This window comes from Aristolochia californica, unplaced genomic scaffold, assembly GCF_029961685.1.
Source record: "Aristolochia californica isolate CCGP_79_NKW_82.1479 unplaced genomic scaffold, dmAriCali1.0.hap1 SCAF_15, whole genome shotgun sequence".
NCBI classification, from domain to species: Eukaryota; Viridiplantae; Streptophyta; class Magnoliopsida; order Piperales; family Aristolochiaceae; genus Aristolochia; species Aristolochia californica.
This window is the reverse complement of record NW_027181826.1, coordinates 15,229,556-15,373,734: the sequence shown is the minus strand read 5'-3', so window position 1 is coordinate 15,373,734 and position 144,179 is coordinate 15,229,556. Positions and strand designations below refer to the sequence as shown.

General features: G+C 32.9%; 1 protein-coding gene across 1 annotated transcript; it reads right to left on the bottom strand.

Moving 5' to 3' along the window:
- Window positions 1–45,309: 45,309 nt before the first annotated feature.
- LOC137951184 (uncharacterized) lies at window positions 45,310–46,211 on the bottom strand. Its single transcript, XM_068797771.1, has 3 exons — window positions 46,037–46,211; window positions 45,860–45,940; window positions 45,310–45,731 (listed from the first exon to the last, which is right to left on the bottom strand). The coding sequence occupies exons 1-3, from the start codon at window positions 46,209–46,211 to the stop codon at window positions 45,310–45,312; spliced, it is 678 nt and encodes a 225-aa protein (XP_068653872.1).
- Between the last annotated feature and the right edge of the window lie 97,968 nt (window positions 46,212–144,179).

The following is a 144,179-nucleotide window of genomic DNA, read 5'->3' as shown; positions in this document are numbered from 1 at the left end:
GATTTTTATATATTAGGTTCTGCAATCAATGGAAAAGGGAGGGAAAGGGAATTTTAACTGAGCGTTGACTCCCAAAACATAAGTCATTTTTAACAAAAATTATTGCCGTTACACATCATTAATCAATCAAAACCTTTACAGTGATCTATGATTTATAGGTCAACTTTTTGTAAATGGGCAAAAAATGGGTTGTTTGGTTCGGGTGGATATCCCACTACACGTTAACTTGAGAATTTAATTTTTCTACTCCTTGAAATTGTTAATCATTAGGTCATATGCATCTTCAACATGTTTCAGGCATGCATATCCATATTTAAAATCATGTTAGGAACGATTTGAAATCTCTTTCTTATAAAACTCCAAGCTATTAGGGGTTGTACTAGTAGAATTTCCCTAACATGGATAACAAAACTTTGGTGTTCATTTTAAGTGCGTGAAAAAATTTTATTCACTTATATTTATTATAGTTTTCAATTTTTTGTATACAAAAACTCTAAAACTTTCATTTTGTTGTGATCTATATGCCTTATCATTTTTTTTACGAGAAAAAAGGGAGAGTGAAAACTCGATTTTGGATTTGAAAAAAAATTGAACATCCAAAATGGAAATGCATAAATGCAAAGAGAGATAATTCCAAAATGTATATATGATTTTTTTGGATTTTAAACTATTTTTTTATATATTAGGTTTGCACCATTAATCGATTAAAACCTTTTAGATGATCTATGATTTATAGTTCAGCTTGTATTAAATGGGAAAAGTGGGTTTTTTGGCCCGGATGAATATCCCACCGTACGTTAACTTGAAAATTTAATTTTTTCTACTTGAAATTTTTGGATCATTAGGTCATTTGCATTTTCAACATGCTTCAGGCATGCATATCCATATTTGAAACATGTTAGGATCAATTAAAAATATTTTTCTTATAAAATTCAATGCTATTGGGGGTTGTACTATTGGAATTTCCCAAACATAGATAACAAAAACTTTGGTGTTCATTTTTAGTGCATGACAATTTTTTCTTCACTTACATTTATTATAGTTTTCAATTTTTTTCATACATAAACTCTAAAATTTTCATTTTCTTTTGATCTATTTGCTTATCTTTTTTGTTTACGAGAAAATGGGTGAGTGAAAACTCAAGTTTGGATTTGAAAAAAATTGAACATCCAAAATCGAAGTGCACAAATGCTGAGAGAGATAATTCCAAAAAGTATATGTTATTTTTAGGGATTGTAAACTCCTTTATTTGATTATATATTAGGTTTTGTAATCATCGAAAAATGGGGGGCGAGGCATTTTTAACTAAGTGTTGACTCCCAAACCAAAAGTCATTTCTAACAAAAATTATAGCCATTACGCATCATTAATGGATCAAAACCTTTACGATGATCTATGATTGTTTGGTCGGCTTTTTGTAAATAGGCAAAAAAATGGGTTGTTTGGCTCTAGAAAATATCCCACCGCACGTTAACTTGAGAATTTAATTTTTTTACTCCTTGAAAATTTTGAATCATTAGGTCATTTGCATCTTCAACATGTTTCAGGAATGCATATCAGTATTTAAATCTTGTTAGGATCAATTAGAAATATCTTTCTTATAAAATTCCAAGCTATTAGGGGTTGTTCATTTTTTTTATATATTATGTTCTACAATATATGGAAACGGGGGGGGGGGGGGGATTTTAACTGAGTGTTGACTCCCAAACCATAAGTCATTTCTAACAAAAATTATTGCCGTTATGCATCATTAACCGATCAAAACCTTTACAATGATCTATGATTTATAGGTCAGCTTTTTTTAAATGGTAAAAAATTGGTTGTTTGTATGTACGTTAACTTGAGAATTTTACTTTTTCTACTCGAAATTTTTTGGTCATTAGGTCATTTGCATCTTCAACATGTTTCAGGCATGCATGTCCATATTTGAAACATGTTAGGATCAATTAGAAATCTCTTTCTTATAAAACTCTATGCTATTAAGGGTTGTACTAGTGGAATTTCGCAAACATGGATAACAAAAACTTGTAGTGTGTGAATGCTCACCTCTCTCAAGTTACTGTTAATGTAATGTATTCACTGGCCCCCAATTATGAGGAGGTCAATGTCGATAGTGAGTAAATTAGTTAGTGGTTCCGGCTTAGACGCTGATGAGGTAATATTGTGACCGCAATGGTTATTTGTGAAGAAACAGTAAAATGAAGGCAGGGTTTGGGGCGTCAACCCCGACGGTTGTCCAAGGGGGCTGGCTCCGTTGGCGGCGGGGTCTGGGTATGCCCTTAGTCACGAATGAGAGACCCAAGTATGAAGGGAAAAATTAAAAGACTTAAGTGTGAACGGGAATTAATGGAAGCAGAGAAAAACAGAGGTGCATTCTGTACTAACCTTCACAACGGACAAAGGCCCCCATCGGCGTCGGAAGAGAAAGGAAGCTTCTTTTCTCTTATTTTCATAGTTGTCTCCCAGTTGTCTTCCTCGATTCAGTGCTGCAAATCACCTATAAATAGATGTGTTCTTCAGCAACAAATCGCATCCAGAGTAATACCTATTCCCTGTTCATTTTATTTTAGTTTCTTCTTCTATAAGTCCAGAAGCCATTAAAGCTCTTCTAAGAGCGTGTGGTGGGACAAAATCAGCTTTGGCGTTGGCTTTCTTCTTGATTGTTGTTAAGATGTTCCTAGGTTGAGCTTACTCTGTTTTACTAAACTTTGGTGTTCATTTTTAGTTCGTGAAATTTTTTTCTTCACTTAAATTTTTTATATTTTTCAATTTTTTGCATCCATAAACTCTAAAATTTTAATGTTGTTGTGGTATATTTGGTTTATCTTTTTTGTTTACGAGAAAAATGGGAGAGTGAAAACTCAAGTTTGGATTTGAAAAAAAATTGAATATCCAAAATCGAAATGTACAAATGCTGAGAGAGATAATACCAAAAAGAATCTGTGATTTTGAAGGATTGTAACGCTTTTAGTTTTTTATATATCATGTTTTGCAATCATTGAAAAACAGGGGGTGAGGCATTTTTAACTGAGTGTTGATTCCCAAACCATAAGTCATTTCTAACAAAACTTATTGCCGTTACACATCATTAATTGATCAAAACCTTTACAATGATCTATGATTGTTCGGTCCGCAATTATTAATTGAGAAAAAGTGGGTTGTTTGGCTCAGGTGAATATTCCACCGCACGTTAACTTAAGAATTTAATTTTTTCCACTCCTTGAAATTTTTTGGTCATTAGGTCATTTGCATCTTCAACATGTTTCATGCATGCATATCCATATTTGAAAAATGTTAGCATCAATTAGAAATGTCTTTCTTTTAAAACTCCATGTTATTAGGAGTTGTAATAGTGGAATTTCCCAAACATGAATAATAAAAACTTTGGTGGTCATTTTTAGTGCGTGAAATCTTTTTCTTCACTTACATTTATTATAGTTTTCAATTTTTCCATACATAAACTCGAAAATTTTTATTTTGTTGTGATCTATTTGCTTTATCTTTTTTGTTTATGAGAAAAATGGGAGAGTGAAAACTCAAGTTTGGATTTGAAAAAAAATTGAACATCCAAAATTGAAATAGACAAATGCTGAGAGAGATACTTCGAAAAAGTTTTTGTGATTTTTAGGGATTGTAAACGCTTTTAGTTTTTTATATATTAGGTTTTACAGTCATCGGAAAATGGAGGTCGAGGCATTTTTAACTGAGTGTTGACTAACCCATAAGTCATTTCTAATAGAAATTATAGCCATTATGCATCATTAATCAATCAAAACATTTACGATGATCTATGATTGTTAGGTCAGGTTTTTGTAAATAGGAAAAAAAGTGGGTTGTTTGGCTCTAACAAATATCCCACCGCATGTTAACTTTAGAATTTAATTTTTTTATTCCTTGAAACTTTTAAATCATTAGGTCATTTGCCTCTTCAACATGTTTCAGGCATGCATATCCATATTTAAATCTTGTTAGATCAATTAGAAATCTCTTTCTCATAAAATTCCAAGCTATTTGGGGTTGTATTTGAGGAATTTCACAAACAGGCATAACAAAACTTTCGTGTTCATTTTTAGTGCGTGAAAAAATTTTCTTCACTGACATTTATTATAATTTTTCAATTTTTGGCATACATAAACTCAAAAATTGTCATTGTGTTGTGATCAATTTGCCTTATCTTTTTGTTTATGAGAAAAAAGAGAGAGTGGAAACTCAAGTTTTGATATGAAAAAAAATTGAACATCGATAATTGAAATGCACAAATGGTGAGAGAGATAATTCCAGAAAGTATCAATGATTTTTAGGGATTGTAAACTCTTTTAGTTTTTTATATTATAACGTTTTCAATCATTAGAAAACGGGGGGCGAGGCATTTTTAACAGAGTGTTGACTCCCAAACCATAAGTCATTTCTAAAAAAAATTATAGCCACTACGCATCATTAATCAATCAAAACCTTTACGATGATCTATGATTGTTAGGTCAGCTTTTTATAAATTGGAAAAAAGTGGGTTGTTTGGCTCTGGTAAATATCCCACCGCACGTTAACCTTAGAATTTAATTTTTTCTACTCTTTGAAGCTTTTGAATCATTAGGTCATTTGCATCTTCAACAAGTTTCAAACATGCATATCCATATTTAAATCTTGTTAGGATCAATTAGAAATCTCTTGCATATAAAATTCCAAGCCATTAGGGGTTGTACTAGAGGAATTTGCCAAACAAGGATAACAAACTTTGGTGTTCATTTTTAGTGCGTGAAAATTTTTTCATAACTTACATTTAATATAGTTTTCAATTTTTTGCATACATAAACTATAAATTTTTCATTTTGCTGTTATCTACTTGTCGGATCTTTTTGTTTACGAGAAAAAAAGGGAGTGAAAACTCAAGTTTCAATTTGAAAAAAAATTGAACATCCAAAATGGAAAAGCACAAATGCATAGAGAGATAATTCCAAAAGGTATCTATGATTTTTAGGGATTGTAAAATCTTTTGGATTTTTAAATATCAAGTTTGGTAATCAATGGAAAAGGGGGGGGGGGGGGTGGGGGGGTGGGGGGGTGCAAGGGAATTTGACTGAGTGTTGACTCCGAAACCATAAATCATATCTAACAAATATTATTACCTTCTGCATCATGAATCGATGAAAACTTTTATGATGATCTATGATTTATAGGTCAGGTTTTTTTGTAAATGGGCAAAAAGTGGATTGTTTCGTTCGGGTGAATATCCCACCACATGTTAACTTGAAAATTTAATTTTTTCTCCTCCTTGAAATTATTGGATCATTAGGTCATTTGCATCTTCAACATGTTTCATGCATGCATATCCATCTTGAAAATCATGTTAGGATCAATTAGAAATCTCTTTCTTATAAAATTCCAAGCTATTAGGGGTTGTACTAGTGGAATTTTGCAAACATGGATAATAAAACTTTGGTGTTCATTTTTAGTGTGTGAAAAAATTTTCTTCACCTATTATAGTTTTCAATTTTTTGCATACATCAACTCTAAAATTCTCATTTTGTTGTGATCTATTTGCCTTATCTTTTTGTTTACAAGAAAAAAAGGGAGTTTGAAAACTCTAGTTTGGATTTGAAAAATAATTGAACATCCAAAATAGAAATGCACAAATGCAGAGAGAGATAATTCCAAAAAGTATCTATGATTTTTTGTAAACTCTTTTAGTATTTTATAAATTAGTTTATGCAATCATCAGAAAAGGGGCGGGGGGGTGGGGGCAATTTTCCTCAGTGTTGTCTCCCAAACCATAAGTCATTTATAACAAAAACTATTGCCATTACGCATCATTAATCGAACAAAAACCTTTTCGATATTCTATGTTGGTAAGGTCAGAATTTATTAAATGGGCAAAAGTGGGTTGTTGGGCTCGGGTGAATATTCCACCGCACGTTAACTGAAGAATTTATTTTTTTCTTCTCCTTGAAATTTTTGGTTCAATAGGTCATTTACATCTTCAACATGTTTCAGGCATGCATATCCATATTTAAATCATGTGATCAATTATAAATCTCTTTCTTATGAATTTCTATGATATTAGGGGTTGTATTAGTGGAATTTCCCAAACACGGATAATAAAAACTTTGGTGTTCATTTTTAGTGCATCTAATATTTTTCTTCACTTACATTTATTATAGTTTTCAATTTTTTGCATACATAAACTCTAAAATTTTCATTTTGTTGTGATCTATTTGCCTTATCTTTTTGTTTACGAGAAAAAAGGGAGTGTTAAAACTCAAGTTTTGATTTGAAAAAAAATTGAACATCCAAAATGGAAAAGCACAAATGCAGAGAGAGATAATTCCAAAAAGTATCTCTGATTTTTAGGCATTATAAACTCTTTTAGATTTTTATATATCAAGTTCGATAATGAATGGAAAAGTGGGGGGGGGGGGGGGGGGGGGGGAAGGCGATTGTATTTGAACTGAGTGTTGACTCCCAAACCATAAGTCATTTCTAACAAATAGTATTAGCTTCTGCATCATGAATCGATCAAAACCTTTACGATGATCTATGATTTATAGGTCAGATTTTTGTAAAAGGGAAAAAAGTGGGTTGTTTCGCGCGGGTGAATAACCGACCACACCTTAACTTGAAAATTTAATTTTTTCTACTCTTTGAAATTTTTGGATCATTAAGTCATTTGCATCTTCAACATGTTTTAGGCATGCATATCCATATTTAAAATCATGTTAGGATCAATTAGAAATCTCTTTCTATAAAATTCCAAGCTATTAGGGGTTGTACTAGTGGAATATCACAAACATGGATAACAAAACTATGGCGTTCATTTTTAGTGCGTGAAAATATTTTCTTCACTTACAGTTATTATAGTTTACAATTTTTTGTGTACATCAACTCTAATATTTTCAGTTTGTTGTGATCTATTTGCCTTATCTTTTTGTTCACGAGAACAAAGGGAATGTGAAAACTCTTGTTTGGATTTAAAAAAAAATAGAACATCCAAAATGGAAATGCACAAATACAGAGAGAGATAATTCCAAAAAGTATCTGTGATTTTTAGGCATTGTAAACTCTTTTAGATTTTTATATATCAAGTTCGGTAATCAATGGAAAGGGGAGGGGCGTGAGAATTTTAATTGAGTGTTGACTCCCAAACCATAAGTCATTTATAACAAGTAATATTGCCTTCTTCATCATGAATCGATAATAAATTGTACGATGATCTATGATTTATAGGTCAAGTTTTTTTAAATGGGCAAAAAGTGGGTTGTTTCGCGCGGGTGAATATCCGACCACACATTAACTTGAGAATTTAATTTTTTCTACTCCTTGAAATTTTTGGATCATTAGGTCATTTGCATCTTGAACATGTTTCACGCATGCATATCCATATTTAAAATCATTTAGGATCAATTTGAAATCACTTTATTATAAAATTCCAAGCTATTAGGGGTTGTACTAGTGGAATTTCCAAAACATGGATAACAAAACTGTGATGTTCATTTTTAGTTCGTGAAAATGTTTTCTTCACTTACATTTATTATAGTTTTCAATTTTTTGCATACATCAACTCTAAAATTTTGATTTTGTTGTGTTATATTTGCCGTATCTTTTTGGACTCAAGTTTGAATTTGAAAAAAAATTGAACATCCAAAATGGAAATGCACACATGCATAGAGAGATAATTCCAAAAAGTATCTTTGATTTTATGTAAACTCTTTAAGTTTTTTATATAATAGGTTATGCAATCATCAGAAAAGGGAGGGGGCAGTGGGGGGGTGTGGATGCATGGGATTTTGCTTGAGTGTTGTCTCCCAAACCATAAGTCATTTCTAACAAAAATTATTGCCATTACGCATCATTAATCGAACAATAACCATTCGATGATCAACGATTGTTAGGTCAGAATTTATTAAATGGTAAAAAATGGGTTGTTTGGCTTGGGTGAATATCCAACCGCACGCTAACTTGAGAATTTAATTTTTTCTACTTGAAATGTTTGGATCATTAGGTCATTTGCATCTTCAACATGTTTCCGGCATGCATATCCATATTTAAATCTTGTGAGGATCAATTAGGAATCTCTTTCTGATAAAATTCAATTATAAAATTCAATGAAATTAGGGTTGTACTAGTGGAATTTCCCAAACACGGATAATAAAAACTTTGGTGTTCATTTTTAGTGCATCTAATTTTTATCTCCACTTACATTTATTATAGTTTTCAATTTTTTGCATACATAAACTCTTAAATTTTCATTTTGTTGTGATCTATTTGCCTTATCTTTTTTGTTTACAAGAAAAAAGGGAGTGTGAACACTCTAGTTTGGATTTGAAAAAAAATAGAACATCCAAAATGGAAATGCACAAATGCAGAGAGAGATAATTCCAAAAAGTATCTATGATTTTTTGTAAACTCTTTTAGTTTTTTATATATTAGTTTATGCAATCATCAGAAAAAGGGGAAAAAGGAGGGGTCATTTTGTTGAGATCTATTTGCCATATCTTTTGGTTTACGAGAACAAAGGGAGTGTGAACACTCTAGTTTGGATTTGAAAAAAAATAGAACATCCAAAATGGAATTGCACAAATACAGAGAGAGATAATTCCAAAAAGTATCTATGATTTTTTGCAAACTCTTTTAGTTTTTTATATATTAATTTATGCAATCATCAGAAAAAGGGGAAAAGGGGGGGGCTTGGAATTTTACGTGAGTGTTGTCTCCCAAACCATAAGTCATTTCTAAAAAAAATTATTATTGTTACACATCATTTATCGAACAAAAACCTTTATGATGATCTACGATTGTTAGGTCAGAATTTATTAAATGGGAAAAAAGTGGGTTGTTTGGCTCGGGAGAATATCCCACCGCACGTTAACTTGAGAATTTCATTTTTTCTTCTCCTTTAAATTTTTGGATCATTAGGTCATTTACATCTTCAACATGTTTAAGGCATGCATATCCATATTTAAATCATGTGAGGATCAATTAAAAATCTTTTTCTTATAAAATTCCATGATATTAGGGGTTGTACTGGTGGAATTTCCAAAACACGGATAATAAAAACTTTGGTGTTCATTTTTAGTGCGTCTAATATTTTTCTTCACTTCATTTATTATAGTTTTCAATTTTTTGCATACATAAACTCTTAAATTTTTATTTTTTAGTGATTTTCCAAAAATTTCCAAAAAGTATATGTGATTTTTAGGCATTGTAAACTCTTTTAAATTTTTATATATTAGGTTTTGCAATCATTCAAAAATGGAGGGTGAGGCATTTTTAACTGAGTGTTGACTCCCAAATCATAATTCATTTCTATCAAAAATTATAGCCGTTATGCATCATTATTCGATCAAAACCTTTACGATGATCTACGAGTGTTAGGTCAGCTATTTGTAAATTGGCAAAAAGTGTGTTGTTTGGCTCGGGTGAATATTCCACCGCACATTTACTTGAGAATTTAATTCTTTCTACGCAAAATTTTTGGATCATTAGGTCATTTGCATCTTCAACTTGTTCCAGGCATGCAAATCCATATTTAAATCTTGATAGGATCAATTAGAAATCTCTTTCTTATAAAATTTCAAGCTATTAGGGGTTGTACTAGTGGAATTTCCCAAACATGGATAACAAAACTTTGGTGTTCGTTTTAAGTGCGTGAAAAATTTTTCTTCACTTACATTTGTTTTAGTTTTCAATTTATTTGCATACATAAACTCTAAAATTTTCTTTTTGTTGTGATCTATTTTCCCTCTCATTTTGTTTACGAGAAAAATGGAGAGTGAAAACTCATGTTTGGATTTGAAAAAAAAGTGAACATCCAAAACTGAAATGCACAAATGTAGAGAGATAATTCCAAAAAGTATCTGTGATATTTAAGGGATTGTAAACTCTTTTAGATTTTTATATATTAGGTTCTGCAATCAATGGAAAAGATGGGGGGGGGGGGGGGGGGGGGGGGGTGGTTGTGGAAATTTTAACTGAGTGTTGACTCCCAAACCATAAGTCATTTCTAACAAAAATTACTGCCATTATGCATCATTAATCGATCAAAACCTTGACGATGATCTATGATTTATAGGTCAGTTTTTTTGTAAATGGGCAAAAAGTTGGTTGTTTGGCTCGGGTGAATATCACACCGCACGTTAACTTGAGAATTTTATTTTTTCTACTCCATGAAATTTTTGGATCATTTGGTCATTTGCATCTTCAACATGTTTCATGCACACATATCCATATGTAAATCAAGTTAGGATCAATTAGACAACTCTTTCTTATAAAATTAAAAGCTATTAGGGGTAGTACTATTGAAATTTCCAAACATTGATAACAAAACTTTTGTGTTCATTTTTACTGCGTGAAATTTTTTTCATGACTTACATTTATTATAGTTTAGAATTTTTTGCTTACATAAACTCTAGTATTTTCATTTTGTTGTGTTCTCTTTGCATTATCGTTTTTGTTTACGAGAAAAATGGGAGAGTGAAAACTCAAGTTTGGATTTGATAAAATATTGAACATCCAAAATCGAAATGCACAATTACTGAGAGATAATTCCAAAAAGTATCTATGATTTTTAGGGATTGTAAACTCTTTTATTTTTTTATACATTAGGTTTTTCAATCATCCGAAAATGGAGGGTGAGGCATTTTTAACTGATTGTTGACTCCCAAACCATAATTCATTTCTAACAAAAATTATAGCCATTACGCATCATTAATGGTCAAAACCTTTACGATGATCTATGAGTGTTAGGTCAACTTTTTTTAAATGGGACAAAATTGTTATGTTTGGCTTGGGTGAGTATTCCACAACACGTTAACTTGAGAATTTAATTCTTCCTACTCCTTGAAATGTTTGGATCATTAGGTCATTTGCATCTTCAACTTGTTTCAGGCATGCATATCCATATTTAAATCTTGATAGGATCAATTAGAAATCTCTTTCTTATAAAATTCCAAGCAATTAGGGGTTGTAATGGAATTTTTCAAACATGGATAACAAAACTTTGGTCTTCATTTTTAGTGCATGAAATTTTTTTCTTTACCTACATTTATTATAGTTTTCAATTTTTTGCATACATAAACTCTAAATTTTTTTTGTGTGATCTATGTGCCTTATCATTTTGCTTACGGGAAAAAAAGGGAGAGTGAAAACTCAAGTTTTGATTTGAAAAAAAATGAACATCCAAAACTGAAATGCACAAATGAAGAGGGAGATAATTCCAAAAAGTATCTGTGAATTTTAGGGATTGTAAACTCTTTTCAATTTTTATATATTAGGTTTGCAATCAATGGAAAAAAGGGGCGGGGGTGGGGGGGGGGGGGGGGGGGGGGGGGGGGGGGGGGGGGGGGGGGGGGTGGGGAGGGGGGGCGGGAGGGGGGCAAGGTATTTTAACTGAGTGTTGTCTCCTAAACCATAAGTCATTTCTAACAAAAATTATTGTTGTTATGCATCATTAATCGATCAAAACCTTGAAGATTATCTATGATTTATTGGTCAGCTTTTTGTAAATGGGCAAAAAGTTGGTTGTTTGGCTCGGGTGAATATCACACCGCACCTTAACTTGAGCATTTAATTTTTTCATGTTCTTGGAATTTTTGGATCATTAGGTCAGTTGCATCTTCAACATGTTTAAGGCACGCATGTCCACATTTAAATCATGTTAGGATCAATTAGACATCTCTTTATTATAAAATTCAAAGCTATTAGAGGTAGTACTAGTGGAATTTCCAAACATCGATAACAAAACTTTGGCATTCATTTTTAGTGCATGAAAATTTTTTCTTCGCTTATATTTATTATTGTTTTCAATTTTTTGTGATCTATTTGCCTTATCTTTTTTGTTTTTGAGAAAAATGGCAGAGTGAAAACAAAGGTTTGGATTTTGAAAAAAAAATTAACTTCCAAAATTGAAATGCATAAATTCTGAGAGATAATTCCAAAAAGTATCTATGCTTTTTTTAAACTCTTTTAGTTTTTTATATATTAGGTTATGCAATCATCAGAAAAATGGGGGGGGGGGGGGGGGGGGGGGGGGGGGTTGTTTTATCTGAGTGTTGTCTCCCAAACCTTAAGTCATCTCTAACAAAAATTATTGCCGTTAAGCATCATTAATCAAACAAAAACCTTTACAATGATCTACGATTTTTAGGTCAGAATTTATTAAATGGTCAAAAGTGTGTTGTTTGGCTCGGGTAAATATCCCACCGCACGTTAACATGAGAATTTAATTTTTTCTACTCCTTGAAATTTTTGCATCATTAGGTCATTTGCATCTTCAACATGTTTTCGGCATGCATATCCATATTTAAATCTTGTGAGGATCAATTTGGAATCTTTTTCTTATAAAATCCCATGAAATTAAAGGTTGTACTAGTGGAATTTCCCAAATACGGATAATAAAAACTTTGGTGTTCATTTTTATTGTGTCTAATATTTTTCTTCCTATACATTTATTATAGTTTTCAGTTTTTTGCATACATAAACTCTAAAATTTTCATTTTTTTGTGATCTATTTGCCTTATCTTTTTTGTTTACATGAAAAATGGGAGAATGAAAACTCAAGTTTGGATTTGAAAAAAAATTGAACATCTAAAATTGAAATGCACAAATACTGAGAGAGATAATTCCAAAAAGTATCTGAAAATCTTTGGGATTGTAAACTCTTTTAGTTTTTTATATATTAGATTTTGCAATCATCCAAACATGGAGGGTGAGGCATTTTTAACTGAGTGTTTACTCCCAAACCATAATTCATTACTAACAAAAATTATAGCCGTTACGCATCATTAATCGATTAAAACCTTTACAATGATGTATGAGTGTTTGGTCAGCTTTTTTTTAAAGGACAATAAGTGTGTTGTTCGGCTCAGGTGAATATTCCACCGCACATTAACTTGAGAATTTAATTCTTTCTACTCCTTGAATGTTTTGGATCAATAGATCATTTGCATCTTCAACTTGTTTCAGGCATGCATATCCTTATTTAAATCTTGATATGATCAATTAGAAATCTCTTTCTTATAAAATTACAAGCTATTAGGGGTTGTACTAGTAGAATTTCCCAAACATGGATAACAAAACTTTGGTGTTCATTTTTAGTTCGTGAAAATATTTTCTTTACTTACATTTATTATAGTTTTCAATTTTTTGCATACATAAACTCTAAAATTTTATTTCTGTTATGATCTATTTACCTTATCATTTTATTTACGAGAAAAAATGGAGAGTAAAAATTCAAGTTTGGATTTGAAAAAAAATTGAACATCCAAAACTGAAATGCACAAATGATGAGAGAGGTAATTAGAAAAAGTATCTGTGATTTTAAGGGATTGTAAACTCTTTTAGATTTTTATATATTAGGTTTTGCAATCAATGAAAAAGGGGGGGGCGGGGGCATGGTATTTTAACTGAGTGTTTTCTTCCAAATCATAAGTCATTTCTAACAAAAATTATGGCCGTTATGCATCATTAATCGATCAAAACCTTGATGATGATATTTGATTTATAGGTCAGCTTTTTGTAAACGGGCAAAAAGTGGGTTGTTTGGCTCGGGTGAATATCACACCGCACGTTAACTTGAGAATTTTATTTTTTGAACTCGAAATTTTTGGATCATTAGGTCATTTGCATCTTCAACATGTTTCAAGCACGTATATCCATATTTAAATTATGTTAGGATCAATTAGACATCTCTTTCTTATAAAATTCAAAGCTATTAGGGATAGTATTTCCAAACATTGATAACAAAACTTTGGTGTTCATTTGTAGTGTGTGAAAAATTTTTCTTCTCGTACATTTATTATAGTTTTCAATCTTTTTGCATACATAAACTCTAAAATTTACAATTTGTTTTGGTCAATTTGCCTTAACTTTTTTGTTTACGAGAAAAATGGCAGAGTGAAAAGTCAAGTTTGGATTTGAAAAAAAATTTAACAACCAAAATCAAAAAGCACAAATGCTGAGAGAGATAATTGCAAAGAGTATATGTGATTTTTAGGGATTGTAAACTCTTTTAGATTTTTATATATTAGGTTCTGCAATCAATGGAAAAGGAGGGGCAAGGGAATTTTAACAGAGTGTTGACTCCCAAACCATAAGTCATTTCTAACAAAAAATATTGCCGTTATCCATCATTAATCAATCAAAAGCTTTACAATGATCTACGATTTATAGGTCAGCTTTTTGTAAATGGGAAAAAAAGTGGGTTGTTTTGCTCGGGTGAATATCCAACCGCACGTTAACTTGAGAATTTAATTTTTTCTACTTCTGGAAATTTTTGAATCATTAGGTCATTTGCATCTTCAACATGTTTCAGGCATGCATATCCACATTTAAAATCATGTTAGGATCAATTAGAAATCTTTTTCTTATAAAATTCTAAGTTATTGGGGGTTGTACTAGTGGAATTTCCCTAACATGGAGCACAAAACTTTGGTGTTCATTTTTAGTGCATGAAAGAAATTTCTTCACTTACATTTATTATAGTTTTCAATTTTTTTCATATATAATCTCTAAAATTTTCATTTTTTTGTGATCTATTTGCCTTATCTTTTTGTTTACAAGAAAAAAGGGAGAGTGAAAACTCATGTTTGGATTTAAAAAAAAATTGAACATCCAAAATGGAAATGCACAAATGCAGAGAGAGATAATTCCAAAAAGTACCTGTGATTTTTTTGGGATTGTAAACTCTTTTATTTTTTAATATATTAGGTTACGCAATCATCGGAAAAGGGAGGGGGGGGAGGGGGGGGGTGGCGGCGGGAATTTTAATATAGTCTATACTCCCAACCCATAAGTCATTTCTAACAAAAATTATTGCAATTACTCATCTTTAATCAATCAAAACCTTTACGATGATCTATGATTGTTAGGTCCGCATTTTTTAAATGGAAAAAAAGTGGGTTGTTTGGCTCGACTGAATATCTCACCGCACATTAATTTGAGAATTTAATTTTTTTCTAGTCTTTGAAATTTTTTGGTCGTTAGGTCATTTGCATCTTCAACATGTTTTAGGCATGCATATCCATATTGGAAACATGTTGGGATAGATTAGAAATCTCTTTCTTATAAAATTCCATGCTATTAGGGGGTTGTACTAGTGGAATTTCCCAAACATGGACAACAAAAACTTTGGTGTTTATTTTTAGTGCGTGAAATTTTTTTCTTCACTTACATTTATTATAGTTTTCAAGTTTTTGCATCATAAACTCTAAATTTTTCAATTTTTTGTGATCTTTTTTCCTTATCTTTTTTGTTTACGAGAAAAATGGGAAACTGAAAACTTAAGTTTGGATTTGAAAAAAAATTGAACATCATCAATTGAAATACACAAATGCTGAGACAGATAATTCCAAAAAGTATTTGTGATTTGAGTGATTTGTAACACTTTTATTTTTTTTATATATAATGTTTTGCAATCACCGAAAAATGGGGGGCGAGGCATGTTTAACTGAGTGTTGACACCCATACCATTAGTCATTTCTAACAAAAAACTATAGCCATTAAGCATCATTAATCGATCAAAACTTTTATGATGATCTACGATTGTTAGTTTAGCTTATTGTAAATAGGCAAAAAGAGGGTTGTTTGGCTTTGGTACATATCTCACCGCACGTTAACTTGAAAATTTAATTTTTTCTACACCTAGAAATTTTTAAATCATTAGGTCATTTGCATCTTCAACATGTTTCAGGCATGCGTATCCATATTTAAATCTTATTAGGATCAATTAGAAATCTCTTTCTCATAAAACTCCATGATATTTGGGGTTCTACTAGTGGAATTTCCCAAATATGGTTAGCAAAACTTTTGTTTTCATTTTTATTGTGTGAAAATTTTTTATTCACGTACATTTATTTTAGTTTTCAATTTTTTACAAACATAAACTCTAAAATTTTCATTTTTTTGTTTACGAGAAAAAAAGGGAGAGTAGAGTGAAAACTCAAGTTTGGATTTAAAAAAAATTGAACATTCAAAATGGAAATGCACAAATGCAGAAAGAGATAATTCAAAAAATTATCTCTGGTTTTTAGGGATTGTAAACTCTTTAAAAATTTTATAATTTAGATTTTTCAATCAATGGAAAAGGGGGGGCAAGGGAATTTTAACTGAGTGTTGACTCCAAAACCATAAGTCATTTCTAACAAAAATGATTGCCGTTATGCATCATTAATCGATCAAAAACTTTGGTGTTCATTTTTAGTGCGTGAAATTTTTTTCTTCACTTACATTTATTATAGTTTTCAATTTTTTGCATACATAAACTCTAAAATTTTCATTTTGTTGTGATCTACTTGCCATATCTTTTTTTGTTTACGAGAAAAATGGGAGAGTGAAAACTCAAGTATGGATTTGAAAAAAAATTGAACATCCAAAATCGAAATGCACAAATGATGAGAGAGATAATTTCAAAAAATATCTGTGATTTTGAGGGATTGTAAACTCTTTTAGTTTTTAAAATGTTAGGTTTTGCAATCATCAGAAAACAGGGGGCGAGGTATTTTTAACAGAGTGTTGTCTCCCAAACCATAAGTCATTTCGAACAAAAATTATAGCCATTACACATCATTTATCGATCAAAACCTTTACAATGATCCATGATTGTTAGGTCAGCTTTTTGTAAATTGGAAAAAAGTGGGTTGTTTGGCTCTGGTAAATATCCCACCACACGTTAACTTGAGAATTTAATTTTTTCTACTCCTTGAAACTTTTGAATCATTAGGTCATTTGCATCTTTAACATGTTTCAGGCATGCAAATCCTTATTTAAATCTTGTTAGGATCAAATAGAAATCTCTTTCTTATAAAATTGCAAGCTATTAAGGGTTGTATTGGACGAATTTTCCAAACATGGATAACAAAACTTTGGTGTTCATTTTTAGTACGTGATATTTTTTTATTCACTTACATTTATTATAGTTTTCAATTTTTCGCATACATAAACTCTAAAATTTTCATTTTGTTGCTATCTATTTGCCTTATCTTTTTTATTACGAGAAAAAAGGGAGAGTGAAAACTCAAGTTTTGATTTGAAAAAATTTGAACATCCAAAATGGAAATCCACAAATGCAGAGAGAGATAATTCCAAAGAGTATATGTGATTTTAGGGATTGTAAAATCTTTTAAATTTTTACATATTAGATTCTATAATCAATGGAAAAGAGGGGGAGAGGGAATGTTAACTGAGTGTTGACTCCGAAACCATATGTATTTTCTAACAAAAATTATTACCTCATGCATCATTAATCGATCAAAACCTTTACAATGATCTATGATTTATAGGTCAGCTTTTTGAAATTGGGTCAAAAGCGTGTTGTTTGGCTCGGGTGAATATTCCACCACACGTTAACATGAGAATTTAATTTTTTCTATATCTAGAAATGTTTGGATCATAAGGTCATTTGCATCTTCAACATGTTTCAGGCATGCATATCCATGTTTAAATCATGTAAGGATCAATTAGAAATCTCTTTCTTATAAAATTCCAAGCTATTACGGGTTGTACTAGTGGAATTTCCCAAACATGGATAGAAAAACTTTGGTGATCATTTTTAGAGTGTGAAAATTTTTCTTCACTTACATTTATTATAGCCTTCAATTATTTTTATCCATAAACTCTATTATTTTGATTTTGTTGTGATCTATTTTCCTTATCTTTTTGTTTACGATAAAAAAGGGAGAGTGAAAACTCAAGTTTGGATGTAAAAAAAAATTGAACATCCAAACTGGAAATGCACAAATGCTGAGAAAGATAATTCCAAAAGTATCTCTGATTTTTTTGGATTGTATACTTTTTTATATATTAGGTTATACAATCATCGGAAAAGGGGGGAGGGGGGGCAGGAGAATTTTAACTGAGTGTTGACTCCCAAACCATAAGTCATTTCTAACAAAACTTGTTACACATCATTAATCGATCAAAACCTTGAGGATTATCTATGATTGTTAGGTCAGCATTTAATAAATAGGAAAAGAGTGGGTTGTTTGGCTTGAGTGAATATCGCACCGAGCATTAACTTGTGAATTTAATTTTTTGTACTCCTTGAAAATTTTGAATAATTAGGTCATTTGCATCTTCAACTTGTTTCAAGCATGCATATCCATATTTACATCTTGTTAGGAACAATTAGAAATCTCTTTCTTATAAAATTTCATGCTATTAAGGGTTGTTCAAGTGGAATTTCCCAAACATGGATAAGAAAACATTGGTGTTCATTTTAGTGCGTGAAAAAAATTTCTTTTCTTACATTTATTGTAGTTTTCAATTTTTTGCATACATTAACTCTAAAATTTTTATTTTGTTGTAATCTATTGTCCTTATCTTTTAGTTTTTGAGAAAAAAGGGAGAGTGAAAACACAAGTTTAGATTTGGAAAAAAATTGAACATCCAAAAATGAAATGCACAAATGCAGAGAGAGATAATTCCAAAAAGTATCTATGATTTTTAGGCATTGAAAAGTCTTTCATATTTTTATATATTAGGTTCTGCATTCAATGGAAAGGGAAGGGGGGGGGGGGGGGGGGGGGGGGGTAGGACGAGGTAATTTTAACTCAGTGTTGACTCCCAAAACATAAGTCATTTCTAACAAAAAATATTGTCGCTATGCATCATTAATCGATCAAAACATTTACGATGATTTATGATTTATAGGTAAGGTTTTGTTAAATGGGAAAAAAGTGCGTTGTTAGGCTCGGGTGAATATCCCACCGCACGTTAACTTGAGAATTTAATTTTTTATATCCCTTGAAATTTTTGGATCGTTAGGTCATATGCATCTTCGACATGTTTCAGGCATGCATATCCATATTTAAAATAATGTAAGGATCAATTAGAAATTTCTTTCTTATAAAATTTCAAGATATTAGGGGTTGTACTAGTGGAATTTCGCAAACATGGATAACTTTGGTGTTCATTTTTACTGCGTGAAAAATTTTTCTTCACTTACATTTATTTTTGTTTTCAATTTTTTGCAAACATAATGATACGAACCACGTCAACTTGTGCGAAACTCGATACCAAATCTGGTAATTGTCCCCAAGACCTTTCAAGTTTGATGGAAAACCGTGACCCGTTACTTAGCAGAGCAAGAACCTTGGTATTTTGAAGATGCCACAAAAGGGGATGGAAATCTGTTTGATAAGTCGATTGAACGCCACAAGGAAAAATTCCCGATTAGTTCGAATAGTTCCTTCAAGAACTCAAGAAGAATAATCTCTCAATACCAATAATGATCAAAAAGTCCCAATTCCGTTTACAATCCCTCTATTTATTATGGAGGCAGTCTAAATCATGTAAATAAATCCCTTCCCCTAATTACATTCAATTAAAGGAAAACTTATGGTAACTTAACGTAAATAGAAACCTAATATATTCCCACGTGATCATCCAGGATTAGTTGCCAATTTATGGATATCCTAGTGGATTCCATGAGATCTTCTAACCACATGCCCTTCTAGGATGAATTGCCAACTTGTGGATATCCTCATGGGTCCCACGAGATCTTCTAACCACATGCGCTTCCTCAATGCACGTGTATGGCTGTTGGGCTTTCTTCCGGATCAACTTTGATGAGTGAAGCCATCCTTTGTTCCTCTTTCGTGGTGACCAAACTCTCGTCTTGTTGTATAACTCTCTAGACTAAGTTATTCAGTATTTCTTTGAATCTTTTCGCTCGTGACCTCGTCACTGGACCAACTGGAATTTGAGTTGACTCCCAAACCATAAGTCATTTCTAACAAAACTTGTTACACATCATTAATCGATCAAAACCTTTAGGATGATCTATGATTGTTTGGTCAGCATTTAATAAATAGGAAAAGAATGGGTTGTTTGGCTTGAGTGAATATCCCACCGAGCATTAACTTGTGAATTTAATTTTTTGTACTCCTTGAAAATTTTGAATAATTAGGTCATTTGCATCTTCAACTTGTTTCAAGCATGCATATCCATATTTACATCTTGTTAGGAACAATTAGAAATCTCTTTCTTATAAAATTTCATGCTATTAGGGGTTGTTCAAGTGGAATTTCCCAAACATGGATAAGAAAACATTGGTGTTCATTTTTAGTGTGTGAAAAAATTTTCTTTTCTTACATTTATTGTAGTTTTCAATTTTTTGCATACATTAACTCTAAAATTTTCATTTTGTTGTAGTCTATTGTCCTTATCTTTTAGTTTTTTGAGAAAAAAGGGAGAGTGAAAACACAAGCTTAGATTTGGAAAAAAATTGAACATCCAAAAATGAAATGCACAAATGCAGAGAGAGATAATTCCAAAAAGTATCTATGATTTTTAGGCATTAAAAAGTCTTTCATATTTTTAAATATTAGGTTCTGCATTCAATGGAAAGGGAAGGAGCGGGGGGGGGGGGGGGGGGGGGGCGTAGGGCGTAGGGCGAGGTAATTTTAACTCAGTGTTGACTCCCAAAACATAAGTCATTTCTAGCAAAAAATATTGTCGCTATGCATCATTAATCGATCAAAACCTTGATGATGATTTATGATTTATAGGTAAGGTTTTGTTAAATGGGCAAAAAGTGCGTTGTTAGGCTCGGGTGAATATCCCACCGCATGTTAACTTGAGAATGTAATTTTTTATACTCCTTGAAATTTTTGGATCGTTAGGTCATATGCATATGCATCTTCGACATGTTTCAGGCATACATATCCATATTTAAAATAATGTAAGGATCAATTAGAAATCTCTTTCTTATAAAGTTCCAAGATATTAGGGGTTGTACTAGTGGAATTTCGCAAACATAGATAACTTTGGTGTTCATTTTTACAGCGTGAAAATTTTTTCTTCACTTACATTTATTTTTGTTTTCAATTTTTTGCAAACATAATGATACGAACCACGTCAACTTGTGCGAAACCCGATACCAAATCTGGTAATTGTCCCCAAGACCTTTCAAGTTTGATGGAAAACCATGACCCGTTACTTAGCAGAGCAAGAACGTTGGTATTTAGAAGATGCCACAAAAGGGGATGGAAATCCGTTTGATAAGTCGATTGATCGCCACAACAAAAAGTCCCTGATAAGTTCGAATAGTTCCTTCAAGAACTCAAGAAGAATAATCTCTCAATATCAATAATGATCAAAAAGTCCCAATTCCGTTTACAATCCCTCTATTTATTATGGAGGCTATCTAAATCATGTAAATAAATCCCTTCCCCTAATTACATTCAATTAAAGGAAAACTTAAAGTAACTTAACGTAAATAGAAACCTAATATATTCCCACGTGATCATCTAGGATTAGTTGCCAATTTATGGATATCCTAGTGGATTCCATGAGATCTTCTAACCACATGCCCTTCTAGGATGAATTGCCAACTCGTGGATATCCTCGTGGGTCCCACGAGATCTTCTAACCACATGCGCTTCCTCAATGCACGTGTATGGCTGTTGGGCTTTCTTCCGGATCAACTTTGATGAGTGAAACCATCCTTTGTTCCTCTTTCGTGGTGACCAAACTCTCGTCTTGTTGTATAACTCTCTGGACTAAGTTATTCAGTATTTCTTTGAATCTTTTCGCTCGTGCCCTCGTCACTGGACCAACTGGAATTTGAGTTGGTTCATGAGTATTCCATGCAGGCTCAGTGTCCTCATCATTCCCCTCTTCTTGAGAAGGATTTTTCCTCAAATCGTCACCTACATCAAAAGGACTTAAATCAGTAACATTGAATGTAGCACTAAAATCGTACTCACCAGGTAAGTCAACTCTGTAACCATAGTCATTGATCCGTTCTAGCACATGCAATGGTCCATCTCCTCGGGGCAACAACTTAGAACGTCTTTGGGCTGAAAATCTTTCTTTTTTCATATGTAACCACACCCAATCACCGGCCTAAAAAATGAGCTTGTGACGACCCTTGTTAGCTTGCTTGATGTATTATTCGGTTTTCCTCTCTATGTTTAACTGAACCCTTTCCCATGGAATTGCTTCAAAAACTCTTCCTTCTTCTTACCATCTTAGTTCACATGCTCAAAAATAGGTAAAGGTGATAAATCTAATGGAGTTAAAGGATTAAAACCATAAACAATTTCAAATGGTGAGCACTGAGTAGCAGAATGGATGGTACGATTATAAGCAAACTCAACATGTGGTAAACAATCCTCCCAAGTCTTAATGTTCTTACCAACGATAGCCCTCAACAAAGTGGATAAAGTCCTATTAACTACTTCTATTTGACCTTCGGTTTGAGGGTGACAAGTAGTAGAAAACAAAAGTTTTGTTCCTAGTTTTCCCCATAAAGTCTTCCAAAAGTAACTCAAGAACTTAACATCTCAATTTGACACGATTGTCCTAGGCATGCCATGTAACCTGACAATCTCCCTAAAGAACAAATGTGCAACATGACAAGCATCATCAGTCTTATGACAAGGTGTAAAATGAGTCATCTTAGAAAACTGATCTACAACCACAAAGATTGAGTCCCTCCCACGTCGACTCCCAGGTAAACCCAAAACAAAGTCCATCAAAATATCTATCCAAGGTGAACAAGGAAAAGGTAAGGGGGTGTAAAGACCATTGGGCTGAACATTCGATTTTGCTTGCCTACAAGTGACACTTCTACCACAAATTCTCTCAACATCCCGTTTCATGCATGGCCAGTAGAAGTGCTCCTGCAAAATAGATAATCTTAGGGACTCCAAAGTGTCCCATTAAACCCCCATTATGGGATTCTCGAACTAACAAGTCTCTCATTGAACAATTAAGCACACACAATTTATTTTCTCGAAACAAGAACCCTTCATGCCTACATAACTTACCTTCTGCAGATTTTTCTCAAGAACAATAAATTTCCCCAAACATGTGGTCATCTTGAAGCTATTAGGGGTTGTACTAGTGGAATTTCCAAAACATGGATAACAAGAATTTGGTGTTCATTATTAGTGCTTGAATTTTTTTTTTTCATTTACATTTATTATAGTTTTAAAATTTTTTGCAAGCGTAAACTCATAAATTTTTATTTTGTAGTGATCTATTTGCCTTATCTTTTTGTTTACGAGAAAAAAAAGAAGAGATAAAAGTCAAGTTTGGATTGAAAAAAATTGAAGATCCAAAATGGAAATGCACAAATGCAGAGAGCGATAATTTCAAAAAGTATCGATGATTTTTAGGGATTGTAAACTCTTTCAGATTTTTCTATATTAGGTTCTGCAATCGATGCAGGGGGGGGGGGGGGGGGGGCGGGGGGGGGGGGGGGGGGGGGGGGGGGGGGGGGGGGGGGGGGGGGGTTTGTTAAGTGAGTGTTGACTCCCAAACCATAATCCATTTCTAACAAAAATTCTTTTCATTATGCATCATTAATCGATCAATACCTTTTCCATGATCTATAATTTATAGGTCAGCTTTTATTAAATGGGAAAAAACTGGTTTGTTTGGCCCTGGTGAATGTCCCACCATACGTTAACTTGAAAATTTAATATTTTCTACTCCTTGAAATTTTTGGATCATTAGGTCATTTGCATCTTCAACATGCTTTAGACATGCACATCCATATTTGAAACATGTTAGGATCAATGAAAAATATCTTTCTTATAAAATTCCATGCTATTAGGGGTAGTACTTGTGGAATTTCCCAAACATAGATACCAAAAAACTTTGGAGTTCATTTTTAGTGCGTGAAAATTATTTCTTCACTTACATTTATTATAGTTTTCAATTTTTTACATACATAAACACTAAGATTTTAATTTTTTTGTGATCTATTTGCTTATCTTTTTTGTTTACGAGAAAAATGGGAGAGTGAAAACTCAAGTTTGGATTTGAAAAAAAATTGAACATCCAAAATCCAAATGCACAAATACTGAGAGAGATAATTCCAAAATGTATCTTTGATTTTTAGGGATTGTAAACTCCTTTAGTATATTATATATTAGGTTTTGCAATCATCGAAAAACGGGGGGCGAGACATTTTTAACTAAGTGTTGACTCCGAAACCAAAAGTCATTTCTAACAAAAATTATTGCCATTACGCATCATTAATCGATCAAAACCTTTACGATGACCTATAATTGTTTGGTCAGATTTTAGTAAATAGGAAAAAAGTAGGTTGTTTGGCTCTAGTAAATATCCCACCGCACGTTAACTAGAGAATTTAATTTTTTCTTCTCCTAGAAATTTTTGAATCATTAGGTCATTTGCATCTTCAACATGTTTCAGGCGGGCATATCCATATTTAAATCTTGTTACGATCAATTAGAAATATCTTTCTTATAAAACTCCAAGCTATTAGGGGTTGTACTAGTGGAATTTCCCAAACATGGATCACAAAACTTTGGTGTTCATTTTTGTGCATGAAATAATTTTCTTCAGTTACATTTATTTTAGTTTTCAATTTTTTCGATGCGTAAACTCAAAAATTTTCACTTTTTTGTGAGCTATTTTCCTTATCTTTTAGTTTACTGGAAAAAAGGGAGAGGGAAAACTGAAGTTTGGATTTGAAAAAAAATTGAACATCCAAAATGGAAATGCACAAATGTAGAAAGAGATAATTCAAAAAAGTATATGTGATTTTTAGGCATTGTAAACTCTTTTAGATTTTTATATATTAGGTTCTACAACATATGGAAATGGGGGGGCGAGAAAATTTTAATTGAGTGTTGACTCCCAAATCATATGTCATTTCTAACAAAAAATATTTCCGTTATGCATCATTAACCGATCAAAACCTTTACAATGATCTATGATTTATAGGTCAACTTTTTTTAAATGGTAAAAAATGGGTTGTTTGGCTCGAGTGAATATCCCACCATAAGTTAACTTGAGAAGTTTACTTTTTTTACTCAAAATATTTTCGTCGTTAGGTCATTTGTATCTTCATGATGCTTTTGGCATGCATATCCATATTTGAAACATGTTAGGATCAATTAGAAATCTCTTTATGATAAAAATATATGCTATTAGGGGTTGTACTAGTGGAATTTCCCAAACATGGATAAAAAAAACGTTGGTGTTCATTTTTAGTCCGTGAAATTTTTTTTTTCACTTAAATTTAATACATTTTTCAATGTTTTGCAGACATAAACTCTAAAATTTTAATTTTGTTGTGATCTATTTGACTTATATTTTTTGTTTATGAGAAAATATCGAAGAGTGAAAACTCAATTTTGGATTTGTAAAAAAATTCAACATCCTAAATTGAAATGTACAAATGCTAAGAGAGATAATTCCAAAATGAATCTGTGAATTTTAGGGATTGTAAACTCTTTTATTTTTTTATATATTGGGTTTTGCAATCATCGGAAAACAGGGGGTGAAGCATATTTAACTGACTGTTGACTCCCAAACCATAAGTCATTTCTAACAAAAATTATTGCCATTACGCTTCATTAATTGATCAAAACCTTGACAATGATCTATGATTTTTAGGTCAGCAATTATTAAATGGGAAAAAGTGGGTTGTTTAGCTCGGGTGAATATTCCACCGCAAGTTAACTTGAGAATTTAATTTTTTGGTCATTGGGTCATTTGCATCTTCAACATGTTTCATGCATGCATATCCATATTTGAAAAATGGTAGGATCAATTAGAAATCTTTTTTTTTTCTAAAACTCCTTGTTATTAGGGGTTGTACTAGTGGAATTTCCCTAACATGGACAATAAAAACCTTGGTGTTCATTTTTAGTGCGTGAAATTTTTTTCTTCACTTACAATTATTATAGTTTTCAATTTTTTGCATACAAAAACTCTAAAAATTTCATTTTGTTGTGATCTATTTGCCTTGCCTTTTTTTTTTTATGAGAAAAAAGGGAGAGTGAAAACTCAAGTTTGGATTTGAAAAAAAAATGAACTTCTTAAATCGAAATACTCAAATGCTGAGAGAGAAACTTCAAAAAAGTATATGTGACTTTTAGGGATTGTAAACTCTTTTAATTTTTTACATATTAGGTTTTCCAATCATCGAAAAACGAAGGCCGAGGCATTTTTAACTGAGTGTTGACTCCCAAACCATAAGTCATTTCTAACAAAAATTATTGCCATTAAACATCATTAATCGATCAAAACATTTACGATGATCTATGATTGTTAGGTCAGGTTTTTTAAAAAGAAAAAAAGCAGTTTGTTTGACCCTGGTAAATATCCCACCGCACGTTAACTTTAGAATTTAATTGTTTCTACTCCTTGAAATTTTTGGATCATTAGGTCATTTGCATCTTCAACATGCTTTAGACATGCACATCCATATTTGAAACATGTTTGGATCAATTAAAAAAATCTTTCTTATAAAATTCCATGCTATTAGGGGTTGTACTTGTGGAATTTCCCAAACATAGATAACAAAAACTTTGGAGTTCATTTTTAGTGCGTGAAAATTATTTCTTCACTTACATTTATTATAGTTTTCAATTTTTTACATACATAAACACTAAAATTTTAATTTTTTTGTGATCTATTTGCTTATCTTTTTTGTTTACGAGAAAAATGGGAGAGTGAAAACTCAAGTTCGGATTTGAAAAAAAATTGAACATCCAAAATCCAAATGCACAAATGCTGAGAGAGATAATTCCAAAAACGTATCTTTGATTTTTAGGGATTGTAAACTCCTTTAGTATATTATATATTAGGTTTTGTAATCATCGAAAAATGGGGGGCGAGACATTTTTAACTAAGTGTTGACTCCCAAACCAAAAGTCATTTCTAACAAAAATTATTGCCATTACGCATCATTAAACGATCAAAACCTTTACGATGACCTATGATTGTTTGGTCAGATTTTAGTAAATAGGAAAAAAGTAGGTTGTTTGGCTCTAGTAAATATCCCACCGCACGTTAACTAGAGAATTTAATTTTTTCTTCTTCTTGAAATTTTTGAATCATTAGGTCATTTGCATCTTCAACATATTTCAGGCGGGCATATCCATATTTAAATCTTGTTAGGATCAATTAGAAATATCTTTCTTATAAAACTCCAAGCTATTAGGGGTTGTACTAGTGGAATTTCCCAAACATGGATCACAAAACTTTGGTGTTCATTTTTGTGCATGAAATAATTTTCTTCAGTTACATTTATTTTAGTTTTCAATTTTTTCGATGTGTAAACTCAAAAATTTTCACTTTTTTGTGAACTATTTTCCTTATATTTTAGTTTATTGGAAAAAAGGGAGAGGGAAAACTGAAGTTTGGATTTGAAAAAAAATTGAACATCCAAAATGGAAATGCACAAATGTAGAAAGAGATAATTCCAAAAATTATATGTGATTTTTAGGCATTGTAAACTCTTTTAGATTTTTATATATTAGGTTCTACAACATATGGAAATGAGGGGGCGAGGAAATTTTAATTGAGTGTTGACTCCCAAATCATATGTCATTTCTAACAAAAAATATTTCCGTTATGCATCATTAACCGATCAAAACCTTTACAATGATCTATGATTTATAGGTCAACTTTTTTTAAATGGTAAAAAATGGGTTGTTTGGCTCGGGTGAATATCCCACCATAAGTTAACTTGAGAATTTTACTTTTTTTACTCAAAATATTTTCGTCGTTAGGTCATTTGTATCTTCATGATGTTTTAGGCATGCATATCCATATTTGAAACATGTTAGGATCAATTAGAAATCTCTTTATTATAAAAATATATGCTATTAGGTGTTGTACTAGTGGAATTTCCCAAACCTGGATAAAAAAAACATTGGTGTTCATTTTTAGTCCGTGAAATTTTTTTCTTCACTTAAATTTAATACATTTTTCAATGTTTTGCAGACATAAACTCTAAAATTTTAATTTTGTTGTGATCTATTTGACTTATATTTTTTGTTTATGAGAAAATATCGAAGAGTGAAAACTCAATTTTGGATTTTTAAAAAAATTCAACATCCTAAATCGAAATGTACAAATGCTAAGAGAGATAATTCCAAAAAGAATCTGTGAATTTTAGGGATTGTAAACTCTTTTAGTTTTTTATATATTGGATTTTGCAATCATCGGAAAACAGGGGGGTGAAGCATATTTAACTGATTGTTGACTCCCAAACCATAAGTCATTTCTAACAAAAATTATTACCATTACGCTTCATTAATTGATCAAAACCTTGACAATGACCTATGATTGTTAGGTCAGCAATTATTAAATGGGAAAAAGTGGGTTGTTTAGCTCAGGTGAATATTCCACCGCATGTTAACTTGAGAATTTAATTTTTTGGTCATTGGGTCATTTGCATCTTCAACATGTTTCATGAATGCATATCCATATTTGAAAAATGTTAGGATCAATTAGAAATCTCTTTTTTTTTCTAAAACTCCTTGTTATTAGGGGTTGTACTAGTGGAATTTCCCCAACATGGATAGTAAAAACCTTGGTGTTCATTTTTAGTGCGTGAAATTTTTTTCTTCACTTACAATTATTATAGTTTTCAATTTTTTGCATACAAAAACTCTAAAAATTTCATTTTGTTGTGATCTATTTGCCTTGTTTTTTTTTTTATGAGAAAAAAGGGAGAGTGAAAACTCAAGTTTGGATTTGAAAAAAAAATGAACTTCCAAAATCGAAATACTCAAATGCTGAGAGAGAAACTTCAAAAAAGTATATGTGACTTTTAGTGATTGTAAACTCTTTTAGTTTTTTACATATTAGGTTTTCCAATCATCGAAAAACGAAGGCCGAGGCATTTTTAACTGAGTGTTGACCCCCAGCATAAGTCATTTCTAACAAAAATTATTGCCATTAAACATCATTAATCGATCAAAACCTTTACGATGATCTATGATTGTTAGGTCAGGTTTTTTAAAAAGAAAAAAAGCAGTTTGTTTGGCCCTGGTAAATATCCCACCGCACGTTAACTTTAGAATTTAATTGTTTCTACTCCTTGAAAATTTTGGATCATTAGGTCATTTGCATCTTCAACATGCTTTAGACATGCACATCCATATTTGAAACATGTTAGGATCAATTAAAAAAATCTTTCTTATAAAATTCCATGCTATTAGGGGTTGTACTCGTGGAATTTCCGAAACATAGATAACAAAAACTTTGGAGTTCATTTTTAGTGCGTGAAAATTATTTCTTCACTTACATTTATTATAGTTTTCAATTTTTTACATACATAAACTCTAAAATTTTAATTTTTTTGTGATCTATTTGCTTACCTTTTTTGTTTACGAGAAAAATGGGAGAGTGAAAACTCAAGTTTGGATTTGAAAAAAAATTGAACATCCAAAATCGAAATGCACAAATGCTGAGAGAGAATTCCAAAAAGTATCTTTTATTTTTAGGGATTGTAAACTCTTTTAGTATATTATATATTAGGTTTTGCAATCATCGAAAAATGGGGGGCGATACATTTTTAACTAAGTGTTGACTCCCAAACCAAAAGTCATTTCTAACAAAAAATATTGCCATTACGCATCATTAATCGATCAAAACCTTTACGATGACCTATGATTGTTTGGTCAGCTTTTAGTAAATAGGAAAAAAGTAGGTTGTTTGGCTCTAGTAAATATCCCACCACATGTTAACTAGAGAATTTAATTTTTTCTACTCCTTGAAATTTTTGAATCATTGGGTCATTTGCATCTTCAACATGTTTCAGGCGGGCATATCCATATTTAAATCTTGTTAGGATAAATTAGAAATATCTTTCTTATAAAACTCCAAGCTATTAGGGGTTGTACTAGTGGAATTTCCCAAACATGGATCACAAAACTTTGGTGCTCATTTTTGTGCGTGAAATAATTTTCTTCAGTTACATTTATTTTAGTTTTCAATTTTTTCGATGCATAAACTCAAAAATTTTCTTTTTTTTGTGAACTATTTGCCTTATCTTTTAGTTTACTGGAAACAAGGGAGAGTGAAAACTCAATTTTGGATTTGAAAAAAAATTGATCATCCAAAATGGAAATGCACAAATGTAGAAAGAGATAATTCCAAAAAGTATATGTGATTTTTAGGCATTGTAAACTCTTTTAGATTTTTATATATTAGGTTCTACAACATATGGAAATGGGGGGGCGAGGAAATTTTAATTGAGTGTTGACTCCCAAATCATATGTCTTTTCTAACAAAAATTATTGCCGTTATGCATCATTAACCGTTCAAAACCTTTACAATGATCTATGATTTATAGGTCAACTTTTTTTAAATGGTAAAAAATGGGTTGTTTGGCTCGGGTGAATATCCCACCATACGTTAACTTGAGAATTTTACTTTTTGTACTCAAAATATTTTCATTTAGGTCATTTGTATCTTTAAGATGTTTTAGGTATGCATATCCATATTTGAAACATGTTAGGATCAATTAGAAATCTCCTTATTATAAAAATATATGCTATTAGGGGTTGTACTAGTGGAATCTCCCAAACATGGATAAAAAAAACGTTGGTGATCATTTTTAGTCTGTGAAAAATTTTTCTTCACTTAAATTTAATACATTTTTCAATGTTTTGCAGACATAAACTCTAAAATTTTAATTTTGTTGTGATCTATTTGACTTATCTTTTTTGTTTATGAGAAAATATCGAAGAGTGAAAACTCAATTTTGGATTTGTAAAAAAATTCAACATCCTAAATCGAAATGTACAAATGCTAAGAGAGATAATTCCAAAAAGAATCTATGATTTTTAGGGATTGTAAACTCTTTTAGTTTTTTATATATTGGGTTTTGCAATCATCGAAAAACAGGGGGGTGAGGTATATTTAACTGACTGTTGACTCCCAAACCATAAGTCATTTCTAACAAAACTTACTGCCATTACGCTTCATTAATTGATCAAAACCTTGACAATGATCTATGATTGTTAGGTCAGCAATTATTAAATGGGAAAAAGTGGGTTTATTTAGCTCGGGTGAATATTCCACCACATGTTAACTTGAGAATTTAATTTTTTGGTCATTGGGTCATTTGCATCTTCAACATGTTTCATGCATTCATATCCATATTTGAAAAATGTTAGGATCAATTAGAATTCCTCTATTATAAATAGAGGTTCATGTACTGTGATTACAACAAGTTCTTGTTGTCAATGAAGTATTTCACTTTTCCTTAAATTCAATAGGATCATTAGGTCATTTGCATCTGCAACATGTTTCAAGCATGCATGTCCTTATTTAAATCATGTTAGGATCAATTAGAAATCTCTTTCTTATAAAATTCCATGCTATTAGGGGTTGTACTAATGGAATTTCCCAAACATGGATAACAAAACTTTGGTGTTCATTTTTAGTGCGTGAAAAAAAAATTCACTTACATTTATTATAGTTTTAAATTTTTTGCATACATAAACTCTAAAATTATCATTTTTGTGATCTATTTGCCTTATCCTTTTGTTTACGAGAAAAAAGGGAGAGTGAAAACTCAAATTTGGATTTGAAAAAAAATTGAACATCCAAAATGGAAATGCACAAATGCAGAGAGAGATAATTCCTAGAAGTATCTGTGATTTTTTGGGATTGTAAACCCTTTTAGTTTTTTATATATTAGGTTATGCAATCATCAGAAAAGGGAGGGCAATGGTTATTGCCATTACGCAACATTAATCGATCAAAACCTTTATGATGATCTATGATTGTTAGGTCAGCATTTTTTAAATGGGAAAAAAGTGGGTTGTTTGGCTTGGGTGAATATCCCACTACACGTTAACTTGAGAATTTAATTTTTTCAACTCCTTGAAATTTTTTGGTCATGAGGTCATTTACATCTTCAACGTGTTTAAGGCATGCATATCCATATTTGAAACATGTTAGGATCAATTAGAAATATCTTTTTTTTATAAAATTCCTTGCTATTAGGGGTTGTACTAGTGGAATTTGCCAAACATGGATAAGAAAAACTTTGGAGTTCATTTTTAGTGCATGAAATTTTTTTCTTTACTTACATTTATTATAGTTTTCAATTTTTTGCGTACATAAACTCTAACATTTTCATTTTGTTGTGATCTATTTGCCATTACGAGAAATGTGGGAGAGTGAAAACTCAAGTTTGGATTTTAAAAAAAATTGAACATCTAAAACCGAAATTAACAAATGCTGAGGGAGCTAATTCCAAAAAGTATCTGAGATTTTTAGGGATTGTAAACTCTTTTAGTTATTTATATATTAGGTTTTTCAATCATCGAAAAACGGGGGGACGAGGCTTTTTTAACTAAGTGTTGACTCCCAAACCATAAGTCATTTCTAACAAAAGTTATAGCCATGATTCATCATTAATCGATCAAATCCTTTACGATGATCTATGATTTTTAGGTCAGATTTTTGTAAATAGGCAAAAAGTGGATTGTTTAGCTCTGGTAAATATCCCACCACACGTCAATTTGAGAATTTAATAGGTCATTTGCATCTTCAACTTTTTTCAGGCATGCATATCCATATTTATATCTTGTTAGGATCAATTAGAAATCTCTTTCTTTTAAAATTCAATGCTATTAGGGGTTGTACAATTGGAATTTCCCAAACATAGATAACAAAACTTTGGTGTTCATTTTTAGTGCGTGAAATTTTTTTCTCACTTATATTTTTTATGGTTTTAAATTTTTTGGATACATAAACTCTAAAATTTTCAATTTGTTGTGATCTATTGTCTTTATCATTTTGTTTACGAGAAAAAAGGGAGAGTGAAAACTCAAGTTTAGATTTGAAAAAATATTGAATATCTAAAATGAAAATTCACAAATACAAAGAGAGATAATTCCAAAAAGTATCATTGATTTTTAGGGATTGTAAAGTCTTTTAGATTTTTTGATATTAGGTTGTGCTTTCAATGAAAAACAGGGGAGGGGGAGAGGGGAGTTTTGATTGAGTGTTTACTCCTAAACCATAAGTCATTTCTAACAAAAATTATTGCCGTTATGCATCATTGATCGATCAAAACCTTTATGATGATCTATGATTTATAGGTAAGCCTTTTGTAAAAGGCAAAAAAGTGGATTGGTAGGCTCGGGTGAATATCCCAACGCACGTTAACTTGAAAATTTAATTTTTTCCACTCCTTGAAATTTTTGGATCTTTAGGTCATTTGTTTCTTCAACATGTTTCAAGCATGCATATCCATATTTAAAATCATGTTAGGATCAACTAGAAATCTCTTTCTTATAAAATTCCAAGATATTAGGGGTTGTACTAGTGGAATTTCCCAAACATGGATAACAAAACTTTGGTGTTCATTTTTAGAGTGTGAAATTTTTTTCTTCACTTACATTTATTATTGTTTTCAATTTTTTGCATACATAATGATACGAACCACGTCAACCTGTGACGAAACCCGATACTAAATCTTGTAATCATCCCCAAGACCTTTCAAGTTTGATGGAAAACTGACCCGTCGCTTAGCAAAGCAAGAACCTTGGTATGGCGAAGATGCCAGAGGCGTCGATGGGAATCCTTTTCATAAGTCGATGGAACGCCACAAGGAAAAATCCCTGATAAGTTCGAATAGCTCCTTCAAGAACTCAAGAAGAATAATCTCTCAATATCAATAATGATAAAAATGTCCCAATTCCATTTACAAGCCCTCTATTTATAATGGAGGCCGTCGAAATCATGTAAATAAATCCCTTCCCCTAAATACATTCAATTAAAGGGAAACTTAAGGTAACTTAACGTTAATAGAAACCTAATATATTCCCACGTGATATTCTAGGATTAGTTGCCACAAGGATATCCACGAGATCTTCAAACCACATGCCCTTCTAGGATGAATTACCAACTGGTGAATATCCTCATGGGTCCCACGAGATCTTTTAACCACATGCGCTTCCTCAATGCATGTGTATGGCTGTTGGGATTTCTTCCAGATCAACTTTGATCAGTGAAACTAGCCTTTGTTCCCCTTTCGTAGTGACCACACTCTCATCTTGTTGTATAACTCTCTGGACTAAGTTATTCAGCATTTCATTGAATCTTTTAGCTCGTGCCCTCGTCACTATACCAACTGGAACTTGAGTTGGTTCATGAGTATTCCGTGCAGGCTCGATGTCTTCATCATTCCCTTCTTCTTGAGAAGGATTTGTCCTCAAATCCTCACCAACATCAAAAGGACTTAAATCAGTAACATTGAATGTAGCACTAACATTGTACTCACCAGGTAAGTCAAGTCTGTAAGCATTGTGATTGATCCGTTCTAGCACTTGAAATGGTCCGTCTTCTCGGGGCAACAACTTAGAACGTCTTTGGGCTAGAAATCTTTCTTTCCTCATATGTAACCACACCCAATCAGCGGCCCCAAAAATGAGCATGTGATGACCCATGTTAGCTTGATTGATGTATTGTTCATTTTTCCTCTCTATGTTTAACCGAACCTTCTCATGGAGTTTCTTCACAAACTCTGTCTTCTTCTTACCATCTAAGTTCACATGCTCAGATATAGGTAAAGGTGGTAAATCTAAAGGAGTTAAAGGATTAAAACTGTAAACAATTTCAAACGATGAGCACTGAGTAGCAAAATGGATGGTACGATTATAAGCAAACTCAAAATGTGGTAAACAATTCTCCCAAGTCTTAATGTTCTTACTAATGATAGCCCTCAACAAAGTTGATAAAGTCCTATTAACTACTTTTGTTTGACCATCGGTTTGAGGGAGACAAGTAGTAGAAAAAAAATGTTTCATTCCTAGTTTTCCCCATAAAGTCTTCCAAAAGTAACTCAAGAACTTAGCATCCCGATCTGACACGATTGTCCTAGGCATGCCATGTAACCTGACAATCTCCCTAAAGAACAAATCTGCAACATGAGAAGCATCATCAGTCTTATGACAAGGAATAAAATGAGCCATCTTAGAAAGCCGATCTACACCACAAAGATTGAGTCCCTCCCACGTCGACTCCTAGGTAACCCAAAACAAAATCCATTGAAATATCAATCCAAGGTAAACTCGGAATAGGTAGTGGGGTGTAAAGACCATTGGGCTGAACACTCGATTTTGCTTGCCTACAAGTGACACATCTACCACAAATTCTCTCAACATCCCATTTCATGTGTGGCCAATAGAAGTGAACCTGCAAAATAGCTAGAGTCTTAGCGACTCCAAAGTGTCCCATTAAACCCTGCACTATGGGATCCTCGAACAAACAAGTCTCTCATTGAAAAATTAGGCACACGTCTTAGCGACTCCAAAGTGTCCCATTAAACCCCCCACTATGGGATCCTTGAATAGACAAGTCTCTCATTGAAAAATTAGGCACACATAATTTATTTTCTCGAAACAAGAAGCCTTCATGCCTATAGAACTTACCTTCTGCTGAATTTTCACTAGCACTCTAAATTTCCCCAAAAACGTGTCATCTTGAAGCTATTAGGGGTTGTACTAGTGGAATTTTCCAAACATGGATAACAAAACTTTGGTGTTCATTTTTAGAGCATGAAAAAATTTTCTTGACTTACATTTATCATTGTTTTCAAATTTTGGCATGCGTAAACTCTAAAATTTTCATTTTTTCGTGATCAATTTGCCTTATCTTTTTGTTTACGAGAAAAAAGGGAGAGTGAAAACTCAAGTTTGGATTTGAAAAAAAGTTGAACATCCAAAATAGAAATGCACAAATGTAGAAAGAGATAATTCATAAAAGTATCTGTGATTTTTAGGGATTGTAAACTCTTTCGGATTTTTCTATATTTGGTTCTGCAATCAATGGAAAAGGAGGGCCGAGGGAATTTTAACTGAGTGTTGACTCCCAAACCATAAGTCATTTCAAGCAAAAATTATTGTCGTTATGCATCATTCATCAATCAAAACCTTTGCGATGATCTATGATTCATAGATCAGCTTTTTTAAAATGGGAAAAAATGGGTTGTTCAGCTAGGGCGAATATTCCACCGTATGTTTACTTGAGAATTTAATTTTTCCTTCTCGTTGAAATTTTTGGATCATTAGGTTACATGCATCTTCAACATGTTTCAAGCATGCATATACATATTTGAAATTTGTTAGGTTCAATTAGAAATCTCTTTCTTTTAAAATTCCATGCAATTTGGGGTTGTACTAGTGGAATTTCCCAAACATGGATAACAAAAAGTTTGGTGTTCATTTTTAGTACATGAAATTTTTTTCTTCACTTACATAAATTATAGTTTTCATTTTTTTTACGTACATAAACTCTAAAACTTCCATTTTTTATGATCTATTTGCTTTATCTTTTTTGTTTACGAGAAAAATGGGAGAGTGATAACTCAAGTTCGGATTATAAAAATAAATTGAACATCCAAAATCGAAATGCACAAATGTTGAGAGAGATAATTCCAAAAAGTATCTGTGATTTTTAGGTATTGTAAACTCTTTTATTTTATTATATATTATGTTTTGCAATCATCCAAAATGGGGGTGATGCATTTTTAACTGAGTGTTGACTCCCAAACAACAAGTTATTTCTAACAAAAATTATAGCCATTATGCATCATTGATCGATCAAAACCTTTACGATGATCTATGATTGTTAGGTCAACTTTTTTTAAATAGGTAAAAAGTGGGTCGTTTGGCTCTAGTAAATATCCCACCGCACGTTAACATGAGAATTAAATTTTTTCTGATCCTTGAAAATTTTGAATCATTAGGTCATTTGCATCTTCAACTTGTTACAGGCATGCAAATCCATATTTAAATCTTGTTAGGATCCATTATAAATCTCTTTCTTATAAAATTCCAACCTATTAGGGGTTGTACTAGTTGAAATTCATAAACATGGATAACAAAACTTTGGTGTACATTTTAAGTGCTTGAAAAAAATTTCTTCACTTACAATTATTATGGTTTTCAATTTTTTGCATGCGTAAACTCTAAAATTTTCATTTTGTTGTGATCTATTTGCCTTTTCTTTATGTTTACAAGAAAAGAGGGAATGTGACAACTCAAGTTTGGATTTGAAAAAAAATTGAACATCCAAAATTGAAATGCTCAAATGAGAGAGAGATAATTCCAAAAAGTATCTGTGATTTTTAGGGATTGTAAACTCTTTTAGATTTTTATATATTAGGTTATGCAATCAATGGACAAAGAGGGGGGGAGGGAATTTTAATTGAGTGTTGACTCCCAAACTATAAGTCATTTCTAACAAAACTTATTGCCGTTATGCATTACTAATCGATCAAAACCTTTATGATCTATGATTTATAGGTCAGCTTTTTTTAAATTGGAAAATGTGGGTTGTTTGGCTCGAGTGAATATCCCCCTGTACGTTAACTTGATAATTGAATTTTTCCTACTCCTTGAAATTTTTTTGTCATTAGGTCATTTGCATCTTCAACAAGTTTCAGGCATGCATATCCATATTTGAAACATGCTAGGATCAATTAGAAATCTCTTTCTTATAAAACTCTATGCTATTAGGGGTTGTACTAATGGAATTTCCCAAACATGGATAACAAAAACATTGGTGTTCATTATTAATGCGTGAAATTTTTTTCTCACTTACTTTTATTATTGTTTTCAATTTTTTCATACATAAACTCAAAAAAATTTATTTTTTGTAATCTATTTGCCTTATCTTTTTTTGTTTACGAGAAAAATGGGAGAGAGAAAACACTGGTTTGGATTTGAAAAAAAATTGAACATCCAAAATCAAAATGCACAAATGCTGAGAGAGATGATTCCAAAAAGTATCTATGATTTTTAGGGATTGTAAACTCTTTTAGTTTCTTATATATTAAGTTTTTCGATCATCTTAAAATGGGGGGCGATGCAGTTTTAACGGAGTGTTGACTCCTAAACAATAAGTTATTTCTAAAAAAAATTATAGCCCTTATGCATCATTAATCTATCAAAACCTTTATGATGATCTATGATTGTTAGGTCAGCTTTTTGTAAATAGGCCAAAAGTGGGTTATTTGGCTCTAGCAAATATCCCACCGCACGTTAACTTGAGAATTTAATTCTTTCTACTCGAAATTTTTCAATGATTAGGTCATTTGCATTTTCAACATGTTTCAGGCATGCATATCCATATTTAAATCTTGTTAGGATCAATTAGAAATCTTTTTCATATAAAATTCCAAGCTATTAGGGGTTGTACTAGTGGAATTTCCCAAGCATGGATAACAAAACTTTGGTGTTCATTTTTAGTGCATGAAAAAAATTTCTTCACTTACATTTATTATAGTTTTCAATTTTTTGCATACATAAACTCTAAAATTTTCATTTTGTTGTGATCTCTTTACCTTCTCTTTTTGGTTACGAGAAAAAAGGGAGAGTGAAAGCTCATGTTTTGATTTGAAAAAAAATTGAACATCCAAAATAGAAATGCACAAATGTAAAGAGAGATAATACCAAAAAGTATCTATGATTTTTAGGGATTGCAAACACTTTTAGATTTTTAAATATTAGGTTCTGCAATCAATGAAAAAAGGGGTGCGAGGGAATTTTAACTGAGTGTTGAATCCCAAACCATAAGTCATTTCTACCAAAAAATATTGCCGTTATGCATCATTAATCGATCAAAACCTTGATGATGATCTATGATTTATGGCTCAACTTTTTGAAAATGCGAAAAAAGTGGGTTGTTTGGCTGGGTGAATATCACACCACACGTTAAGTTGAGAATTTAATTTTTTCTACTCCTTGAAATTTTTGGATCATTAGGTCATTTGCATCTTCAACATGTTTCAGGCACGCATATCCATATTTAAATCATGTTAGGATCAATTAGAAATCTCTTACTTATAACATTCAAATTTATTAGGGGTAGTACTAGTGGAATTTCCCAAACATTGATAACAAAACTTTGGTGTTCATTTTTAGTGCAGGAAATTTTTTTCTTCACTTACATTTATTATAGTTTTCAATTTTTTTCATACATAAACTCTTAAATTTTCATTTTTTGTGATCTATTTGCCTTAAAATGGCAGAGTGAAATCTAAAGTTTGGATTTGAAAAAAAATTGACATCCAAAATTTAAATGCACAAATGCTGAGAGAGATAATTCCAAAAAGTATATTTCATATTTATGGATTGTAAACACTTTTATTTTTTTATATGTTAGATTTTGCAATCATCAGAAAACGGAGGGTGAGGCATTTTTAACTAAGTGTTGACTCCCAAACCATAACCATTTCTAACAAAAATTATAGCTATTACGCATCATTAATCGATCGAAGCCTTTACGATGATCTATGATTGTTAGGTCAACATTTTGTAAATACGCAAAAAAGTGGATTGTTTGGCTCTAATAAATATCCCATCGCATGTTAACTTGAGAATTTAATTTTTTCTACAGCTTGAAAATTTTGAATCATTAGGTCATTTGCATCTTCAACATGTTTTAGGCATGCATATCCATATTTCAATCTTGTTAGGATCGATTAGAAATCTCATTCAAATAAAATTCCAAGCTATTAGGGGTTGTACTAGTGGATTTCCCAAACATGGATAAGAAAACTTTGGTGTTAATTTTTAGTGCATGAAATAATTTTTTTTACTTACATTTATTACAGTTTTCAATTTTTTTAATACATAAACTCTAAAATTTTGATTTTGTTGTGATCTATTTGCTGTATCTTTTTGTTTACGAGAAAAAAAGGGAGAGTTAAAGCTCAATTTTGGATTTGAAAAAAAATTGAACATCCAAAATCGAAATGCAAAAATGCAGAGAGAGATAATTGCTAGAAGTATCTGTGATTTTTTGGGAATATAAACTCTTTTAGTTTTTTATATATTAGGTTATGCAATCATTGGAAAAGTGCGGGCGACGGAATTTTAACTGAGTGTTGACTCCCAAACCATAAGTCATTTCTAACAAAAATTATTGCAGTTATACATAATTAATCGATCAAACCGTTGACGATGATCTATGATTTATAGGTCAGCTTTTTGTAAAAGGGCACAAAGTGGGTTGTTTGGCTCGGGTGATATCCCACAGCACGTTAACTTGATAATTTAATTTTTTCTACTCCTTGAAATTTTTGGATCATTAGGTCATTTTCATCTTCAACATGTTTTAGGAATGCATATCCTTATTTAAATATTTTTACGATCAATTAGAAATCTCTTTCTTATAAAATTCCATGCTATTAGGGGTTGTATTAGTGGAATTTCCCAAACATGGATAACACAACTTTGGTGTTCGTTTTTTGTGCGTGAAATTTTTTTCTTCACTTACATTTTTTATAGTTTTCAATTTTTTGCATACATAAACTCTAAAATTCACATTTTGTTGTGATCTATTTGCCTTTTCTATTTGTTTACGAGAAAAAAGGGAGAGTGAAAACTCAAGCTTGAATTTGAAAAAAAATTGAACATCCAAAATGGAAATGCACAAATGCAGAGAGAGATAATTCTTAGAAGTATCTGTGATTTTTTGGGATTGTAAACTCTTTTAGTTTTTTATATATTATGTTATGCAATCATTGGAAAAGGGAGAGCGAAGAAATTTTAACTGAGTGTTGACTCCCAAACCATAAGTCATTACTAACAAAAATTATTGCCTTTACGCATTATTAATCGATCAAAACCTTTACGATGATCTATAATTGTTAGGTCAACATTTTTTAAGTGGGAAAAAGTGGGTTGTTTGGTTCGGTTGAATATCCCATCGTACATTAACTTGACATTTTAATTTTTTCTTCTCCTTGAAATTTTTTGATCATTAGATCATTTGCATCTTCATCATGTTTCAGGCATGCATATACATGTTTAAATAATGTGAGGATCAATTATAAATCTCTTTCTTATAAAATCTCATTCTATTAGGGGTTGAACTAGTGGAATTTCCCAAACATGGATAACAAAAACTTTGGTGTTCATTTTTAGTGCGTGAAAATTTTTTCTTCACTTACATTTATTATAGTTTTCAATTTTTTGCATGCATAAACTCTAATATTTTCATTTTGTTGTGATCTATTTGCCTTATGTTTTTTGTTTACGTGAAAAAATGGGAGAGTGAAAGCTCAAGTTTGGTTTTGAAAAAACATTGAACATCAGAAATCGAAATGCACTAATGTTGAGAGAGATAATTCCAAAAAGTATCTGTGATATTTCGGGATTGTAAACTCTTTTATTTTTTTATTAATAGGTATCGTAATCATAGGAAAACAGAGGGCGAGTCATTTTTAACTGAGTGTTGAATACCAAACCATACGTCATTTCTAACAAAAATTATAGCCATTACTCATCATTAATCGATCAAAACCTTTACAATGATCTATGATTGTTAGGTCAGGTTTTTTTAAATAGACAAAAAGTGGGTTGTTTGGCTCTGGTAAATATCCCACCACATGTTAACTTGAGAATTTAATTTTTTCTACTCCTTAAAACTTTTGAATCATTAGGTATTTGCAACTTTCACATGTTTCAGCCATACATATCCATATTTAAATCTAGTTAGGATCAATTAGAAATCTTTTCTTATAAAATTCCTAGATATTAGGGAGGAATTTCCAAAACATGGATAACAAAACTTGGGTGTTCATTTTTAGTTCGTGAAAAAAAATTCTTCAATTACATTTATTATAGTTTTCAATTTTTTTCTTACATAAACACTAAAACTTTTATTTTTTTGTGATGTATTTGCCTTATCTTTTTGTTTACGAGAAAAATGGGAATTGAAAAAAAATTGAACATCCAGAATGGAAATGGATAAATGCAGAGAGTGATAATTCCAAAAATTATGTCTAATTTTTAAGGATTGTAAACTCTTTTTGATTTTTATATATTAGGTTCTGTAATCAATGGAAAGTGGGGGACGAGGGAATTTTAATTTTTAACTGAGTGTTGACTCCCAAACCATAAGTCATTTCTAACAAAAATTATAGCCATTACGCATCATTAATCAATTAAAATTTGGACGATGATCTATGATTTATAGGTCAGCTAATTTTAAATGGGAAAAAAGTGGGTTGTTTGGTTGTGGTAAATATCCCACCGCACGTTAACTTGAGAATTTAATTTTTTCTACTCTAAATTTTTGAATCATTAGGTCATTTGCATCTTCAACATGTTTTAGGCATGCATATCCATATTTGAATCTTGCTCGGATCAATTAGAAATCGGGGTTGTACTAGTGGAATTTCCCAAACATGGATAAAAAAAACTTTGGTGTTCATTTTTAGTGCGTGAAAATGTTTTCTTCACTTACTTTTATTATAGTTTTTAATTTTTTGCATACATAAACTCTAAAAATTTTATTTTGTTGTGATCTGTTTGCCTTATCTTTTTTGTTTACGAGAAAATGGGAGTGTGAAAACAGAAGTTTGGATTTGAAAAAAAATTGAACATTCAAAAAGGAAATGTACAAATGCAGAGAGAGATAATTCCAAAAAGTTTCTGTTATTTTAAGGGATTGTAAACTCTTTTAGATTTTTATATATTAGGTTCTGCAATCAATAGAAAAGAGGAGCGAGGGAATTTTAACTGAGTGTTCATTCCCAAACCATAATTCATTTCATACAAAAATTTTAGCCATTATACATCATTAATCGATCAAAACTTTCACGATGATCTATAATTTATAGGTCAGCTTTTTTTTTAAATGGGAAAAAAATGAGTTGTTTGGCTTGGGTGAATAACCCACCACACGTTGACTTGAGAATTTAATTTTTTCTAATCCTTGAAGTTTTTGGATCATTAGGTCATTTGCACTTCAACATGTTTCAGGCACACATATCCATATTTAAATGATTTTAGGATCAATTAGAAATCTCTTACTCATAACATTCAAATCTATTAGGGGTAGTACTAGTGGAATTTCCCAAACATGGATAACAAAACTTTGGTGTTCATATTTAGTGCGTGAAAATTTTTTCTTCACTTTCATTTATTATAGTTTTAAATTTTTTGCATACATAAACTCTAAAATTTTCATTTTTTTCCTTATCTTTTAGTTTACAAGAAAAAAGGGAGAGAGAAAACTCAAGTTTGGATTTGAAAAAAAATTGAACATCCAAAATGGAAATGCACAAATGCTGAGAGAGATAATTCCAAAAAGTATCTATGATTTTTTGGGATTGTAAACTCTTTTATTTTTTAAAATATTAGGTTATGCAATCATCGGGAAAGGGAGGAGGGGGTGCATGGGAATTATAACTGAGTGTGGAGTCCCAAACCAAAAGTCATTTATAACAAAAATTATTGCCTTTACGAAACAATAATCGATCAAAACCTTTACAATGATCTATGATTGTTAGGTCAGCATTTTTTAAATGGGAAAATAGTGGGTAGTTTGACTCGGGTGAAAATCCCACCGCGTGTTAACTTGAGAATTTTGTTTTCAAATCAAAACTTGTGTGATCACTCTCCCTTTTTTCTCAATTTTGAGAATTTAATTTTTTTCCATTCCATGAAATTTTTGGATCATTAGGTCATTTGCATCTTCAAAATGTTTCAGGCATGCATATCCATATTTAAAACATGTTAGGATCAATTAGAAATCTCTTTTTTATAAAATTCCATGCTATTAGGGGTTGTACTAGTGGAATTTGCCAAACATGGATAACAAAAACTTTGGTGTTCATTTTTAGTGCGTGAAAATATTTTCTTCACTTACATTTAATATAGTTTTCAATTTTTGCATACATAAAATCTAAAATTTTCATTTTGTTGTGATCTATTTGCCTTATCCTTTTTGTTTACAAGAAAAATGGGAGAGTGAAATCTGAAGTTTAGATTTGAAAAAAAATTGAACATCTAAAATCGAAATTCACAAATGTGGAGGGAGATAATTCCAAAAAGTATATGTGATTTTTAGGGATTGTAAACTCTTTTAGTTATTTATATATTAGGTTTTGCAATCATCGAAAAATGGGGGCGAGGCATTTTTAACTGAGTGTTGACTTCCGAACCGTAAGTCATTTCTATAAAATATTATAGCTATTACGCATCATTAATCGAGCAAATCCTTTACGATGATCTATGATTTTTAGGTCAGCTTTTTGTAAATTGGCAAAAAGTGGGTTGTTTGGCTCTGGTGAATATCCCACTGCACGTTAACTTGAGAATTTAATTTTTTCTACCCCTTGAAATTTTTGAATCATTAGGTCATTTGCATCTTCAAATTTTTATAGGCATGCATATCCATATTTAAATCTTTTTAGGATCAATTAGAAATCTCTTTCTTATAAAATTCCATGTTATTAGGGGTTGTACAATTGGAATTTCCTAAACATGGATAATAAAACTTTGGTGTTCATTTTTAGTGCGTGAAAATTTTTTCTTCACTTAAATTTTTTATATTTTTAAATTTTTTGGATATATAAACTCTAAAATTTTCATTTTATTGTGATATATTGTCCATATCTTTTTGTTTACGAGAAAAAAGGGAGAGTGATCACACAAGTTTTGATTTGAAAACAAAATTGAACATCCAAAATGGAAGTGCACAAATGCAGGGAGAGATAATTCCCAAAATTATATGTGACTTTTAGGGATTGTAAAGTCTTTTAGATTATATTAGGTTTTGCATTCAATGGAAAGGGTGGGAGGGCGGGGGGGGAGGGGGGACTCCTAAACCATAAGTCATTTCTAAAAACAATTATTGCCGTTATGCATCATTAATTGATCAAAACCTTTACGATGATCTATGATTTATAGGTAAGCTTTTTGTAAATGGGCAAAAATTGGGTTATTGGGCTCGGGTGAATATCCCACCGCACGTTAACTTGAGAATTTAATTTTTTCTTCTCCTCGAAATTTTTGGATCATTAGGTCATTTGTATCTCCAACATGTTTCACTCATGCATCCATTTTTAAAATCATGTTAGGATCAATTAGAAATCTCTTTCTTATAAAATTCCAAGATATTAGGGGTTGCACCAGTGGAATTTCCCAAACATGGACAACCAAACTTTGGTGTTCATTTTTAGTGCGTTAAAAAAATTTCTTCACTTACATTTATTATTTTTTTCAATTTTTTGCACACATAATGATATGAACCACGTCAACCTGTGACAAAACCCGATACCATATCTGGTAATCATCCTCAAGACTTTCAAGTTTGATGGAAAACCATGACCCGTTGCATAACAAAGCAAGAACCTCTGTACGGTGAAGATGCCACAAACGGGTATGGAAATCCATTTGATAAGTCGATTGAATGCCACAAGGAAAAGTCCCTGATAAGTTGGAATAGTTCCTTCAAGAACACAAGAAGAATAATCTCTCAATATCAATAATGATCAAAAAGTCCCAATTCCGTTTACAAGCCATCTATTTATAATGGAGGCCATCGAAATAATGTAAATAAATCACTTCCCCTAATTACATTCAATTAAAGGAAAACTTAAGGTAACTTAACGTAAATTGAAACCTAATATATTCCCACATGATCTTCCAAGATTAGGTGGCAATTCGTGGATATCCTTGTAGATTCCATGAGATCTTCTAACCACATGCCCTTCTAGGATGAATTGCCAACTCGTGAATATCCTCGTAGGTCCCAAGAGATCTTCTAACCACATGTGCTTTCTCAATGCACGTGTATGGCTGTTGGGCTTTCTTCCAGATCAACTTTGATGAGCAAAACCAGCCTTTGTTCCCCTTCCGTAGTGACCACACTCTCATCTTGTTGTATAACTCTTCGGACTAAGTTATTCAGCATTTCTTTGAATCTTTTAGCTCGTGCCCTCGTCATTGGACCAACTGGAACTTGAGTTGGTTCATGAGTATTCTGTGTCGGCTCGATGTCCTCATCATTCCCCTCTTCTTGAGAAGGATTTGTCCTCAAATCCTCACCAACATCAAAAGGACTTAACTCAGTAACATTGAATGTAGCACTAACATTGTCCTCACCAGGTAAGTCAAGTCTGTAAGCATTGTCATTGCACTTGAAATGGTCTGTTTCCTCGGGGCAACAACCTAGAATGTCGTTGGGCTGGAAATATTTCTTTCCTCATATGTAACCACACCCAATCACCGACCTCAAAAACAAGCTTGTGACGTCCCTTGTTAGCTTGCTTGATGTATTGTTCGATTTTCCTCTCTATGTTTAACCGATCTCATGGAGTTGCTTCACAAACTCTGCCTTCTTCTGTTCACATGCTCAGAAATAGGTAAAGGTGATAAATCTAAAGGAGTTAAAGGATTAAAACCATAAACAACTTCAAACGGTGAGCACTGAGTAGCAGGATGGATGGTACGATTATAAGCAAACTCAACATGTGGTAAACAATCCTCTCAAGTCTTAATGTTCTTACCAATGATAGCCCACAACAAAGTGGATAAAGTCCTATTAACTACTTTTGTTTGACCATCAGTTTGAGGGTGAGAAGTGGTAGAATACAAAAGTTTCGTTCCTAGTTTTCCCCATAAAATCTTCCAAAAGTAACTCAAAAACTTAGCATCCCGATCTGACACGATTGTCCTAGGCATGCCATGTAACCTAAAAATCTCCCTAAAGAACCATAAGCCATTTCTAACAAAAATTATTGCCGTTATGCATCACAAATCGATTAAAATCTTTACGATGATCTATGATTTATAGGTCAACTTTTTTTAAATGGGAAAAAGTGGGTTGTTTGGCTCTGGTGAATATCCCCCCGTACATTAACTTGAGAATAAAATTTTTCTACTCCTTGAAATTTTTTGGTCATTAGGTCATTTGCATCTTCAACAACTTTCAGGCATGCATATCCATAATTGAAACATGTTAGGATCAATTAGAAATCTCTTTCTTATAAAACTCTATGCTGTTAGGAGTTGAACTAGTGGAATTTCCCAAACATGGACAACAAAAACTTTGGTGTTCATTTTTAGTGCGTGAAATTTTTTTCTTCACTTAAATTTATTAAAGTTTTTAATTTTTTGCATACATAAACTCTAAATTTTTCATTTTGTTGTTATCTATTTGCCTTATCTTTATTATTTGTGAGAAAAATGGAAGAGTTAAAACCCAAGTTTGGATTTTAAAAGAAATTGAACATCCAAAATCGAAATTCACAAATGCTGAGGGAGATAATTCCAAAAAGTATCTTTGATATTTAGGGATAGTAAACTCTTTTTACTTTTTATATATTAGGTTTTGCAATCATCAAAAAACGAGGGGCAACACATCTTTAACTGAGTGTTGACTCCCAAACCAAAAGTAATTTCAAACAAAAATTATAGCCATTACGCATCATTAATCAATCAAAACCTTTACAATGATCTATGATTGTTAGGTCAGCTTTTTGTAAATTGGAAAAAAGTGTGTTGTTGGGCTCTTGTAAATATCACACCGCACGTTAACTTAAGAATTTAATTTTTTCTACTCCTTGAAATTTTTGAATCATTAGGTCATTTACATTTTCAACATGTTTCAGGTAAGCATAGCAATATTTAAATCTTGTTAGGATCAATTAGAAATCTCTTTCTTATAAAATTCCAAGCTATTAGGGGTTGTACTAGTGGAATTTCCAAAACATGGATAACAAAACTTTGGAGTTTATTTTTAATGCGTGAAAAAATTTCTCTTCTTACATTTATTATAGTTTTTAATTTTTTACATTCATAAACTCTAAAATTTTCATTTTGTTGTGATCTATTTGCCTTATCATTTTGTTTAAGAGGAAAAAGGGAGAGTGAAAACTCAAGTTTGGATTTGAAAAAAACTTGAACATCCAAAATGGAAATGCACAAATGCAAAGTGAGATAATTCCAAAAAGTATCTGTGATTTTTAGAGATTGTAAACTCTTTTAGATTTTTATATATTAGGTTCAACAATCAATGGAAGAGGGGCGAGGGAATTTTAACAAAGTGTTGACTCCAAAACCATACATCATTTCTAAAAAACGTTATTGCCATTATGCATCACTAATCAATCAAAACCTTTACAATGATATATGATTTATAGGTCAGATTTTTTAAAAGGGAAAACAGTCAGTTGTTTGGCTCGGGTGAATATCCCACTGTACATTAACTTGAGAATTTAATTTTTTTCTTCTCCTTGAAATTTTTGGATCATTAGGTCATTTGCATCTTCAACATGTTTCAGACATGCATATCTATATTTAAATCATGTTAGGATCAATTGGAAATCTTTGTCTTATAAAATTCCAAGCTATTAGGGGTTGTAAATGGGTAATTTCCCAAACATGGATAACAAAACTTTGGTGTTCATTTTTAGTGCATGATAAAATTTTCTTCAAAAATATTGCTGATAGTTTTCAATTTTTAGCATACATAAACTCTAAAATTTTCATTTTGTTGTGATCTATTTGCCTTATCTTTTTGTTTACGAGAAAAAGGGAGTGTGAAAACTCAAGTTTGGATTTGAAAAAAAATTGAACATCCAAAATGGAAATGCACAAATGCAGAGAGAGATAATTCCAAACTGTATCTGTGATTTTTATGGATTGTAAAATCTTTTAGTTTTTTATATATTAGGTTATGCAATCATCGGAAAAGGGGGGGATGCAAGGGAATTTTAACTGAGTGTTGACTCCCAAACCAAAAGTAATTTCTATCAAACATTATTGCCATTACGCATCATTAATTGATCAAAACCTTTACGATGATCTATGATTGTTAGGTCAATATTTTTTAAATGGGAAAAAAGTGGGTTGTTTGGCTCGAGTGAATATCCCATGGCACGTTTACTTGCGAATTTAATTTTTTCCACTCCTTGAAATTTTTTGGTCATTAGGTCATTTGCCTCTTCAACATGTTTCAGGCATGCATATTCATATTTGAAACATGTTAGGATCAATTAGAAATCTCTTTCTTATAAAATTCCATGCTATTTAGGGTTGTACTAGTTGAATTTCCCAAACATGGATATCAAAAACTTTACTGTTCATTTTTAGCGCGTTAAATGTTTTTCTTCACTTACATTTATTAAAATTTTCAATTTTTTGCATACATAAACTCTAAAATTTTCATTTTTTTGTTATCTATTTGCCTTATCTTTTTTGTTTACGAGAAAAATGGGAGAGTGAAAACTCTTGGATTTGAAATAACATTTGATATCCAAAATTGAAATGCACAAATGTTGATAGGAGTAATTCCAAAAAGTATCTGTGATTTTCAGGGATTGTAAACTCTTTTAGTTTTTTATATATTAGGTTTTGCAATCATCGAAAAATGGGGGGCGAGGCATTTTAACAGTGTTGACTCCCAAACCATAAGTAATTTTCTAACAATAATTATAGCCGCTACGCATCATTAATTGATCAAAACCTTTACAATGATCTATTATTGTAAGGTCAGCTTTTTATAAATAGGCAAAAAGTGGGTTGTTTGGCTTTGGTAAACATTCCACCGTATGTTAACTTGAGAATTTAATTTTTTCTACTCCTTGAAATTTTTGAATCATTAGGTCATTTGCATCTTCAACATGTTTCACTCATGAATATCCATATTGAAATCCTGTTAGGATCAATTAGAAAACTCTTTCTTATAAAATTCTAACCAATTAGGGGTTGTACAAGTGGAGTTTCCCAAACATGGACAGTAAAACTTTCATGTTCATTTTTTGTGCGTGAAAAAAAATTTCATTTACATTTATTATAGTTTTCAACTTTTTGCATGCGTAAACTCTAAAATTTTCATTTTGTGGTGACCTAGTTGCCTTTTCTTTTTGTTTACTAGAAAAAAAGGGAGAGTGAAAATACACGTTTTGATTTTAAAAAAAAGTTAATACCCAAAAAGGGAAATGCACAAATACAGAGACTGATAATTCCAAAAAGTATCTGTGATTTTTTGGGATTATAAACTCCTTTAGATTTTTATATATTAGGTTGTGCAATCAATGGAAAAGGGGCAGGGGGGGGGGGGGGGGGGTGAGGGAATTTTAACTGAGTGTTGATTCCCAAACCATAAGTCATTTCTAACAAAAAATATTGCCATTATGCATCAATAATAGATCAAAATCTTTACGTTGATCTATGAATTATAGGTCAGCTTTTTTTAAATGGGAAAAAAGTGGGATGTTTGGCTAGGTGAATATCCCACCGTAAGTTAAGTTTAATATTTAAGTTTTTCTACTCCTTGACATTCTTGGATCATTAGGTCATTTGCATATTCAACATGTTTCAGGCAAGCATATCCATATTTAAATCATGTTAAGATCAATTAGAAATCTCTTTCTTATAAAATTCCAAGATATTAGGGGTTGTACTAGTGGAATTTCCCAAACATGGATAACAAAACTTTAGTGTTCATTTTTAGTGCATCAAAAATTTTTTTTCACTTAAATTTATTATAGTTTTTATTTTTTTGCATACTTAAACTCTAAAATTTTCTCTGGTTGTGATCTATTCGCCATATCTTTTTGTTTACGAGAAAAAAAGAAGAGTGAAAACTCTTGTTTGGATTTGAAAAAAAATTGAACTTCTAAAATGAAATGCACAAATGCAGAGAGAGAAAATTCAAAAATTATCTATGATTTTTTGGGATTGTAAACTTTTTTATTTTTTTATATATTTGGTTATGCTGTCATTCGAAAAGGGAGGGTGAGGGGATTTTAACTGAGTGTTGACTCCCAAACCATATGTCATTTCTATAAAACAAATTTGCCGTGATGCTTCATTAATCGATCAAAAACTTTACGATGATCTATGATTGTTTGGTTAGTAGTTTTTATACGGGAAAAAAGTAGGGGTCTTGTGCTTGGGTGAATATCCCACCGCACGTTAACTTGAGAATTTAATTTTTTCTAATTCTTTAAATTGTTTATGTCATTAGGTCATTTGCATCTTCAACATGTTTCAGACATGCATATCCATATTTGAAACATGTTAGGATCAATTAGAAACCTCTTTCTAATAAAATTCCATGCTATTAGGGGTTGTACTAGTGGATTTCCCAAACATGGATAACAAAAACTTGGGTGTTCATTGTTGGATTTTGGATCCCTTTTCCATGATCATGAACAAGAGAAAGAAGAAAGAAAACCGAGAAAAGGGGAGGAAAGCCTTCGGTAGAGAAGAGAAAAAATTAAAAGGAGAAGAGTCGGTTGCGCCAAGTAAGGAGAGGGAGAGAGAGAACCAACTCGGGTTTGAATATGTGAGTTTTTATTAATTTCGACTTACATGACCTCTTTTTATAGTTGAGAGGAGATAGAGTCCTTATACAACTTATCATTCAATCCTAATTTCATTCCAACTCTAACTCTTCAATATAAGTAAGTCTATTTCAACTAAATAACTAGAACACAACCTTGAGTAAAACTAGGAGTCCTTTATTATTCACGTGAGGGGAATGGATAAGCCAGCTCGTAGCCTTATCCTTGTGGGCCCTTCATGATCTCCCAACGCACCTTGATAAGAGAGCCAGTTCGTGAGATATTTGTGGGTCCCACTTGATCTTCAAGTCTCCTAAATCAACTCAGCTTGTGCTTCTTGCTTCCTTAACACGTGCTTGCTTTGGGAGAGGACTCTTCTTGGTGTCCCACATCCTCTATGACTCTTCTTTATGATCTACGTCCTTATGGTAGGTCCCACCAGCTCGATCAACATGGTGGGTCCCACATTGTAGCATTAATTTTTAGCACGAGAAAATTTTTTCTTCACTTACATTTATTATAGTTTTCAATTTTTCGCATACATAAACTCTAAAATTTTAATTTTCCTGTGATCTATTTTCCTTACCTTTTTTTTATGAGAAAAAAGGGAGAGTGAAAACTCAAGTTTGGACATCCAAAATGGAAATGCATAAATGTAGAGAGATAATTCCAAAAAGTATCTGTGATTTTTTAGGATTGTAAACTCTTTTAGTTTTTTATATATTAGGCTATGCAATCATCGGAAAAGGGGGGGCGAGCGAATTTTAACTGAGTGTAGACTCCCAAACCTTAAGTCATTTATAACAAAAATAATTACCGTTACGCATCATTAATCAATCAAAACCTTTATGTTGATCTTTTATTGTTAGGTCAGCATTTTTTAAATTGGAAAAAAGTGGGTTGTTTGGCTTGGGTGAATATTCCACCGCACGTTAACTTGAGAATTTAATTTTTTTTACTCCTTGAAATTGTTTGGTCATTAGGTCATTTGCATCTACAACATGTTTCAGGCATGCATATCCTTATTTGAAACATGTTAGGATCAATTAGAAATCTCTTTCAAGCTATTAAGGGTTGTACTTGTGGAACTTCTCAAACATGGATAAAAAAAAATTTGGTGATCATTTTTAGCACGTGAAATTTTTTTTTTCACTTACTTTTGTTATAGTTTTCAATTTTTTGCATACATAAACTCAAAAATTTTCATTTTTTTGTTATCTATTCCCCTTATCATTTTCGTTTACGAGAAAAATGGGAGAATGAAAACTCTAGGATTTGAAAAAAAATTGAACCAAAATCGAAATGCACAAATGCTGAGGGAGACAATCCCTAAAAGTATCTGTGGTTTTTAGGGATTCTAAACTCTTTTAGTTTTTTATATATTAGGTTCTGCAATCATCGGAAAACTGGGGGCGAGTTATTTTTAATTGAGTGTTTACTCCCAAACCATAAGTCATTTCTAACAAAAATTAGAGCCATTACGCATCATTAATCCATCAAAAACTTTACGATGATCTATGATTGTTAGGTCAGCTTTTTTTTAAATATTCAAAAAGTGTGTTGTTTGGCTGTGGTAAATATCCCATTGTACGTTAACTTGAGAATTTAATTTTTTCTACTTCTTGAAATTTTTGAATCATTAGGTCAATTGCATCTTCAACATGTTTCAGTCATGAATATCCATATTTAAATCCTGTTAGGATCAATTAGAAATCACTTTCTTATAAAATTCCAAGCTATAAGGGGTTTTTCAAGTGGAATTTCCCAAACATGGACAACAAAACTTTTGTGTTCATTTTTAGTGCGTGAAAAAAAAATTTCTCTTACATTTATTATAGTTTTCAACTTTTTACTTGCGTAAAATCTAAAATTTTCATTTTGAGGTGATCTATTTGCCTTTTCTTTTTGTTTACTAGAAAAAATGGAGAGTGAAAACTCACGTTTTGATTTGAAAAAAGTTTGAATATCCAAAATGGAAATGCACAAAAACAGACAGAGATAATTCCAAAAAGTATCTGTGATTTTTAGGGATTGTAAACTCTTTCAGATTTTTATATATTAGGTTTTTCAATCAATGGAAAAGGGGGGGCGTGGGAATTTTAACTGAGTGTTGACTCCCAAACCATAAGTCATTTCTAACAAAAATTATTGCCATTATGCGTCATTAATTGATCAAAATCTTTACATTGATCTATGAGTTATAGGTTTGCTTTTTTTAAATGGGAAAAAAGTGGGTTGTTTGGCTCGGGTGAATATCCCACCATACGTTAAGTTGAAAATTTAATTTTTTCTACTCCTTGAAATTCTTGGATCATTAGGTCATTTGCATCTTGAACTTGTTTCAGGCAAGCATATCGATATTTAAATCATGTTTAGATCAATTATAAATCTCTTTCTTATAAAATTCCAAGCATAAGGGGTTGTGCTAGTGGAATTTTCCAAACATGGATAAAAAAACTTTAGTGATCATTTTTAGTACGTGAAACAATTTTCTTTACTTACATTTATTATAGTTTTAAATGTTTTGCATACATAAACTCTAAAATTTTCTTTTGTTGTGATATATTTGCCTTATCTTTTTTTTTTATGAGGAAAAAGGAAGTGTGAAAACTAAAGTTTGAATTTGAAAAAAAATTGAACATCCAAAATGAAATGTACAAATGCAGAGAGAGAAAATTCAAAAAGTATATGTGATTTTTTAGGATTGTAAACTCTTTTAGTTTTTTATATATATGGTTATGCTATCATTCAAAAAGGGAGGGTGAGGGAATTTTAACTGAGTGTTGACTCCCAAACTATAAGTCATTTCTAAAAAAACAATTTGCCGTGACACATTATTAATCGATCAAAAATTTTACGATGATCTATGATTGTTAGGTCAGTATTTTTTATATGGGAAAAAAATGTGGGTGTTGTGCTCGGGTGAATATCCCACCGCACGTTAACTTGAGAATTTAACTTTTTCTACTTCTTGAAATTGTTTATGTCATTAGGTCATTTGCAACTTCAACATGTTTTAGACATGCATATCCATATTTGAAACATGTTAGGATCAATTAGATATCTCTTTCTAACAAAATTCCATGCTATTAGGGGTTGTACTAGTGGATTTCCAAATCATGGATAACTAAAACTTGGGTGTTCATTGTTGGATTTTGGATCCCTTTTCCATGATCATGGACAAGAGAAAGAAGAAAGAAAACCGAGAAAAGGGAAGGAAAACTCTCGGTAGAGAAGAGAAAAAATTAAAAGTAGAAGAGTGGGCTGCGCCAATTAAGGAGAGGGAGAGTGAGAACCAACTCGGGATTGAATATGTGAGTTTTTATTAATTTCGACTTACAAGAACTCTTTTTATAGTAGAAGAGGAGGTAGAGTCCTTATACAACTTATCATGTAATCCTAATTTCATTCCAACTCTAACTCTTCAATATAAGTAAGTCTATTTAAACTAAATAACTAGAACACAACCTTGAGTTGAACTAGGAGTCCTTTATTATTCACGTGAGGGGAATGGATATGCCAGCTCGTAGCCTTATCCTTGTGGGCGCTTCATGATCTCCCAGTGCACCTTGATAAGAGAGCCAGCTCATGAGATCTTTGTGGGTCCCACTTGATCTTCAAGTCTTCTAAATCAATTCAGCTTGTGCTTCTTGCTACCTTAACACGTGCTTGCTTTGGGAGAGGACTCTTCTTAGTGTCCCACATCCTCTATGACTCTTCTTGATGATCTACGTCCTTATGTTGGGTCACACATTGTAACATTCCTTTTTAGCACGTGAAAAATATTTCTTCACTTACATTTATTATAGTTTTCAATTTTTCGCATACATAATCTCTAAAATTTTAATTTTCTAATCTATTTGCCTTACCTTTTTTTTGCGAGAAAAAAAGGGAGATTGAAAACTCAAGTTTGGAATTGAAGAAAAATTGAACATCCAAAATGGAAATGCACAAATGTAGAGAGATAATTCCAAAAAGTATCTGTGATTTTTTCGGATTGTAAACTCTTTTAGTTTTTTATATATTAGGATATGCAATCATCGGAAAAGAGGGAGAGAGGGGGGGGGGGGGGGGGGGGGGATTTTAACCGAGTGTAGACACCCAAACCTTAAGTCATTTATAACAAAAATAATTTCTATTACCCATCATTAATCAATAAAAACCTTTATGATGATCTCTTATTGTTAGGTCAACATTTTTTAAATTGGAAAATAGTGGGTTGTTTGGCTCAGGTGAATATCCCACCGCACGTTAACTTGAGAATTTAATTTGTTTTACTCCTTCAAATTATTTGGTCATTAGGTCATTTGCATCTTTAACATGCTTCAGGCATGCCTATCCATATTTGAAACATGTTAGGATCAATTAGAAATCTCTTTCTAATAAAATTCCATGCTATTAAGGGTTGTACTTGAAGAATTTCCCAAACATGGATAACAAAAAATTTGGTGATCATTTTTAGCGCGTGAAAATTTTCTCTTCACTTAAATTTATTATAGTTTTCAATTTTTTGCATACATAAACTCTAAAACTTTCATTTTGTTGTCATCTATTTGCCTTATATTTTTTGCTTACGAGAAAAACGGGAGAGTGAAAACTCAAGTTTGGATTTGAAAAAAAATTGAACATCCAAAATCAAAATGCGTAAATGCTGAGGGAGATAATTCCAAAAAGTATCTGTGATTTTTAGAGATTGTAAACTCTTTTTTTTTATATATATATTAGATCTTGCAATCATTGAAAAACGGGGGGCGAGGCATTTTTAATTGAGTGTTTACTCCCAAACCATAAGTAATTTCTAACAAAAATTATAGCCATTACGCATCATTAATCCATCAAAACCTTTACAATGATCTATGATTGTTAGGTCAGATTTTTTAAAATTGCCAAAAAGTGTGTAGTTTGGCTCGGATAAATATCCCACTATACGGTAACTTGAGAATTTAATTTTTTCTACTCCTTGAAAATTTTGAATCATTAGGTCATTTGCATCTTCAATATGTTCCAGTCATGCATATCCATATTTAAATCTTTTTAGGATCAATTAGAAATATTTTTTTTATAAAATTCCAAGCTATTAGGGGTTGTACTAAGTGAATTTCCCAAACATGGATAACAAAACATTGGTGTTCATTTTTAGTGCATGAAAAAAATTTCTTCACTTGCATTTATTATTGTTTTCAATTTTTTGCATGCGTAAACTCTAAATTTTCCATTTTTTTGTGATCTGTTTGCCTTATCTTTCCCCTTACGAGAGAAAGGGGAGAGTGAAAACTCAGGTTTGGATTTGAAAAAAAGTTGAACATCCAAAATGGAAATGAACAAATGCAGAGAGACATAATTCCAAAAAGTATTTGTGATTTTTAGGGATTGTAAACACTCTTAGATTTTTATATATTAGGTTCTGCAATCAATGGAAAAAGGGGGGGGGGGGGGGGGGTGGGGGTGTGTGGGGGTGGAGTTGGGTGAGGGTGAGGGAATTTTAACTGAGTGTTGACTCCCAAACCATAAATTATTTCTAACAAAACTTATTGTTGTTATGCATCATTAATCGATCAAAAGCTTGACGATGATCTATGATCTAAAGGTCCACGTTTTTTAAATGGGAAAAAGTGGGTTGTTTGGCTCGGGTGAGTATCCCACCGTATGTTAACATGAGAATTTAATTTGCTCTTCTCCTTGAAATTTTTTGATCATTGGGTCATTTGCATCTTCAACATGTTTCATGCATGCATATCCATATTTAAATCATGTTAGGATCAATTAGAAATCTCTTTCTTCTAAAATTCCAAGCTATTAGGGGTTGTTCTAGTGAAATTTCCCAAACATGGATAACAAAACTTTGGTGTTCATTTTTAGTGCGTGAAAAAGTTTTCTTCACATACATTTTTTAGAGTTTTCAATTTCTTACATACATAAAATCTAAAATATTCATTATGTTGTGATCTATTTGCCTTATTTTTTCTTTATGAGAAAAAAGGAGAGTGAAAACTCAAGTTTGGATTTGAAAAAAAATTGAACATCCATAATGGAAATGCACAAATTCAAAGAGATAATTCCAAAAATTAACTGAGATTTTTTTGGGATTTTAAACTCTTTTAATTTTTTATATATTAGGTTATACAATCATCTGAAAAGGAGGGGCAAAGGAATTTTAACTAACTGTTGACTCCAAAACCATAAGTCATTTCTAACAAAAATTATTGCCTTTACGCATCATTAATCGATCAAAACCTTTACGATGATCTATGATGGTTAGGTCAGCATTTTTTAAATGGGAAAAAAGTGCGTTGTTTGTCACGGGTGAATATCCCACCGCTTGTTAACTTGAGAATTTAATTTTTTCTGCTCCTTGAAATTTTTTGGTCATTAGGTCATTTGCATCTTCAACATGTTTCAGGCATGCATATCCATATTTGAAACATGTTAGGATCAATTAGAAATATCTTACTTATTACATTCAATGCTATTAGGGGATTTACTATTGGAATTTCCCAAACATGGATAACAAAAACTTTGGAGTTAATTTCTAGCGCATGAAAAAATTTTCTTGACTTACATTTATTATAAATTAAAATTTTTTGCATACATAAACTCTAAAATTTTGATTTTGTTGTGATCTATTTGCCTTATCTTTTTTCTTTACGAGAAAAAAGGGAGAGTGAAAACTCAAGTTTGTATATGAAAAAAAATTCAACATCCAAAATCGAAAAGCACAAATGCTGAGAGAGATAATTCCAAAAAGTATCTGTGATTTTTATGGATTTTTAACTCTTTTAGTTTTTTATATATTAGGGTTTGCAATCATCGAAAAACAGGGTGCAAGGCTTATTTAATTGAGTTTGACTACCAAACTATAAGTAATTTCTAACATAAATTATAGCCATTACACATCATTAATCGATCAAAACCTTTATGTTGATCTATGATTGTTAGGTCAGCTTTTTATAAATGGGCAAAAAGTGGGTTATTTGGCTTTAGTAAATATCCCACCTCAGGTTAACTTGAAAATTTAATTTTCTCTACTCCTTGAAATTTTTGGATCATTAGGTCTTTGCATCTAAAACATGTTTTAGACATGCATATCCATATTTAAATAATGTTAGGATCAATTAGAAATCTCTTTCTTATAAAATTCCAAGTTAGTAGGGATTGTACTAGCGAAATTTCCCAAACAAGGGTAACAAAACTTTGGTCTTCTTATTTTAGTGAGGAAAATTTTTTTGTTCACTTACATATTTTATAGTTTTCAATTTTTTGCATACATAAAATCTAAAATTTTTATTTTGTTGTGATCTATTTGCCTTATCTTTTTGTTTACAAGAAAAAAGGGAGAGTAAAAAGTCAAGTTTGGATTTGAAAAAAAATTGAATATCCAAAATGGAAATGCACAAATACAAAGAGAGATAATTCCAAAACGTATCTGATATTTTTTTGGATTGTACACTCTTTTAGTATTTTATATATTAGGTTATGCAATCATCGGAAAAGGGTGGGCGGGGGAATTTTAACTAAGTGTTGACTCCCAAACTATAAGTCATTTGTAACAAAAATTATTGCCGTTACACAACATTAATTGAACAAAACCTTTACGATAATCTATGATTGTTCGGTCAGCATTTTTTATATGGGAAAAAAGTGGGTGTGCTGTGTTCAGGGGAATATCCCACCGCACATTAACTTGAGAATTTAATTTTTTCTACTGCTTGAAATTTTTTATGTCATTTGGTCATTTGCATCTTCAACATGTTTCAGGCATGCATATCCATATTTGAAACATGTAAGGATCAATTAGAAATCTCTTTCAAATAAAATTTCATGATATTAGGGATTGTACTAGTGGAATTTCCCAAACATGGATAGCAAAAACTTTGGTGTTCATTTTTAGCACGTGAAAATTTTTTCTCCGCTTACATTTATTATAGTTTTCAATTTTTTGCATACATAAACTCTAAAATTTTAATTTTCTTTTGATCTATTTGCCTTACCTTTTTTTTATGAGAAAAAAGGGAGAATGAAAACTCAAGTTTGGATTTGAAAAAAAATTGAACATCCAAAATGGAAATGCACAAATGTAGAGAGAGATAATTCCAAAAAGTATCTGTGATTTTTGAGGATTGTAAAATCTTTGTGTTTTTTATATATTAGGTTATGCAATGATTGGAAAAGGGGGGGCGAGGGAATTTTAACTTAGTGTTGACTCCCAAACCATAAGCCATTTTAAATAAAAAATATTACTGTTACACTTCATTAATCGATCAAAACCTTTACGATGATCTATGACTGTTAGGTCAGCATTTTTTATATGGGAAAAAAGTGGGTTGGTTGGATCGAATGAATATCCCACCGCAAGTTAATTTGAGAATTTATTTTTTTCTACTCCTTGAAATTTTCTATGTCATTAGGTCATTTGCATCTTCAACATGTTTCAGGCACGCATATCCACATTTGAAACATGTTACGATCAATTAGAAATCTCTTTCTTATAAAATTCAATGCTATTAGGGGTTGTACTAGTGGAATTTCCCAAACACGGATAACAAAATCTTTGGTGTTCATTTTTAGCTCGTGAAAAGTTTTTCTTCACTTACATTTATTATAGTTTTCAATTTTTTGCATACATAAACTCTATAATTTTCATTTTCTTGTGATCTATATGCCTTTCTTTTTTGTATACGAGTAAAATGGGAGAGTGAAAACTCAAGTTTGGATTTGAAAAAAAATTGAACATCCAAAATTGAAATGCACAAATGGTGAGAGAGATAATTCCAAAAGTATCTGTGAATTTTAGAGATTGTAAACTCTTGTAGTTTTTTATATATTAGGTTTTGCAATCATTGGAAAATGGGGGGCAAGGCTTTTTAAACTGAGTTTGACTCCCAAACTATAAGTCATTTCTAACCAAAATTATAACCAAAATCAATCAGAACCTTCACGATGATCTATGATCGTTAGGTCAGCTTTTTGTAAATAGGCAAAAAGTGGGTTGTTTGGCCCTGGTAAATATCCCACCACACATTAACTTGAGAATTTAATTTTTTCTACTCCTTGAAATTTTTGAATCATTAGGTCATTTACATCTTTAACATGTGCCAGGCATGCATATCCATATTTAAATCTTGTTAGGATCAATTACAAATCTCTTTCTTATAAAATTCCAAGCTATTATGTGTTGTACTAGTGGAATTTCCCAAACTTAGATAACAAAACTTTGGTATTCATTATTTTAGCGTGAAAAAATTTTCTTCACTTACTTTTATAGTAGTTTTCAATTTTTTGCATGCGTAAACTCTAAAATTTTAATTTTGTGGTGATCTATTTGCCTTATCTTTTTGTTTACGAGAGAAAAGGAAGAGTGAAAACTCAAGTTTGGATTTGAAAAAAATTGAACATCCAAAATGGAAATACACAAATGTAGAGAGAGATAATTCCAAAAAGTATTTGAGATTTTTTGGGATTGTAAACACTTTTAGTTTTTTTATATATTAGGTTATTCAATCATAGGAAAAGGGGGGGGGGGGGGGGGGGGGGGGGGGGGGGGGGGGGTGGGAAGAGGGTTGTCTATTTTAACTAAGCGTTGTCTCCCAAACCATAAGTCATTTCTAACAAAAATTATTTCCATTAAGCATCATTAATCGATCAAAACCTTTACGATGATATATGATTGTTAGGTCAGCTTTTTTTAAATGGGAAGAAAGTGGGTTGTTTGGCATGGGTGAATATCCCACCGTAAGTTCACTTGAAAATTTAATTTTTTCTTCTCCTTGAAATTTTTTGGTCATTAGGTCATTTGCATCTTCAACATGTTTTAGGCATGCATATCCATATTTGAAACATGTTTGGATCAACTAGAAATCTCTTGCTTATAAATTTCTATGCTAATAGAGGATGTACTAGTGGAATTTCTCAAACATGGATAACAAAAACTTTGGAGTTCATTTCTAGTGCATGAAATTTTTTTCTTCACTTACATTTATTATAATTTTCAATTTTATGCATACATAAACTCTAAAATTTTCATTTTGTAGTGATCGATTTGACTTATCATTTTTTCTTTACAAGAAAAAAGCGAGAATGAAAACACAAGTTTGTATTGAAAAAAAAATTGAACATCCAAAATCAAAATGTTGAGAGATAATTCCAAAAATTATCTGTGATTTTTAGTAATTGTAAACTCTTTTGGTTTTTTATATATTAGGTTTTACATTCATCGAAAAACGGGGGGCGAGGAATTTTTAACTGAGTGTTGACTCTCTAACCATTTGTCATTTCTAACAAAAATTATAGCCATTACGCATCATTAATCAATCAAAACCTTTACATTGATCAATGATTGCTAGGTCAGCATTTTGTAAATATGCAAAAAGTTGGTTGTTTGGCTCTGGTAAATATCCCATCGCATGTTAAATTGAGAATTTAATTTTTTCTACTCGAAAATTTTGAATCATTTGGTCATTTGCATCTTCAACATGTTTCAGGCATGCATATCCACATTTAAATCTAGTTACGATCAATTAGAAATCTCTTTCTTATAAAATTCCAAGCTATTAGGTGTTGTACAAGGGGAATTTCCCAAACATGGATAACAAAACTTTGGTGTACAAATTTAGTGCCTGAAAAAATTTTCTGCACTTACATTTATTATAGATTTCAATTTTTTGCATGCGTACACTCTAAAATTTTCATTTTTTCGTGATCCATTTGCCTTGTCTTTTTGTTTACGAGAAAAAAGGGAGATAATTCAAGTTTGGATTTGAAAGAAATTGAACACCAAAAATGGAAATGCAGAAATGCAGAGAGAGATAATTCCAAAAACAATCTGTGATTTTTAGGGATTGTAAACTATTTTAGATTTTTATATATTAGGTTCGGAAATCAATGGAAAAGTGGGGGGGTGTGGGAATTTTAACTGAGTGTTGACTCCCCAACCATAAGTCATTTCTAACAAAAGTTATTGCCGTTACACATCATTAATCATTCAAAACCTTTACGATGATCTATGATTGTTAGGTCAGCGTTTTTTAAATGGGAAAAAACTGGGTTGTTTTGCACGGGTGAATATCCTACTGCACGTTAACTTGAGAATTTAAAAATTTCTTCTCCTTGAAATTTTTGGTCATTGAGTCATTTGCATCTTCAACTTGTTTCAGGCATGCATATCTATATTTGAAACATGTTATGATCAATTAGAAATCTCTTGCTTATAAAATTCCATGCTATTAGGGGTTGTACTAGTGGAATTTCCCAAACATGGATAACAAAAACTTTGGAGTTCATTTCTACAATCAATGGAAAGAGGGGGGCGGGTGGTGGGGGAGGGGATTTTAATTGACTCCCAAACCATAAGTCATTTCAAACAAAAAAATATTGCCGTTATGCATCATTAATCGATCAAAAGCTTTACGAAGATCTACAATTTATAGGTTAGCTTTTTTAAATGGGAAAAAAGTTGGTTGCTTGGCTCGGGTGAATATCTCTCCGAACATTAACTTGAGAATTAAATTTATTCTTCTCCTTGAAAGTTTTGGATCATTAGGTGATTTGCATCTTCAACTTGTTTCTGGCATGCATATCCATATTTAAATCATGTTAGCATCAATTAGAAATCACTTTCTTATAAAATTCCAAGCTATTAGAGGTTGTTCTAGTGGAATTTTCCAAACATGAATAATAAAACTTTGGTATTCATTTTTAGTGCGTGAAATATTTTTCTTCACTTACACTTATTATAGTTTTCAATTTTTTGCTACATAAACTCTAAAATTTTTATTTTGTTGCTATCTATTTGCCTTATCTTTTTTGTTTACGAGAAAAATGGGAGAGTGAAAACTCCTGTTTAGATTTGAAAAAAAATGAACATCCATAATCAAAATGCACAAATGCTGAGAGAGGTAATTCCAGAAAGAATCTGAGATTTTTAGGGATTGGAAACTCTTTTAGTATTTAATATATTGGGTTTTGCAATCAACCGAAAATGGGGGGTGAGGCCTTTTAACCTGAGTGTTGACTCTTAAACCGTAAGTCATTTCTTACCAAAATTATAGCCATTACGCATCATTAATCGATGAAAACCATTACGATGATTTATGATTGGTAGGTCAGCTTTTTGTAAATAGGCAAAAAGTGGGTTGTTTGGCTCAGATAAATATCCCACTGCACGTTAACTTGAGAATTTAATTTTTTCTACTCCTTGAAATTTTAGAATCATTAGTTCATTTGCATCTTCAAGATGTTTCAGGCATGCATTTCCATATTTAAATCTTGTTAGGATCAATTATAAATCTCTTTCTTATAAAATTCCAAGCTATTAGGGGTTGTACTAGTGAAATTTCCCAAACATGGATAATAAAACTTTGGTGTTCATTTTTAGTGTGTGAAAATTTTTTGTTCACTTACATTTATTATAATTTTCAATTTTTTACATGCGTAAACTCTAAAATTTTTATTTTGTTGTGATCAATTTGCTTTATCTTTTTGTTTACGAGAAAAAAGGAAGAGTGAAAACTCAAGTTTGGATTTGGAATAAAATTGAACATCCAAAATGGAAATGCACAAATGCCGAGAGATATAATACCAAAAAGTATCTATGATTTTTAGGGATTGTAAACTCTTTTAGATTTTTATATATTAGGTTCTGAAATCAATGGAAAAGTGGAGGCGAGGGAATTTCTAACAAAAATTATTGCTGCTACGCATCATTAATCGATCAAAATTTTTAAAATGATCTATGATTGTTAGGTCAGTATTTTTTAAATGGGAAAAAAGTGGGTTATTTGGCACGGGTGAATATCCCACCGCACGTTAACTTGAGAATTTAATTTTTTCTACTCCTTAAAATTTTTTGGTCATTAGTTCATTTGCATCTTCAACATGTTTCTGGCATGCATATCCATATTTGAAACAATCTAGGATCAATTAGAAATCCCTTTCTTATAGAATTCCATGCTATTGGGGGTTGTACTACTAGTATTTTCCTAACATGGATAACAAAAACTTTGGTGTTCATTTTTAGTGCGTGAAAATGTTTTCTTCACTTACACCTACTATAGTTTTCAATTTTTTTGCATACATAAACTCTAAAATTTTTATTTTTTTGTGATCTATTTGCTTATGTTTTTTTTTTTTATGAGAAAATGGGAGAGTGAAAACTCAAGTTTGGATTTGAAAAAAAAATTAACATCCAAATGGAAATGCACAAATGTAGAGAGAGAAAATTACAAAAAGTATCTATGATTTTTGGGGATTGTAAAGCCTTTTATATTTTTATATATTAGGTCCTACAATCAACGGAAAAGAGGGGGGGGGGGGGGGGGGGGGGGGGGGGGGGGGGGGGGGGGGGTAACCCTAAGCCATTTCTGACAAAAATTATTGCAGTCATGCATCATTAATCAATCAAAATCTTTATGATGATCTATGATTTATAGGTCAGATTTTTTTTAATGGAAAAAATTGGGTTGTTTGGCTCGGATGAATATCCTACCGTACGTTTACTTGAGTATTTAATTTTTTCTACTCCTTGAAATTTTTGGATCATTAGGTCATTTGCATCTTGAACATGTTTCATGCATACATATCCATATTTAAATCATGTTAGGATCAATTAGAAATATCTTTCTTATAAAATTCCTAGCTATTAGGTGTTGTACTAGTGGAATTTCCCAAACATGGATACTAAAACTTTGGTGTTCATTTTTAGTGCATGAAAAAATTTTCTCACTTACATTTATTATAGTTTTCAATTTGTTTCATACATAAACTCTAAAATGTTCATTTTTTTGTGTTCTATTTGCTTTATCTTTTGTTTACGAGAAAAAAGGGAGAGTGAAAAATCAAGTTTGCATTTGAAAAAAAATTCATCCAAAATGGAAATGAAAAAATGCTGAGAGAGATAATTCCAAAAAGTATTTGTGATTTTTTGGGATTGTAAACTCATTTACGTTTTTAAATATTAGGTTATGGAATCATTGAAAAAGAGGGGGGGGGGGGGGGGGGGGTGGGGGTGGGGGATTGAGAATTTTAATTGAGTGTTGACTCCCAAACCATAAGTAATTTCTAACAAAACATTTTGCCGTTATGTATCATTAATCGATCAAAACCTTTACGATGATCTATGATTGTTACGTCAGCCTTTTTTAAATGGGAAAAAGTGGGTTGTGTGGCTCGGGTGAATATCCCACCGCACGTTAACTTCAGAATTTAATTGTTTTTACTCGAAATTTTTTGGTCATTTGGTCATTTGCATCTTATACATGTTTCAGGCATGCATATCCATATTTGAAACATGTTAGGATCAATTAGAAATCTCTTTCTTATAAAATTCCATGCTATTAGGGGTTCAACTAGTGGAATTTCCCAAACATGGATTGCAAAAACTTTGGGGTTCATTTTTAGTTCGTGCAAATTTTTTCTTCACTTACATTTATTATAGTTTTTAGTTTTTTGCCTACATAAACTCTAAAATTTTTATTTTGTTGCGATCTATTTGCATTTTCCAAAATCGAAGTGCACAAAAACTGAGAGAGGTAATTCCAAAAAGAATCTGTGAATTTTAGGGATTGTAAACTGTTTTAGTTTTTTATATATTGGTTTTGCAATCATCGAAAAACGGTGGCGAGGCATTTTTAACCGAGTGTTGACTCCCAAACCATAAGTCATTTCTACCAAAAATTATAGCCATTACGCATCATTAATTGATCAAAACTTTTACGATGTTCTACGATTGTTACGTTAGCTTTTTGTAAATAGGCGAAAAGTGGGTGGTTTGTCTCCGGTTAATATCCCACAGCACGTTAACTTGAGAATTTAATTTTTTGTACTCCTTGAAATTTTTGAATCATTAGGTCATTTGCATCTTCAACATGTTTCCGGCATGCATATCCATATTTAAATCTTGTTAGGATCAATTAGAAATCTCTTTCTCATAAAATTCCAAGCTATTAGGGGTTGTACAAGTGGAATTTGCCAAACATGGATAACAAAACTTTGGTGTTCATTTTTAGTGCGTGAAAAAAATTTCTTCACTTATATTTATTATAGGTTTCAATTTTTTGCACACATAAACTCTAAAATTTTAATTTTATTGTGATCTATTTGCCTTATCTTTTTGTTTACGAGAAAAAAGGGAGAAGGAAAACTCAAGTGCAGATTTGAAAAAAAAATTGAACATCCAAAATGGAAATGCACAAATGTAGAGAGAAATAATTCCAAAAGGTATCTGTGATTTTTTGGGATTGTAAATTCTTTTTGTTTTTTATATATTAGGTCATGCAATCATAGGAAAAAGGTGGATGAGGGTATTTTAACTGAGTGTTGACTCCCAAACCATAAGTTAATTCTAACAAAAATTATAGCCATTAAGTATCATTAATTGATCAAAACCTTTACAATGATTTATGATTGTAAGGTCTGCTTTTTGAAAATAGGCAAAAAGTGGGTTGTTTGGTTCGAGTGAATATCCCACCCCACATTAACTTGAGAATTTAATTTTTTCTACTCCTTAAAATATTTTTGTCATTCGGTCATTTGCATGTTCAACATGTTTCAGGCATGCATATGCATCTTTGGCACATGTTAGGATCAATTAGAAATCTCTTTCATATAAAATTCCATGCTATTAGTGGTTGAACTTGTGGAATTTCTCAAATATGGATGACAAAAACTTTGGTGTTCATTTTTAGTGCGTGAAATTTTTTTCTGCACTTACATTTATTATAGTTTTCAATTTTTTGCCTACATAAACTCTAAAATTTTTATTTTGTTGAGATCTATTTGCCTTATCATTTTTGTTTACGAGAAAAATGGGAGAGTGAAAACTCAAGATTGAATTTGAAAAAAAGTTTAACATCCAAAATTGAAATGCGGAAAGGCAGAGTGAGATAATTCCAAAAAGAATCTATGATTTTTAGGGATTGTAAACTCTTTTAGTTTTTTATATATTGGGTTTTGCAATCATCGGAAAACGGGGAGCGAGGCATTTTTAAATGAGTGTTGACTCGCAAACCATAAGTAATTTCTAACAAAAATTAAAGCCATTACACATCATTAATCGATCAAAACCTTTACGATGATCTATGATTGTTAGGTCAGCTTTTTGTAAATAGGCAAAAAGTGGGTTGTTTGGCTCTGCTAAATTTCCCACTGCACGCTAAGTTCAGAATTTCATTTTTTCTAGTCCTACAAATTTTTTATCATTAGGTCATTTTCGCATATCCATATTTAAATCTCTTTAGGATCAATTGGAAATCTCTTTCTTATAAAATTCCATGCTACTAGGGGTTGTACAAGTGGATTTCACAAACATGGATAACAAAATTTTAGCATTCATTTTTAGTGCGTGAAAATATTTTCTGCAATTACATTTATTATATTTTTTAATGTTTTGCATACATAAATTCTAAAATTTTCATTTTGTTGTGATCTATTTGCCTTATCTATTTGTTTACGAGAAAAAAAGGGAGAGTGAAAACTCAAGTTTGGATTTGAAAAAAAATTGAACATCCAAAATGGAAATGCACAAATGCAGAGAGAGATAATTTCAAAACATATCTGTGATTTTTAGGGATTGTAAACTCTTTTAATTTTTTATATATTGGGTTATTCAATTAATGGAAAAAGGGGGGCCGAGGGAATTTTAACTGAGTGTTGACTCCCAAACCATAAGTCATTTCAAACAAAAAAATTTGTTGTTGTGCATCATTAATCAATTAAAACCTTTACGATGATATATGATTTATAGGTCAGCTTTTTTTAAAGGGGAAAAAGTTGGTTGTTTGGCTCGGGTGAATATCCCACCGTATGTCAACTTGAGAATTTAATATTTTCTACTCCTTGAAATTTTTGGATCATTAGGTCATTTGCATCTTAACCATGTTTAAGGCATTCATATCCATATTTAAATCTTGTTAGGATATAATAGAAATCTCTTTCTTATAAAATTCCAAGTTATTAGGGGTTGTACTAGTGGAATTTCCCAAACATGGGTAACAAAACTTTGGTGTTCATTTTTAATGCGTGAAAATTTATTCTTTACTTACATTTATTGTAGTTTTAGAATTTTTTGTATACATAAACTCTAAAAATTTCATTATGTTGTCATCTATTTGCCTTATCTTTTAGTTTACTAGAAAAAAGGGAGAGTGAAAAATAAAGTTTAGATTTGAAAAAAAATTGAACATTCAAAATTGAAATGCATAATTGCAAAGAGAGATAATTCCAAAATGTATATGTGATTTTTAGGGATTGTAAACTCTTCTAGATTTTTATATATTAGGTTCTGCAATCAAAGGAAAAGAGAAGGGGGGAGGGATTTTTATGAGAGTTGACTCGCAAGCCTTAACTCATTTCTAACAAAAAATATTGTCGTTATGCATCATTAATCGATCAAAACCTTTACTTTAGAATTTAATTTTTCTACTCCTTGAAATTTTTGGATCATTAGGTCATTTGCATCTTCAACATGTTTCAGGCATACATATCCATATTTAAATCATGTTAGGATCAATTAGAAATCTCTTTCTTATAAAATTCCAAGCTATTAGGGGTTGTTCTTGTGGAATTTCCCAAACATGGATAACAAAATTTTGGTGTTCATTTTTAGTGCGTGAAAAAATTTCTTCACATACATTTTTTTAGTTTTCAATTTTTTGCATAGATAAACTCTAAAATATTCATTATGTTGTGATCTATTTGCCTTATCTTTTTGTTTAAGAGAAAAAAGGGAGAATGAAAACTCAAGTTTGGATTTGAAAAAAAATTGAACATCCAAAATTGAAATGTACAAATGCAGAGAGAGATAATTCTAAAAAGTATCTGAGATTTTTTGGGATAGTAAACTCTTTTAGTTTTTTATATATTAGGTTATGCAATCATAGGAAAAGGGGGGGCGAGGGAATTTTAAGAAGGTGTTGACTCCCAAACCATAAGTCATTTTTAACAAAAATTATTGCCATTAATTGATCAAAACCTTTACCATGATCAATGATTTCTAGGTCAACAATTTTTAAATGGGAAAAAAGTGGGTTGCTTGGCACGTGTGAATATCAGAACTCTCTTGCTTATAAAATTCCTTGCAATTAGGGGTTGTACTAGTGGAATTTCCCAAACTTGGATAACAAAACTTTAGTTTTCATTTTTAGTGTGGGAAATTTTTTTCTTCACTTACATTTTTTATAATTTTCTATTTTTTGCATACATAAACTCTAAAATATTTATTTTTTTTAATCTTTTTGTCTTTTCTTTTTTTTTTACAAGAAAAAAGGCAGGATGAAAACTCAAGTTTGGATTTGAAAAAAAATTGAACACCCAAAATGGAAATTCACAAATGGAGAGATAATTCAAAAACGTTTCTGTGATTTTTAGGGATTATAAACATATTTAAATTTTTATATATTAGGTTTTGCAATCAATGGAAAAGGGGGGGGGGGGGGGGGCGAGGGGATTTTAACTGAGTGTTGACTCCTAAACTATAAATCATTTCTGACAAAAATTATTGCCATTATGCATCATTAATCGATCAAAACCATTATGATGATCTATGATTTATAGGTCAACTTTTTTTAAATGGGAAAAAGTGGGATGGTTGGCTTGGGTGAATATTCCACCGTACTTTAATATGAGAATTAAAAATTTTCTACTCCTTGAAATTTTTGGATCCTTAGGTCATTTGCATCTTCAACATGTTTCAGGCATGCATATCCATATTTAAATTATGTTCGGATCAATTAGAAATCTCTTTCTTATAAAATTAAAAGCTGTTACGGGTTGTACTAGTGGAATTTCCCAAACATGGATAACAAAACTTTGATGTTCATTTGTACTGCATGAAAAAAAAATTCTTCACTTACATTTTTTATAGTTTTCAATTTTTGCATACATAAACTCTAAAATTTTCATTTTGTTGTGATTTATTTGCCTTATTTTTTTGTTTACGAGAAAAAAGGGAGAGTGAAAACTAATGTTTGGATTGGAAAAAAAATTAAAAATCCAAAATAGAAATGTACAAATGCAGAGAGATATAATTCCGAAAAGTATAAGTGATTTTTTGGCATTTTAAGCTCTTTTAGTTTTTTATATATAACGTTATGCAATTATCGAAAAAGGGAGAGAGGAAATTTTAACTGAGTGTTGACTCCCAAATCATAAGTCATTTCTAACAAAAACTATTGCCGTTACACATCATTAATCGATCAAATTGTTTACGATGATCTATGATTGTTAGGTCAGTATTTTTTAAATGGAAAAAGTGAGTTGTTTGGCTCAGGTGAATATCCCACATCACATTAACTTGAGAATTTAATTATTTATACTCCTTGAAATTTTTTTGTCATTAGGTCATTTGCATCTTCAACATGTTTCAGGCATGCATATCCATATATGAAACATGTTAGGATAGATTATAAATCTCTTCCTTATAAAATTCCATGCTATTAAGGGTTGTACTAGTGTAATTTCCCATACATGGGTAACAAAAACTTTGGTGTTTATTTTTAGTGCGTGAAATTTTTTTCTTCACTTACATTTATTATAGTTTTCTATTTTTTTCATACATAAACTCTAAATTTTTTATTTTTTGTGATCTATTTGCGTGATCTTCTTTGTTTACGAGAAAAATGGGAGAGAGAAAACTGAAGTTTGGATTTGAAAAAAATTGAACATCCAAAATTGAAATACCCAAATGCTGAGAAAAATAATTCCAAAAAGTATCTATGATTATTTATGATTGTAAACTCTTTTATTTTTTTATATATTAGGTTTTGCAATCATCGAAAAATGGGGGACGAGACATTTTTAACTGAGTGTTGACTCCCAAACCATAAGTCATTTCTAACAAAAATTATAGTCATTATGCATCATTAATCGATCAAAACCTTTACGATGATCTATGATTTTTAGGTCAACTTTTTGTAAATATGCAAAAAGTGGGTTTTTAGACTCTGGTAAATATTCCACTGCATGTTAACTTGAGAATTTAATTTTTTCTACACCTAGAAATTTTTAAATCATTCGGTCATTTGCATCTTCAACATCTTTTTTAGGCATGCATATCCATATTTAAATCATGTTAGGATCAATTAGAAATCTTTTCCATAGAAAATTCCAAGCTATTAGGGGTTGTACAAGTCGAATTTCCAAAACTAGGATAACAAAACTTCGGTTTTCATTTCTAGTGCGTGAAAAGTTTTTCTTCACTTACATTTATTATGGTTTTCAATTTTTTACAAACAAAAACTCTAAAATTTTCATTTTGTTGTGAAATATTTTCCTTGTATTTTTTGTTTACGAGAAAAAAGGGAGAGGTGAAAACTCAAGTTTGGATTTGAAAAAAAATTGAACTTCCAAAATGGAAATGCACGAATGCAGAGAGAGAAAATTCCATAAAATATTTGTGATTTTTAGGGATTGTAAACTCTTTTAGATTTTTATATATTAGGTTATGCAATCAATGGAAAGGGGAAGGTTGGAGGGGGGAGGGGGGGGGGGGGGGGGGGGGGGGGGGGGGGGGGGGGGGGGGGGGGGGGGTGGATTTTATATAATTGTTGACTACCATACCATAAGTTATTGCTAACAAAAATTATTTCCATAAATTTGAACTAATTGTTGACTCCCAAAGCATAAGTCATTTCTAACAAAAATTATTTCCATTATGGATCATTAATCGATCAAAATATTTACGATATTCAATGATTTATAGGTCAGCTTTTTGTAAATGGGTAAAAAGAGGGTTGTTTGGTTTGGGTGAATATCCCACCGCACATTAACATGAGAATTTATTTTTTTCTCCTCCTTGAAATTTTTGAATCATTAGGTCATGTGCATCTTCAATATGTTCAGGCATGCATATCTATATTTAAAATCATGTTAGGATCAAATATGAATCTCTTTTTTATAAAATTCAGAGTTATTAGGGGTTGTACTAGTGGAATTTCCCAAATATGGATAACAAAACTTTGGTATTCATTTTAAGTGCATGAAAAAAATTTCTTCACTTACATTTATTATAGTTTTCAATTTTTTGCATACATAAACTCTAAAATTTTCATTTTATTATAGTCTATTTGCCTTATCTTTTTGTTTACGAGAGAAAATGGAGAGTGAAAACTCGAGTTTGGATTTGAAAAAAAATTGAACATCCAAAATGGAAATGCACAAATGCAGAGAGAGATAATTCCAAAAAATGTCTGTGATGTTTTTGGGATTGTAAACTCTTTTAGTTTTTTTATATATTAGGTTATGCAATCATCGAAAAGGAGGGCGACATAATTTTAATTGAGTGTTGACTCCCAAACCATAAGTCATTTCTAACAAAAAATTATTGCTGTTACGCATCATTAATCGATCAAAACCTTTACGATGATATATGATTGTTAGGTCAGAATTTTTAAAATGGGAAAAAAGTGGGTTGTTTGGCTCGGGTGAATATCCCACCGCACATTAACTTGAGAATTTAATTTTTTCTACTCGACATTTTTTAGTCATTAGGTCATTTGCATCAACATGTTTCAGGCATGCATATCCATATTTTAAACATGTTAGGATAAATTAGGAATCTCTTTCTTATAAAATTCCATGATATTTGGGGTTGTACTAATGGAATTTCCCAAACATGGATTACAAAAACATTGGTGTTTATTTTTAGTGGGTGAAACGTTTTTCTTCACTTACAGTTATTATAGTTTTCAATTTTTGGCATACATAAACTATAAATTTCTCAATTTCTACTGATCTATTTACCTTTTTTTTTTGTTTACGAGAAAAATGGGTGAGTGAAAACTCAAGTTTGGATTTGAAACAAAATTGAACATCCAAAATCGAAATACACAAATGCTGAGAGAGATAATTCCAAAAAGTATATGTGATTTTTAGTGATTTTAAACACTTTTAGTTTTTTATATATTATGTTTTGCAATCATCGAAAAATGGGGGGTGAGGCATTTTTAACTGAGTGTTGACTCCCAAACCATAAGTCATTTCTAACAAAAATTATAGCCATTACGCATCATTAATCGATCAAAACCTTTACGATGATCTATGATTGTTAGTTCCACTTTTTGTAAATAGGCAAAAAGTGGATTGTTTGGCTCTAGTAAATATCCCACCGCACGTTAACTTGAGAATTTAATTTTTTCTTCACCTAAAAATTTTTAAATCATTAGGTCATTTGCATCTTCAACATGTTTCAGGCATGCATATCCATATTTAAATCTTGTTAGGATCAATTAGAAATCTCTTTCTCATAAAATTCCAAGTTATTTGGGGTTGTACTAGTGGAATTTTCCAATCATGGATAACAAAACTTTGGTTTTCATTATTATTGCATGAAATTTTTTTCTTCACTTACATTTATTTTAGTTTTCAATTTTTTACAATCCTAAACTCTAAAATTTTCATTTTTTGTGAGCTATTTGTTTACCAAAAAAAAAGGGAGAGTGAAAACTCATGTTTGGATTTGAAAAAAATTGATCATCCAAAATGGAAATGCCCAAAGATAATTCCAAAAAGTATATGTGATTTTTAGGGATTGTAAACTCTTTTAGATTTTTATATATTAGGTTCTGAAATCAATGGAAAAGGAGGGGCAATGGAATTTTAACTGAGTGTTGACTCCTAAACCATAAGTCATTTCTAAAAAACATTATTGCCGTTATGCATCATTAATCGATTAGAACCTTTACGATGATCTATGATTGATAGGCCAACTTTTTGTAAATGGGCAAAAAATGGGTTGTTTGGCTCACGTGAATATCTCACCACACATTTACTTGAGAATTTACTTTTTTCTACTCTTTGAAATTTTCAATTATTAAGTTGTTTGCATCTTCAACATGTTTCAGGCATGCATATCCATATTTAAAATCATGTTAAGAACAATTAGAAATCTCTTTCTTAAAAAAATCCAAGCTATTAGGGGTTGTACTAGTGGAATTTTCCTAACAGGGATAACCAAACTTTGGAATTAATTTTTAGTGCGTAAAAAAATTTTCTTCACTTACATTTATTATAGTTTCCAATTTTCTGCATTCATAAACTCTAAAATTTTCATTTTGTTGTGATCTATTTGCCCTATCTTTTTTTTTACGAGAAAAAAGGGGGAGTGAAAACTAAAGTTTGGATTTGAAAAAAAATTGAACATCCAAAATGGAAATGCACAAGTGCAGAGAGAGATAATTCCAAAAAGTATATGTGATTTTTTTGGATTGTAAACTATTTTATTTTATTGTATATTAGGTTATACAATTCTTTCTCTACTTACATTTATTATAATTTCCAATTTTTTGCATACATAAACTCTGAAATTTTCATTTTGTTGTCATCTATTTGCCTTATCTTTTTTGTTTACAAGAAAAATGGGAGAGAGTAAACTCATGCTTGGATTTGAAAAACAAATTGAACATCCAAAATCGAAATGCACAAATGCTGAGAGAGATAATTCCAAAAAGTATATGTGATTTTTACGGATTGTAAACTCTTTTAGTTTTTTAAATATTAGGTTTTGGAATCATCGGAAAAAGGGGGCGAGGCATTTCTAACTGAGTGTTGACTCCCAAACTATAAGTCATTTCTAAAAAAAATTATAGCCATTACACATCATTAATCAATCAAAACATTTATGATCATCTATGATTGTTAGGTCAGCTTTTTGTAAATAGGAAAAAAGTGGGTTCTTTGGCTCTGGTAAAAATCCCACTGCACGTTAATTTGAGAATTTAATTTTTTCTACTCCTTGAAATTTTTGTATCGTTAGGTCATTTGCTTCTTCAACATGTTTCAAGCATGAATATCCATATTTAAATCTTGTTAGGATCTATTAGAAATCTCTTTCTTACAAAATTCCAAGATATTAGGGGTTGTACTAGTCGAATTTCCCAAACATGGATAACATAACTTTGGTGTTCGTTTTTAGTGCGTGAAAAAAATTACTTCACTTACATTTATTATAATTTTCATTTTTTTGCATACATAAACTCTAAATTTTTTTTTTGTGATCTATTTGCCTTATATTTTTGTTTACGAGGAAAATGGGAGTGTGAAAACTCAAGTTTGGATTTGAAAAAAAAATTGAAAATAAAAAAATAGAAATACTCAAATACAGAGAGAGATAATTCCAAAATGTATCTGTGATTTTTAGGGATTGTAAACTATTTTAGATTTTTATATAGTTGGTTTTGCAATCAATGGAAAAGGGAAGACAAGGGGCTAGGGAATTTTAACTGAGTGTTGACTCCTAAACCATAAGTCATTTCTAACAAATATTATTGCCGTTATGCATAGTTCATCGAAAAAAACCTTGACGATGATCTATGATTTATCGGTCAGCTTTTTGTAAATGGGAAAAAAGTGGGTTGATTGGCTTGGGTGAATATCCCAAGGGCACGCTAACTTGAGAATTTAATTTTTTCTACTCCTTGAAATTTTTTGATCATTAGGTCATTTTCATCTTCAACATGTTTAAGGCATGCATATTCATATTTGAAACATGTTAGGATCAATTAGAAATCTCTTTCTTATAAAACTCTATGCTATTAGGGGTTATACTAGTGGAATTTCCCAAACAAGGATAACAAAACTTTGGTGTTCATTTGTACTGCGTGAAAAAAATTTCTTCACTTACATTTTATATAGTGTTCAATTTTTTTCATACATAAACTCTGAAGTTTTCATTTTGTAGTTATCTATTTGCCTTATCTTTTTGTTTACAAGAAAAAAGGGAGAGTGAAAACTCAAGTTTGGATTTGAAAAAAAATTGAACATCCAAAATGGAAATGCACAAATGCAAAGAGAGATAATTCCAAAAATATCTATGATTTTATGGGATTGTAAACTCTTTTAGTTCTTTATATATTAGGTTATGCAATCATCGGAAAAAGGGGGGCGAGGGAAATTTAAATGAGTGTTGACTCCAAAACCATAAGTCCTTTCTAACAAAAAATATAGTAGTTTACGCATCTTTAATCGATCAAAACCTTTACGATGATCTATGATTGTTAGGTTAGCATTTATTAAATGGGAAAAAAGTAGGTTCTTTGGCTTGGGTGAATATTCCTGCACACGTTAACTTAAGAATTTAATTTTTTCTACTCCTTGAAATTTTTGGGTCATTAGGTCATTTGCATCTTCAACATGTTTCAAGCATGAATATCCATATTTGAAACATGTTATGATCAATTAGAAATCTCTTTCTCATAAAACTCTATGCTATTAGGGGTTGTACTAGTGAAATTTTCCAAACAAGGATAACAAAAGCTTTAGTGTTCATTTTTAGTGCGTGAAATTGTTTTCTTCACTTACATTTATTATAGTTTTCAATTTTTTGCATACATAAACTATAAAATTTTCATTTTGTTGTGATCTATTTGCCATATCTTTTTTGTTTAGAAAACTCAAGTTTGGATTTGAAAAAAAATTGAACATCAAATATGTTATGGACTCATTAGGGGTTTATTTGCAATTTCTATCCATTAGGGGTTTATTTGTAATTTCTATTCATTAGGGGTTTATTTGCAATTTCTATACATTAGGGGTTTATTTGTAATTTGTAGAACTTATGGCCTTTGGCATGTTTTCCCTAATTCCCTATATAAGGGCGTAAGATGAATGAGAAGGTAAGCATTGAATTAATTAGTTGTAATTAGGTCAGATTTTCCCCTCTGAGGTCTAGGTCGGATTCTCCCTTTGAGGTCCAAGGTCGAGCCTCCTTCAAGGCTCAATCCCTTCCTCCCCACGCTGGAAGAATTCGTCCGGTGGTTGATCCTAAATGGGCTGTAACATCTTGGTATCAGAGCCGGCCACCCTTGGGGATTCCTCTTCCTCAGAGGATTTGCGTAAACTGATTGAGGAAAATCGTCAAAGGATAGAGGCTCAAAATCAATCCATTAACGAGGTTCGTCAGACCACTTCTGACCTGCGTTCGGCCATGGCAGCCATGGATGCATCAATCCAGCTCCTCCTCCGGCGACAGGAGGACAATGGACTTCGAGCGCCGCCAACTAGAAGCTACAATCCTCCAGCCGAACACCACCATCACCACCCACCACCACCACCACCACAATTGCGGCACCCACATCCCACAATGGGACCCCATGCCCATGCCCCTAATTCGGTGCCACGACCTGCCGAACCCCTCCCTCCCTATCCGATGTTATGGACTCCATAGCATCACGAGTTATCCATAGGCATAGGAATTAAATTATGTCAATTTACTTTTCATATAATTTCAATTCGGTTTGGTTTACTTTATTTGGTTTGGTTTATTTTGGGTTGGTTCAGTGTAATGTGGCGTGAACCACTTGACCTAATGGGTCATCTTTGTATTTTCGTCCTCAACCCTATTTAGGGGGACGTGAAGGATAAGAGAGGCAAGTATTGAGAAAATTATATTTTACAGGTCTGATTCTCCCTCAAAGGTCAAGGTCGGATTCTCCCTTTGAGGTCCAAGGTTGAGCTTCCTCCAAAGCTCCTTCATTCTAAATTGAGTTCCACCATTACTCGTTCAAGAAACAAGGTTTCTCTTCCAACGTCAAGATCATCATGGAGGGAAGAGAGGAAAGAAGGGTGACTCGATCCATGGCAAGGGAAGAACCTAACATCTTGGTATCAGACAGGTCCACCCTTGGGGATTCCTCTTCCCTTGACTATTTGAGACAGCGAGTGGAAGAAAATAGGCAAAGGACAGATAACCAGGCTCATGCCCTGGAAGAGGTGCGTCAAACAACCTCTGATTTGCGTGAAGCAATAAAATCAATGGATTCTGCCATCCAAGCTATCCTCCGGCGACAAGAGGACCATGAGACACGAGCCCAACCTCCTGCTGCCTACTCTCAGCCAGCCGAACACCATCCATTCCACCCACCACCTCCCCCACAACCACCACTGCGTCAACACCATTCTCATGTGGGGCCTGCCGTTCAAGGACCAAACATTGTGCCCAGGTATTTAAAACTTGACTTTCCTACGTATGATGGGTCTAAGGACCCTTTGATTTGGTTAGCCAAGTGTGATCAGTTCTTTTACCATCAAAAAACACCTGCGGATGAGAAAGTGTATTTGGCCGCCTACCACATGCTCGATGAAGCGCTTCTATGGTACCACCAATTCCGAAATGACCAAGTGGTTCAGGATTGGGCAACTTTTAAACAGGCTTGCATGATGAGATTTGGTCCTCCTACTAGTAGCAATCCATTGGGCGAGTTAATCAATTACAAACAAACTGGCACACTAGAGGTGTACCAAAAGACCTTCCAGGAACGGTTAGCCCGAGCAAACCAGTTTGTTAGCCACACACAATATGTTCATATTTTTACTGCTGGTTTGACAGAAGCTCTGCGTTTAGAAGTTGAATTACATGCTCCTACAGATTTATACCACGCTATGAACTTAGCCAGAGCAATTGAGCACAAGCAGCGTGTTCTAAAAGAGTCACTGGTCAGAAAACCAGCTTGGCCAGGAAGGCACAATGCCTCTGCGCCAAACCATTCCTATGGACCTCCAAGATTTAGAGACAGTGCAGCCCCACGACCAGACATTTCTAATTCAGCTCCACCTGCTCCTTATTTCAAAAAACTTACTAGACAGGAAATGGAGTAGAGAAAGGCCAAAGGCCTCTGTTTTAATTATGATGAATAGTATGTTTTTGGTCACCACTGCAAACGATTATTCAGTATATGTCTGTGGGAGGATGGAGAAGAAATACCACAAGAGGAAGAAATTGTGGAAACTGACCAAGAAGGTCCAGAGATTTCCCTTCATGCTATGACTGGTCTACGCAGTGCAAGCACAATGCAGGTTAAAGCCCAATTACATCATTTACAATTACTGGCTTTAGTTGACTCGGGTAGTACACATAATTTCATCAGTCAGTAGGCGACAGAACAACTTGGGTTAGTAGTACAGCAACAGAATGGTCTTTCTGTATCAGTAGCCAATGGGTCTAAAATTACTAGTGTAGGCATATCACCAGCCACACACTTTGATATTGAGGGATATAAATTTGTTGCAGATTTTTTGGTGATTCCACTATCAGGATTCGATTTGGTGCTAGGAATTAAATGGCTACAATTGTTGGGACCAATACTATGGGATTTCCAAGCTCTCACCATGTCTTTTATAGAGGACCAACATCAGATTATATTGCATGGCACACAAGCACCACTCACCTGCGCACTACAGGTTGCCCAGGTCCAGTCCACAAATACATGTAAGTTATCTCACTTACTTACAGAATTTGAGGATATCTTTCAAGACCCTACTGCCTTACCGCCACTTAGGCACTGTGATCACCGTATCCGTTTGAAAACGGGTACCGAGCCGGTAGTGGTACGTCCGTATCGTTACCCTCACTTACAGAAGGATGAGATTGAAAGGCAGTGCCAGCAGATGTTAGCACAGGGTATTATTCAGCCCAGCAGGTCTCCTTTTTCTTCACCGGTATTACTAGTCCGCAAGCATGATAAGTCCTGGAGGTTCTGTGTGGATTACCGACAACTCAATGCCCATACAATTAAAGATAAATTTCCTATTCCAGTGGTGGACGAGCTACATGGAGCTACTATATTTACTAAACTCGATTTGAAATCTGGCTATCATCAAATCCGAGTTCATCCATCCGATGTGGAGAAAACAGCATTCCGCACGCATCACGGCCATTTTGAATTCCTCGTAATGCCATTTGGTCTGTCAAATGCGCCTTCCACCTTCCAGGCCCTCATGAATGAGGTATTTTCCCCTCTCTTGCACAAATATGTATTGGTCTTTTTCGACGATATTTTGGTCTATAGCAACAGCTGGGAAGAACATCTTCAGCACCTTCACTAGGTATTTTCTCTTATACGCTCCCATCATTTGGTTTTAAATCGGTCCAAATGTTCTATGGGCACATCAGAAGTGGCATATTTGGGCCACGTTATTTCAGCATCAGGGTTGAAGGTAGACCAGAGTAAGATACAAGCGGTGATAGATTGGCCAATTCCTACATCTATTACAGCCTTAAGAGGATTTTTGGGCCTAGCTGGATATTATAGAAAATTTATTCGTAGCTATGGCCAGCTTGCAGCTCCGCTCAACAATCTCCTCAAGAAAAATGCTTTTACCTGGTCAGAGACAGCAACTCATTCCTTTCAGCAATTGAAAGACGCCTTATCATCAGCCCCAGTTTTGCAGCTTCCCGACTTTGAGGAGTCCTTTGTAGTGGAATGTGATGCTTCAGGGGGCGGTATTGGCGCAGTGTTGCACCAACAGGGCCACCCGATTGCTTATTTTAGCCGTCAACTGGGCCAACACCACCACAAGTTGGCAACTTATGAGAGGGAATTGATTGGATTGGCGAAAGCTATACAACATTGGCGCCCTTATCTTTGGGCACAACCCCATTCAAGGTGGTATATGGTAGAGAACCTCCCCGTCTTTTAGCCTATGAACCAGGGGCCTCTAAAGTCGCAACTTTGGACCAAGCATTGGCTAAAAGAGACTCATTCATCACTGAGGTGCGCACTCATCTACAGAAAGCACAACATTCTATGAAACAATATTATGACAAGAAGCACCGGGAAGTCTTCTTTTCTCCTGGAGATTATGTTTGGTTGCGTCTCCAACACTACAGGCAGCTGTCGTTGACAGCCTCCAAACGTCACAAGCTCTCTCCAAAATATTATCGTCCCTTTCAGGTGATGGACCGCATTGGGACAGTGGCCTACAGATTGCAGCTTCCGCCAGAGGCCAGAATTCACAACGTCTTTCATGTCTCACAATTAAAGGCCTTCCACGGTGATTCGCCCTTGCTGCACACCCCGCTGCCACCACTCCATGAGGGACGTGTACTTTCTACCTCGGCACAGGTATTACAAACTCGCCGTATTCAGGGTGATTGGGAGATCTTAGTGCAATGGGCAGATGCTGACCCCAGTGACACGACATGGGAGCCATTAGCGGCGTTTCGCACCCTCTACCCATACTTTGAGCTTGAGGACAAGCTCTTTCTCCAAGGGGGGGGGGGGGGGGGGGGGGGGGGGGGGGGGGGGGGGGGGGGGGGGTGATGTTATGGACTCCATAGCATCACGAGTTATCCATAGGCATAGGAATTAAATTATGTCAATTTACTTTTCATGTAATTTCAATTCGGTTTGGTTTACTTTATTTGGTTTGGTTTATTTTGGGTTGGTTCAGTGTAATGTGGCGTGAACCACTTGACCTAATGGGTCATCTTTGTATTTTCGTCCTCAACCCTATTTAGGGGGACGTGAAGGAAAAGAGAGGCAAGTATTGAGAAAATTATATTTTACAGGTCTGATTCTCCCTCAGAGGTCAAGGTCGGATTCTCCCTTTGAGGTCCAAGGTTGAGCTTCCTCCAAAGCTCCTTCATTCTAAATTGAGTTCCACCATTACTCGTTCAAGAAACAAGGTTTCTCTTCCAATGTCAAGATCATCCATGGAGGGAAGAGAGGAAAGAAGGGTGACTCGATCCATGGCAAGGGAAGAACCTAACATCTTCACGCGGTTAGATTTGGGCTAGGTCCGTCTAGCCAAGCGGAATATCTACCCCATGCGGCCTAGCTTCCGAAGAACTAGTCAGCCTCCTTGAGCCTCGGATCCTCCAACCAATACTTCACACAAGAAGTTGCAAGCCAAATGGGACAACGAAAACACCAAGGTATAGAAGAGAAAAGCCTACTTTGTATTGAGAATACAAGATTACAAAGGGTGGCCAAACACTCTTGAAGGCCAAGGCTAAGAACTCTCTCTATACACCAAAAGAGTAAAGAAGGCTAAGGATTTTTCGACCTCTTTACCATGGGAGAGGCCTCTCTATTTATAGTCTCTCCCTAGGCCTTTTGAAATCTCTAAAAACGCTCAAAAACCCGTCAGATCCCAAAAATTCGGTTTCTGGTGTCAAGGGGCGCCCTGGTCTGGCGGGCGCCTTGGTCGCCAGGAAACCCCATTTCACAGGGGGCACCTGGCACCTGGCGCCTCAGGAAACCCCATTTCGCGCGGGGCACCTGGCGCCTGGTGGAAACCCCATTTCACCCGCGGGCGCCTGGCGGAAACCCCATTTCACGCGGGGCGCCTAGCGCCTGGCAGAAACCCCATTTCGCCCGCAGGCGCCTGGAGTCCTGCGCGCGCGGGTGCCTGTGCCTGGAGTCCTGGCGCGCGGGCGCCTATGCCTGGCGTCCTGAGGAAACCCCATTTTGCCCTGCCTGGAGTCCTGGTTGTGCACCAGCAACCCCATTTCGCCCCGCCAGGATTTCAAGTTGCGCCCAACCCCATTTCGCCCCGCCAGAAGTGTCTGCTGGCGTGCTGCCTTGTGTCTGAGCTGGCTGTTGGGGTTGTTGTGCACCTTGTTGCTTGGCCATCCGTTTGGCAAGCTCAAGTGTGTCTTTTTCCATTGCAGCTGGTTTCGGGCCGGCCATATGCGTGCGCTCCTCTGGGCAGTGCCTTTGCACTTGGCCTTGGCCGCCGCTGCTATTGCTGTGCACTGGACTTGCACAGTCTTTGGCCTTGGTGTTTGGCTACACCATGGCTTCTTCCCCCGTCTCATACTCCCACCGCCATAAGGCAGACGCCCTCGTCTGCATCCCCTGGCGATATTGGGCCACCTCCTTCTCGGATTGCTAGAACTCGGCAGTGTTTTGCCATGTTGCCTAACTTTTCGGTTGACCCCGCCGTTTTGCCAAGTATTGCGTCCTTCGGGGCTTGCCCCTTTTGCGCTCCTCTCGGTCTTTATAAGCTCCGTTTGGCTGTTAGTACGAGGATGTAAACTAGTGGAAAAATTTTTAGTATTTTCCAATAGTTTAGTTAACTCGGTCCAGAATTTTCTTGTGAATCTAGGGTTACGATCACCGACGATCGTTGTGGGCACACCCAGTGCTTCACCACTTGTGCCATGAAAGCTCGAGCAACCTCTTTTGCTGTACAATCACTTGGCACTGTTACGAATGTTCCGTGCTTCGCAACCTGGTCCACCACTACCATGATAGACTCAAGCCCTTCTTTCTTGCGCAAACCAGAAAGGTAGTCCATTGAAGTAGACTCCCACGGCCGTTTTGGAATGGGCAAAGGCTGTAACAAGCCTCCGGGCTTTCTTTGTTTCATCCTATCTTGTTGATAGATAAAACATGTGTACACAAACTCCTCAACATCGCTCTCCATGTCCAGCCAATAATACTGGCCAGAGAGCAAGGCCAACGTCCGTCTTTGGCCTGGTTGTCCTCCCCACAAAGAATCATGGCATTCCCTCAAGCGGTCATGCCGTTGGTAATCGTACTTAGGCACATAAAGTCGACTACCTTTGGTCTTGAACAATCCGTCGTCAAGCCATAGTCTTCTCGTCTCACCCATGGTTGCAGCTTGCACAATGCTGAAGGTCTGGGCGTCTTGGTGAAGTCTAGTGCGAATCCGGTCTAGCGACAAAGTACTAACATGTGTAATTGCTGATAAGACTCGTAATCGCCAAGTTGCATTTTCCGTTTCTGCGATAAGATGGTCCTGCATGTGCGCAGGCACGCCTTGCACAAAGCGGATGTCTCCAGCGTCTATGTGTGCGTCGTGCGCCACATCAGGTTCTGCTACTACCGCACCACGCGTGGTGCGCGTGAAACAAGTGCCGACGCATGTGCTGCGCGTATATCCATCGCGCGTAGCCGTTACCGCATCGCGCGTGATGCCCATGAAGGGTCTGCCACTTGCCGCATCACCCGTTGAGGTTACTGACTGCTGTTCGCATAGCGCCACATGCACTTCTGCCTCTGCTGCACGCCCAATTTCTGTTTCTGAGCGTGTTCCAGCAGTGCAATCTGGTGATGTGCGTTGTATATGCGCCAATACCCTTGTGCCCTTTTCTCCATCAAAAGGCATAGCAGAATCCGTTTTTCTGCTTAAGGTATCTCCAACACCATAGGCATTCCCCAACTTGTACCTCATCTCAAAGTCAAACTTGGCAAAGAAAACTTGCCACCGAGCTTGCTTTGGGCTGAGCTTGTTAGCATGGAAGTATCCGTCGTCGAGCCAGAATGTTCTCGTCTCATACTCCCACCGCCATAATGCAGACGTCCTCGTCTGCGCGCCATCACCATATGCCCTCCACTCATGGTTGGCTTGCTGCTTCCGCCAGAAGTTTATGGAACGCAGCACTGGATATGGCCACTTTCTGCTGTCTCTCCCAGCAGTACAGGAACTGGCACCTCCTTGCTGCCCTTCCCAGTAGTTTCTGGAAATAAGCACCGGATCTGGTGCCTTGCTGCTATCTCTCCCAGCAGCACAGGAACTGGCACCTCCTTGCTGCTCTTCCCAGCAGTTGCTAGAAATCAGCACTGGATTTGGCGCCTTGCTGCTGTCTCTCCCAGCAGCACCGGATCTGGCATCTCCATGCTGCCTCTCCCAGTATTTCCAGGAAAGCAGCATCGGATCTGGTGCCTTGCTGCTGCTTATCCCAGCAAACTCTGGAAAACAGCACTGGATCGGGCACCTTGCTGCTGTCTCACCCAGCAGCACAGGAATTGGCACCTCCTTGCTTTCTTTCCCAGCAGTTTCTGGAAAACAGCACTGGATCGGGCTCCTTGCTGCTGTCTCACCCAGCAGCACCGGAACTGGCACCTCCTTGCTGTCTTTCCCAGCAATTTCTGGAAAACAGCACTGGATTGGCGCCTCCCTACTATCTCTACCAGCAGAACTGGAACTGGCACCTCCTTGCTGCCTTTCCCAGCAGTTTCTGGAAATCAGCACAGGATCGGGCGCCATGCTGCTGTCTCTCCCAGCAGCACCGGAACTGGCACCTCCTTGCTGCCTTTCCCAGGAGTTCCTGGAAAGCAGCACCGGATCGGGTGCCTCTCTGCTGTCTCGCCCAGCAGAACCGGTCGTGGCACCTCCTTGCGAACCTTCTCCATTCGCAAGGGCTCTCTCGCATAGGGTGAGTCTTACCCCCACTCCATTTTCGATAGTCTTGACATCTCCGTCCACTCTCTGGATTTCAGTTCGCATCACTGCCATGGCACTATCTACGTTGTCCAAAAACTTTTGGGAAAAGTTAGGGACAGAGTGTAGGCCATGCGCAATGTCACGTACGAACTCCTCCATTCTTGAAAGTTGATTTTTCAAGCTAACAAGCCTTGACTTGAAATCACCAAAACATGAATCGTTTTCAAAGAGTGTTTCCATACCTCTTGCTGCTACTTCTCCACTTGTGGACGTCATGGATGGAATGCTGCTCTGATACCAGTTGTCACATGGTTAGATTTGGGCTAGGTCCGTCTAGCCAAGCGGAATATCTACCCCGTGCGGCCTAGCTCTTCCGAAGAACTAGTCAGCCTCCTTGAGCCTCGGATCCTCCAACCAATACTTCACACAAGAAGTTGCAAGCCAAATGAGACAACGAAAACACCAAGGTATAGAAGAGAAAAGCCTACTTTGTATTGAGAATACAAGATTACAAAGGGTGGCCAAACACTCTTGAAGGCCAAGGCTAAAAACTCTCTCTATACACCAAAAGAGTAAAGAAGGCTAAGGATTTTTCGACCCTTTTACAATGGGAGAGGCCTCTCTATTTATAGTCTCTCCCTAGGCCTTTTGAAATCTCTAAAAACGTTCAAAAATCCGTCAGATCCCAAAAATTCGGTTTCTAGCGTCAAGGGACACCCTGGTCAGGCTGGCGCCCCCCAGACCAGGGCGCCTGGCGACCTGGTCGCCAGGAAACCCCATTTCGCGTGGGGCGCCTGGCGCCTCAGGAAACCCCATTTCGCGCGGGGCGCCTGGCGCCTGGCGGAACCCCACTTCGCCCGCGGGCGCCTGGCGGCTCAGGAAACCCCATTTCGCGCGGGGCACCTGGCGCCTGGCGGAAACCCCATTTCGCCCGTGGGCGCCTGGCGCCTGGCGCCTGCGCCTGGAGTCCTGTGCGCGCGGGCGCCTGTGCCTGGAGTCCTGCCGCGAGCGCGCCTGCGCCTGGCATCCTGAGGAAACCCCATTTCGCCCTGCCTGGAGTCCTGGTTGGGCGCCAGCAACCCCATTTCGCCCCGCCAGGATTCCTGGTTGTGCCCAACCCCATTTTGCCCCGCCAGAAGTGTCTGCTGGCGTGCTGCCTTGTGTCTGAGCTGGCTGTTGGGGTTGTTGTGCACCTTGTTGCTTGGCCATCCGTTTGGCAAGCTCAAGTGTATCTTCTTTTGCTGAAGTTGATGCCGGGCCAGCCATATGTGTGCGCCCCTCTGGGCCGTGCCATTGCACTTGGCTTGGCCATTGCTTCTATTGCTGTGCACTAGACTTGCACAGTCTTCCACCTTGGTGTTTGGCCACACCATGGCTTCATCCTCCGTCTCATACTCCCACCATCATAAGGCAGACGCCCTCGTCTGCAACCCCTGGCGATAGACGGCTACCTCCTTTTCGAACTGCCATAACTCGGCAGCGTCTTGCCATGTTGCCTCGCTTTCCGGTTGACCTTGCCACTTGACCAAGTATTGCGTCCTCCGGGGCTTGCCCCTTTGGCGCTCCTCTCGGTCTGCAATAATATACTCTACCCTATTGTCAAAGGTAGTAGATATATCCATGGGAGCTCTTGGGTCAACTACTCTGTCCGGGTCCGGATCTTCAAAATAGGGTTTAAGGTTGGATACATGAAAAACATTGTGGAACTTAAACCTTTTTGGCAGCTGCAATTTGTAGGCGAGGTTGCCCACACGTTCAATGATAGGAAAGGGTCCTTCATATTTCTTCAAAAGACCTTTGTTCCTGCTTCTAAGGTGACGAAATTGCTCAGGTCTGAGTTTGAGAAGGACCTGGTAACCAATATTGAAAGAAGACTCCCTCCTCTTCAAATCAGCATGTTTCTTCATCTTTTTGGCTGCCTTATGCAATAAGACCCGTGCCAACTCCGTTTTCTCTTTCCACCTCTTCGCCAGCTGATGAGCTGCTGGACTTTTCCGTGAAGTGTCTAGAAAAAGACCCGTGGGAGCCAAAGGCTGTCGTCCTGTTGCCAACTCGAAAAGACTATGCCCGGTTGATTCCGATTTCTGCAAATTGTATGAAAACTGGGCCACGTCTAACAAGTCTGGCCAATTTTTTTGATTTGCTGCAACGAAGTGGCGTAAGTACTATTCTAACAAAGCATTTACCCGCTCAGTTTGGCCGTCACTTTGAGGATGAAAACTAGTGGAAAAACTTAGAGATGTTCCCATTAGTTTGAATAACTTGGTCCAGAATTTTCCTGTGAATCTGGGGTCACGATCACTGATGATCGTTGTGGGCAATCCCCAATGCTTCACCACATGTGCCATGAATGCTCTAGCTGCTCCGTCTGCTGTACAATCACTCGGCACTGCTACGAATGTTCCATACTTCGTAAATCTGTTTACCACCACCATGATAGACGCTAGCCCATCTTTCTTACGTAATCCAGAGATGAAGTCCATCGAAATAGACTCCCACGGCCGCTTTGGAATAGGTAAGGGCTGTAGCAAACCCCTAGGCTTGCGTTGTTCAATCTTATCTTGTTGACAGGTAAGACACGTGCGCACAAACTCCTCCACATCATTCTCCATGTCTGGCCAATAATACTGGCCAGACAACAAGGCCAACGTCCTTCTTTGACCTGGATGTCCCGCCCACAAGGTATCATGGCATTCCCTCAAGAGGTCACGCCTTAGGTTATCGAACTTAGGCACATAAAGTCGATTACCTTTGGTCTCGAGCAATCCGTCGTCAAGCCAAAATCTTCTCGTCTCTCCCAAGGCAGCAGCTTGTACAATGCTGTAAGCCTGGGCATCTTGGCAAATTCCAATGCGAATCTTGTCTAGCAACTCCGTACCAACTTGTGTAATTGCTGCCAAGGCTTGTAATCGCAAAGTTTCATTTTCTGTTTCTGCGCCAAGATGGTCTTCCATGCGCGCGCGCTTGCCTTGCGTAAAGCGCATATCTACTGCGCCTACGCTTGCGCCGCGCGCCTCTTCGTGTGCTGCTGCTACCGCACCGCGCGTGGTGCGCGTGAAGCAAGTGCCGTCTGCTGCGGTATGCGGGGATTTAGCCGCATGCGTGCAAGGTGCTGGTCCTTCTTGCGCCATATGCGCCAAGCTCTGGCTGGTCTCTTCCTCGTAAGAGATAGGTGCGTCCACCTTCCTGCTCAGTGCGTCGGCAACACCATTTGTCTTCCCCACCTTATACATCATCTCAAAATCAAACTCGGCCAAGAAATCTTGCCACCGGGCCTGTTTTGGACTGAGCTTTTTCTGTGTAAGAAAGTAACTAGAAGCAACATTGTCAGTTCTTACAATAAATTTGGAGCCTAAAAGATAGTGCCTCCAAAGACGTAAACAATGCACTACCGCCGTCATTTCTCTTTCTTGTACAGTGTACCGTTGCTCAGTTTCATTGAGCTTCCTACTCTCATAAGCGACTGGGTGTCCTTCTTGTTCTAGCACACCCCCAATGGCATAATTTGAGGCATCGGTATGTACCTCAAATGGCTTGCTGAAATCAGCAAGATGAAGCACTGGTTCAACCATCATGGTATCCTTTAGCCGCTGGAATGCTCCTTGGCATGAGTCCGTCCATCGCCATTTTTGGTCCTTCTTTAGGAGATCGGTCAAGGGGGCTGCTATAGCTGAGAACCCCTTGATAAACCTCCTATAATAGTTTGCTAAGCCAAGAAAACTTCTAAGCTCACGCACCTTGGTAGGGATAGACCAATCATGCACAGCCTCCACCTTCTTGCTGTCCATCCATATCCGTCCTTCCCCTATCCAATGTCCAAGAAAAGGACACCTCTTGCAACCCAAATGAGCACTTCTCCTTCTTGACATATAGCTGATTGTGTCTCAATTTCTTGAACACTTTTCGAAGATGTTCTTTGTGCTCTTCCATACTCTTGCTATACACCACAATATCATCCAAATACACAACGACAAATTTGTCTAAGTACTCGGAAAATACCTCATTCATGAGAGTGCAGAAAGTTGCTGGTGCGTTGGTTAGGCCAAAGGGCATAACCATGAACTCGTAAGCCCCATATCTCGTTACACAAGTAGTCTTCCCCTCGTTTCCTTCCGTAATTCGAACTTGGTAGTAACCACTTCTCAAATCCAGCTTGGAGAAAACTCTAGCCTCCTTCAATTGATCAAAGAGATCAGCAATAAGAGGAATAGGGTACTTGTTTTTTATGGTTACCTTGTTGAGCGTCCTATAGTCGATGCATAGTCTCATACTTCCATCTTTCTTTGTCTGAAATAGTATAGGGGCCCCATAAGGTGCTTTGCTTGGCTTTATGAACCCAGAATCCAGCAGCTCACTGAGTTGTCTCCGTAATTCATCCAACTCTTTGGGCGCCATCTGATATGGTGCTTGTGCTGGCTTCCTTGCTCCGGGCTCAAGCTCTATGCGATGGTCTACCCCTCTTCTAGGTGGTAACCTCACTGGAAGTTGCTCCGGCATGACGTCTCCATACTCATGCAAAACGGTTTGTATCTCCTTAGGGGTAGGCATTGCCTCATTCTGCTCCATAGCACAAAGAGAAGCAATGTAAGTAGAACAGCCCTGCTTAAGACCTTTCTTAAGCTGGAGGGCTGATAGCATTAAATCCTTGTTTGTTACATCTTTGGTCTCAACTTCAGAAATTGTACAAGGACTTTGTTCGTCCATAATTCCCACTACCCCCACATGTGGCATTATAAATGCCTTACAAACCTTGAAGAACTCCCTTCCCAAAATTACCTTGAAATCGTCCATGCTAACAATGGTAAAGTTCTGAAATCCAACCCACTTGCCTATCACCACCAGTACATTCCTGGCAACGCCTTGGACTTCACGAGAATAGGCAAGCGGAATGGATGGTGTTCGGCTGGCTGAGAGTAGGCAGCTGGAGGTTGGGCTCGTGTCTCATGGTCCTCTTGTCGCCGGAGGATAGCTTGGATGGCAGAATCCATTGATTTTATTGCTTCACGCAAATCATAGGTTGTTTGACGCACCTCTTCCAGGGCATGAGCCTGGTTATCTGTCCTTTGCCTATTTTCTTCCACTCGCTGTCTCAAATCGTCAAGGGAAGAGGAATCCCCAAGGGTGGACCTGTCTGATACCAAGATGTTAGGTTCTTCCCTTGCCATGGATCGAGTCACCCTTCTTTCCTCTCTTCCCTCCATGATGATCTTGACGTTGGAAGAGAAACCTTGTTTCTTGAACGAGTAATGGTGGAACTCAATTTAGAATGAAGGAGCTTTGGAGGAAGCTCAACCTTGGACCTCAAAGGGAGAATCCGACCTTGACCTCTGAGGGAGAATCAGACCTGTAAAATATAATTTTCTCAATACTTGCCTCTCTTTTCCTTCACGTCCCCCTAAATAGAGTTGAGGACAAAAATACAAAGATGACCCATTAGGTCAAGTGGTTCACGCCACATTACACTGAACCAACCCAAAATAAACCAAACCAAATAAAGTAAACCAAACCGAATTGAAATTACATGAAAAGTAAATTGACATAATTTAATTCCTATGCCTATGGATAACTCGTGATGCTATGGAGTCCATAACATCGGATAGGGAGGGAGGGGTTTGGCAGGTCGTGGCACCGAATTAGGGGCATGGGCATGGGGTCCCATTGTGGGATGTGGGTGCCGCAGTTGTGGTGGTGGTGGTGGTGGGTGGTGATGGTGGTGTTCGACCGGAGGATTGTAGCTTCCAGTTGGCGGCGCTCGAAGTCCATTGTCCTCCTGTCGCCGGAGGAGGAGCTGGATTGATGCATCCATGGCTGCCATGGCCGAACGCAGGTCAGAAGTGGTCTGACGAACCTCGTTAATGGATTGATTTTGAGCCTCTATCCTTTGACGATTTTCCTCAATCAGTTTACGCAAATCCTCTGAGGAAGAGGAATCCCTAAGGGTGGCCGGCTCTGATACCAAGATGTTACAGCCCATTTAGGATCAACCACCGGACGAATTCTTCCAGCGTGGGGAGGAAGGGATTGAGCCTTGAAGGAGGCTCGACCTTGGACCTCAAAGGGAGAATCCGACCTAGACCTCAGAGGGGAGAATCTGACCTAATTACAACTAATTAATTCAATGCTTACCTTCTCATTCATCTTACGCCCTTATATAGGGAATTAGGGAAAACATGCCAAAGGCCATAAGTTCTACAAATTACAAATAAACCCCTAATGTATAGAAATTGCAAATAAACCCCTAATGAATAGAAATTACAAATAAACCCCTAATGAATAGAAATTGCAAATAAACCCCTAATGAGTCCATAACATATTTGATGTTCAATTTTTTTTCAAATCCAAACTTGAGTTTTCTAAACAAAAAAGATATGGCAAATAGATCACAACAAAATGAAAATTTTATAGTTTATGTATGCAAAAAATTGAAAACTATAATAAATGTAAGTGAAGAAAAAAATTTCACGCACTAAAAATGAACACCAAAGCTTTTGTTATCCTTGTTTGGAAAATTTCACTAGTACAACCCCTAATAGCATAGAGTTTCTTGAGAAAGAGATTTCTAATTGATCATAACATGTTTCAAATATGGATATTCATGCTTGAAACATGTTGAAGATGCAAATGACCTAATGACCCAAAAATTTCAAGGAGTAAAAAAAATTAAATTCTTAAGTTAACGTGTGCAGGAATATTCACCCAAGCCAAAGAACCTACTTTTTTCCCATTTAATAAATGCTAACCTAACAATCATAGATCATCGTAAAGGTTTTGATCGATTAAAGATGCATAAACTACTATATTTTTTGTTAGAAAGGACTTATGGTTTTGGAGTCAACACTCATTTAAATTTCCCTTGCCCCCTTTTTTCCGATGATTGCATAACCTAATATATAAAGAACTAAAAGAGTTTACAATCCCATAAAATCACAGATATTTTTGGAATTATCTCTCTTTGCATTTGTGCATTTCCATTTTGGATGTTCAATTTTTTTTCAAATCCAAACTTGAGTTTTCACTCTCCCTTTTTTCTTGTAAACAAAAAGATAAGGCAAATAGATAACTACAAAATGAAAACTTTAGAGTTTATGTATGAAAAAAATTGAACACTATATAAAATGTAAGTGAAGAAATTTTTTTCACGCAGTACAAATGAACACCAAAGTTTTGTTATCCTTGTTTGGGAAATTCCACTAGTACAACCCCTAATAGCATAGAGTTTTATAAGAAAGAGATTTCTAATTGATCCTAACATGTTTCAAATATGAATATGCATGCCTTAAACATGTTGAAGATTAAAATGACCTAATGATCAAAAAATTTCAAGGAGTAGAAAAAATTAAATTCTCAAGTTAGCGTGCCCTTGGGATATTCACCCAAGCCAATCAACCCACTTTTTTCCCATTTACAAAAAGCTGACCGATAAATCATAGATCATCGTCAAGGTTTTCTTCGATGAACTATGCATAATGGCAATAATATTTGTTAGAAATGACTTATGGTTTAGGAGTCAACACTCAGTTAAAATTCCCTAGCCCCCTGTCTTCCCTTTTCCATTGATTGCAAAACCAACTATATAAAAATCTAAAATAGTTTACAATCCCTAAAAATCACAGATACATTTTTGAATTATCTCTCTCTGCATTTGAGTATTTCTATTTTTTTATTTTCAATTTTTTTTTCAAATCCAAACTTGAGTTTTCACACTCCCATTTTCCTCGTAAACAAAAATATAAGGCAAATAGATCACAAAAAAAAAATTTAGAGTTTATGTATGCAAAAAAATGAAAACTATAATAAATGTAAGTGAAGTAATTTTTTTCACGCACTAAAAACGAACACCAAAGTTATGTTATCCATGTTTGGGAAATTTGACTAGTACAACCCCTAATATCTTGGAATTTTGTAAGAAAGAGATTTATAATAGATCCTAACAAGATTTAAATATGGATATTCATGCCTGAAACATGTTGAAGAAGCAAATGACCTAACGATACAAAAATTTCAAGGAGTAGAAAAAATTAAATTCTCAAATTAACGTGCGGTGGGATTTTTACCAGAGCCAAAGAACCCACTTTTTTCCTATTTACAAAAAGCTGACCTAACAATCATAGATGATCATAAATGTTTTGATTGATTAATGATGCGTAATGGCTATAATTTGTTTTAGAAATGACTTATAGTTTGGGAGTCAACACTCAGTTAGAAATGCCTCGCCCCCTTTTTTCGATGATTGCAAAACCTAATATTTTAAAAACTAAAAGAGTTTACAATCCGTAAAAATCACATATACTTTTTGGAATTATCTCTCTCAGCATTTGTGCATTTCGATTTTGGATGTTCAATTTGTTTTTCAAATCCAAACATGAGTTTACTCTCTCCCATTTTTCTTGTAAACAAAAAAGATAAGGCAAATAGATGACAACAAAATGAAAATTTCAGAGTTTATGTATGCAACAAATTGGAAATTATAATAAATGTAAGTAGAGAAAGAATTGTATAACCTAATATACAATAAACTAAAATAGTTTACAATCCCAAAAAATCACATATACTCTTTGGAATTATCTCTCTCTGCACTTGTGCATTTCCATTTTGGATGTTCAATTTTTTTTCAAATCCAAACTTTAGTTTTCACTCTCCCTTTTTTCTCGTAAAAAAAAAAGATAGGGCAAATAGATCACAACAAAATGAAAATTTTAGAGTTTATGAATGCAAAAAATTGGAAACTATAATAAATGTAAGTGAAGAAATTTTTTTTACGCACTAAAAATTAATTCCAAAGTTTGGTTATCCCTGTTAGGAAAATTCCACTAGTACAATCCCTAATAGCTTGGATTTTTTTAAGAAAGAGATTTCTAATTGTTCTTAACATGATTTTAAATATGGATATGCATGCCTGAAACATGTTGAAGATACAAACAACTTAATGATTGAAAATTTCAAAGAGTAGAAAAAGTAAATTCTCAAGTAAATGTGTGGTGAGATATTCACGCGAGCCAAACAACCCATTTTTTGCCCACTTACAAAAAGTTGGCCTATCAATCATAGATCATCGTAAAGGTTCTGATCTATTAATGATGCATAACGGCAATAATGTTTTTTAGAAATGACATATGGTTTAGGAGTCAACACTCAGTTAAAATTCCATTGCCCCTCCTTTTCCATTGATTGCAGAACCTAATATATAAAAATCTAAAAGAGTTTACAATCCCTAAAAATCACATATACTTTTTGGAATTATCTTTGGGCATTTCCATTTTGGATGATCAATTTTTTTCAAATCCAAACATGAGTTTTCACTCTCCCTTTTTTTTTTGGTAAACAAATAGCTCACAAAAAATGAAAATTTTAGAGTTTAGGATTGTAAAAAATTGAAAACTAAAATAAATGTAAGTGAAGAAAAAAATTTCACGCAATAATAATGAAAACCAAAGTTTTGTTATCCATGATTGGGAAATTCCACTAGTACAACCCCAAATAACTTGGAATTTTATGAGAAAGAGATTTCTAATTGATCCTAACAAGATTTAAATATGGATATGCATGCCTGAAACATGTTGAAGATGCAAATGACCTAATGATTTAAAAATTTTTAGGTGAAGAAAAAATTAAATTCTCAAGTTAACGTGCGGTGGGATATTTACTAGAGCCAAACAACCCACTTTTTGCCTATTTACAAAAAGTGGAACTAACAATCATAGATCATCGTAAAGGTTTTGATCGATTAATGATGCGTAATGGCTATAATTTTTGTTAGAAATGACTTATGGTTTGGGAGTCAACACTCAGTTAAAAATGCCTCACCCCCCATTTTTCGATGATTGCAAAACATAATATATAAAAAACTAAAAGTGTTTAAAATCACTAAAAATCACATATACTTTTTGGAATTATCTCTCTCAGCATTTGTGTATTTCGATTTTGGAGGTTCAATTTTGTTTCAAATCCAAACTTGAGTTTTCACTCACCCATTTTTCTCGTAAACAAAAAAGAAAAGGTAAATAGATTAGTAGAAATTGAGAAATTTATAGTTTATGTATGCCAAAAATTGAAAACTATAATAACTGTAAGTGAAGAAAAAAGTTTCACCCACTAAAAATAAACACCAATGTTTTTGTAATCCATGTTTGGGAAATTCCATTAGTACAACCCCAAATAGCATGGAATTTTATAAGAAAGAGATTTCTAATTTATCCTAACATGTTTAAAATATGGATATGCATGCCTGAAACATGTTGATGCAAATGACCTAATGACTAAAAAATGTCGAGTAGAAAAAATTAAATTCTCAAGTTAATGTGCGGTGGGATATTCACCCGAGCCAAACAACCCACTTTTTTCCCATTTTAAAAATTCTGACCTAACAATCATATATCATCGTAAAGGTTTTGATCGATTAATGATGCGTAACAGCAATAATTTTGTTGTTAGAAATGACTTATGGTTTGGGAGTTAACACTCAATTAAAATTATGTCGCCCTCCTTTTCGATGATTGCATAACCTAATATATAAAAAAACTAAAAGAGTTTACAATCCCAAAAACATCACAGACATTTTTTGGAATTATCTCTCTTTGCATTTGTGCATTTCCATTTTGGATGTTCAATTTTTTTTCAAATCCAAACTCGAGTTTTCACTCTCCATTTTCTCTCGTAAACAAAAAGATAAGGCAAATAGACTATAACAAAATGAAAATTTTAGAGTTTATGTATGCAAAAAATTGAAAACTATAATAAATGTAAGTGAAGAAATTTTTTTCATGCACTTAAAATGAATACCAAAGTTTTGTTATCCATATTTGGGAAATTCCACTAGTACAACCCCTAATAACTCTGAATTTTATAAAAAAGAGATTCATATTTGATCCTAACATGATTTTAAATATAGATATGCATGCCTGAACATATTGAAGATGCACATGACCTAATGATTCAAAAATTTCAAGGAGGAGAAAAAAATAAATTCTCATGTTAATGTGCGGTGGGATATTCACCCGAGCCAAACAACCCTCTTTTTACCCATTTACAAAAAGCTGACCTATAAATCATTGAATATCGTAAATATTTTGATCGATTAATGATCCATAATGGAAATAATTTTTGTTAGAAATGACTTATGCTTTGGGAGTCAACAATTAGTTAAAATTTATGGAAATAATTTTTGTTAGCAATAACTTATGGTATGGTAGTCAACAATTATTTAAAATCCCCCCGCGCCCCCCCCCCCCCCCCTCCCCCCTCCTCCTCCTTCCCCTTTTCCATTGATTGCAGAACCTAATATATAAAAATCTAAAAGAGTTTACAATCCCTAAAAATCACAAATATTTTATGGAATTTTCTCTCTCTGCATTCGTGCATTTCCATTTTGGAAGTTCAATTTTTTTTCAAATCCAAACTTGAGTTTTCACCTCTCCCTTTTTTCTCGTAAACAAAAAATACAAGGCAAATATTTCACAACAAAATGAAAATTTTAGAGTTTTTGTTTGTAAAAAATTGAAAACCATAATAAATGTAAGTGAAGAAAAACTTTTCACGCACTAGAAATAAAAACCGAAGTTTTGTTATCCCAGTTTTGGAAATTCTACTTGTACAGCCCCTAATAGCTTGGAATTTTCTATGGAAAAGATTTCTAATTGATCCTAACATGATTTAAATATGGATATGCATGCCTAAAAGATGTTGAAGATGCAAATGACCGAATGATTTAAAAATTTCTAGGTGTAGAAAAAATTAAATTCTCAAGTTAACATGCAGTGGAATATTTACCAGAGTCTAACAACCCACTTTTTGCATATTTACAAAAAGTTGACCTAAAAATCATAGATCATCGTAAAGGTTTTGATCGATTAATGATGCGTAATGACTATAATTTTTGTTAGAAATGACTTATGGTTTGGGAGTCAACACTCAGTTAAAAATGTCACGTCCCCTGTTTTTCGATGATTGCAAAACCTAATATATAAAAAAATAAAAGAGTTTACAATCATAAAAAATCATAGATACTTTTTGGAATTATTTTTCTCAGCATTTGGGTATTTCAATTTTGGATGTTCAATTTTTTTCAAATCCAAACTTCAGTTTTCTCTCTCCCATTTTTCTCGTAAACAAAGAAGATCACGCAAATAGATCACAAAAAATAAAAAATTTAGAGTTTATGTATGAAAAAAATAGAAAACTATAATAAATGTAAGTGAAGAAAAAAATTTCACGCACTAAAAATAAATACCAAAGTTTTTGTTACCTATGTATGGGAAATTACACTAGTACAACCCTTAATAGCATGGAATTTTATAAGGAAGAGATTTATAATCTATCCTAACACGTTTCATATATGGATATGCATGCCTGAAACATGTTGAAGATGCAAATGACCTAATGACAAAAAAATTTCAAGGAGTATAAATAATTAAATTCTCAAGTTAATGTGATGTGGGATATTCACCTGAGCCAAACAACTCACTTTTTCCATTTAAAAAATACTGACCTAACAATCATAGATCATCGTAAACAATTTGATCGATTAATGATGCGTAACGGTAATAGTTTTTGTTAGAAATGACTTATGATTTGGGAGTCAACACTCAGTTAAAATTCCCTCTCCCCCTTTTTCGATAATTGCATAACGTTATATATAAAAAACTAAAAGAGCTTAAAATGCCAAAAAATCACTTATACTTTTCGGAATTATCTCTCTCTGCATTTGTACATTTCTATTTTGGATTTTTAATTTTTTTTCCAATCCAAACATTAGTTTTCACTCTCCCTTTTTTCTCGTAAACAAAAAAATAAGGCAAATAAATCACAACAAAATGAAAATTTTAGAGTTTATGTATGCAAAAATTGAAAACTATAAAAAATGTAAGTGAAGAATTTTTTTTTCACGCAGTACAAATGAACATCAAAGTTTTGTTATCCATGTTTGGGAAATTCCACTAGTACAACCCGTAATAGCTTTAATTTTATAAGAAAGAGATTTCTAATTGATCCGAACATAATTTAAATATGGATATGCATGCCTGAAACATGTTGAAGATGCAAATGACCTAAGGATCCAAAAATTTCAAGGAGTAGAAAAATTTTAATTCTCATATTAAAGTACGGTGGAATATTCACCCAAGCCAACCATCCCACTTTTTCCCATTTAAAAAAAGTTGACCTATAAATCATAGATCATCATAACGGGTTTGATCGATTAATGATGCATAATGGCAATAATTTTTGTTAGAAATGATTTATAGTTTAGGAGTCAACACTCAGTTAAAATTCCCTCGCCCCCCCCCCCCCCCCCCCTGCCCTCCTTTTCCATTGATTGCAAAACCTAATATATAAAAATTTAAATGTGTTTACAATCCCTAAAAATCACAGAAACGTTTTTGAATTATCTCTCTCCATTTGTGAATTTCCATTTTGGGTGTTCAATTTTTTTTCAAATCCAAACTTGAGTTTTCATCCTGCCTTTTTTGTTGTAAAAAAAAAAAAAAGAACAGGCAAAAAGATTAAAAAAAATAAATATTTTAGAGTTTATGTATGCAAAAAATAGAAAATTATAAAAAATGTAAGTGAAGAAAAAAATTTCCCACACTAAAAATGAAAACTAAAGTTTTTGTTATCCAAGTTTGGGAAATTCCACTAGTACAACCCCTAATTGCAAGGAATTTTATAAGCAAGAGAGTTCTGATATTCACACGTGCCAAACAACCCACTTTTTTCCCATTTAAAAATTGTTGACCTAGAAATCATTGATCATGATAAAGGTTTTGATCAATTAATGGCAATAATTTTTGTTAGAAATGACTTATGGTTTGGGAGTCAACACCTACTTAAAATTCCCTCGCCCCCCCTTTTCCTAAGATTGCATAACCTAATATATAAAAAACTAAAAGAGTTTACTATCCCAAAAAATCTCAGATACTTTTTGGAATTATCTCTCTCTGCATTTGTACATTTCAATTTTGGATGTTCAAGTTTTTTTCAAATCCAAACTTGAGTTTTCATTCTCCATTTTTTCTCTTAAACAAAAAGATAAGGCAAATAGATCACAACATAATAAATATTTTAGAGTTTATCTATGCAAAAAATTGAAAACTAAAAAAATGTATGTGAAGAAATTTTTTCACGCACTAAAAATGAACACTAAAATTTTGTTATCCATGTTTGGGAAATTCCACAAGAACAACCCCTAATAGCTTGGAATTTTATAAGAAAGAGATTTCTAATTGATCCTAACATGATTTAAATATGGATATGCATGCCTGAAACATGTTGAAGATGCAAATGACCTAATGATCCAAAAATTTCAAGGAGTAGAAAAAATTAAATTCTGAAGTAAAGGTTTTGATCGATTAATGATGCATAACGACAATATTTTTTGTTAGAAATGAGTTAAGGCTTGCGAGTCAACTCTCATAAAAATCCCTCCCCCCTTCTCTTTTCCTTTGATTGCAGAACCTAATATATAAAAATCTAGAAGAGTTTACAATCCCTAAAAATCACATATACTTTTTGGAATTATCTCTCTTTGCATTTATGCATTTCAATTTTGAATGTTCAATTTTTTTTCAAATCTAAACTTTATTTTTCACTCTCCCTTTTTTCTAGTAAACAAAAAGATAAGGCAAATAGATGACAACATAATGAAATTTTTAGAGTTTATGTATACAAAAAATTCTAAAACTACAATAAATGTAAGTGAAGAATAAATTTTCACGCATTAAAAATGAACACCAAAGTTTTGTTACCCATGTTTGGGAAATTCCACTAGTACAACCCCTAATAACTTGGAATTTTATAAGAAAGAGATTTCTATTATATCCTAACAAGATTTAAATATGGATATGAATGCCTTAAACATGGTTAAGATGCAAATGACCTAATGATCCAAAAATTTCAAGGTGTAGAAAATATTAAATTCTCAAGTTGACATACGGTGGGATATTCACCCGAGCCAAACAACCATCTTTTTTCCCTTTAAAAAAAGCTGACCTATAAATCATATATCATCGTAAAGGTTTTAATTGATTAATGATGCACAACAACAAATTTTTTTGTTTGAAATTACTTATGGTTTGGGAGTCAACACTCAGTTAAAATTCCCTCGGCCCCCCTTTTTCCATTAATTGAATAACCCAATATATAAAAAATTAAAAGAGTTTACAATCCCTAAAAATCACAGATATGTTTTGAAATTATCTCTCTCTGCATTTGTGCATTTCCATTTTGGATGTTCAATTTTTTTTCAAATCCAAACTTGAGTTTTCACTCTCCCTTTTTTTCTCGTAAACAAAAAGATAAGGCAAATAGATCACAACAAAATGAAAATTTTAGAATTTATGTATGCAAAAAATTAAAAAATATAATAAATGTAATTGCAGAAAATATTTTCACGCACTAAAAATGAATGCTAAAATTTTGTTATCCATGTTTGTGAAATCCACTTGTACAACCCCTAGTAGCATGGAATTTTATAAGAAAGAGATTTCTAATTGATCCTAAAGAGATTTAAATATGGATATGCGAAAATGACCTAATGATAAAAAATTTGTAGGACTAGAAAAAATGAAATTCTGAACTTAACGTGCAGTGGGAAATTTAGCAGAGCCAAACAACCCACTTTTTGCCTATTTAAAAAAAGCTGACCTGACAATCATAGATCATCGTAAAGGTTTTGATCGATTAATGATGTGTAATGACTTTAATTTTTGTTAGAAATTACTTATGGTTTGCGAGTCAACACTCATTTAAAAATGCCTCGCTCCCCGTTTTCCGATGATTGCAAAACCCAATATATAAAAAAGTAAAAGAGTTTACAATCCCTAAAAATCATAGATTCTTTTTGGAATTATCTCACTCTGCCTTTCCGCATTTCAATTTTGGATGTTCAACTTTTTTTCAAATTCAATCTTGAGTTTTCACTCTCCCATTTTTCTCGTAAACAAAAATGATAAGGCAAATAGATCTCAACAAAATAAAAATTTTAGAGTTTATGTAGGCAAAAAATTGAAAACTATAATAAATGTAAGTGCAGAAAAAAATTTCACGCACTAAAAATGAACACCAAAGTTTTTGTCATCCATATTTGGGAAATTCCACAAGTTCAACCACTAATAGCATGGAATTTTATAAGAAAGAGATTTCTAATTGATCCTAACATGTGCCAAAGATGCATATGCATGCCTGAAACATGTTGAACATGCAAATGACCGAATGACAAAAATATTTTAAGGAGTAGAAAAAATTAAATTCTCAAGTTAATGTAGGGTGGGATATTCACTCGAACCAAACAACCCACTTTTTGCCTATTTTCAAAAAGCAGACCTTACAATCATAAATCATTGTAAAGGTTTTGATCAATTAATGATACTTAATGGCTATAATTTTTGTTAGAATTAACTTATGGTTTGGGAGTCAACACTCAGTTAAAATACCCTCATCCACCTTTTTCCTATGATTGCATGACCTAATATATAAAAAACAAAAAGAATTTACAATCCCAAAAAATCACAGATACCTTTTGGAATTATTTCTCTCTACATTTGTGCATTTCCATTTTGGATGTTCAATTTTTTTTTCAAATCTGCACTTGAGTTTTCCTTCTCCCTTTTTTCTCGTAAACAAAAAGATAAGGCAAATAGATCACAATAAAATTAAAATTTTAGAGTTTATGTATGCAAAAAATTGAAACCTATAATAAATATAAGTGAAGAAATTTTTTTCACGCACTAAAAATGAACACCAAAGTTTTGTTATCCATGTGTGGCAAATTCCACTTGTACAACCCCTAATAGCTTGGAATTATATGAGAAAGAGATTTCTAATTGATCCTAACAAGATTTAAATATGGATATGCATGCCGGAAACATGTTGAAGATGCAAATGACCTAATGATTCAAAAATTTCAAGGAGTACAAAAAATTAAATTCTCAAGTTAACGTGCTGTGGGATATTAACCGGAGACAAACCACCCACTTTTCGCCTATTTACAAAAAGCTAACGTAACAATCGTAGAACATCGTAAAATTTTTGATCAATTAATGATGCGTAATGGCTATAATTTTTGTTAGAAATGACTTATGGTTTGGGAGTCAACACTCGGTTAAAAATGCCTCGCCACCATTTTTCGATGATTGCAAAACCAATATATAAAAAACTAAAACAGTTTACAATCCCTAAAATTCACAGATTCTTTTTGGAATTACCTCTCTCAGTTTTTGTGCACTTCGATTTTGGAAAAGGCAAATAGATCGCAACAAAATAAAAATTTTAGAGTTTATGTAGGCAAAAAACTAAAAACTATAATAAATGTAAGTGAAGAAAAAATTTGCACGAACTAAAAATGAACCCCAAAGTTTTTGCAATCCATGTTTGGGAAATTCCACTAGTTCAACCCCTAATAGCATGGAATTTTATAAGAAAGAGATTTCTAATTGATCCTAACATGTTTCAAATATGGATATGCATGCCTGAAACATGTATAAGATGCAAATGACCAAATGACCAAAAAATTTCGAGTAAAAAAAATTAAATTCACAAGTTAACGTGCGGTGGGATATTCACCCGAGCCACACAACCCACTTTTTCCCATTTAAAAAAGGCTGACGTAACAATCATAGATCATCGTAAAGGTTTTGATTGATTAATGATACATAACGGCAAAATGTTTTGTTAGAAATTACTTATGGTTTGGGAGTCAACACTCAATTAAAATTCTCAATCCCCCCCCCCCCCCCCCCCCCTCTTTTTCAATGATTCCATAACCTAATATTTAAAAACGTAAATGAGTTTACAATCCCAAAAAATCACAAATACTTTTTGGAATTATCTCTCTCAGCATTTTTTCATTTCCATTTTGGATGAATTTTTTTTCAAATGCAAACTTGAGTTTTCACTCTCCCTTTTTTCTCGTAAACAAAAGATAAAGCAAATAGAACACAAAAAAATGAACATTTTAGAGTTTATGTATGAAACAAATTGAAAACTATAATAAATGTAAGTGAGAAAATTTTTTCATGCACTAAAAATGAACACCAAAGTTTTAGTATCCATGTTTGGGAAATTCCACTAGTACAACACCTAATAGCTAGGAATTTTATAAGAAAGATATTTCTAATTGATCCTAACATGATTTAAATATGGATATGTATGCATGAAACATGTTCAAGATGCAAATGACCTAATGATCCAAAAATTTCAAGGAGTAGAAAAAATTAAATACTCAAGTAAACGTACGGTAGGATATTCATCCGAGCCAAACAACCCAATTTTTTTCCATTTAAAAAAATCTGACCTATAAATCATAGATCATCATAAAGGTTTTGATTGATTAATGATGCATGACTGCAATAATTTTTTTCAGAAATGGCTTAGGGTTTGGGAGACAACACAAAGTTAAAATTCCCTTCCACCCCCCCTTCCTCTTTTCCGTTGATTGTAGGACCTAATATATAAAAATATAAAAGGCTTTACAATCCCCAAAAATCATAGATACTTTTTGTAATTTTCTCTCTCTACATTTGTGCATTTCCATTTTGGATGTTAATTTTTTTTTTCAAATCCAAACTTGAGTTTTCACTCTCCCATTTTCTCGTAAAAAAAAAAGATAAGCAAATAGATCACAAAAAAATAAAAATTTTAGAGTTTATGTTTGCAAAAAAATTGAAAATTATAGTAGGTGTAAGTGAAGAAAACATTTTCACGCACTAAAAATGAACACCAAAGTTTTTGTTATCCATGTTAGGAAAATACTAGTAGTACAACCCCCAATAGCATGGAATTCTATAAGAAAGGGATTTCTAATTGATCCTAGATTGTTTCAAATATGGATATGCATGCCAGAAACATGTTGAAGATGCAAATGAACTAATGATCAAAAAATTTTAAGGAGTAGAAAAAATTAAATTCTCAAGTTAACGTGCGGTGGGATATTCACCCGTGCCAAATAACCCACTTTTTTTCCATTTAAAAAATACTGACCTAACAATCATAGATCATTTTAAAAATTTTGATCGATTAATGATGCGTAGCAGCAATAATTTTTGTGAGAAATTCCCTCGCCTCCACTTTTCCATTGATTTCAGAACCTAATATATAAAAATCTAAAAGAGTTTACAATCCCTAAAAATCATAGATACTTTTTGGTATTATATCTCTCGGCATTTGTGCATTTCCATTTTGGATGTTCAATTTTATTCCAAATCCAAACTTGAGTTTTCACTCTCCCTTTTTTCTCGTAAACAAAAAGATAAAGCAAATTGATCACAACAAAATAAAATTTTTAGAGTTTACGCATGTAAAAAATTAAAAATTATAATAAATGTAAGTGAAGAAAAAAATTTCACGCACTAAAAATGAACACCAAAGTTTTATTATCCATGTTTGGGAAATTTCACTAGTACAACCCCTAATAGCTTGGAATTTTATAAGAAAGAGATTTATAATTGATCCTAACAAGATTTAAATATGGAAATGCATGCCTGAAACATCTTGAAGATGCAAATGAACTAATGATTCTAAAATTTCAAGGAGTAGACAAAATTAAATTCTCAAGTTAACGTGCAGTGGGATATTTACCTGAGCCAAACAACCCACTTTTTGCCTATTTACAAAAAGCTGACCTACCAATCATAAATCATCGTAATGGTTTTCATCGATTAATGATGCGTAATGGCTATAATTTTGGTAAGAAATGACTTATGGTTTAAGAGTCAACACTCAGGTTAAAAGGCCTCACCCCCCATTTTCGGTTGATTGCGAAACCCAATATATTAAATACTAAAAGAGTTTCCAATCCCTAAAAATCCCAGATTCTTTCTGGAATTACCTCTCTCAGCATTTGTGCATTTTGATTTTGGATGTTCATTTTTTTTCAAATCGAAACATGAGTTTTCACTCTCCCATTTTTCTCGTAAACAAAAAAGATAAGGCAAATAGATCACAACAAAATAAAAATTTTAGAGTTTATGTAGCAAAAAATTGAAAACTATAATAAATGTAAGTGAAGAAAAATATTTCACGCACTAAAAATGAATACCAAAGTTTTGTTATTCATGTTTGGAAAATTCCACTAGAACAACCTCTTATAGCTTGGAATTTTATAAGAAAGTGATTTCTAATTGATGCTAACATGATTTAAATATGGATATGCATGCCAGAAACAAGTTGAAGATGCAAATCACCTAATGATCCAAAACTTTCAAGGAGAAGAAGAAATTAAATTCTCAAGTTAATGTACGGAGAGATATTCACCCGAGCCAAGCAACCAACTTTTTTCCCATTTAAAAAAGCTAACCTATAAATTGTAGATCTTCGTAAAGCTTTAGATCGATTAATGATGCATAACGGCAATATTGTTTTGTTTGAAATGACTTATGGTTTGAGAGTCAACACTCAATTAAAATCCCCTCCCCCACCACCCGCCCCCCTCTTTCCATTGATTGCAGAAATGAACTCCAAAGTTTTTGTTATCCATGTTTGGGAAATTCCACTAGTACAACCCCTAATAGCATGGAATTTTATAAGCAAGAGATTTCTAATTGATCATAACATGTTTCAAATATAGATATGCATGCCTGAAACATGTTGAAGATGCAAATGACTCAATGACCAAAAATTTCAAGGAGAAGAAATTTTTAAATTCTCAAGTTAACGTGCGGTGGGATATTCACCCGTGCAAAACAACCCAGTTTTTTCCCATTTAAAAAACGCTGACCTAACAATCATAGATCATCGTAAAGGTTTTGAATGATTAATGATGTGTAACGGCAATAACTTTTGTTAGAAATGACTTATGGTTGGGGAGTCAACACTCAGTTAAAATTCCCACACCCCCCACTTTTCCATTGATTTCCGAACGTAATATATAAAAATCTAAAATAGTTTACAATCCCTAAAAATCACAGATTGTTTTTGGAATTATCTCTCTCTGCATTTCTGCATTTCCATTTTTGGTGTTCAATTTCTTTCAAATCCAAACTTGAATTATCTCCCTTTTTTCTCGTAAACAAAAAGACAAGGCAAATGGATCACGAAAAAATGAAAATTTTAGAGTGTACGCATGCAAAAAATTGAAATCTATAATAAATGTAAGTGCTGAAAATTTTTTCAGGCACTAAATTTGTACACCAAAGTTTTGTTATCCATGTTTGGGAAATTCCCCTTGTACAACACCTAATAGCTTGGAATTTTATAAGAAAGAGATTTCTAATTGATCGTAACTAGATTTAAATGTGGATATGCATGCCTGAAACATGTTGAAGATGCAAATGACCTAATGATTCAAAATTTTCAAGGAGTAGAAAAAATTAAATTCTCAATCTAACATGCGATGGGATATTTACCAGAGCCAAACAACCAACTTTTTGCATATTTACAAAATGCTGACCTAGCAATCATTGATCAATGTAAAGGTTTTGATTGATTAATGATGCGTAATGGCTATAATTTTTGTTAGAAATGACAAATGGTTAGAGAGTCAACACTCAGTTAAAAATTCCTCGCCCCCCGTTTTTCGATGAATGTAAAACCTAATATATAAAAAACCAAAAGAGTTTAAAATTACTAAAAATCACAGATAATTTTTGGAATTATCTCTCAACATTTTGATTTTGGATGTTCAATTTTTTTTTCAATACAAACTTGTGTTTTCATTCTCGCTTTTTTCTTGTAAAGAAAAAATGATAAGTCAAATCGATCACTAAAAAATGAAAATTTTAGAGTTTATGTATGCATAAAATTGAAAATTATAATAAATGTAAGTGAAGAAAAAAATTTCATGCACTAGAAATGAACTCCAAAGTTTTTGTTATCCATGTTTGGGAAATTCCACTAGTACATCCTCTATTAGCATAGAAATTTATAAGCAAGAGATTTCTAGTTGATCCTAACATGTTTCAAATATGGATATGCATGCCAAAAACATGTTGAAGATGCAAATGACCTAATGACCAAAAAATTTCAAGGAGAAGAAAAAATTAAATTTTCAAGTGAACTTACGGTGGGATATTCACCCATGCCAAACAACCCACTTTCTTCCCATTTAAAAAATGCTGACCTAACAATCATATATCATCGTAAAGGTTTTGATCGATTAATGATGCTTAATGGAAATAATTTTTGTTAGAAATGACTTATGGTTTGGGAGACAACGCTTAGTTAAAATAGACAACCCTCCTCCCCCCCCCCCCCCCCCCCCCCTCCCCTTTTCCTATGATTGAATAACCTAATATATAAAAAAACTAAAAGTGTTTACAATCCCAAAAAATCTCAAATACTTTTTGGAATTATCTCTCTCTACATTTGTGTATTTCCATTTTGGATGTTCAATTTTTTTCAAATCCAAACTTGAGTTTTCATTCTCCCTTTTTTCTCGTAAACAAAAAGATAAGGCAAATACATCACAACTTAATGAATATTTTAGAGTTTATGTATGTAAAAAATTGAAAACTATAAAAAATGTATTGAAGAAAAGTATTTCACGCACTAAAAATGAACACTAAAGTTTTGTTATCCTTGTTTGGGAAATTCCAATTGAACAACCCCTAATAACTTGGAATTTTATAAGAAAGAGATTTGTAATTGATCCAAAGATGATTTAAATATGGATATGCATGCCTGAAACATGTTTAAGATGCAAATGACCTAATCATCCAAAAATTTCAAGAAGTAGAAAAAATTAAATTCTAGTGTTAACGTATAGTGGGATACTCACCTGAGCCAAACAACCCACTTTTTCCCATTTAAAAAAAGCTATCCTATAAATCACAGATCATCGTAAAAGTTTTGATCGATTAATGATGCCCCCCCCCTTCTTCCCTTTTCCATTAATTGCATAACCTAATATATAAAAATCTAAGAGAGTTTACAATCCCTAAAAACCACAGATACTTTTTGGAATTACCTCTCTCTGCATTTGTGCATTTCCATTTTGGATGTTCAATTTTTTTTCAAATCCAAACTTGAGTTTTCACTCTTCCTTTTCTCTCGTAAACAAAAAGATAAGGCAAACAGATCACCACAAAATTAAAATTTTAGAGTTTACGCATGCAAAAAATTGAAAACTACTATAAAAGTAAGTGAAGAAAATTTTTTCACGCTAAAATAATGAATACCAAAGTTTTGTTATCCAAGTTTGGGAAATTCCACTAGTACAACACATAATAGCTTGGAATTTTATAAGAAAGAGATTTGTAATTGATCCTAACAAGATTTAAATATGGATATGCATGCCTGGCACATGTTAAAGATGTAAATGACCTAATGATTCAAAAATTTCAAGGAGTAGAAAAAATTAAATTCTCAACTTAATGTGTGGTGGGATATTTACCAGGGCCAAACAACCCACTTTTTGCCTATTTACAAAAAGCTGACCTAACGATCATAGATCATCGTGAAGGTTCTGATTGATTTTGGTTATAATTTTGGTTAGAAATGACTTATAGTTTGGGAGTCAAACTCAATTTAAAAAGCCTTGCCCCCCATTTTCCAATGATTGCAAACCCTAATATATAAAAAACTACAAGAGTTTACAATCCCTAAAATTCACAGATACTTTTGGAATTATCTCTCTCACCATTTGTGCATTTCAATTTTGGATGTTCAATTTTTTTTCAAATCCAAACTTGAGTTTTCACTCTCCCATTTTACTCGTATACAAAAAAGAAAGGCATATAGATCACAAGAAAATGAAAATTATAGAGTTTATGTATGCAAAAAATTGAAAACTATAATAAATGTAAGTGAAGAAAAACTTTTCACGAGCTAAAAATGAACACCAAAGATTTTGTTATCCGTGTTTGGGAAATTCCACTAGTACAACCCCTAATAGCATTGAATTTTATAAGAAAGAGATTTCTAATTGATCGTAACATGTTTCAAATGAGGATATGCGCGCCTGAAACATGTTGAAGATGCAAATGACCTAATGACGTAGAAAATTTCAAGGAGTAGAAAAAAATAAATTCTCAAATTAACTTGCGGTGGGATATTCATTCGATCCAACCAACCCACTTTTTTCCCATATAAAAAATGCTGACCTAACAATCATAGATCATCGTAAAGGTTTTGATCGATTAATGAAGTGTAACAGTAATATTTTTTATTTAAAATGGCTTACGGTTTGGGAGTCAACACTAAGTTAAAATTCCCTCGCCCCCCCTTTTCCGATCATTGCATAACCTAATATATAAAAAACACAAAGATTTTACAATCCTCAAAAATCACAGATACTTTTTGGAATTATCTCTCTCTACATTTGTGCATTTCCATTTTGGATGTTCAATTTTTTTTCAAATCCAAACTTGAGTTTTCATTCTCCCTTTTTTCTCATAAAAAAAAGGTAAGGCAAATAGATCAAAAGAAAATTAAAATTTTAGAGTTTATGTATGCAAAAAATTGAAAACTATAATAAATGTAAGCGGAGAAAAAATTTTCACGTGCTAAAAATGAACACCAAAGTTTTTGCTATCCATGTTTGGGAAATTCCACTAGTACAACCCCTAATTTCATGAAATTTTATTTGAAAGAGATTTCTAATTGATCCTTACATGTTTCAAATATGGATATGCATGCCTGAAACATGTTGAAGATGCAAATGACCAAATGACATAAAAAATTTCAAGCAGTAGAAAAAATTAAATTCTCAAGTTAATGTGCGGTGGGATATTCCCCTGAACACAACACACTCACTTTTTTCCCATATAAAAAATGCTGACCGAACAATCATAGATTATCGTAAAGGTTTTGTTCAATTAATGTTGTGTAACGGCAATAATTTTTGTTACAAATGACTTATGGTTTGGGAGTCAACACTTAGTTAAAATTCCCTCGCCCACCCTTTTCCGATGATTGCATAACCTAATATATAAAATACTAAAAGAGTGTACAATCCAAAAAAATATCAGATACATTTTGGAATTATCTCTCTCTGTATTTGTGCATTTCCATTTTGGATATTCAATTTTTTTTAAAATCCAAACTTGAGTTTTTACTCTCCCTTTTTTCTTGTAAACAAAAAGATAAGGCAAATAGATCACAACAAAATAAAAATTTTAGATTTTATGTATGCAAAAATTGAAAACTATAAAAAATGTAAGTGAACAAAAAAATTTTCTTCACTAAAATAAGAAGACCAAAGTTTTGTTACCCTTGTTTGGGAAATTTCGCTAGTACAATCCCTACTAACTTGGAATTTTATAAGAAAGAGATTTCTAATTGATCCTAACATTATTTAAATATGGATATACATGTCTAAAACATGTTTTAGATGCAAATGACCTAATGATCCAAAAATTTCAAGGAGTAGAGAAAATTAAATTTTCAAGTTAACCTGCGGTGGGATATTTACTAAAGCCAAATAACCCACTTTTTGCCTATTTATAAAAAGCTGACCTAACAATCATAGATCAACGTAAAGGTTTTGATCGATTAATGATGTGTAATGGCTATAATTTATGTTAGAAATTACTTATAGTTTGGTAGTCAAACTCAATTAAATAAGCCTTGCACCTTGTTTTTCGATGATTGCAAACCCTAATATATAAAAAACTAAAAGAGTTAAAAATCCATAAAAATCACAGATACTTTTTGGAATTATCTCTCTCAGCATTTGTGCTTTTCGATTTTGGATGTTGAATTTTTTTTCATATACAAACTTGAGTTTTCACTCTCCCTTTTTCCTCGTAAAGAAAAAAGATAAGGCAAATAGATCACAACGAAATCAAAATTTTAGAGTTTCTGTATGCAAAAAATTTTAATTTATAATAAATGTAAGTCAAGAAAATTTTTTCATGCGCTAGAAATGAACTCCAAAGTTTTTGTTATCCATGTTTGGGAAATTCCAATAGTACATCCCCTAATAGCATTGAATGTAATAAGTAAGATATTTCTAATTGATCCTAACATAAAGTTTCAAATATGGATATGCATGCCTGAAACATGTTAAAGATGCAAATGACCTAATGACCAAAAAATTTCAAGGAGCAGAAAAAATTAAATTCTCAAGTTAACAAGCGGTGGGATATTCACCCGTGACAAACAACGCACTTTTTTCCCATTTAAAAAATGCTGACCTAACCATCATAGATCATCGTAAAGGTTTTGATCGATTAATGATGCGTAAAGGCAATAATTTTTGTTAGAAATGACTTATGGTTTTGGAGTCAACAGTTAGTTAAAATTCCTTTGCCCCTCCTTTTTAGATGATTGTATAACCTAATATATAAAAAACTAAAAGAGTTTAAAATCCCAAAAAAATCTCAGTTAATTTTTGGAATTATCTCTTTGAATTTGTGCATTTCCATTATGGATGTTCAATTTTTTTTCAAATCCAAACTTGAGTTTTCACTCTCCCTTTTTCTCGTAAAGAAAAAATAAGGCAAATAGATCACAACATAATGAATATTTTAGATTTTATGTATGTAAAAAATTGAAAACTCTAAAAAATGTATGTGAAGAAAACTTTTTCACGCACTAAAAATGAACACCAAAGTTTTGTTATCCATGTTTGGGAAATTTCACTAGAACAACCCCTAATAGCTTGGAATTTTAGAAGAAAGAGATTTCTAATTGATCCTAACATGATTTAAATATGGATATGCATGCATGAAACATGTTGAAGATGCAAATGACCCAATGATCAAAAAATTTCAAGGAGAAGAGCAAATTAAATTCTCATGTTAACGTACGGTGGGATATTCACCCGAGCCAAACAACCCACTTTTTCCCATTTAAAAAAAGTGGACCTTTAGATCATAGATCATCGTCAAGCTTTTGATCGATTAATGATGCATAACAACAATAAGTTTTGTTAGAAATAACTTATGGTTTGGGAGTCAACACTCAGTTAAAATTCCCTCACCCTCACCCACCTCCACCCCTCTCCCCCCCCCCCCCCCCCCCCCCCCCCCCCCCTTTTTCCATTGATTGCAGAACCTAATATATAAAAATCTAAGAGTGTTTACAATCCCTAAAAATCACAAATACTTTTTGGAATTATGTCTCTCTGCATTTGTTCATTTCCATTTTGGATGTTCAACTTTTTTTCAAATCCAAACTTGAGTTTTCACTCTCCCCTTTCTCTTGTAAGGGGAAAGATAAGGCAAACAGATCACAAAAAAATTGAAAATTTAGAGTTTACGCATGCAAAAAATTGAAAACAATAATAAATGCAAGTGAAGAAATTTTTTTCATGCACTAAAAATGAACACCAATGTTTTGTTATCCATGTTTGGGAAATTCACTTAGTACAACCCCTAATAGCTTGGAATTTTATAAAAAAAATATTTCTAATTGATCCTAAAAAGATTTAAATATGGATATGCATGACTGGAACATATTGAAGATGCAAATGACCTAATGATTCAAAATTTTCAAGGAGTAGAAAAAATTAAATTCTCAAGTTACCGTATAGTGGGATATTTATCCGAGCCAAACTACACACTTTTTGGCAATTTTAAAAAATCTGACTTAACAATCATAGATCATTGTAAAGGTTTTGATGGATTAATGATGCGTAATGGCTATAATTTTTTTTAGAAATTACTTATGGTTTGGGAGTAAACACTCAATTAAAAATGCCTCGCCCCCCATTTTTCGATGAATGCAAGATCTAATATATATAAAAAAAAAGAGTTTAAAATCTCTAAAAATCACAGATACTTTTTGAAATTATCTCCCTCAGCATTTACGCATTTTGATTTTGGATGTTCAATTTTTTTTCAAATCCAAACTTGAGTTTTCACTCTCCCGTTTTTCTCGTAAGCAAAAAAAATAAGGCAAATAGATGACAACAAAATGAAAGTTTTAGAGTTTATGTATGCAAAAAATTGAAAACTATAATAAATTTAAGTGAAGAGAAAATTTTCATGCGCTAAAAATGATCACCAAATTTTTTGTTATCCATGTTTGGGAAATTCTTCAAGTACAACCCTTAATAGCATGGAATTTTATTAGAAAGAGATTTCTAATTGATCCTAACATGTTTCAAATATGGATAGGCATGCCTGAAGCATGTTAAAGATGCAAATGACCTAATGATCAAAAAATTTGAAGGAGTAAAAAAAATTAAATTCTCAAGTTAACGTGCGGTGGGATATTCACCTGAGCCAAACAACCCACTATTTTCCAATTTAAAAAATGTTGACCTAACAATAAGAGATCATCGTAAAGTTTTTGATGGATTAATGATGCGTAATGGCTCTATTTTTGTTAGAAATGACTTATGGTTTGGGAGTAAACACTCAATTAAAAATAACTCGCCCCCAGTTTTCCGATGATTACAGAACCTAATATATAAAAAACTAAAAGAGTTTAGAATCCCTAAAAACCACAGATACTTTTTGGAATTGTCTCCCTCAGCATTTGTGCATTTCGATTTTGGTTCAATTTTTTTTCAAATCCTAGAGTTTTCATTCTCCCATTTTTCTCGTAAACGAAAATGATAAGGGGAATAGATAACAACAAAATGAAAATTTTTGAGTTTATGTAAGCAAAAAATTGAAAACTATAACAAAAGTAAGTGAAAAAAAAAATTTCACGCCCTAAAAATGATCACCAAAGTTTTTTTTATCCATGTTTGGGAAATTCCACAATTACAACCCTTAATAGCATGGAATTTTATTAGAAAGAGATTTCTAATTGATCCTAACATGTTTCAAATATGGATATGTATGCCTGAAACATGTTGTAGATGCAAATGACCTAATGAACAAAAAATTTCAAGGAGTAAAAAAAATTAAATTCTCAAGTTAACGTGCGGTGGAATATTCACCCAAGCCAAACAACCCACTTTTTTCCAATTTAAAAAATGCTGACCTAACAATAAAAGACCAACATAAAGGTTTTGATTGATTAATGATGCGTAACGGTAATTATTTTGGTTATAAATGACTTAAGGTTTGGGAGTCTACACTCAGTTAAAATTCCCTCGCCCCCCCTTTTCCGATGATTGCATAGCCTAATATATAAAAAACTAAAAGAGTTTACAATCCTAAAAAATCACAGATACTTTTTGGAATTATCTCTCTACATTTATGCATTTCCATTTTGGATGTCCAAACTTGAGTTTTCACTCTCCTTTTTTTCTCATAAAAAAAAGGTAAGGAAAATAGATCACAGGAAAATTAAAATTTTAGAGTTTATGTATACGAAAAATTGAAAACTATAATAAATGTAAGTGAAAAAAAAATTTTCTCGTGCTAAAAATGAATGCTACAATATGGGACCCACCATGTTGATCGAGCTGGTGGGACCTACCATAAGGACGTAGGTCATAAAGAAGAGTCATAGAGGATGTGGGACACCAAGAAGAGTCCTCTCCCAAAGCAAGCACGTGTTAAGGAAGCAAGAAGCACAAGCTGAGTTGATTTAGGAGACTTGAAGATCAAGTGGGACCCACAAGTATCTCATGAACTGGCTCTCTTATCAAGGTGCGTTGGGTGATCATGAAGGGCCCACAAGGATAAGGCTACGAGCTGGCTTATCCATTCCCCTCACGTGAATAATAAAGGACTCCTAGTTTTACTCAAGGTTGTGTTCTAGTTATTTAGTTGAAATAGACTTACTTATATTGAAGAGTTAGAGTTGGAATGAAATTAGGATTGAATGATAAGTTGTATAAGGACTCTATCTCCTCTCAACTATAAAAAGAGGTCATGTAAGTCGAAATTAATAAAAACTCACATATTCGAACCCGAGTTGGTTCTCTCTCTCCCTCTCCTTACTTGGCGCAACCGACTCTTCTCCTTTTAATTTTTTCTCTTCTCTACCGAAGGCTTTCCTCCCCTTTTCTCGGTTTTCTTTCTTCTTTCTCTTGTTCATGATCATGGAAAAGGGATCCAAAATCCAACAATGAACACCCAAGTTTTTGTTATCCATGTTTGGGAAATCCACTAGTACAACCCCTAATAGCATGGAATTTTATTAGAAAGAGATTTCTAATTGATCCTAACATGTTTCAAATATGGATATGCATGTCTGAAACATGTTGAAGATGCAAATGACCTAATGACATAAACAATTTAAAGAGGTAGAAAAAATTAAATTCTCAAGTTAACGTGCGGTGGGATATTCACCCGAGCACAAGACCCCTACTTTTTTCCCATATAAAAAATACTAACCAAACAATCATAGATCATTGTAAAGTTTTTGATCGATTAATGAAGCATCACGGCAAATTTGTTTTATAGAAATGACATATGGTTTGGGAGTCAACACTCAGTTAAAATCCCCTCATCCTCCCTTTTCGAATGACAGCATAACCAAATATATAAAAAAATAAAAAAGTTTACAATCCCAAAAAATCATAGATAATTTTTGAATTTTCTCTCTCTGCATTTGTGCATTTCATTTTAGAAGTTCAATTTTTTTTCAAATCCAAACATGAGTTTTCACTCTTCTTTTTTTCTCGTAAACAAAAAGATATGGCGAATAGATCACAACAAGAGAAAATTTTAGAGTTTATGTATGCAAAAAAATAAAAACTATAATAAATTTAAGTGAAAAAAAATTTTTGATGCACTAAAAATGAACACTAAAGTTTTGTTATCCATGTTTGGGAAATTCCACTAGTACAACCCCTAATATCTTGGAATTTTATAAGAAAGAGATTTCTAATTGATCTTAACATGATTTAAATATGGATATGCTTGCCTGAAACATGTTGAATATGCAAATGACCTAATGATCCAAGAATTTCAAGGAGTAGAAAAACTTAAATATTCAACTTAACTTATGGTGGGATATTCACCCGAGCCAAACATCCAACTTTTTTTCCATTTAAAAAAAGCTGACCTATAATTCATAGATCAACGTAAAGATTTTGATCTATTATTGATGCATAATGGCAATATTTTTTGTTAGAAATGACTTATGGTTTGGGAATCAACACTCAGTTAAAATTCCCTCACTCCCCCCCCCCCCCCCCTGCCCCTTTTCCATTGATTGCACAACCTAATATATAAAAATCTAAAGGAGTTTTTAATCCCTAAAAATCACAGATACTTTTTGGAATTATCTGTCTCTGTATTTGTGCATTTCCCTTTTTGGGTATTAATTTTTTTTTAAAATCAAAACGTGTATTTTCACTCTCCCTTTTTTTCTAGTAAACAAAAAGAAAAGGCAACTAGGTCACCACAAAATGAAAATTTTAGAGTTTACGCATGCAAAAAGTTGAAAACTATAATAAATGTAAATGAAATTTTTTTTCACGCACAAAAAATGAACATGAAAGTTTTACTGTCCATGTTTGGGAAACTCCACTTGTACAACCCCTAATTGGTTGGAATTTTATAAGAAAGAGTTTTCTAATTGATCCTAACAGGATTTCAATATGGATATTCATGACTGAAACATGTTGAAGATGCAAATGACCTAATGATTCAAAAATTTCAAGGAGTAGAAAAAATTAAATTCTCAAGTTAACATACGGTGGAATATTTACCAAAGCCAAACAACCCACTTTTTGCCTATTTATAAAAAAGTTGACCTTACAATAATAGATCATTGTAAAGGTTTTGATCAATTAATGATGCGTAGCGGCTATAATTATTGTTAGAAAATTACTTATGGTTTGAGAGTCAACACTGTTAAAATGCCTCGCCCCCCATTTTTCGATGATTGCAAAACCTAATATATAAAAAACTAAAAGAGTTTACAATCCCTGAAAATCACAGATACTTTTTGGAATTACTCCTATCAACATTTGTGCATTTCAATTTTGGATATCAAATGTTTTTTCAAATCCAAGAGTTTTCACTCTCCCATTTTTCTCGTAAACAAAAAAGATAAGGCAAATAGATAACAAAAAAATGAAAATTTTAGAGTTTATGTATGCAAAAAATTGAAAATTTTAATAAATGTAAGTGAAGAAAAACATTTCACGCGCTAAAAATGAACACTAAAGTTTTTGATATCCATGTTTGGGAAATTCAACTAGTACAACCCTAAATAGCATGGAATTTTATAAGAAAGAGATTTCTAATTGATCCTAACATGTTTCAAATATGGATATGCATGCCTGAAACATGTTGAAGAGGCAAATGACCTAATGACCAAAAAATTTCAAGGAGTGGAAAAAATTAAATTCGCAAGTAAACGTGCCATGGGATATTCACTCGAGCCAAACAACCCACTTTTTTCCCATTTAAAAAATATTGACCTAACAATCATAGATCATCGTAAAGGTTTTGATCAATTAATGATGCGTAATGGCAATAATGTTTGATAGAAATTACTTTTGGTTTGGGAGTCAACACTCAGTTAAAATTCCCTTGCATCCCCCCCTTTTCCGATGATTGCATAACCTAATATATAAAAAACTAAAAGATTTTACAATCCATAAAAATTACAGATACAGTTTGGAATGAATTATCTCTCTGTGCATTTGTGCATTTCCATTTTGGATGTTCAATTTTTTTTCAAATCCAAACTTGAGTTTTCACACTCCCTTTTTCTCGTAAACAAAAAGATAAGGCAAATAGATCACTACAAAATGAAAATTTTAGAGTTTATGTATGCTAAAAATTGAAAACTATCAGCAATATTTTTGAAGAAAATTTTATCATGCACTAAAAATGAACACCAAAGTTTTGTTATCCATGTTTGGGAAATTACCCATTTACAACCCCTAATAGCTTGGAATTTTATAAGACAAAGATTTCCAATTGATCCTAACATGATTTAAATATAGATATGCATGCCTGAAACATGTTGAAGATGCAAATGACCTAATGATCCAAAAATTTCAAGGAGAAGAAAAAAATTAAATTCTCAAGTTAATGTACAGTGGGATATTCACCCGAGCCAAACAACTCACTGTTTTCCCTTTTAAAAAATCTGACCTATAAATCATATATCATTGTAAAGGTTTTGATCGATTAGTGATGCATAATGGCAATAACGTTTTTTAGAAATGATGTATGGTTTTGGAGTCAACACTTTGTTAAAATTCCCTCGCCCCTCTTCCATTGATTGTTGAACCTAATATATAAAAATCTAAAAGAGTTTAAAATCTCTAAAAATTACAGATACTTTTTGGAATTATCTCTCTTTGCATTTGTGCATTTCCATTTTGGATGTTCAAGTTTTTTTCAAATCCAAACTTGAGTTTTCACTCTCCCTTTTTCCTCTTAAACAAAATGATAAGGCAAATAGATCACAACAAAATGAAAATTTTAGAGTTTACGAATATAAAAAATTAAAAACTATAATAAATGTAAGTAGAGAAATTTTTTCACGCATTAAAAATAAACTCCAAAGTTTTGTTATCCATGTTTTGGAAATTCCACTAGTACAACCCCTAATAGCTTGGAATTTTATAAGAAAGAGATTTCTAATTGATCCTAACAAGATTTAAATATTGCTATGCTTACCTGAAACATGTTGAAAATGCAAATGACCTAATAATTCAAAAATTTCAAGGAGTAGAAAAAATTAAATTCTTAAGTTAACGTGCGGTGTGATATTTACAAGAGCCCAACAACACACTTTTTTCCAATTTACAAAAAGCTGACCTAACAATCATAGATCATTGTAAAGGTTTTGATTGATTAATGATGCGTAATGGCTATAATTTTTGTTTGAAATTACTTTTGGTTTGGGAGTCAACACTCAGTTAAAGATGTGTTGCCCCTCGTTTTTTGATGATTACAAAACCTAATATATAAAAAGTAAAAAGAATTTACTATCCCTAAATATCAAAGATACTTTTTGGAATTATCTCCCTCAGCTTTTGTGAATTTCGATTTTGGATGTTCAATTTCTTTTAAAATCCAAACTTGGGTTTTAACTCTTCCATTTTTCTCACAAATAATAAAGATAAGGCAAAGAGATAACAACAAAATGAAAAATTTAGAGTTTATATATGCAAAAAATTAAAAACTTTAATAAATTTAAGTGAAGAAAAAAATTTCACGCACTAAAAATGAACACCAAAGTTTTTGTTGTCCATGTTTGGGAAATTCCACTAGTTCAACCCCTAACAGCATAGAGTTTTAGAAGAAAGAGATTTCTAATTGATCCTAACATGTTTCAACTATGGATATGCATCCCTGAAAGTTGTTGAAGATGCAAATGACCTAATGACCAAAAAATTTCAAGGAGTAGAAAAATTTTATTCTCAAGTTAATGTACGGGGGGATATTCACCAGAGCCAAACAACCCACTTTTTCCCATTTAAAAAAAGTTGACCTATAAATCATAGATCATCGTAAAGATTTTAATCGATTTGTGATGCATAACGGCAATAATTTTTGTTAGAAATGGCTTATGGTTCTTTAGGGAGATTTTTAGGTTACATGGCATGCCTAGGACAATCGTGTCAGATCGGGATGCTAAGTTTTTGAGTTACTTTTGGAAGATTTTATGGGGAAAACTAGGAACGAAACTTTTGTATTCTACCACTTCTCACCCTCAAACTGATGGTCAAACAGAAGTAGTTAATAGGACTTTATCCACTTTGTTGTGGGCTATCATTGGTAAGAACATTAAGACTTGAGAGGATTGTTTACCACATGTTGAGTTTGCTTATAATCGTACCATCCATCCTGCTACTCAGTGCTCACCGTTTGAAATTGTTTATGGTTTTAATCCTTTAACTCCTTTAGATTTATCACCTTTACCTGTTTCTGAGCATGTGAACAGAAGAAGGCAGAGTTTGTGAAGCAACTCCATGAGATCGGTTAAACATAGAGAGGAAAATCGAACAATACATCAAGCAAGCTAACAAGGGACGTCACAAGCTTGTTTTTGAGGTCGGTGATTGGGTGTGGTTACATATGAGGAAAGAAATATTTCCAGCCCAACGACGTTCTAGGTTGTTGCCCCGAGGAAACAGACCATTTCAAGTGCAATGACAATGCTTACAGACTTGACTTACCTGGTGAGGACAATGTTAGTGCTACATTCAATGTTACTGAGTTAAGTCCTTTTGATGTTGGTGAGGATTTGAGGACAAATCCTTCTCAAGAAGAGGGGAATGATGAGGACATCGAGCCGACACAGAATACTCATGAACCAACTCAAGTTCCAGTTGGTCCAATGACGAGGGCACGAGCTAAAAGATTCAATGAAATGCTGAATAACTTAGTCCAGAGAGTTATACAACAAGATGAGAGTGTGGTCACTACGGAAGGGGAACAAAGGCTAGTTTCACTGATCAAAGTTGATCTGGAAGAAATCCCAACAGCCATACACATGCATTGAGGAAGCGCATGTGGTTAAAAGATCTCGTGGGACCCATGAGGATATTCACCAGTTGGCAATTCATCCTAGAAGGGCATGTGGTTTGAAGATCTCGTGGATATCCTTGTGGCAACTAATCCTAGAATATCAGGTGGGAATATATTAGGTTTCTATTAACGTTAAGTTACCTTAAGTTTCCCTTTAATTGAATGTATTTAGGGGAAGGGATTTATTTACATGATTTCGACGGCCTCCATTATAAATAGAGGGCTTGTAAATGGAATTGGGACATTTTTATCATTATTGATATTGAGAGATTATTCTTCTTGAGTTCTTGAAGGAACTATTCGAACTTATCAGGGATTTTTCCTTGTGGCGTTCCATCGACTTATGAAAAGGATTCCCATCGACGCCTCTGGCGTCTTCGCCATACCAAGGTTCTTGCTTTGCTAAGCGACGGGTCAGTTTTCCATCAAACTTGAAAGGTCTTGGGGATGATTACAAGATTTAGTATCGGGTTTCGTCACAGGTTGACTTGGTTCGTATCATTATGTATGCAAAAAATTGAAAACAATAATACATGTAAGTGAAGAAAAAAATTTCACGCTCTAAAAATGAACACCAAAGTTTTGTTATCCATGTTTGGGAAATTCCACTAGTACAACCCCTAATATCTTGGAATTTTATAAGAAAGAGATTTCTAATTGATCCTAACATGATTTTAAATATAGATATGCATGCTTGAAACATGTTGAAGAAGCAAATGACCTAAAGATCCAAAAATTTCAAGGAGTGGAAAAAATTAAATTTTCAAGTTAACGTGCGTTGGGATATTCACCCGAGCCTACCAATCCACTTTTTTGCCTTTTACAAAAGGCTTACCTATAAATCATAGATCATCATAAAGGTTTTGATCGATCAATGATGCATAACGGCAATAATTTTTGTTAGAAATGACTTATGGTTTAGGAGTAAACACTCAATCAAAACTCCCCCCTCCCCCTCCCCCGTTTTTCATTGAAAGCACAACCTAATATCAAAAAATCTAAAAGACTTTACAATCCCTAAAAATCAATGATACTTTTTGGAATTATCTCTCTTTGTATTTGTGCATTTTCATTTTAGATATTCAATATTTTTTCAAATCTAAACTTGAGTTTTCACTCTCCCTTTTTTCTCGTAAACAAAATGATAAAGACAATAGATCACAACAAAATGAAAATTTTAGAGTTTATGTATCCAAAAAATTTAAAACCATAAAAAATGTAAGTGAGAAAAAATTTCACGCACTAAAAATGAACACCAAAGTTTTGTTATCTATGTTTGGAAAATTCCAATTGTACAACCCCTAATAGCATTGAATTTTAAAAGAAAGAGATTTCTAATTGATCCTAACAAGATATAAATATGGATATGCATGCCTGAAAAAAGTTGAAGATGCAAATGACCTATTAAATTCTCAAGTTGACGTGTGGTGGGATATTTACCACGGCTAAACAATCCACTTTTTGCCTATTTACAAAAATCTGACCTAAAAATCATAGATCATCGTAAAGGATTTGATCGATTAATGATGCATCATGGCTATAACTTTTGTTAGAAATGACTTTTGGTTTGGGAGTCAACACTCAATTAAAAAAGCCTCGTCCCCCCGTTTTTCGATGATTGAAAAACCTAATATATAAATAACTAAAAGAGTTTAAAATCCCTAAAAATCTCAGATACTTTTTGGAATTAGCTCCCTCAGCATTTGTTAATTTCGGTTTTAGATCAATTTTTTTTAAAATCCAAATTTGAGTTTTCACTCTCCCACATTTCTCGTAATGGCAAATAGATCACAACAAAATGAAAATGTTAGAGTTTATGTACGCAAAAAATTGAAAACTATAATAAATGTAAGTGAAGAAAAAAATTTCATGCACTAAAAATGAACACCAAAGTTTTTCTTATCCATGTTTGGCAAATTCCACTAGTACAACCCCTAATAGCAAGGAATTTTATAAAAAAAAGATATTTCTAATTGATCCTAACATGTTTCAAATATGGATATGCATGCCTTAAACACGTTGAAGATGTAAATGACCTCATGACCAAAAAATTTCAAGGAGTTGAAAAAATTAAATTCTCAAGTTAACGTGTAGTGGTATATTCACCCAAGCCAAACAACCCACTTTTTTCCCATTTAAAAAATGCTGACCTAACAATCATAGATCATCATAAAGGTTTTGATCGATTAATGTTGCGTAATGGCAATAACCATTGCCCTCCCTTTTCTGATGATTGCATAACCTAATATATAAAAAACTAAAAGGGTTTACAATCCCAAAAAATCACAGATACTTCTAGGAATTATCTCTCTCTGCATTTGTGCATTTCCATTTTGGATGTTCAAATTTTTTTCAAATCCAAACTTGAGTTTTCACTCTCCCTTTTTTCTCGTAAACAAAAGGATAAGGCAAATAGATCACAAAAATGATAATTTTAGAGTTTATGTATGCAAAAAATTTAAAACTATAATAAATGTAAGTGAATTTTTTTTTCATGCACTAAAAATGAACACCAAAGTTTTGTTATCCATGTTTGGGAAATTCCATTAGTACAACCCCTAATAGCATGGAATTTTATAAGAAAGAGATTTCTAATTGATCCTAACATGATTTAAATAAGGACATGCATGCATGAAACATGTTGCAGATGCAAATGACCTAATGATCCTGTTGAATTTAAGGAAAAGTGAAATACTTCATTGACAACAAGAACTTGTTGTAATCACAGTACATGAACCTCTATTTATAATAGAGGAATTCTAATTGATCCTAACATTTTTCAAATATGGATATGAATGCATGAAACATGTTGAAGATGCAAATGACCCAATGACCAAAAAATTAAATTCTCAAGTTAACATGCGGTGGAATATTCACTCGAGCTAAACAACCCACATTTTCCCATTTAATAATTGCTGACCTAACAATCATAGATCATTGTCAAGGTTTTGATCAATTAATGAAGCGTAATGGCAGTAAGTTTTGTTAGAAATGACTTATGGTTTGGGAGTCAACAGTCAGTTAAATATACCTCACCCCCCTGTTTTTCGATGATTGCAAAACCCAATATATAAAAAACTAAAAGAGTTTACAATCCCTAAAAATCACAGATTCTTTTTGGAATTATCTCTCTTAGCATTTGTACATTTCGATTTAGGATGTTGAATTTTTTTACAAATCCAAAATTGAGTTTTCACTCTTCGATATTTTCTCATAAACAAAAAAGATAAGTCAAATAGATCACAACAAAATTAAAATTTTAGAGTTTATGTCTGCAAAACATTGAAAAATGTATTAAATTTAAGTGAAGAAAAAATTTTCATAGACTAAAAATGATCACCAACGTTTTTTTTATCCATGTTTGGGAGATTCCACTAGTACAACCCCTAATAGCATATATTTTTATAATAAGGAGATTTCTAATTGATCCTAACATGTTTCAAATATGGATATGCATGCCTAAAACATCTTAAAGATACAAATGACCTAACGATGAAAATATTTTGAGTACAAAAAGTAAAATTCTCAAGTTAACGTATGGTGGGATATTCACCCGAGCCAAACAACCCATTTTTTACCATTTAAAAAAAGTTGACCTATAAATCATAGATCATTGTAAAGGTTTTGAACGGTTAATGATGCATAACGGCAATAATTTTTGTTAGAAAAGACATATGATTTGGGAGTCAACACTCAATTAAAATTTCCTCGCCCCCCCATTTCCATATGTTGTAGAACCTAATATATAAAAATCTAAAAGTGTTTACAATGCCTAAAAATCACATATACTTTTTGGAATTATCTCTTTCTACATTTGTGCATTTCCATTTTGGATGTTCAATTTTTTTTCAAATCCAAACTTGAGTTTTCACTCTCCCTTGTTTCCAGTAAACTAAAAGATAAGGCAAATAGCACACAAAAAAATGAAAATTTTTGAGTTTACGCATCGAAAAAATTGAAAACTAAAATAAATGTAACTGAAGAAAATTATTTCACGCACAAAAATGAACACCAAAGTTTTGTGATCCATGTTTGGGAAATTCCACTAGTACAACCCCTAATAGCTTGGAGTTTTATAAGAAAGATATTTCTAATTGATCCTAATTAGATTTAAATATGGATATGCCCGCCTGAAACATGTTGAAGATGCAAATGACCTAATGATTCAAAAATTTCAAGGAGTAGAAAAAATTAAATTCTAAAGTTAACATGCGGTGGGATATTTACCACACCCAAACAACCCACTTTTTTCCTATTTAAAAAAAGCTGACCTAACAATCATAGATCATCGGAAAGGTTTTGAATGTTTAATGATGAGTAATGGCTATAATGTTTTTTAGAAATGACTTATGGTTTGGGAGTCAACACTCAGTTAAAAATGCCTCGCCACCCATTTTCCGACAATTGTAAAACCTAAAATATAAAAAACTAAAAGAGCTTACAATCCCCAAATATCACAGATACTTTTTGGAATTATCTCTCTCAGCATTTGTGCATTTCAATTTTGGATGTTCAATTTTTTTTCAAATCCAAACTTGAGTTTTCACTCTGCCTTTTCTCTCATAAACAAAAAGATAAGGCAAATAGATCACAACAAAATAACAATTTTTGAGTTTATGCATCGAAAAAATTGAAAACTAAAATAAATGTAACTGAAGAAAATTATTTCACGCACAAAAATGAACACCAAAGTTTTGTGATCCATGTTTGGGAAATTCCACTAGTACAACCCCTAATAGCTTGGAGTTTTATAAGAAAGATATTTCTAATTGATCCTAACAAGATTTAAATATGGATATGCCCGCCTGAAACATGTTGAAGATGCAAATGACCTAATGATTCAAAAATTTCAAGGAGTAGAAAAAATTAAATTCTCTAGTTAACGTGCGGTGGGATATTTACTAGAGCCAAACAACCTACTTTTTTCCTATTTACTAAAAGCTGACCAAACATTCATAGGTCATCGTAAAGGGTTTGATCGATTAATGATGCGTAATGGCAATAATTTTGTTTAGAAATGACTTTTGGTTTGGGAGTCAACACTTAGTTAAAAATGTCTCGCCCCCCATTTTTCGATGATTGCAAAACCTAATATATAATATACTAAAAGAGTTTACAATCCGTAAAAATCAAAGATACTTTTTGGAATTCTCTCTCAGCATTTGTGCATTTCGATTTGGGATGTTCAATTTTTTTTCAAATCCAAACTTGAGTTTTCACTCTCCCATTTTTCTCGTAAACAAAAAAGGTAAGCAAATAGATCACAAAAAAATTAAAATTTTAGAGTTTATGTATGTAAAAAATTGAAAACTATAATAACTGTAAGTGAAGAAATAATTTTCACGCACTAAAAATGAACTCCAAAGTTTTTGTTATCTATGTTTGGGAAATTCCACGAGTACAACCCTAATAGCATGGAATTTTATAAGAAAGATATTTTTAATTGATCCTAATATGTTTCAAATATGGATGTGCATGTCTAAAGTATGTTGAAGATGCAAATGACCTAATGATCCAAAAATTTCAAGGAGTAGAAACAATTAAATTCTAAAGTTAACGTGCGGTGGGATATTTACCAGGGCCAAACAAACTGCTTTTTTTCTTTTTAAAAATCCTGACCTAACAATCATAGATCATCGTAAAGGTTTTGATCGATTAATGATGTTTAATGGCAATAATTTTTGTTAGAAATGACTTATGGTTTGGGAGTCAACACTCAGTTAAAAATGCCTCGGCCTTCGTTTTTCGATGATTGGAAAACCTAATATGTAAAAAACTAAAAGAGTTTACAATCCCTAAAAGTCACATATGCTTTTTTGAAGTATCTCTCTCAGCATTTGAGTATTTCGATTTTGGAAGTTCATTTTTTTTTCAAATCCAAACTTGAATTTTCACTCTCCCTTTTTTCTCATAAAAAAAAGACAAAGCAAATAGATCACAACAAAATGAAATTTTTAGAGTTTTTGTATGCAAAAAATTGAAAACTATAATAATTGTAAGTGAAGAAAAAAATTTCACGCACTAAAAATGAACACCAAGGTTTTTACTATCCATGTTGGGGAAATTCCACTAGTACAACCCCTAATAACAAGGAGTTTTAGAAAAAAAAGAGATTTCTAATTGATCCTAACATTTTTCAAATATGGATATGCATGCATGAAACATGTTGAAGATGCAAATGACCCAATGACCAAAAAATTAAATTCTCAAGTTAACATGCGGTGGAATATTCACCCGAGCTAAACAACCCACTTTTTCCCATTTAATAATTGCTGACCTAACAATCATAGATCATTGTCAAGGTTTTGATCAATTAATGAAGCGTAATGGCAATAATTTTTGTTAGAAATGACTTATGGTTTGGGAGTCAACAGTCAGTTAAATATGCTTCACCCCTTGTTTTCCGATGATTGCAAAACCCAATATATAAAAAACTAAAAGAGTTTATAATCCCTAAAATTCACAGATTCTTTTTGGAATTATCTCTCTTAGCATTTGTACATTTCGATTTAGGATGTTGAATTTTTTTACAAATCCAAAATTGAGTTTTCACTCTTCGATATTTTCTCATAAACAAAAAATATAAGTCAAATAGATCACAACAAAATTAAAATTTTAGAGTTTATGTCTGCAAAACATTGAAAAATGTATTAAATTTAAGTGAAGAAAAAAATTTCACGGACAAAAAATGAACACCAACGTTTTTTTTATCCATGTTTGGGAAATTCCACTGGTACAACCCCTAATAGCATATATTTTTATAATAAAGAGATTTCTAATTGATCCTAACATGTTTCAAATATGGATATGCATGCCTAAAACATCATGAAGATACAAATGACCTAACGACGAAAATATTTTGAGTAAAAAAACTAAAATTCTCAAGTTAACTTATGGTGGGATATTCACCCGAGCCAAACAACCCATTTTTTACCATTTAAAAAAAGTTGACCTATAAATCATAGATCATTGTAAAGGTTTTGATCGGTTAATGATGCATAACGGAAATATTTTTTGTTAGAAATGACATATGATTTGGGAGTCAACACTCAATTAAAATTTCCTCGCCCCCCCATTTCCATATGTTGTAGAACCTAATATATAAAAATCTAAAAGAGTTTACAATGCCTAAAAATCACATATACTTTTTGGAATTATCTCTTTCTACATTTGTGCATTTCCATTTTGGATGTTCAATTTTTTTTCAAATCCAAACTTGAGTTTTCCCTGTCCCTTTTTTCTAGTAAACTAAAAGATAAGGAAAATAGCTCACAAAAAAGTGAAAATTTTTGAGTTTACGCATCGAAAAAATTGAAAACTAAAATAAATGTAACTGAAGAAAATTATTTCATGCACAAAAATGAACACCAAAGTTTTGTGATCCATGTTTGGGAAATTCCACTAGTACAACCCCTAATAGCTTGGAGTTTTATAAGAAGGATATTTCTAATTGATCCTAACAAGATTTAAATATGGATATGCCCACCTGAAACATGTTGAAGATGCAAATGACCTAATGATTCAAAAACGATCACAACAAAATGAAAATTTTAGAGATCATGTATGCAAAAAATTTTGAAAAATATAATAAATGTAAGTGAAAAAAATTATTTCATGCACTAAAAATGAACTCCAAAGTTTTGTTATCCATATTTGGGAAATTCCACTAGTACAACCCATAATAACTTGGTGGAATTTTATAAGAAAGAGATTTCTAATAGATCCTAACATATTTTAAATGTGGTGGGAGTGCATGCCAGAAACATGTTGAAGATGCAAATGATCTAATGATCCAAAAAATTCAAGGAGTAGAAAAATTAAATTCTCAAGTTATTGTGTGGTAGGATATTTACTAGAGCCAAACAACCCACTTTTTTCCTCTCCTTCAAAATCAAACATACTTTTTGGAATTATCTCTCTAAGTATTTGTGAATTTCCATTTTGGATGTTCATTTTTTTTTTTTCAAATCCAAACTTGTCTCACTTTTCTCGTAAACAAAACGATCACAAGAAAATGAAAATTTTAGAGTTCGAGTATGCCAAAAAATTTGAAAACTATAATTAAATGTAATGGTAAAAAATTATTTCACGCACTACAAATGTACTCCAAACTTTTGTTATCCATGTTTGGCAAATTCCACTAGTACAACCCCAAATAACTTGGTGGAATTTTATAAGAAAGAGATTTCTAATTGATCCTAACATGTTTTAAATGTGGTGGGTATGCATGCCCGAAACATGTTGAAGATGCAAATGACCTAATGATCAAAAAATTTCAAGGAGTACAAAAAATAAATTCTTAAGTTAACGTGTGGTTTGACATTTTTACCAGAGCTAAACAACCCACTTTTTACCTATCGTTCAAAATCAGAGATACTTTTTGGAATTGTCTCTCTCAGCATTTGTGCCTCTCCTTTTTGGATGTTCAATTTTTTTTCAAAACCAAACTTGTCCAACTTTTCTCGTAAACAAAACTATCACCACAAAATAAAAATTTTAGAGTTCATGTATGCAAAAAAATTTGAAAACTATAATAAATGTAAGTGAAGAAAATTATTTCAAGCACTAAAAATGAACTACAAAGTTTTGTTATCCATGTTTGGGAAATTCCACTAGTACAACCCCTTATATCTTGGTGGAATTTTTTAAGAAAGAGATTTCTAATTGATCCTAACTTGTTTTCAATGTGGGGGGTATGCATGCCAGAAACATGTTGAAGATGCAAATGACCTAATGATCCATAATTTTCAAGGAGTAGTAAAAATTAAATTCTAAAGTTAACGTGTGGTTGGATATTTACCAGAGCCAAACAACCCACTTTTTGCCAATCCTTCAAAATAAGAGATACTTTTTGGAATTATCTCTCTCTGCATTTGTGAACTTCCATTTTGGATGTTCAATTTTTTTTTCAAATCCAAACTTGTCCCACTTTGCTTGTAAACAAAACGATCACAACAAAATGATAATTTTAAAGTTCATGCATGTGAAAAATTTGAAAACTATAATAAATGTCAGTGAAAAAAATTATTTCATGCACTAAAAATGAACTCCAAAGTTTTGTTATCCATGTTTGGGAAATTCCACTAGTACTACCCCTTATAGCTTGGTGGAATTTTATAAGAAAGAGATTTCTCATTCATCCTAACTTATTTTAAATGTGGTGGGTATGCATGCCAGAAACATGTCGAAGATGCAAATGGCATAATGATCCAAAGATTTCAAGGAGTAGAAAAAATTAAATTCTAAAGTTAACGTGTGGTTGGATATTTACCAGAGCCAAACAACCCACTTTTTACCTATCCTTCAAAATCAGAGATACTTTTTGGAATTATCTCTCTCAGCATTTGTGAACTTCCATTTTGGATGTTCTTTTTTGTTTTCAAATCCAAACTTGTCCCACTTTTCTCGTAAACATAACGATCACAACAAAATGAAAATCTTAGAGATCATGTATGGAAAAAAATTTGAAAAATGTAATAAATGTAAGTGAAAAAAATTATTTCACGCATTAAAAATGAACTCCAAAGTTTTGTTTTCCATATTTGGGAAATTCCACTAGTACAACCCCTAATGACTTGGTGGAATTTCATAAGAAAGAGATTTCTAATAGATCCTAACATGTTTTAAAAGTGGTCGGTATGCATGCCAGAAACATGCTGAAGATGCAAATCACCTATTGATCCAAAAATTTCAAGGTGTTTGGAAAATTAAATTCTCCAGTTAACGTGTGGTTGGATATTTACCAGAGCTGAACAACCCACTTTTTGCCTATCCTTCAAAATCAAATATACTTTATCTGAATTATCTCTCTCAGCATTTGTGCATTTCCATTTTGGATGTTCAATTTTTTTTAAAATCCAACTTGTCCCACTTTTCTCGTAAAAGAAATGTTCACAACAAAATGAAAATTTAAGAGTTCATGTATGCATACAAATTTGAAAATTATAATAAATGTAAGTCAAGACAATTATTTCACTCACTAAAAATGAACTCCAAAGTTTCGTTATCCATTTTTGGCAAATTCCACTAGCACAACCCCTAATAGCTTGGTGGAATTTTATAAGAAAGAGATTTCTAACAGATCCTAACATGTTTTAAATGTGGTGGGTTTGCATGCTAGAAACATGTTGAAGATGCAAATGACCTAATGATCCAAAAATTTCAAGGAGTAGAAAAAATTAAATTTTCAAGTTAACGTGTGGTTGGATAATTACCATGGCCAAACAACCCACTTTTTGCCTATCCTTTAAAATCAGAGATACTTTTTGGAATTATCTATGTCAGCATTTGTGCGTTTCCATTTTGGATGTTCAATTTTTTTTCAAATCCAAACTAGTCCCATTTTTGTCGTAAACAAAACGAACTCAACTAAATGAAAATTTTAGAGTTCATCTATGAAAAAAAATTTGAAAACTAAATAAATGTAAGTGACGAAAATTAATTCATGCACTAAAAATGAACTCCAAAGTTTTGTTATCCATGTTAGGGATATTCCACTAGTAGAACCCCTAAGAGCTTGGAGGAATTTTATAAGAAAGAGATTTCTAGTAGATCCTAACATGTTTTAAATGTGGTGGGTATGCATGCCAGAAACACGTTGAAGATGCAAATCACCTAATGATCCAAAAATTTCAAGGAGTAGAAAAAATTAAATTCTCAAGTTAACGTGTGGTTGGATATTTACCATTGCCAAACAACCCAATTTTTTTCTATCCTTCAAAATCAAAGATACTTTTTGGAATTATCTCTTTCAGCATTTATGCGTTTCCATTTTGAATGTTCAATTGTTTTTCAAATCCAAACTTGTCCCTCTGTTCTCATAAAGAAAATGATCACAACAAAATGAAAATTTTAGATTTTATGTTTGTAAACAACATGTGGTTGGATATTTACTAGAGCCAAAGAACCCACTTTTGGCTTATCTTTCAAAATCAGAGATACATTGTGGAATTATCTCACTCAGCATTTGTACGTTTCCATTTTGGATGTTCAATTTTTTTTTCAAATCCAAACTTGTCCCACTTTTCTGGTAAACAAAACGATCACAACAAAATGAAAATTTTAGAGTTCATGTATGCAAGAAAATTTGAACACTATGATAAATGTAAGTGAAGGAAATTAATTCACGCACTAAAAATGAACTTCAAAGTTTTGTTATCCATGTTTAGGAAATTCCATTAGTACAACCCCTAATAGCTTGGTGGAATTTTATAAGAAAGAGATTTCTAATAGATCCTAACATGTTTTAAATGCGGTGGGTATGCATGCCAGAAACATGTAGAAGATGGAAATGACCTAATGATCCAAAAATTTCAAGGAGTAGAAAAAATTAAATTCTCAAGTTAACGTGTGGTTGGATATTTGCCTTGACCAAACAACCCACTTTTTGCCTATCCTTCAAAATCAGAGATACTTTTTGGAATTATCTCTCTCAGCATTTGTGGGTTTTCATTTTGGATGTTCAATTTTTTTCAAATCCAAACTTGTCCCACTTTTCTCGTAAACAAAATAATGACAACAAAATGAAAATTTTAGAGATCATCTATGCAAAAAAAATTGAAAACTACATTAAATGTAAGTGAAAAAAATTATTTCAATGAAATCCAAAGTTTTGTTATTCATGTTCGGGAAATTCCACTAGTACAACCCCTTATAGCTTGGTGGAATTTTATAAGAAAGAGATTTCTAATTGATCCTAACATGTTTTAAATGTGGTGGGTATGCATGCCAGTAACATGTTGAAGATGCAAATGACCTAATGATCCAAAATTTCAAGGAGGAGAAAAAATTAAATTCTCAAGTTAAAGTGTGGTTGGATATTTACCCGTGCCAAACAACCCACTTTTTGCCTATCCTTCAAAATTAGAGATACTTTTTGGAATTATCTCTCTAAGCATTTTTTAACTTCAATTTTGGATGTTCAATTCTTTTTTCAAATCCAAACTTGTCCCACTTTTCTCGTAAACATAATGATCACAACAAAATGAAAATTTTAGAGTTCAAGTATGCAAAAAAATTTGAAAACTATAATAAATGTAAGTGAAAAAAATTATTTCACGCGCTAAAAATGAACTCCAAAGTTTTGTTATCCATGTTTGGGAAATTCCACTAGCACAACCCCTTATAGCTGGGTGGAATTTTAAAAGAAAGAGATTTCTCATTCATCCTAACTTGTTTTAAATGTGGTGGGTATGCATGCCAGAAACATGTTGAAGATGCAAATGGCCTAATGATCCAAAAATTTCAAGGAGTAGAAAAAATTAAATTCTAAAGTTAACGTGTGGTTGGATATTTACCAGAGTCAAACAACCCAATTTTTGCTAATCCTTCGAAATCAGAGATACTTTTTGGAATTATCTCTCTCAGCATTTGTGAACTTCCATTTTGGATGTTCAGTTTTGTTTTCAAATCCAAACTCGTCCCACTTTTCTCGTAAACAAAACGATCACAACAAAATGAAAATTTTAGAGATCATGTATGAAAAAAATTTTGAAAAATATAATAAATGTAAGTGAAAAAATTATTTCACGCATTAAAAATGAACTCCAAAGTTTTATTTTCCATATTTGGGAAATTCCACTAGTACAACCCCTAATAGCTTTGTGGAATTTCATAAGAAAGAGATTTCTAATAGATCCTAACATGTTTTAAAAGTGGTCGGTATGCATGCCAGAAACATGTTGAAGATGCAAATCACCTAATGATCCAAAAATTTCAAGGTGTTGGGAAAATTAAATTCTCTAGTTAACGTGTGGTTGGATATTTACCAGAGCTGAACAACCCACTTTTTGCCTATCCTTCCAAATCAGATATACTTTTTCTGAATTATCTCTCTCAGCATTTGTGCATTTCCATTTTGGATGTTCAATTTTTTTTAAAATCCAACTAGCCCCACTTTTCTCGTAAACAAAACGTTCAAAACAAAATGAAAATTTTAGAGTTCATGTATGCATAAAAATTTGAAAATTATAATAAATGTAAGTGAAGACAATTATTTGACTCACTAAAAATCAACTCCAAAGTTTCGTTATCCATTTTTGGCAAATTCCACTAGTACAACCCCTAATAGCTTGGTGGAATTTTATATGAAAGAGATTTCTAATAGATCCTAACATGTTTTAAATGTGGTGGGTTTGCATGCCAAAAACATGTTGAAGATGCAAATGACCTAATGATCCCAAAATTTCAAGGAGTAGAAAAAATTAAATTCTCAAGTTAACGTGTGGTTGGATATTTACCATGGCCAAACAACCCACTTTTTGCCTATCCTTAAAAATCAGAGATACTTTTTGGAATTATCTCTGTCAGCATTTGTGCGTTTCCATTTTGGATGTTCAATATTTTTTCAAATCCAAACTTGTCACATTTTTCTCGTAAACAAAACGATCACAGCTAAATGAAAATTTTAGAGTTCACCTATAAAAAAAAAATTGAAAACTAAATAAATTTGAGTGACGAAAATTAATTCACTCACTAAAAATGAACTCCAAAGTTTTTTTATCCATGTTTGGGATATTCCACTAGTACAACCCCTAATAGCTTGGAGGAATTTTATAAGAAAGAGATTTCTAGTAGATCCTAACATATTTTAAATGTGGTGGGTATGCATGCAAAAAACATGTTGAAGATCAAATCCCCTAATGATCCAAAAATTTCAAGGAGTAGGAAAAATTAAATTCTCAAGTTAACGTGTGGTTGGATATTTACCATCGCCAAACAACCCAATTTTTGTCTATCCTTCAAAATCAAAGATACTTTTTGGAATTATCTCTTTCAGCATTTGTGCGTTTCCATTTTGAATGTTCAATTGTTTTTCAAATCCAAACTTGTCCCTCTGTTCACATAAAAAAATGATCACAACAAAATGAAAATTTTAGATTTTATGTAGGTAAAAAATTTGAAAACTATAATAAATGTAAGTTAAGAAAATTATTTCACTCACTAAAAATGAACTCCAAAGTTTTGTTATCCTAGTTTGGGAAATTTCACTAGTAGAACCCCTAAAAGCTTGGTGGAATTTTATATGAAAGAGATTCCTAATAGATCCTAACATGTTTTAAATGTGGTGGGTATGCATGCCAGAAACATGTTGAAGATGGAAATGACCTAATGATCCAAAAATTTCAAGTAGTAGAAAAAAATAAATTCTCAAGTTAACGTGTGGTTGGATATTTGCCTTGGCCAAACAACCCACTTTTTGCCTATCCTTCAAAATCAGAGGTACTTTTTGGAATTATCTCTCTAAGAATTTGTGAACTTCCATTTTGGATGTTCAATTATTTTTTCAAATCAAAACATGTCCCACTTTTCTCGTAAACAAAACGATCACAACAAAATGAAAATTTTAGAGCTCAAGTATGCCAAAAAATTTGAAAACGATAATAAATGTAAGTGAAAAAAAATTATTTGACTCACTCAAAATGAATTCCAAAGTTTTGTTATCCATGTTTGGGAAATTCCACTAGCACAACTCCAAATAACTTAGTGAAATTTTATAAGAAAGAGATATCTAATTGATCCTAACATGTTTTAAATGTGGTGGGTATGCATGCCTGAAACATGTTGAAGATGCAAATGACCTAATGATCCAAAAATTTCAAGGTGTAGAAAAAATGAAATTCCCAAGTTAAAGTGTGCTTGGATATTAACCAGAGCCAAACTACCCTCTTTTTGCCTATCCTTCAAAATAAGAGATACTTTTTGGAATTATCTCTCTCACCATTTGTGAACTTCCATTTTTTATGTTCAATTTTTTTTTCAAATCTAAACTTGTCCCACTTTTCTTGTAAACAAAACGATCACAAAAAAATGAAAATTTTAGAGTTCATGTATGCAAAAAAAATATGAAAACTATAATAAATGTAAGTGAAAAAAATTATTTCACGCACTAAAAATGAACTCCAAAGTTTTCTTATCCATGTTTGGGAAATTCCACTAGTATAACCCCTTATAGCTTGGTGGAATTTTATAAGAAAGAGATTTCTAATAGATCCTAACATGTTTTAAATGTGGTGGGTTTGCATGCCAAAAACATGTTGAAGATGCAAATGAACTAATGATCCCAAAATTTCAAGGAGTAGAAAAAATTAAATTCTCAAGTTAACGTGTGGTTGGATATTTACCATGGCCAAACAACCCACTTTTTGCCTATCCTTAAAAATCAGAGATACTTTTTGGAATTATCTCTGTCAGCATTTGTGCGTTTCCATTTTGGATGTTCAATATTTTTTCAAATCCAAACTTGTCACATTTTTCTCGTAAACAAAACGATCACAGCTAAATGAAAATTTTAGAGTTCACCTATAAAAAAAAAATTGAAAACTAAATAAATTTGAGTGACGAAAATTAATTCACTCACTAAAAATGAACTCCAAAGTTTTTTTATCCATGTTTGGGATATTCCACTAGTACAACCCCTAATAGCTTGGAGGAATTTTATAAGAAAGAGATTTCTAGTAGATCCTAACATATTTTAAATGTGGTGGGTATGCATGCAAAAAACATGTTGAAGATCAAATCCCCTAATGATCCAAAAATTTCAAGGAGTAGGAAAAATTAAATTCTCAAGTTAACGTGTGGTTGGATATTTACCATCGCCAAACAACCCAATTTTTGTCTATCCTTCAAAATCAAAGATACTTTTTGGAATTATCTCTTTCAGCATTTGTGCGTTTCCATTTTGAATGTTCAATTGTTTTTCAAATCCAAACTTGTCCCTCTGTTCACATAAAAAAATGATCACAACAAAATGAAAATTTTAGATTTTATGTAGGTAAAAAATTTGAAAACTATAATAAATGTAAGTTAAGAAAATTATTTCACTCACTAAAAATGAACTCCAAAGTTTTGTTATCCTAGTTTGGGAAATTTCACTAGTAGAACCCCTAAAAGCTTGGTGGAATTTTATATGAAAGAGATTCCTAATAGATCCTAACATGTTTTAAATGTGGTGGGTATGCATGCCAGAAACATGTTGAAGATGGAAATGACCTAATGATCCAAAAATTTCAAGTAGTAGAAAAAAATAAATTCTCAAGTTAACGTGTGGTTGGATATTTGCCTTGGCCAAACAACCCACTTTTTGCCTATCCTTCAAAATCAGAGGTACTTTTTGGAATTATCTCTCTAAGAATTTGTGAACTTCCATTTTGGATGTTCAATTATTTTTTCAAATCAAAACATGTCCCACTTTTCTCGTAAACAAAACGATCACAACAAAATGAAAATTTTAGAGCTCAAGTATGCCAAAAAATTTGAAAACGATAATAAATGTAAGTGAAAAAAAATTATTTGACTCACTCAAAATGAATTCCAAAGTTTTGTTATCCATGTTTGGGAAATTCCACTAGCACAACTCCAAATAACTTAGTGAAATTTTATAAGAAAGAGATATCTAATTGATCCTAACATGTTTTAAATGTGGTGGGTATGCATGCCTGAAACATGTTGAAGATGCAAATGACCTAATGATCCAAAAATTTCAAGGTGTAGAAAAAATGAAATTCCCAAGTTAAAGTGTGCTTGGATATTAACCAGAGCCAAACTACCCTCTTTTTGCCTATCCTTCAAAATAAGAGATACTTTTTGGAATTATCTCTCTCACCATTTGTGAACTTCCATTTTTTATGTTCAATTTTTTTTTCAAATCTAAACTTGTCCCACTTTTCTTGTAAACAAAACGATCACAAAAAAATGAAAATTTTAGAGTTCATGTATGCAAAAAAAATATGAAAACTATAATAAATGTAAGTGAAAAAAATTATTTCACGCACTAAAAATGAACTCCAAAGTTTTCTTATCCATGTTTGGGAAATTCCACTAGTATAACCCCTTATAGCTTGGTGGAATTTTATAAGAAAGAGATTTCTAATAGATCCTAACATGTTTTAAATGTGGTGGGTATGCATGCCAGAAACATGTTGAAGATGGAAATGGCCTAATGATCCAAAAAATTCAAGGAGAAGAAAAAATTAAATTCTAAAGTTAACATGTGGTTGGATATTTACTAGAGCCAAACAACCAACGTTTTGCCTATCCTTCTAAACCAGAGATACTTTTTGGAATTATCTCTCTCAGCATTTGTAAATTTCCATTTTGGATGTTCAATATTTTTTTCAAATTCAAACTTGTCCCACTTTTCTCGTAAACAAAACGATCACAACAAAATGAAAATTTTAGAGATCATGTATGGAAAAAGAATTAAAACTATAATAAATGTAAGTGAAGAAAAATATTTCACACACTAAAAATGAACTCCAAAGTTTTGTTATCCATGTTTGGGAAATTCCACTAGTACAACCCCAAATAACTTGGTAGAACTTGATAAGAAAGAGATTTCTAATTGGTCCTAACATGTTTTAAATGTGGTGGGTATGCATGCTAGTAACATGTTGAAGATAAAAATGACCTAATGATCCAAAAATTTCAAGGAGTAGAAAAAATTATATTCGAAAGATCACGTGTGGTTGGATATTTACCAGAGCAAAACAACCTACTTTTTGCCAATCCTTCAAAATCAGCGATACTTTTTGGAATTATGTCTCTAAGCATTTGTGAACTTCCATTTTTTATGTTTAATCTTTTTTCAAATCCAAACTTGTCCCACTTTTCTCGTAAACAAAATGATCACAACAAAATGAAAATTTTAGAGTTCAAGTATGCCAAAAAATTTGAAAACTATAATAAATATAAGTGAAAAAAATTATTTCACGCACTAAAAATGAACGCCAAAGTTTTGTTATCCATGTTTGGAAAATTCCACTAGTACAACTCCAAATAACTTAGTGGAATTTTATAAGAAAGAGATTTCTAATTGATCCTAACATGTTTTAAATGTGGTGGGTATGCATGGCAGAAGCATGTTGAAGATGCAAATGACCTAATGATCCAAAAATTTCAAGTACTAGAAAAACTTAAATTTTCAAGTTAATGTGTGGTTGGATATTTACCAGAGCCAAACAACACACTTTTTGCCTATCCTTTAAAATCAAAGATACTTTTTGGAATTATCTCTCTCAGCATTTGTGAACTTCCATTTTGGATGTTCAATTTTTTTTTTCAAATCCAAACTTGTCCCACTTTTCTGGTAAACAAAACGATCACAACAAAATGAAAATTTTAGAGTTCATGTATGCAAAATAATTTGAAAACTACATTAAATGTAAGTGAAAAAAATTATTTCACGTACTAAAAATGAAATCCAAAGTTTTATTATCCATGTTCGGGAAATTCCACTAGTACAACCCCTTATAGCTTGGTGGAATTTTATAAGAAAGAGATTTCTAATCCATCCTATGATGTTTTTAATGTGGTGGGTATGCATGCCAGAAACATGTTGAAGATGCAAATGACCTAATGATCTAAAAATTTCAAGGAGTAGAAAAAATTAAATTCTCAAGTTAACGTGTGGTTGGATATTTTACCAGAGCCAAACAACCCACTTTTTGCCTATCCTTCAAAATCTGAGTTACTTTTTGGAATTAACTCTCTCAGTATTTTTGAATTTCCATTTTGGAAGTTCGAATTTTTTTTCAAATCCAAACTTGTCCGACTTTTCTCGTTTACCAAACGATCACAACAAAATCAAAATTTTAGAGTTCATGTATGCAAAAAAATTTTAAAACTATAATAAATGTAAGTGTAAATAATTATTTCACGCACTAAAAATGAACTCCAAAGTTTTGTTATCCATGTTAAGGAAATTCCACTACTACATCCCCTTATAGCTCGGTGGAATTTTCTAAGAAAGAGATTTCTCATTCATCCTAACTTGTTTTAAATGTGGTGGGTATGCATGTTAGAAACATGTTGAAGATGCAAATCACCTAATGATCCAAAAATTTCGAGTAGAAAAAATTAAATTCTAAAGTTAATGTGTGGTTGGATATTTACCAGAGCCAGACAACTCACTTTTTGCCTATCCTTCAAAATCAGAGATACTTTTTGGAATTATCTCTCTTAGCATTTGTGAACTTCCATTTTGGATGTTCAATTTTGTTTTCAAATCCAAACTTGTCCCACTTTTCTCGTAAACAAAACGATCACAACAAAATGAAAATTTTAGTGTTCATGTATGCAAAAAAATTTGAAAAATATAATAAATGTAAGTGAAAAAAATTATTTCACGCACTAAAAATGAACTCAAAACTTTTGTTATCCATATTTGGGAAATTCCACTAGTACAACTTCTAATAGCTTGGTGGAATTTTATAAGAAAGAGATTTTTAATAGATCCTAACATGTTTTAAATGTGGAGGGTATGCATGCCAGAAACATGTTGAAGATTCAAATGACCTAATGATCCAAAAATTTCGAGGAGCAGAAAAAATTAAATTCTCAAGTTAACATGTGGTAGGATATTTACCATGGTCAAACAACCCAATTTTTGCCTATCGTTCAAAATCAGAGATACTTTTTGGAATTATCTCTCTCAGCATTTGTGTGTTTCCATTTTGGATGTTAAATTTTTTTTGAAATCCAATCCTCTCCCACTTTTCTCATAAACAAAACGATCTCAACAAAATATAAATTTTGGAGTTGATGTATGCAAAATAAAATTGAAAACTATAATAAATGTTAGTGAAGAAACTTATTTCACGCACTAAAAATGAACTCCTAAGTTTTCTCATCCATGTTTGGGAAATTCTTCTAGTACAACCCCTCATAGATTGGTGGAATTTTATAAGAAAGAGATTTCTAATTGATTTCTAACATGTTTTAAATCTGGTGGGTATGCATGCCAGAAACATGTTGAAGATGTAAATGACCTAATTATCCAAAAATTTCAAGGAGTAGAAAAAATTAAATTCTCAAGTTAACGTGTGGTTGGATATTTACCAGAGCCAAACAACCCACTTTTTGCCTATCCTTCAAAATCAGAGATACTTTTTGGAATTATCTCTCCCAGCATTTGTGAACTTCCATTTTTGACGTTCAAATTTTTTTTCAAATCCAACCTTGTCCCACTTTTTTCATAAACAAAACGATCACAACAAAATGAAAATTTTATAGTTCATGTATGCAAAAAAATTTGAAAAATATAATAAATGTAAGTGAAAAAAATTATTTCATGCACTAAAAATGAACTCTAAAGTTTTGTTAACCATATTTGGAAAAGTCCACTAGTACAACCCCTAATAGCTTGGTGGAATTTTATTAGAAAGAGATTTCGAATAGATCCTAACATGTTTTAAATGTGGAGGGTATGCATGCCAAAAAGATGTTGAAGATTCAAATGACCTAATGATCCAAAAATTTCAAAGAGCAGAAAAAATTAAATTCTCAAGTTAACCTGTGGTAGGATATTTACCATGACCAAACAACCCAATTTTTGCCTATCCTACAAATTCTGAGATACTTTTTGGAATTATCTCTCTCAGCATTTGTGTGTTTCAGTTTTGGATGTTCAATTTTTTTTCAAATCCAAACCTCTTCCAATTTTCTCGTAAACAAAACGATCCCAAAAAAATGAAAATTTTATAGTTCATGTTTGCAAAAAAAATTGAAAACTATAATAAATGTTAGTGAAGAAAATAATTTCACACACTAAAAATGAACTCCTAAATTTTCTTATCCATGTTTGGGAAATTCCACTAGTACAACCCCCAATAGCTTGGTGGAATTTTATAAGAGAGAGATTTCTAATTGATTCTAACATGTTTTAAATGTGGTGGGTATGCATGCCAGAAACATGATGAATATGCAAATGACCTAATTATCCAAAAATTTCGAGAAGAAAAAATTAAATTCTCAAGTTAACGTGTTGTTGGATATTTACCATAGCCAAACAACCCACTTTTTACCTATCGTTCAAAATCAGAGATACTTTTTCGAATTATATCTCTCAGAATTTGTAAAATTCCATTTTGAATGTTCAATTTTTTTTCAAATCCAAACTTGTCCCACTTTTCTTGTAAACAAAACGATCACAACAAAATGAAAATTTAAGAGTTCATGTATGCAAAAAAATTTGAAAACTATAATAAATGTAAGTGAAGAAAATTATTTCACTCAGTAAAAATGAACACCAAAGTTTTGTAATCCTTGTTCGGGAAATTCCACTAGTACAACCCCCAATAGCTTGGTGGAATTTTATAAGAAAGAGATTTCTAATAGATCCTAACATGTTTTAAATGTGGTGGGTTTGCATGCAAGAAATTGAAGATGCAAATGACCTATTGATCCAAAAACTTCAAAGAGTAGAAAAAATTAATTCTCAAGTTAACGTGTGGTTGAATATTTACCATGGCCAAACAACCCACTTTTTGCCTATCCTTCAAAATCAGAGATACTTTTTGAAATTATCTCTCTCAGCATTTGTGCGTTTCCATTTTGGAAGTTCAATTTTTTTTCAAATTCAAACTTCTTCCACTTTTCTCGTAAACAAAACGATCACAACAAAATGAAAATTTTAGAGTTCATGTATGCCCAAAATATTGAAAACTAAAAAAAATGTAAGTGAAGAAAATTATTTCTCGTACTAAAAATGAGTTCCAAAGTTTTGTTATCCATGTTTGGGAAATTCCACTAGTACAACCCCTAATTGCTTAGTGGAATTTTATAAGAGAGAGATTTCTAATTGATTCTAACATGTTTTAAATGAGGTGGGTATGCATGCTAGAAACATGTTGAAGATGCAAATGATCTAATGATCCAAAAATTTCGAGTAGAAAAAATTAAATTCTCAAGTTAACGTGTGGTTGGATATTTACCAGAGTAGAACAACCCACTTTTTGCCTATCTTTCAAAATCAGAGATAAATTTTGGAATTATCTCTCTCTGCACTTGTACGTTTCCATTTTGGATGTTCAATTTGTTTTCAAATCCAAACTTGTCCCACTTTTCTCGTAAAGAAAATGATCACAACAAAAGGAAATTTTTAGAGTTCATGGATGCAAAAAAATTTGAAAACTAAAATAAATGTAAGTGAAGAAAATTATTTCACTCACTAAAAAATAACTCCAAAGGTTTGTTATCCATGTTTGGGAAATTCCACTAGTAAAACTCCTAATAGCTTGGTGGAATTTTATAAGAAAGAGATTTCTAATTGATCCTAACATGTTTTAAAAGTGGTGGGTATGCATGCCAGAAACATGTTGAAGATGCAAATCACCTAATGATCCAAAAATTTCAAGGTGTTGGGAAAATTAAATTCTCTCGTTAACGGGTGGTTGAATATTTACTAGAGCTAAACAACCCACTTTTTGCCTATCCTTCCAAATCAGATATACTTTTTCTGAATTATCTCTCTCAGCATTTGTGCATTTCCATTTTGGTGTTCAATTTTATTTAAAATCCAACTTGTCCCACTTTTCTCGTAAACAAAACGTTCACAACAAAATGAAAATTTTAGTGTTCATGTATGCATAAAAATTTGAAAATTATAATAAATGTAAGTGAAGAAAATTATTTCACTCACTAAAAATGAACTCCAAAGTTTTGTTATCCAAATTCCACTAGTACAACCCCTAATAGCTTGGTGGAATTTAATAAGAAAGAGATTTTTAATAGATCCTAACATGTTTTAAATGTGGTGGGTTTGCATGCCAGAAACATGTTGAAGATGCAAATGACCTAATGATCCAAAAATTTCAAGAATTAGAAAAAATTAAAATTCTCAAGTTAACATGTGGTTGGATATTTACAATGGCCCAAACAACCCACTTTTTGCCTATCCTTCAAAATCAAAGATACTTTTTGGAATTATCTCTATCAGCATTTGTGCGTTTCCATTTTGGAAGTTCAATTATGTTTCAAATCCAAACTTGTCCCATTTTTCTCTTAAACAAAACAATCACAACTAAATGAAAATATTAGAGTTCATCTATGCAAAAAGATTTGAAAACTAAATAAATGTAAGTGACGAAAATTAATTCACGCACTAAAAATGAACTCCAAAGTTTTGTTATCCATGTTTGTGAAATATCACTAGTACAACCCCTAATAGCTTGGAGGAATTTTATAAGAAAGAGATTTCTAGTAGATCCTAACATGTTTTAAATGTGGTGGGTATGCATGCCGGAAACATTTTGAAGATGCAAATGACCTAATGATCCAAAAATTTCAAGGTGTAGAAAAAATTAAATTCTCCAGTTAACTTGTGGTTGGATATTTACCATGGCCGAACAACCCACTTTTTGCCTATCCTTCAAAATCAGAGATACTTTTTGGAATTATCTCTATCAGCATTTGTGCGTTTCCATTTTGGAAGTTCAATTATGTTTCAAATCCAAACTTGTCCCATTTTTCTCTTAAACAAAACGATCACAACTAAATGAAAATAATAGAGTTCATCTATGCAAAAAGATTTGAAAACTAAATAAATGTAAGTGACGAAAATTAATTCACACACTAAAAATGAACTCCAAAGTTTTGTTATCCATGTTTGTGAAATTTCACTAGTACAACCACTAATTGCTTGGAGGAATTTTATAAGAAAGAGATTTCTAGTAGATCCTAACATGTTTTAAATGTGGTGGGTATGCATGCCGGATACATTTTGAAGATGCAAATGACCAAATGATCCAAAAATTTCAAGGAGTAGAAAAAATTAAATTCTCCAGTTAACTTGTGGTTGGATATTTACCATGGCCAAACAACCCAATTTTTGCCTATCCTTCAAAATCCAAGATACTTTTTGGAATTATCTCTTTCAGCATTTGTGCGTTTCCATTTTGGATGTTCAATTGTTTTTCAAATCCAAACTTGTCCCACTGTTCTCATAAAGAAAATGATCACAACAAAATGAAAATTTTAGAGTTCATGTATGGAAAAAAAATTGAAAACTATAACAAATGTAAGAGAAGAATATTATTTCACGCACTAAAAATGAACTCCAAAGTTTTGTTATCCATGTTTGGGAAATTCTACTAGTACAACCCCTAATAGCTTGGTGGAATTTTATAAGAAAGAGATTTCTAATTGATTCTAACAAGTTTTATAAGTGGTGGGTATACATGCCAGAAACATGTTGAGGATGCAAATGATCTAATGTTCCAAAAATTTCAAGGAGTAGAAAAAATTAAATTCTAAAGTTAACGTGTGGTTGGATATTTACCAGAGCCAAACAACCCACTTTTTACCTATCGTTCAAAATTAGAGATACATTTTCAAATTATATATCTCAGAATTTGTACATTTCCATTTTGAATGTTCAATTTCTTTTTCAAATCAAAACTTGTCCCACTTTTCTCGTAAACAAAACTATCACAACAAAATGAAAATTTAAGAGTTCATGTATGAAAAAA

Excerpts from the sequence above, each read along its gene's own strand:
- LOC137951184 (XM_068797771.1), bottom strand. The coding sequence starts at position 46,211 with ATGCCTAGGACAATCGTGTCAGATCGGGATGCTAAGTTTTTGAGTTAC. Across the intron at positions 45,941-46,036 it reads TTTGTTGTGGGCTATCATTG|TTGTTTATGGTTTTAATCCT; the intron begins GTAAGAACATTA and ends CACCGTTTGAAG. Across the intron at positions 45,732-45,859 it reads TGTGAACAGAAGAAGGCAGA|GAAAGAAATATTTCCAGCCC; the intron begins GTTTGTGAAGCA and ends GTTACATATGAG.